The sequence below is a fragment of the Rhinolophus hipposideros genome (genome assembly GCF_964194185.1).
Source record: "Rhinolophus hipposideros genome assembly, chromosome: 2".
Taxonomy (NCBI): Eukaryota; Metazoa; Chordata; class Mammalia; order Chiroptera; family Rhinolophidae; genus Rhinolophus; species Rhinolophus hipposideros.
In genome coordinates, this window is record NC_138048.1 from 52,071,030 (window position 1) to 52,209,467 (window position 138,438).

Here is a 138,438-nt window from a genome sequence, read left to right on the forward strand (position 1 = left end):
TGTATTACTGTAAAGCAGTGTCATTAATGGCCAGTATACAATAATCGGCTGCCTCCAGCTTTCCCCAAATGAACTCTATGCTATGGTGCTCTCAGGCTCTCTCCTTCCTGTGTTTTCCCTCCCCTATCACAACCTGATCTTTGGATATAATTGCTATTTACACCCGTCATGTAAGATGGCACGCAGGGTCTCTGGTCCCGCCTCCACATAAGAACGCAGGATATGGTGAGGCCAAAAAGGAACACCCACGGAGCCATAAGTAGGAGAGTTATACCACTATATTCTCACTGGTGGCTGGGTTGGAGACACAGGAGGCAGGAGCCACACTATCCGCTATCTGCCGTCCACTTGTCTGCCAAGCAACCAACCTCACTTTCTAGCTGCAATCCATTGTGCTAACTGCAATCCACTCTTGCTAGCTCAGCCCCCATCTTCTTGCTAGCCCCCATTTTTGCTGCTAGCATAGCCACGGCAGTTATATTAGTGGCCAATGGCTCACTGGTTACAGCTGACGTCCAACTAGCCACAGCTGATGGCCATCCAATCACAGTTGATGGCCATTTACCACTCGAGTGAGCACCTTGCCATGTGAGGCCGAGAGCCTGGAAACTGCCCTCCTGGCTCTGTCCCCACAACACCTTAGTAGTATTAAATCAGAGATTTATACAATTAATTCCGAGATAGTTACACCTTGTTCAGCAATATTTGCATACTAAACCTTATCTCTATTTGGTTGGTAAAAACACTTAGCCCTTTAAGAAATGTTAACTGACAGTTTGAGGTAGGGGAGAGAAGCAAGGCTTTTTGCTTGTGTTCTGAAATAACTTATTTGTACCTGAATCCCTGTTATCCCATCTGAACTGGAATTCAGAGTGAATCTTTGGATAAGTGTTTTAAAGAGATAGTTTTAGAGACTTGAATTCCATTTTTGTCTATGTATAGTTTGTTTTTTTAATTGGGATCATATTACATTGACAGTTAACAGCCAAAGAACCAACATGGAGCATTGAGAAACGTAATAGTGAGGGGGTTTAGTGAACAAATACTGGAATCAGATGACCTTGGCTGAAATCCTAGCTCTTCCATTTAATGCCTGTGTATCCTTGGGCAGGCTATTTAACTGCTGTGTGCCTCAGTTTCCTCCCCTGTAAAATAAGGGAAATCAATAATACCTATCTTCATAGGTTTATTGGGAGGATTAATGAGTTAATATGTCTAAAACACTTAGAATAGTATCTGGCACTTAGTGAAGACTAGCTAGTATTTATTACAATTACATGTAAAAAATTCAAACCATTCAGAAATTTATTTTTAAAAATTAAAAAAAATCCCACTTAAGCTCCTTCCCTCTCATTTTAAGCTCACTCCCCTCTCCACAGGCAACTGTTAACAATTACCTTGTAATCATCCTTCAAGAGTTTTTACTGTTTTTTAAATCCATGGATTATAATATACTATTTAGCAACTTGTTTTTCTCGTTTAACCGTGTACCTAGGAGGTATTTCCAGGTCACTCTCGGCCTCCTTTTTCCTATGGGCTTCACAATATGCCTCAGCATGGACACTCTACAATTTATTTAACTGATGTCTTATTGATGGATATTTGGATTGTATCCAATTTTCCACTATTGTGTTCACTTTTTACACATTCTTTTCATTTTGTAATTCAAAACTATCAAGCTGAAGCCCCACAGGGCTTCCTCATTTCACCATCATAGCTCATTTCCTATTGAGCAAAGCTTCTTCCTCAGGGCAGCTCTTGCCACACCCAGCCGGGGTGGGGCTTTTTCCACAGAAAGAAGAAGTGGAATTTTCTGTCCTGGGTCCTAGCCACTGATACCCACACTGCCTGGCCCACACAGCACCGATGCCTCTAGGGATCCGGAACAAATGAATCCCCTATTGTGGCAAAATCAACATCACTTTGCTTCCAGTGGAGTAGATTGCACTTAATATGCTATAATAGTTCTGGCAACAGACGGGATGTGTTCCCTTAAAGTACTTCACCACCTCACTGAAGAGATGTGTGTTCCAGGGCAAGTTTATTTCCTCAGTGTCATTCCAATATATGCTCCTGTTTTCTGGGGTCCTGGAGATATGGTTCCTTGTCAGAAATGCTCTTTCTTCTCCCTTCTAAATAGGCAAATCTCCCTTTTTTATCTGACCCCCTTTTTGAGGCTTTCCCGGTTGCCCCAGCCTATACCAATCCTTCCCTTCTCTGAATTTCCTCAGTCAGAATGCCTTCTGAGTGCACACACCTCGTGAGGGTGAACCGCTGGGCCACAGACTAATGGTCACAAAACCAGGGCTTGTGGGAATGTTTAAAATAGAAGGCCACAGGGGTGGCTGTGATATAGGATTTGCCGGCAATTTCTCGGTGTGAGCCGCGATTGTGTCTCAGGAAGCTGAAGAATGGACACACGGACCAGGGAGAGGCAAAGAGTTGTAAAGGAAGATAGTTTATTAAAAGCAGGAGATGGCCGGCCCAGTGGCTCAGGTGGTTAGAGCTCCATGCTCCTGGCTGCCGGTTTGATTCCCACATGGGCCAGTGGGCTCTCAACCACAGGGTTGCCAGTTCGATTCCTCGAGTCCCACAAGGGATGGTGGGCTGCTCCCCCTGTAACTAGTAATGGCAACTGGACCTGGAGCTGAGCTGTGCCCTCCACAACTAAGACTGAAAGGACAACAACTTGAAGCTGAACGGCACCCTCCACAACTAAGATTGAAAGGACCAACAATTTGACTTGGAAAAAAGCCCTGGAAGTACACACTGTTCCCCAATAAAAAGTCCTGTTCCCCTTCCCCAATTAAAAAAAAAAAAAAAAAAAGGCAGGAGAAAGGTTACAGCTCCTGAGTAGGAGGGGGTACCTGAAACTGGGAAGCCCACTGGCTAAGGCAAAAGACTTTTATTTTTATATTTCTATTTGTACCTGGGAGGGGAATATTGGAATGCTGGTGTGTTGGTACTTACTGTTAAGGTGTTTATTAAATTCATTCTGTTGTTTAGCCTGGGGGAGGCTTTTCAAAATGTCCTTCAAATGTCTTTGCTGCCTTGGGGCATGATTGATGATTCTGTTTTGTGAAGTGTGTTATTTTGAAAATTTTAAAAAATGGCCAGCGTTTGTTTTTGGTCAGTGTTTCGTTTTTGCTCAGTCCACCAGGGAATTCCTGGGAATTCATGTCATACTAACTAACCTGTCTAAACTGGTTAGCTCAGTTGGTTAGAGCCTGGTGCTGGTAGCACCAAGGTTGTCGGTTCCATCCCTGCATGGGCCACTGTGAGCTGCGCTCTCCTCAAAAAAAAAAAAAAAAGAAGGCCACAGTATACAATCTCAATCAAGCCATGTCATTATAAGAGAAGCCTACATGCAGAGACACACTATGGAATATTTTGGAGTTAATAGGAACAAAAGGTAATTATAGATTAGAAATAGGAACACCCACAACAACAACAAAAAAAGGAAAGCAAGAATCTAGTGTAGTGTTTCTCAAAGTAGCTGGGGGATTTGTTAGAAATGCAAATCCTTAGGCCCCATTCCAGACCTACTGAATCAGAAACTCTAAGGATGGGGCCCATCAATCTACGTTTTAACAAGCCCTCCAGGTGAGTCTGATGCACTTGCAAGTTTGAGAACCACTGGTAGCAAAGAAGAAACTTTTGCAACCAAAAATCTCAGGAGATGGAAAGAAGTGGAGAGGCCTCCAGGTGTTCCTTATGCTTCACCCCACAGTCTGCTGCTGCAGTCTGGACCTGGTAGTAGGAAATGGAGGAACAAATCCAAGCGACACATGGTCCTTCACTTTAAGGAAAGACAGAATGCATCAAAAAGACAATAATCGTACAAGGTAAGATGGGCTCGGTGTCAAAGTGAGTGGTACAGTCCAGTGGTTCCCAAATGGGGACTTTTGGGGAAGAGTGTTACAAACACAGTTTCCTAGATCCCATCCTGGGAGATTCTGACTCAGATCTGAGGGGTGACTGAGTCTGTACTTTTAAAAAGCTGCTCAACGTTCTATAACAACTATGAAGAAGCCCTGGAATAAATAGTAGTAATAAGGTTCTGAGTAGGGAGGAGAGAACTCAAGCCTGGGGTGGCTGGGAAACTCCAGCAAACAGGAAGGGATGCTCCTACCTAGCGAGCTCCCCTCCAAGGCCTGCACTGGTCAAGTGTCTCCTGGAGGGTCTGCCAGGGCAGGAGGGGAACAGACTTTCAGGGTAGAGTTCTGACTGGAACTTGACCTCAGGATTTCCCTTCCCCTTGGATGGAGGGGCAGAGGTGGAGACTGATGGAGAAGGCAGGATAGGAGGAAGATCTGCATGAGGGGGGCAAACCAAGAAGGAAGGGGGCATGTGAGGAAAGGCTTAAAGGTTAGTGCTAGGTATCCAGCAAATTGTCAGCCCTTACAGACTGAAGGGCTACTAACCAAAAGACTGAGACTGCCTTTTTTTTTTAACGGAAGGGAGGAGACCATTTAGAAAACTCCAGAAGTGATTGAGCTCAGACAAAGCTAAGACTTATCTAGTCTGTGTTCTACAGTGAGGAGGGGTTGGTGAGAAAGCCGTCATCTCCAATGGTTTAAAATATTTGATTTTAGTAGTAGAGCCCTTAACAAATATCTCAAGTGGAACTCTAAGATGGAGAAAACTTAAAACATAAGAAAGGAGCTGCTATGGTGAAATTAGGGGTCCAGTTCCCATCTCCTGGGTCTCCTTCCTTTCTATACTCTGAAACAAGAGTATTCCATTCCCCACCCCCACCCACCCTAGTTCCCTGGGATGCCCCTCCATAGAAAGCAATTTGAAAAAAACAGTGATCTGGTTAACCTCCCATCCAGTTCCTTGCTAGATGGCTTTCTGGGACAGCCAGACCACTACTTCACAAAGTCATCCCTCATATTGCTTGAAGCTTTGATACTCAGAAAGTTCTTCCTTTTATTGAGATGAGAGCTGCTCCTTAACCTTTCACCCGCTGTGCCTAGTTTTCCACCCTGAAAGTACTGCTACTTTCTTCTACAGGAAAAGTTTTAAAATAAATATCCATTAAGAGCAATCTCCTCTTCTTCAGGCAAAAACCTCATCATGTCTTCCAACAGATTCTCATGTGATATGGTCATTCTCTGCAGGACATACTCCAGTTTGTCAATGTCCCTTTTAAAATGAGGCTCCTGAAAAAGAACATGGCTCCAGATGGGATCTGGCCAGAGCAGCGTACCTGGGCCATTCCTTCTCTTGATCTGGATGTTAAATTTCAATTAGTGCAGTGTAGGATTACATTAGCTTCCTTGGCAGCCAGTCTGCAGTCTGTTCAGACTGAATCTGCTGTCCATTAAACCCCCTCTGTTTCACATTAATTGCTATGAATTCTTTCCCATCCCGTGCTCCTCCAGTTGATATTTCTTAATGTAAGTGCTGGTCTTTAATCTCCATAATATTTCATCCTGTTGGCTTTAGTCCAGTCACTCAAAATATTATAAAATCTTGATTCTATTCTTTAAGGAGTTGTAACTTCCTGGCCTCATTGCCTTAAATTTTAGTAAGTGTTATACTTCTGTACATCTGGAAGACAGATAACATATATCTGGAGCTTATAAGAGAAGTGAAGGCAAGAGACTTTTTTTAAACACCTACTTGGAATACTATCTCCTTGTCAGATACCACACTGTGCATACACTATCTTGCTTAATCTTCACGCTGGCCAGTGAAAACAGGTGTGAACACATTTTACAAATGAGGAAAGTGAGGGGAAGGAACGAAGATTAAGTTACCCTGTTCTCTGAGGGATCTTTCTCAGCCATCAGTTTCAGTAAGGACTGAACATGCAGGTTCTCCTATGCACACAAGCCATGTAAGCCCCACCCGGTAATCAGAAAGGAAGGTTCCCACTCAGCTGTGGCTGAAAGACTTGGACCACGAGGGAGGGGGAGCAGGACAAGTCCCTTCTGGCTCCTTTTCCTTAGGGTGACCACTATCAGCCTTTCGGAGAAAATGAAGTACAGGAATAGACAAAAATTGAAAAGAGCTAGAAAAAGATGAATTTGAATTTTAAGAATAAAGCTTATTGGGCGTATAATGTTATAAAATGTGACTTGGTCATACAAGTGTTTTAGTTCCATGATCTTTGAATTTGCATTCGTGGCTTTATTGGACTGATAAAATGTTTTTCCTTGTCTGCCTTTTTAGATTGTATAGGAGGGAATGATGATTTAGTGAAGGATTCAACCCATATTACCCCACTTAAATTTATCTGCACAGCATGTAAGATCATATGATATTTTCATTTATTTACTAATTTATCCCCACTGAAACGTGAGCTCCATGAAAGCGGGATCCTGTCTTGTTTTCCTCTGTATCTCTATTACCTAGAATAGAGCTTGGCAGATATTAAGTGCTTAAAATGAATGAATCCAAGCATGACACAGACCTAGCATTTAAAAAAAGATTCTTTAAAAACAATGTAAAGGCTGAGCAAAGTTCACTCCAGCACTCACCCTGGATGTGGATGTAGGTACATCGTTTAAAGTTTCAGAAAATATTACTAACATCCTTTTAAAAAGTGCCAAGCCAGAGCCAACTTTTGATAAATTAAAAAAAAACAAATACTGCCCTCTGATGGTAGTGGGCTTTTTTTCTTTTTAATTTTAGCAGCAATAGTTGGAACATCCTACTTCCTTTAAGATCAAGATCGAACTATGGTTGTGGGTAATGGCAGCCTGGGAGGGACTTTAAGATGCACAATGGGCTTGCTATATACATTCAAGACAGTTTTCCTAGCTATTACTCTCACCCCCAACTTTTCCAACCAGAGGGCTGTCAGCAGCCCTCTTATTCTGGGGTCCTGTGTGTTAACTTGGCACTGCTAAAGTGGGCCTGCCAGAGGCAGTATCAGGAAGATGGTGACACTGCTGGCTTGCTTGGGCCAGCTGGGAACCAAAGCGGGGGTGGGAGAGTGACCCCTCATATCGTAGTTGTCCTTTTGTCCTTTACTGGTCTGACTTCTCACCTTGGCCTCTTTCTCTTTTGCCTCAAGTTTTCCACTCTTTCTGTTTCCTGTTCCCAGCATTTCTCACAGGTGGAAGTGTCAAAAGTTGAAAGTTTAAAATATGTCAGCCCATCATATAAAAAACATACCCCAAAGACTAAAAAGATGTTAATTCTTTTATCAGATGGGCTAGCAGGTGTCAAAGTATAATTTTCAAAAATTAAACTCTCATACCAATATATCATTACCACTTAACTCATTGATGAAGGGAAAGTATTTTGAAGAACTATGTATAGGCTTTGCACAAGGAATATTAAAATGTTTGCTAGGTTAGGTACAAAAGTGGTTCATATCTTATAAGCAAATAAACCTACAGGCTATCTTCTTTGCTGGACAGAAGTTTTCAAGTTAACATGTTAACTGCAGTGTCTGGGCTCTAATCAGATAATAAACAGCAAAGTCAAACACACATACATTGTCCTAGAAAATTAAGTAATCCTGCAATATAATATTGAAAGGACATGTGGCCCTCATCTTTTGCCTTATTTGTAAGTTTTGTATAATTTTTATTAACACAAGTTTATATGTTTCTATACATAAATTTTACATATTTTTTTAAATAAAGTTTACGTATACTTCTGTTAGTCTTTTGGTTAGTCTTGTTTCGGAGTGTGCTAGTATTTCTCAAATAATAAACAGTGGATATGAGAGAGAGAAAATATCAATCTCTTTTGTTAGTAACAATCTTCTTTTGTTACTAGTTGATAGCTCTACTTTCAGGATGAGCGTGTTGGTGTAGAGTGGAGGGAAAAGAGGTAAAGTGAGGGAAGAGATTGAAAGTTTTGAGGATTACATTAGGATTTTAATTTATCCATTCTATTTCTATGGTCATTATCAGAAATAATGAATAGCTTTAAGCTTCTTGTTGGTGGAGAATACATCAGACCAAAAATGTGAAGATTATGTAGAAGCCAGTATCTAATAACAGAGAAGAGGGACAATGAAATCAACAAATATTAATAATAGTGATGACAGATGCGTGGCTCTGGTTAAAATTTCCTTTTTAAGTATCAAGGCATATGCTAATGAATATTGAATATGTGTTAATTTTATAATGGAAAAAATTTTAAAGAGCTCAGCAAGAGAATTAGCTTTGGACACATAAGTGGAGGGTAAAAACCCCATAACTGCTCAACTCACATGATAGCTCCCTTCTGCTCTAACTATACATATGTCATCAGTACCTTTACCTCATATATGCTAGTTTTGTTGCTTTGGCTAACTTATGTTAACATCTCAAGGGCAAAATTTATGGCCCATGTTGTATCTTTCTATAGCTTTAGTTTAGTGAACACAGGAGACGTGCTCAATAAACATAAAAAAAACCATGGACTGGGAAGTGTGCTGCAGATTACATTAATATAATCAAAAGATAACTATTTTGATACAAATGGCAACTTAGTATATGATAAAGGATGCATTTAAAATCAAGAAGAGAAAAGATGGGTAATTCAATTGATAGTGGTATTGGATGGGCATTTGGAAAAAAGTAAAGTTGGAATCAAATTTCACATTTTATACCAAAATAAATTCCTGTATAGAAAATAAATCATGGGATTAAAAATATTTTGGAGTGAAGAATGCTTCTTTATATATGACACAAAATGCAGAAGCACAGAGAAAAATATTGGTCAATTTGACTTGGGAAAACATCTGCCTGGAAAAAATATCATGTACAAAGTAAAAAAAAACAAATGACAAAGTGGAAATATCTGCAACTCATATCATAGACTAAGGACTATTTTCCTGAATAAAGACCTTTTTAAAATTAGTAAGAAAAAGAGCAGTGACCCAAGAGAAAAATGAGCAAAGGACATAACAGTTATTTCATTAAAATGCTTCTTAAACTCAGTCTCACTCATAAGAGAAATGCAAATCAAAACTATGAGCTACCATTTTTAAGTTACGACATTGGCAAAGATCAACAAGTTTGATAACTCTCTGTTGATGAGTATGTGGGGAAAACAGATACTCTTGTTGTGTACTGGTGATAGTTTTAAGTTGGTACAACCTTTATGGTAAGTACTATGCTTTGGTAAAATACACTCAAACCTCATCTCCTACCATATTTGTCTTGCTCTATCTGTATTAGCCACATTGGCCTCCTTGCTCTCCCTCAAATATGCCAAGCACATTCCATCCCCAGGACCTATGCACATGCCTTTCTCCACTACCCTTGAAATGCACATCAATTTTTCCTTACCTCCTTCAGGCCTTTGTTCAAATGTCACCTTTTTAGTGAGGCCTTCTCTTATTACCCTATCAAAATCAGTGGCTTTCATTCCCTCCATTGTTCTCTTTTTACCCAGTTTTTAAATCTGAGCACTTATCATAGGAACCTATTGTATGTATTTCTCTCCTCTCCAACTAGACTGTAAACCTTGTAAAGGCAAGTTTTGTTGTATATACTGCTGCATCCCCAGACTCTAGAATAGTACAGGCTCAGCATGCAGTAGGTGCTCATTAAGTACATAATACTGAATGAATGAATGAATGAAAGAAACTCTTTGGAGAAAAACTTAGCAATGTCTATTAAAATTAAGAATGTGCATACCCAGCAATTCCCCTTTAGGCATTATTTATAATTGTGCACGCGTGCAAAATAGAAAATATACAAGGCTATTTGCTCTGGCATTGTTTGTAAAGGGGAAAACAACCTAAGATCAACTTTTAAAATATATCATCTACATCTATACAATGGAATACTATGTAGATATGAAAGGATCTCCAATGCTGAAAATTCTTTTGCTACCTTTGGCAAATATACATGAGACATGACCATCATAAATACATGCCGTTATCACTCTAAGAATGATCCCTTTAATGGGGGTTTTAATGGTAAAGAGAGTAGGAATGGACAGGTAGAACGAATAATTTCTACTATTCTATTTAATGAGTATTAATTTCCTTGCAGAATACATAGGATTTCTACCAATTAAATGATAATCTAATAAGAAGGTATATCGTCTTATTAGATATACACACATAGCTTTGTTCAACGAAGATCTCTTTGTAAATCCAAGCTCAATAGGCCTAAACTGGCTGTACCTATTGTTCATTTATTATGGGTAGATCTCTAATTTTACAAACAAATCTCTTAGTTATGGGAAGAGGTTTAGGGTTTCAAAATGTCTTTGGTATGTATTTCCTGATACCGGAGGGGCTGAATTCCACTCCAGTCCATCAAATGACATGCACTTGCAACTTTAGGGCATTCTGTAGGAGTCCTCCTCTACTCCAGAGGTAAATCCACATAAAGACACAATGCATACAGGATAGTCCCCTGGTAACCATATATGCCTTCCAATCTTATCAAACTAATTTGGTACTGTTTCTCAATTAAAATTTTCTAATTCCTATCTCTTTACTTACCTTTTCCCCCATTTTTACCCCTTCCAGTTTCTCTCTTCTGGAGTCCTATATAAGCTTCTATCCAAATACCACCCTGCAAAGTCTCATCTTACCACCAAAGGACAAAGTCTTCCCTGACTATTTTACTCTACAGTAATCTAGGCTCTGCCCCTCTTTAGCCATTATCAAACATTTGGCTTTAATCTTTTTGCTGACTAATACTGCTAATTAGCTTTTCACAAGTTTTTGACTTCCAATGAGATTGTAAGCTCCTTAAAGGCAGACTCCTACATTCTGTTTTCCCTATATTCCTCATGCACCTACCTATGCAGTAGATGTTGTACAAGTCCTGGTTTTGAAAAGTAATATGGTCAATCCAAATAGGACCCCATATGTACATTTAGTGTTCTTGACGGACTTTTCTAGAACCAATCTACATCCTCTGTATAAACATGGATTTTCTGCTAGCCCAATAAATGTTCTGGGTATCAGAACTCGTCAGCTGACTCTGTGTCCCAGCCACAGGACTGCAGTTGTTCATCCTGTGGGAACTCAACTTCGATGTCATAAACAAAATTTGGATCATCCTTTTTCTTCTGATTTTTCTCAAAAAGTTCATCCATGATGCTCTTCCTTTTGGCAAGTTCCTTGTCATCTAGTTTGTTCAGGTCTTCCTCAGGATCAATGGTTGTTTCCCGTCGAATCTGTTCCATTGTTTCTGCCAAACTCTGTCCCGACAAGTAACCTCGTAAAAAACTGAATAACCTCTCTAGCTGCCTCAGGGACACTTGTTCCAGGTAACTCTTGTGTCGTGGATTGTTCTTTAATTGTTCAGCAGCTCGGTTGCAATCTAGGAAGGAGAAACAAAACTATATACCACACGCATATACACCACAAACTATTGGTGCACCACAAACTACTGAAAGAGTCATCTGCCATTGTAGCCATGTAGCTAAATGGCTTTTTTGGAATGAATGATCCTGTAGAACTATTCCTTTATATTGAGCTTTGAATGTGGTGGGGGAAAGAGGGATATATTTTTGATTTCCTTAAAATTACTTTGAGGAGATGTTAAACACTTTCGACTGGAGAGAATATCTGAGAAGGAAATGTAGTATTACAGTTTTAGATAGTACTAGTACTCGTACGAAGAAAATATCATGACTACAAATAACACATTTGGAGGGAGAGAAGGGAATTAATATTATTAAATAATGCTATCTCATTTAACCCACACTTCAATTCTGAAAGGGTGGGATTAATTTCCTTTCACAGATTGGGAAACTGAAGCTCACTGGGAGTAGGTAATTTAGCCAGGGTCACACATCTACCCTGATAGAGACATGATTTGAACCTAGGTCTGTCTAACAATGAAGGTCATATCATGTGATTACATAAGACTCAGATCATTCGTATTAAGTGATTTAGAGAATATTTAATATACGAAGCAAGATAAAACATGAGGCACCTGAAAACTTTGAAAAGTTTCGTACAGGCATGATGCGCTGGCGATTTTTCCCCTTCATTTCATTCTCATAGATTAAGATAATAGCTGGAGGCCGGAACCTAATTCCGCATTTCTTGGCAGTGCACATCATTCTCACATACACGTCAGGGTAAATCAGAAGAAATCTGATGAAAAGGTGTTAGTCACATAATGACTTCCTGCAAGATGGGGAAAAAAATTAAGTGTTGGATAAATCATACTCCTCCCTACTTCTCCCCAGCAGATTTGGCTCGAGTCCAGTGCTAGGGATGCATGCTCTGCGTACCAAGCTCAATATTTCGAGAGCTACCCTGAAAGTTCAGCCTGGCCCTGGATTATCCTTAGACTGTTGGATCTCTGATTCACTGAGGGGTATAAGTTTGTTCATAGATGAGCCTGGAAATGCAGTTCAGTTTGGATCTCTTAGTGTTCTGTACTCTTAACCAAAGATTGTATATGACCTGTGAGTCAGCCCAAGAATCAACTTACAGGATCTTTTTCATTTACCAATTAAACAAGTATGTACAAATATCCTCTATGTCAGGGTACTAAAAGTTTTTTAACTTTAAACATTATGTCCTGAGAGGTTCACCAGATCAGATCTGTCTTCTTTGTAGTTTCCCAATCATTTTACTCATCAAGTTTTTTGTAATTACTTATTTAATCATTTATCTTCCCTTCTATTCTGTATGCTCCATGAGGGCAGGGAACATAGTCACTGTTTACCTCAATATCCTGGCACAATAAATGGAATGTAGTAGGCATTCCATACATTTGTTTAATTCAATGTATTAAAATAAGACAGCTGCTGTACATCCTCTAAATTTTTACAGTCTCAAAGTCTGATCAAAAAGGCAGACCAGTGCGAAATCAGCCTCTACATAAACAAGGCAATAAAGTTTACATGATTTTTAGTTCAACTTATTTGTCTCATTATGTTTTTTCAGTTATAAGAAACACAGACATTTTTCAGGTTAATACTTTCTATTCCCTCTTCCCTCCTCTGTCCCCAATGCCAAAGTAACTGAATTATAGGGATTGCTTTAGGTGTGACTACATTATTCTCAGGAAGATTTGCAAATATCACGGAACCTAGAGGTAAAGCAGCACATAGGGTAATGATATCTTCGTAACTTCAGTTCTGTTAGTGAATCACTATAGGAATATAGTTATTAAACACATGTTCACCATAGAAAATGGGGTGGAGGTAGAGCAGGGAGAGGAGAAAACATATAAAATAATCATCCTTGATACCTTTCAGTCTTTTTTCTAGGAATACAGTTTTATTTTTTTAACTACAGTATGTTTTTATATTATACATACTATTTCCTGCCTTTTAAATTAAACAATCTGTGATTCTGTCATGAAGCGTTCTACTAAAATGCTAATCTTTATATGACTGCCAAATGTTTGTCCTATGGATATACCATAATCTATATTATTCACCCATTATTGTTGGATGTAAGAATTTTTATTCTTTGGAAATTAATCATCTATAAAGAACTGCTTTTTCAAATTTCTGTGCTCCGCCTCTGATCTGATGCAATGATCCCACCCCATCTTTTTTTCTTCTCCTCTTCTCCTCCCTCTTCTTTCTTAACAAATATGGGGCTGGGTAAAAAAGGTGAAGGGATTAAGAAGTACAAATTGGTAGTTACAAATAGTCACGGTGATATAAAGTACAGCATAGGGAACAGTACAGCATAGGGAATATAGTCAACAATATTGTAATAACTATGTATTGTGTCAGGTGGGTACTAGGCTTATTGGGATCACTTCGTAAATTATATAAATGTTGAACCACTATGTTGTACACCTAAACTAATATAATATCGAATGTCAACTGTAATTGAAAAATAAAATAAAATAATAAAACAGCAAAACAAAAAACAAATACTACTCCCAGTTCACCTCACTAAAATTTGGTCTTTTAGTAAACTTTCTAGGAGATCCTACTGAACACAATATAAATCCACACTCAAGCAAATGGCTGTACTTATGAAGAATGTATGAGACTGATACTCAATAATATAGTTTTTTTTGACAGCAAATATTTTATTTTTTTAATTTAACTTTTATTTTTACTAATGTTTGTATTGTTTAATATGTAAAATAATTCTGCAAGGCTTATTATAATAAGTAACTATTGTCCTCTGCCTTTCCTCCTCTCCATAAGCAACCAGTTTCAATTCTTTTAAGCGTTTCTTCTAAATTTATCTCCATATTTTTTAATAGCATGCTGCTATTTTCAGTTTTAGTTAGTATCTTCTGACATGTCTCTTTGAGACATCCATCCTAGAATCCTGTGTTCTGCTCCAATCTGCAATGGATACTCTCTAGGCCTACTTACAGATTCAACTCAATTCATACAAAAAGATGGCACATTTACCCAACTCTTCTTCCTAGACAGTAATATTATACTTATACCGCCAGGGATCAGTGACTGTCATTATCTAGCCTAGCATCCCCCACGACACCTAAACATGTACAGATTTTGCCAACAGGAAGACAGACGATCCTCCCCCACCCAACTCACGGTCCCACTAGCGCAAGACTGATTTTTTCACCCTGAGAGGAGTACAGAAATTGCATCTTCTTCAGGCCAACGTCTGAAATCTCCGTGAGGGGGTTGTTTTGACCCAACTGCAATGCACAGAGGCAGCACTTACCTCGACTTTGAGGCTGGGAGGAGCCTGGCGCTGCAGGAAGAGGTGGCAGCTACCATCCCACAGACGTGACTGGAATGAACTCCCAGGCAGGAGGCTCGAATTCGCAAATACCTAGAAGTGGAGGTGGAGACCGGGAGCTGGGTGAGCAGGATCGCAGGCCAGCGTGCAGGGATCACTGTGCAGCCGAGGGACCCTCGGAGCCGTTTCCACAGCAACAGCCTTGCTGCACTCACGGCGCTTGCGTCGATCCTCGCCCCGCCCCCGACCGGGACGGCGAGGGGCGGGGCGGCAAGGGAGTGAACCTGGTGCCTGGGAAGGCAACCTCCCGCCACGCCGGAGCTTTCCCGGGTGGGGCTGCGGTGAGCGGGGCAACTGCGGGGCCGGCGGGGAGCGCGCACCGAGGCTGCCGTCCCGGTCACTAACTCCGTGGCAGCGCGTACGAGCGGCGTGAAGCGCGTGCAGGCTCCTCGGTCCGCATTTCGTTCGGGCGCGCGTTCTTCGGCGTCCTGGCTGCCCGGGCTGTGGCCGCCCTAGTGGTGGCCTGGCTGCTCCTCTGGGAGGCCGCTGGGCTCACCTGGGCGCCCGCCACGGCCCTCACTGCCCCCCACAGCGACGCTGGTAAAAGGAGGGACGGGGCTGCGGGGGGTGGGGGGGCTTTGAGGGCCGAGTCGGTCGGGGGCAGCCCTACCTCCCGAGTCCTCTATTATCCGCGGTTCCCAAAAGTACTTCACTCTACCTCGTCGCGCGACCCTGGAACTGGAGGGTGAGCCGGGGGAGGTTAGAAACAAAAGCCACGTGCCTCCTCTCTCACCCCGTCCTCCGCACAGCTCTGTGGGGGTTCCTGGGCCTCTGGAGAGGCTGTGGTTCCGAGGCAGGACTGGCCACACTGCTACTACTGAAATACTGTGAATGAAGCTTGGGATGCGTGAGGCTTTTGACCACTGAGGGGCCAGCAAGGCCTCCCTGCCCTGTGAGATGTGAGAATCCCAATCCAGAATAGGAGACTCCGGGGGCCTTGGGGAGGGAAGGACGAGTAGTTTTTGTCTTACGAACATTTTTCATAATAGACTGATTCGGTCTGGGTTTTCTTTATGACCCCGGGCAGGGCGAACTGGTCGCTTCATTTCTTTGGGCGCCAGACCGTGGGCTTGAGTGCTGCGCTAGGTTCTGTGGATCCAGGCCTGAGTTAAACATGGCCCGAACCCTCGTGGAGCTGTCAATGTAGTGGGGGAGGCAGATTCTTGCAGTGGTATTTAGAATAAGACATAACATTTGTTAAAGAAAGGAAAGTCGGTACAAACCACATGAGTTTCTCCATCTGTAAAATGAGAAAGAATAGTACCTGTCAATGCAGTTCTGCTTTGGTGTGTTTACATATTAGGTTTCCAAATTTATTTGAAGAAAAGATTATGAAGCCAAAAAGAATTTTTAAAGAACTGGATTTGGTGGTCTGTAAAGACTCTGTTATAGCACTGGTATTTTGTGATTAAAAATTAGGGTTCAATTTCCAGGGCCAGTTGAGGCCACAATAACCAAATAAAGTAATATTTAAGAGGAAAAATCTTGAAGGTGAATTCAGATGCAACACATGCATTTTGAATGACTTTTTCCTTACAAATCATATAGTCCAGTACTTGCTATACCGTTTGTAAATTAGCCTTTCTACCATCCCAAGATGAATGTGATTTGTTACTCTCTAGTGTATATCCCAATACAATTTAAAAACCTATTACTCTGACTTTTTTTCCAATTTAATATATTGGTACATATAAATCCTTACTCCCTACCCCACCTCCATTAAAATTAAACATGATGAAGAAGCATCTAGATGTGTACAAGAGATACTGTAAGTTACTTGGGAAAAGATTAGATACGCTTCTGCAAAGCAAGTAAAGATTTCTTTAAATAGCCAAGAGAGTGGAAATATCTTAGGTTTTAAAAGTCAGGCAGATCTTGCTTCTAATCAGTCACTGACTTAATTGTGAGATCCAGAGCCAGTTAGTAACTGTTTATAAGTCAGAGTTTCCCTCCTTTGTACAAATGACAGTAATTTTGCCTGCCCGTTTTGCTAGGTTTTGAAAGTTAAAACATATGTGAAAGCCCCAAATAGATGATCTGTTGGACAGATATTTAATAAACGCTGTTTTCCCCCTTCCTTCCCTTCTATATTTCAAATGTTTTCATCTGAATGTCTTGTTTTTTTCATGCATCTTTTCAGGAATACATCTAATGGATTACGCAACATGCAATAATATATGGTGTTTGTTTTAATGTTCTTACACCCTTACAGCTTTTGAAAATAAAGTTAACGTAGCAAGGTGCCTGGCGGAGTTGGCGATCATTAGTAACTGAATTTTTAATTTTATGATGCTGACATTGAATAATAACTTTACTGTCTGAATTCTACATAGAGTCGATATAGTGAGATTTCTGCTTATTCTAAGTGTATAAAGAAACCCTTTGAATCTTTGAAAAAGCCTTCAGTATTTTCTTTTTTTTTAACTCTCCTGACATTCCTACAAGACATAAATGTACCATCTTCTCAGTTTTATAGGTGTAGATGGTAGGATACAGAAGTTCCCAGTATGTAACTGATACAGTTTCAGTGAGATGGGATTAAAACAGATTTCCTGGCTCTTAGCCCTTCTGAGTTTTTGTTTGTTTGTTTTGGTGTCCTGGGATCACTGGAATAAAGTAATATTAATAAATACTTATATAAAGCACTTACTGTGTGGTAGGCCCATTCTAAGTGCTTCTATATATATTAAGTTTTTATAACAAGAAGAAGGGAGATACATTATCTTATAGCCTAAAGTCACACAGCTGTTAACTGACAGACTGGGATTTGAAACCAGACAATATAAATCCAAAGTCAACATTGCTTACCCCTACGCTAGAGGGGTAGAGATAGATTTATATGTAGCTGAACTTGCTTAAGTTTTAAAAGTTTTTGTTTTATCCTTTGGTTGGCTAGATTTTCCCGGAAAGTGAAGCCTACTTCAAACAATTAGTTTCTAATTTAAGTATTCTTTCATTGAATGCTTATTTTATTTTTAAAAAATCTTTTGGTTCTTATAGGCATAAGGGCCACTTGTTCTGAAATTATTTTGAAGCAAGAAGTTCTAAAAGATGGTTTTCACAGGTGAGTTGCCCATTGAATTATATACTTACATCAAAATACTGTTTCATATAACTTAGAACAAAAAAATCAATAGTTTAAAAATAGATAAGCTGAAAAGGTTGCTTTTTTCAAGTTATAAGAGACAGATTTATTATATGTGGTTACAGTTTGAAATAATTATCAAAATAACAGTGGGGAAGAGGAGAAAACAAACATTCATTATTTACCATGCATATACGAGTGTCATATATATGTCCAGAAATTATATATACAATATTCCATTTAATCTTCACAATGGTTTTTAGATGATACCTTTCTTGTTTTTCAGATGAGTATAGTAGGGCTCAGAGAATTTAAATAATTTGGTAGAGGTTAGGGTGGGTCTGCTGTGACTCAAATTTAGGACTATCATACTCCAAAGCCATGTTCTCAAGTACTAAGATATTATACCATTCTACATCACTAGTTCTTGGTTCCAAATGACCAAGCTGTTTCCGAAACAGAAATTATCCTCAACAATGAATGTTTGCCAGTGTTGAAAATATTTAAAAGACTGGTAAAAAGTTGTGTAAACTGTTCCTCAAGAAAACTTCCCAAACTTGAAAGCTTCTCAAGGTGATTAGTTTGAAAGGATTCTCATATTTGATGAATAGATTCTGATACATTTATTTTTAAAGTCACTTGATGCTAAAGTATTGCACTCTCCGCTCTCTTCAAAGTTAGCCTACGTGTAACTGGCTAGGATTTATGGTAGAAAGAAAGTGTGTGTGTGAGTGTGTAACTCAGATTTGGGCTCAAAATGTAGCTGAATTATTTAGTATCTGTATGGCCTTAATCAAATTACTTAAGTCTTTGATACCTTATCAGTAAAATTGGATAATGATAGTTTTTCCCCATTAGGGTTGTGAAAATTAAATCAGAGAATATATGGAAGGCCCTTTAATGTAGTGCTTGTCATATAACACCCAGGAAATGTTAATTATTAGTATTAATAATGAGGTAGGTAATCAAGCTGGACAATACAGTGTTAGAGGAGATATGACTATAAAGTATAAATAAACACATACATATACACACTTGATAATGTTTAAAGATCACTGAAACTTTCTTTTCCCCGCATTTTTCCTCAGTATACTTCAGTTTGGGTAGTTTCTGTTGCTTTGTCTCCAAGTTGCTGATCTTTTCTTCTGCAGTGTCTAATTGCTTTTAATCATATCTGGATAGTTTTTATTTCAGAAATTATGTTTTTCATCTCGAAGTTGCATTTAGACATATATATATATTTGGTGTCAAAAAATGTATACATATTTTAAGAAAGGAAAACTATTAAAATTGTAATACTCAATATATACCAATAACAAAAAATTAATACAAATCACATTTGACTTCTGCAATTACAAGAGGTGCTCAGAGTGGTTACCATCAGTGTCCAGACACTTTTGATTACAGCGAACTACCGCTTGAGCAACGTTGACCAAAGTGTCCACTTGATACATTTTTTTTGCACCCCCAGTCTATATTTCTTTCCCTCATAGTGTTCCTGTTTTTTCTTTAAATCCTTGAATGTTAGGCATACTTATAATGACTCTTACTGTCCTTTGCTAATTTTGTCACTTCTGTCATTTTTAGGTCTGTTTCTATCGAATGATCTTTTCCTTAGTTATTGATCACATTTCCCTGCTTCTTTCCATGTTTAGTAACTTTTGATTGGATACTAACATTGTGAATGTTGTGGATGTGAACATTTTTGAGTATGGATTTTATCTTTTATAGGGTGTTAGGCTTGTTTTTTTCTGTTAGCAGTTAAGTTACTTGTTTATCAACTTGATTCTTTTAACCTTTTTTTTTTGTATAGGTATAGGTCTAAGGTTAAATCGGTCATTACTGCAAGACTAATTTACTACTAAAACTTTACCCAATTGGGATCTCTACGGAAAGCTTTGATCTCTGCTTGGATTGGTTGGGATGCAAATGTCTCCCTTCCCTTTGTGAAATTTTAGAATTTCTCATCATTTAGTTTTCTAGTCATTCTTTGCAGTCTTGTGGAGTTACACCTAACTCATGCTTATCTTAGTATTCAACAAAAACTCAAGGAGACTCCAATTCAGACTTCTGGAGCTCTTCCTGCATAATTTCTTCCTCTCTGGAACTTAGCTCTCTGACTTCCAGCCACTTCAGCCTTCCTTAACTTGTATCTTTTCTCACTTAAGAATTACTGTGCTTTGGATCTCCTTCACTGCCCTTGGTTCAAAATGTGCCTTCAGACCAGAAGCTGGGACAATTGTACATTTAGGTTTATGGTCTACTTCAAATTAATTTTTGTATATGGCATGAGGTACAATCAAGGTTCATGTTTTTCTAGATATTTAGTTGTTTCAGTACCATTTGTTGAAAAGATTATTCTTTCCCCGTTAAATTGTATTGGCACCTTTATTGAAAATGTGTGTGTATTTTGGGACTCTATTCCTTTCCATTTATCTTTATCTGTTTTCACATTAATACAGTACTGTGGCTGATGACATGAATTTATGGAAGATCTAATGGGTGGTTCTGACTTGATATAAATATTTCATCTGACTTTATAATCTTCTTTTGGAAAACTAATTTGAAATAATAGTGTTTCCACTAATTTGAATGTAATGTGATACTATCTCATTAACAAGTGAATAAAGAGATTTACTTTAAACATATTTGTCTTACAGAGACCTTGTAATAAAAGTGAAACTTGGAGAAAGCATTGAGGAGTTACAGACCTGCCGACTCTTAATTAAACATTACATCCCATCAGGACTTTTTGTGGATCCATATGAGTTGGCTTCATTACAAGAGAGAAACATAACAGAGGTACAACTATTGGAGGATTTTTTTTTGAGTTAGAAATTATTTTAGGGCTGCTATAATTTGGATTAAGGCAAAATAATAGGCAAGAAAACATTGTAGTATTTTATATTCATTTTGTTAAAGTGTATAAAGTAACATTTTTTAGATAGTATTTAACAAGTGATACTTGTTATACTTGTCAATAATAAGTCAACTAAACTGAGCTAGTTATTAATAAATGCTTTTTGTCAGGATGGTTACTAGTTTAGCCAGTTAGTGACAAAGAAAATTATATATGTTTGAGAAGATTAATGAATAATAAATACTGCTTCAACAGAAACTTGGTTAGAGAGATATACCCCACCATCTGTATAATTGGGTATGGGAGGAAAGGAAATTAATATTTATTGGCTCTCTAAATGCCAGATATCTTCTTTTTTTTTAAAAGGAAGCAAGGTAAAATTAAACATTAAAGAAAGATTATGTGCCACACCCTTTACAAAAATTAATCTTTATAACAAGCCTGCAAGTATTATCTTCATTTTATAGATAAGGATACTGAGGCACAAAGAGGCCAAGTAACTAATCCAGGATCATGTAGGTAAATGGAGAGCCAAGAAATGAATCTAGGATTGTCTAATTGCAAAGTTGTTGCTCTTTCCAGAAATGGATCTTAGTGCTTAATTAAGGGGTTTCCCTAACTTTAATAAGAATCACCTGGGGGTACTTTCTCTGCAGATTATTGTCTTGCTGGGAAATCTTAATTGAGTAAATCTAGACTGGACCCCAAAATCTGCTTTTAGTGACTCAGGTGATTCCTATTAAGAAAATTTGGGAAGTCCTGTCTTAGTTTATAAGATTATAATCTATATATGAATTTTAAAAAGGCAAAATAGATACACTTGTAGTTATTCATGATGGCAGTTTATTTTTAATTGTGTTTTAGGCCAATTTCTTCATCTGTTTTATTTATTTATTTAAATATCTTTTTGAATAGGTAATTACTTTCTCATGGTTCAGAATTACTTTCTCATGATAGAAAAAGGTACACAGTAAGCTTCCACATATCTTAACCCCCAGACACCAAGTTTCTTCCTCTGTTCTGTTTTTTTTGTGTATATATAGCAGTTTTAATACACATGTTCACATACGAGTATATGGCAGTTTAGATATTAATACATATATACACATGTGAGAATACCATTGCTTTTTTCTCATTTGTTTCTTTTCTTCATTGACTCACAAATTCTGAATGAGGCTTTTAAATTACAAATAATAGGTCTTAAATTTAAATAAGTTTTGGCTTGTAGTGACATGGATTGGAATCATTTAAATCTACTTAATAAAATTGCCTACCATGTTTTAAGAAAATGGAATTTTTATTTTGCATAGGAATATCCAGAAAGAGGTCATATGCCCACACTTTTGGTTGGGATAAGATTGGGGTGTGTGCAGTTTGACTGTAACAAGAAAATTGGGTGGGGGCTGGCCCGGTGGCTCAGGTGGTTAGAGCGCTGTGCTCCTAATGCCGAGATCGGTGGTTCGATTCCCACATGGGCCAGTGAGCTGCGCCCTCTACAGCTAAGATTGTGAACAACAGCTCTCCTTGCAGCTGGGCTGCGGTGGTGAGCTGCCGGAGGTCCACGTGGGCCACATGCTGCCATCATGAGTGGCTGCTGGCTGCTGTGGAAGCTGTGTCCAACACACTAGACTGAGAAACAACGGCCTGAACGGAAGTGGGGGGAGGGGGTTGGAGTGGGGGTAGAGGAGGAATGAGGTGGGAGAGGGTGGGGCGGAGGTGGAAGAATGGTAAAATGAAAAAAAGAAAATTGAGTGGGTAAAGGGTGCCAGTATAGATTGGTTGACAAGTTTTTTTCTTGATTTTTTTTTTTGGGGGGGGGAAGGGGAACAGGACTTTTTGGGGAACAGTATGTAGTTCCAGGACTTTTTTCCAAGTCAATTTGTTGTCCTTCCAATCTTAGTTTTGGAGGGCTCAGTTCAGCTCTGGGTCCAGTTGCTGTTCTTAGTCGCCATTGTTAGTTGCAGGGGGCGCGGCCCACCATCCCTTGCGGGAGTAGAACCGGCAACCTTGTGGCTGAAAGCCCACTGGCCCATGTGGGAATGGAATCGGCAGCCTTCGGAGTTAGGAGCACCGGGATCCAACCGCCTGAGCCACCGGGCCGGCCCCTTCTTGATTTTTTTGGTCCTTCATCTCCTAATCCCTAATTACAAACCTTTTAAGTAAATTTACTTTTTCACTTTGGAAATTTTTAGAAAAACAGATGTCTCATTTATGACATATAGGTAATTAGAAGTTGATTTCTTGATGTATTAGATGCTATTTCCTTTTGCCTAGCGGAATTGAGACTGTGGCCCAGTTCTTTGTGCAAAGAAACTTTATAGTGAGATGTGGTTTTATATGATGAATTTAACTGGAGAGTGGATTTATATGTAGGGAGTGATCGATGCATATATTTTTAGATTGGGATCTTGACTGATGCCATAAAATTTTTGGCTGCAGCAAATAGCACAACAGGGTCTACATCAAATGGGTGATATTGCAACAAAATGTTTTTTTAAGGAACTTATGATGCTTTGTGAGTAATTTGAAGATAAAGACAAGCCTTGAATTGGCTCCCCATGGATAAGGCAAATCAAATAAACCTCATTTCATTTTTAGGTAGGGCTATTAGACAGATATATTTAATCAAAATCTTTCACCTTCTTTGAAAACAGTGTTATATTAGATTGAAACATATGATATTGCTGTTTTGTAGGTCAAAATGGAAATACCGTGTTTTTGAAATCATAAGTTTTACTCACTCAAAATATGTAGTATTAGGACTTCTGCCATGACCAACTAGGAGAACTGGGACCAAATATACGTTCCCACTTGAAACAACCAAGAGTTAAAATCCCGGTGTAAGAAAAATATTATGCGTTTCACTTTTATAAAGTTTTACATTTTCAGATTGTATAAGTTGTTCAAAGGCACCAATTATGTTTTAATTGGGGAATTTTTGTTTTTAGAGCTCTCATGAAAGAAAGATCTAATGTTATAAATATAGCACTATTTCATAGCTTAATGCACTTAACTTTCCTAGGGTGGTTTGTGACATGTGTAATTGAGGGTTGTTATGAAAAAGTATTGGTCCGTGTCTGTTAACCAGTGCATGTTGCTTTAGGATTAATTTTTGATGCATAATTTCAATTTCTTGATAACATGCTATTGCTGTTGTTTTATCTGTGGTGAAAATTAATAAAATTATGATTTTTTTCAGATCAGCATATAGTCACTGTACTTTCTGGGGTTGCATTTATGGTTTTGGCACATGTTTGGAAGATTTACCAGCATCCGGTCATTGTCCAGACCATTTCTGATTGTCAGGTTATGATCTCCAAAACTGTTTTTTGTTGTTTTAAATCTATACACCTCCAAATATCTGATGTTTTGATCACCTGTCATTGGTGTACCAGCTTGTGCAATTTTTTTCTTTTTCCCCATTGTAACTAGGTTTCAGAGAAACTCACTGCCAAAATGCCTAAGTCAGCTTTGAGGCCTCAGATTGTTGTTTGTGAGTTAGCTTCTGCTGGTTCTTAATTGATCTTGGTGTAAAATGGATCTAGGTCTGTCTTGAGGTTCATTTAAAAAAAATTATCCTCATTTTAAAAATTGAGATATAATTCACACAACATGAAAGCCACCCTTTTGAAATGTACAGTTTAGTAGTTTTTAGTATATTCATAAAGTTGTGTGACCATCGCCACTATCTAATTCTAGAATATTCTCATCACCTGAAAAAAACCCCTTTTGAGGCTGATATTTGAGTTTCAGATACCTGGAGTAAAATTGTTTTGAACTATCATCAAATAATCCTTGACCAATAGAGCCCTCTCTGAAGACCAAATTACTATTTCTACCTGACTCATTTTCATTATATCTCGGCTTAAATTCAAATTTAAAAATATTCTCAATTTTTTGGAAGTTATCATATTTTTATTTCTATGGAAACAAATAAAAATAAACAAAACAAATAAAAATAAACAAAACAACTTAATAATAAGAGAAATTGAAAATCATAGTATCATCATAAATTGTAAATAACACAATCAGGAAAATATTTTATGTCAGTTCTTATACTTTAATTTTCAACTAGTCAAATATTGTCTATTTTGTATTGTTTAACCTAATTGAATAGGGGAATCAATTTAACCTGGTTTTGAATCTTGGCTCCTCTGCTTACTAGCTATATTGTTTATCCACTGGTACTTTGTTTGCTCGTTTATATAATGGGGCCAAAGCAGGTCTGCATTTGAACATCAAAAAAACAAAAATCATGACTACAGAAATTCACAACTTTAACATGTACAATGAAGACATTGAAATTGTTGAGAATTTGTTTACCTTGGTTCAGCCATCAATTCAAATGGAACTGCAGTCAAAACATCAAGAGAAGGCTGAGACTTGGCAGCAATGGAAGAATTACGAAAGATCATCAAGAGCAAAGATGTGTCATCAGAGACTAGGATCATCCACACCCTCTTGTTCCCAATTACTATGTATGGATGTGAAAGTTGGACAGTGAAGAAGGCTGACAGGAAAAAAATTGGTTCATTTGGAATATGGTATTGGAGGAGAGCTCTACAGATATGGTGAACCACCACAATGACGGACAAGTGGGTCCTAGAGCAAATTAACACTGAAACATTGCTGGAAGCAAAAAAGACAAAACTGAAACTATCCTACTCTGGGCGCATTCTGAGAAGGCAGGAAAAGACAAAAATACCAGGAAAAATAGAAGGCAGCAAGAAAAGAAAAAGACCAAATATCAGATGATTGACTTCATAAAAGAATGAATAGGCATGACTCTATAGGAGCTGAGCAGGGCTGTGGAGGACAGGACATTGTGGTCATCACTCATTCATAGGGTTGCCAGGAGTTAGAGCCCTCTCAATGGCACATAACACACATAATGGAGCTAGTAGTTCCTACCTGATCAGATTCTTGTGAGAATTCAAAGAGATAATGTATGTAAACCACTTTGTGCAATACCTAGCAACATAGTGAGTATAAGTACTCAAAGAAAGGTACTTTTATTTTTATCAGGTCATATATACATCCTTGATAAGATAGAAAGATTTGGCTCTATGTTATTTTGATTTGTACTTAGTTGTACCCAAAGAGAATTCATTAATAAATTTCTAATAATATTTCATAGGACTTTGCTCTTGACCCTCCTGTTTATCCTTACATAAAAGTACAGAAGACATAGTTATCAAAGTCATAAATGTAACATAATGTGGGTTGACAGATTGGGATTTCAGTTAAATCTCAACAACCTGGAAAAAAATGGACTATAGCCAGAAAGATTAATATAAATAAATCTAAATCCCTGCATTTAATTAATAAAAAGTCAACTCCTTGAAAAAAGTAGAATGGAAATTACTTAAAGTTTTCTGCAAAAAGTTCAAATGAAAAATATATGAATGAATAGGTAGAGCATAGGGTCTGTGAAACTATTCTGTATGATACTGTAATAGTGAATACATGGCGTTTTCCATTTATCAAAATTCATAGAATGTACAAAATAGAAAGTGAACCTTAACTTGAACTGTGGACGTCAGTTAATAATTTATCAATATTGCCTTATAAATTGTAACGTACACCACACTAATGTTAATAGAGAAAGAAAGCTGAGTGTTGCGGGGCAGTACAGGGGTATATGGGGATGCTGTATTCCCTACTCATTTTTTCTGTAAACATAAAACTGCTCTAAAAGATAGTCTTTTATTTTTTTTTAAGACTATATCAATAGATAGATTTCTCACTGAAATAAGGCTGCTTAAAAGCTAATTCACTTTTTGGCTAAAGAAGGTAATATTGCTACTATAGTATAGTCCCTGAGTATTTATTTCCAGAGGCAACTAATATGATGAATGGTTTGGAAACCATGTCATGAGAAACTGAGAGAATTATGAATATTTCTTTGGGGAGGAGAAAACTTAGTGGAGGCAGCATGATTGCCTTCTGATGTTTGAGGACCCTCAGTGAAATAAGGAACAGATTTATTGCAGATATTGTAAGCAAGGACAATTGGTGAATGTTATAGATCAGAGCATCTACTCAGGAAAGGAATAACCCTTTAACAGTAGATAAAGTGAGGTGACTCTCCCAGTCATTGGAAGTTTTCAAGCAGTGGCTGGGTACTTGCAAAATACTCTCAGTGGGACTGTGGTTGAATTTGATCACCTCCAAATTTCCTCATGACTTACGAGATTAGGTAATTCCTTGACCTCTGCCAATAAGTTCTGCTAACAACTGTGATTAACAGAGAAGGAACAACATGTGAAAAAATACAGCACTTGGTGTCATTGTCACATAGGACAATCAGGATTCTTGCTGTGATGGGAAGACGTTAATGCTGGTTTTTTCTGAGATATGTCAGGGCTTTGCATAGAGGATCTAGAAAGAAGTGTGTGTGTATACATCTATACACAAATACAGATATGTATATAATGTCTATATTTGTGTATATGTGTATATTGGTGTTTTTGTACATAGGTATGTATATATGGATACATATATCACACACATTATAATTTAGGACTAATTTCTGTCATGTGCATTTTTACTTTCGATATATAATACTTATTTTAAGATGTATTATAGAAATAATTAATTTATACGTTTTAAATTGTGCACTGTTCTGAGTAGCGTGATGATATTTCAAGCCACCCTGCTCCATCCTATTTGGGATGTGAATCATCTCTTTGTCCAGCATATCCATACCTGCCCATTTGTCACTTATAGGCAGCTCAGTTATCAGATTGATGGTGCTGTAGTGCTTGTGTTCAAGTAACCCATGTTTTATTTAGTAATGCCACATTCACATAATTTTTATTATAGTTTATTTCTATAATTTTTCTATTTTATCATTGTTGTCAATATCTTACTGTGTATAATTTATAAATTAAACTTTATTACAGGTATATGTGTGTGTATAGGAAAACACTTAGTATATATGTGGTTCGGTACTCTTCATGGTTTCAGGCATCCACTAGGGGTCTTGGAACAGTTCCCATGCAGATAAGGGGAGGACTACTGTATTCTACCATACTTATCATCTTACTGATTTTTGAATATTGTAAGCACTAAACAATACAATGCAATTACAATGAAAATTAGTTACAAATGAAAATGCTAATTTTGCAATATAATATTAGAGAATTGATCAAACTGTAGGCAAAATCAATGACAAATTAAACTTGGCATAGTTACACTGCTTAATACTGACTATGAGAAAATAACAAGGATAACAAGGTAGATGCTTCTAAGTAGAATGATTTAATTATCAAATGATTAGCAGAAGCCCTTGGGGAAATTGGTGAAGATCCCAAATATTTGTGTACTTTTTTATGATCCTGTTATAAAGATCAAATATAAAAAGAAGAATATTGTCATTCAGAGCTTTCATATAATTGATTTTAAAAAAATTGTTCATCTTAAGAATTAGGTAAAATTTCAGTTATACTTTGATATCATTGCCTATAAAATAAAACAAACATAAAATAAAACAAACAAACATAATTTTAAAAAAGATGTATTATAAAAATACTATGGTTTTTACCATAGTATTTTGGTATGCATATATGGATATGTACATACCATGGTTTTTACCATAGTATTTTTTGGTAAATATTTTTTTAAGCAATATTTTTTGGTATTTTTTTGTTTTTTATTGGTAAAAACCAATACTATGGTTTAAGAGAATCCTTTACCCTTTTATAACCAATACAGAAAGAGTGCTGACCCTTGCTTTGACTTCCTGACCACAGTGCTCTTTCTTACTCACTACCATCTTCTCTGAAGTACAGGAAATTACCAGAATGATACCAATCATTTTAACCCATTACTGGGTTAACTATTTTTTAATCATAGTTTTCATATTTATTGAATAATGCTGTATTTATACACAAAATTTCTCTTGGTACCTGTTTTATCACCTAAACAAAGGATGATAAGAAATTACATAGAAATTTTATTATGAGAAAATTTCATACCTCAGAGTATAATTTCCTCAGTTTACTTTTAGTAAACAAACTTATTAAACACAGATCACATCTTGTGCTTTCTTTTTAAAATTGAGGATGGAAAGGGAATGGAAATTGTTTATAAGGGAGGCGAATTTGACATTTTTGTTTATCTGTATAGCAGTCCTCTGGTTTTACTTTTTTAAATCTTTGTTTCTTCTTCTGGATTAATATTTGTTTTCATTTTGACAGGCAGTGATGGTTTCAGAAAATTATAATATAGAAGCTCCCAGCTATTTGTCCAAGGAATCTGAAGTTCTCATTTATGCCAGAGAAGATGCACAGTGCACTGATTGTTTTCAAGCTGTTTTGCCTGTGCACTACCGCTATCATCGGCCACATAGTAAAGATGGAGAAACTTTTATTGTGCTCAATAACCCTGATTTATTGATGTATTGTGACCAAGGTGAGGGTTGCAAATTTTTTCTGAGGGTTGAGAATACAAATAAAGGTATAATGCTAAGTCTGAAGTCAAGGGATAACAAAAGCATGTTTTTTTTTCTTTCTTTTTAACTTTCTGATTGTAAAATAAAGCACAGATGTAGAAAAACTTCACACATATATAGTTTATTAAGTTATAAGGCAAATATCCTTGTAATTACCATTCAGGTCAAGAAATAGAACAATGCTCTAGCAGCAGCTCCACGTGTCCTGTCTCAGTCATAGCTTCCTCCTTTCCTCTAAGGCTAACTATTCTGACTTTTGATCACTTCCTTAAGTTTCTTTGTACTTTTATCACCCAAGTGGGCATTCTTAGACACTGTAGTTTAGTCTTGCCCGTTTAAAAAATTTTGTTATTTCCATTATGCCTCTTAATTTATCTCACCCCTACCTGCCCTCTATCCTTTTCTTTAAAATTTGTGTGTTGTAGGAGCTGGTCATTTGACTTACAGAGTTTCTCAGGGTTGAGGTTTTGCTGATTGTACTCACACAGTTTATCTGACCTCTTTATTTTCTGGAAATTGGCACTTGGCTCCATAGGTATGATCAGAATCAGGTTTGCTGCTTTTGGCAAGGCCATAGGTGGTGCTGTGTTCTTTATGAGTAGATGTGTAATGTCTGATGTGTTTCTTTTCTGCCTTTTATCCTCATTGCCCCTTTGCTGCTTTTTGTTTATTCATACTGATATTGCAGGACTTGTAGCTGTAGGTGTTTTGTCTCCACTTGCATGTATTTTGGTGTTTGAAGGGATACTTTATCACCTAGTTTTGTTGTAAATATTCATGAGTTTTTGGCTTTGTGTGTAATTGTTCTTTCTGTTTCTATGTGTGGATTTGAGTAAATTAAAAAAACGATGCCTTCAGCATTTTCAGTCTTCTTAGAATCAAGACTTGAAGAAACTGTTTTCAGATTTTGATTCTTTGTGTTTGCAAATTTGGGCTGATTAGAATGTTTGCAGCAGTTAGTAGCACTGTTTCTAAAGATTGGCAGATAGGAAGTTTTTAATCCATACATTTGCTGCCACAATATATTTCATGAGGAGAAAATAAAGTTTTCAGCTATGTTAGCTTTGTTCGTCCAACCTAATTTTCTGTTTCTATTAATGGTACCTTTTAATTATGCTAAATAAGTTTTGAAAAAGTATCCCCTCCTAAGAGAGCTTCTGGGGTTCTGGTGTTTTTGGTGTGAATGCTGTTTGTATAGGTGTGTGTATTCTATGGAAATTTATTGTGTTGTATGAGTAGAATCTGTTCACTGTTCTGAATACATGTTATACATCAAAAAAAGTTAAAAAATTTGAAAGTGGCTCTTAGTATGATAGGATTTGTTAAGAACTCGTTCCACCTCTGCACAGTCTTTGTTATTTTATAATTTCTTAGGCATTCACTTAGAACAGGCTGCCAAAATAAAATAGCATGTGCTAGATGGATGCAAATCATGGACATTGAGTATTAAAATATTTGAATATTCGGATCCCAACGTGAAAGACAGGCCTCGTCTCTAGATCAGATACAAGTTTTCTGATATGATCTTCTACCACTTTTTTCAGAGTTTCCAATTTTGAAATGCTGGGCCCAGTCAGAAGTGGCAGCTCCTTGTGCTTTGAAGAATAAGGATATTTGCAAATGGAACAATATGAAATATAAATCAGTAAGTTAATATTTTATGTTGTTTTTAGATCATGTGGCCTCATTTAAAACTATCTATAATGTTTCTGCCACATTTAAGGGACGAGAATTTTATATCCTACCATAGAAAGCTGTTTTTTGTTTGTTTTAATGTTGTTTCTCTGCTATTGATGGCAACAGTGGTTCCTCATTTATACAGAGTCATAGAATCATTTAATTTGTGGGCTGGAGATTTAGGGTTAGTGCCATGACTCTTTGGTCCAGAGCTTAATAGAGCTGATACGCTTTTTAAAGGTGTAGAATGGCAAAGATATTCAGTGCTTTGTCCATCTTGTTAAAACTTTATCTTATATAGAATTTTTTTAAAATTAATTTTGAACAAGATAAATTAACTTCCTTATATTTCACAGAACAAGTGAAAAAAGGAAAGTAAAACTCAAAGTAGCATCAACTGCGATAGTTTTTAGACAATTGTATTTCTATTATATATATCAGTCTAGACTGTTTCAGGCCATTTTTATAATTTTGACCTTGTTATTAGTTATTAAGCTAGTTACGTATTAATACTTCATTAACACTGGCTTTGTTGAAGGAGTTTACAGTTTTCTTTATACCTTCTTTAGTTAACATAATCTACTTCTTTCCTCTCTTCAGAGTGTAAGTCTTTGTACACTGCCTTCAGCCCCTCTCCCCAGTTCCAAGGTCAGAGGTGGGACTGAAAGTTCTAAACCTTCAATTACATATGGTTGGTTCATTGGCAACCAGCCCTCATCCTCAGGTGCTTCATCAAGATAACAAAAGACACCTTGCTCACTCTCAACAGGAAATTCCAAGTGTTTTGGGAGCTATGAGCCAGAAAAAGGAATGAGAAAACCAAATATGTAATTTTTTTATTATAAATCACGATACCACACATACAGTATCTGAATTTTTTTCAAACTGTAAAATACATCTGGAGAATTATATTTGATTTTCTCATGTGAATGAAACTAGATTAGAGTTTATTTATGACTTACTGATTTTAAAAATTGGTAGTGTGCCTTGCTAAAGAATAAGTAATTATCTTATTGAAACATTTTGAATTCAGTTCTCTTTAAGACCAGGTAACTTGAAATAAGAGGTCATAATTAAGCAGTTTAATTTATTTTTCTTTACTTTGTGTTACATTTCTTGTTTATATATACCAGAAAAATAGGTGACCATTACTAAGGTGGTGATCTATACCAAGGCTTGTTTGTTTAAAATGCCATTTTTGAAAGATAATTTTCAGATAGTGCTTTGTTACAGATTGTGTTGGTAACATTTTTTTATGTGAAATTATAATCCAGGTATTTATAAAAAGAAATAAAAAATAAAAATATCCCCAAATTACCTAATTTTAATGTTTTTAAAAACCTATTTTTAAACCATGAAATTTCCCAAAGTTTCTAATTAAATCCCTTTATCTTCATAACCAAATACAAACTAGAAACTAAGTTGCACATAGGAGAACTTTTGCATTACTAGTCAGTATATCACAACTAATTTGATGTTGTGTTAACAGTAAAGGACCCATTCAATTGTGTGATTCGTGAACAACGAACTTTTAAAAAAGCTTTTTGGGGAGAGAAACAGCAAAACAGAAATGAATGGATACTTTAGTTTTATTATTGTTTTTACTTAGAATTCTGTATTTTAATATGAAATATAGTAAGAGGAAGTGAATGTTTATATTGATTACAGAAGTGACATTGAGATATAGCTGGCCTTTTTTGGAAAGAATATCTTCAACTCTGTCAAGATAGAAAAAGTCAAAAGTAGTGAGAATTTAAGAATTATTATGGGATGTGATTCTGGTTTGTTTACATTAAATATTGAATCCGATAGAATCTTTCAAACAATAATGTTACATGTAGTGTAGCATTGGTTGAAAGATATTTAAAAGAAAAAAATTTAAAAATAAAGAAATAGTGATCTCACTTAGGACATGCATTTTGAGTGTCTCTAACTTCTCTATCCATCTCTCTCCTTAGGTATATAGGAATGTGACTCTGCAGGTTCCAGTGGGACTGACTATACATACCCCTTTAGTATGTTCTGTGACTCTGCTCATTACCATCCTGTGTGCTACTTTGATCCTTGTGGCTGTTTGCAAATATGGTCATTTCTCCCTATAAGTTTTAATGCAATTAAATGCTTCCCATATCCCTAGTTAAGACCTATTTACTTGTGACTAGAAATGTTCTAGAGTTATATCATTACTTTTGTCTTCAGTTTTGCCAAAAATTATGTCTATTAGAAGAAATTTTGGATCATTCTCAACTAATTTCAAAACAGTGCTCTGTTACGTACATTTGATAATCCTCAAGCATCAAGTGCCAATAGGGCAAACTTAATTCTGTTAAATTACTGTTTATTTTGTGAGAAGTGACTTTATCTTCATTTGGGTTATAAAAATGAGTAATTTATGTCCCAGAGACAAATCTTTCTCATTTTGTGAATAGGAACATTTAAATTTAAGCTAAAAACTGAGAAAATCGTTATAAATAAGAATAAAATAATTTGGATCAGTATTTAAATGCTAATTTTATTAGAATATTGAAATTATCCAGAGAATCAAGGAAAATCATTATGTAGAACAGCTAAGCAATTATTAATATCAAAATTGGTTATTCCTTAAAATATTTCCATTCTCCTATGTTTTATACTCTTTTGAATATATGAATTAACAAAGGGTTTGATGAAACTAAGTACTAAGATTTAGTTCTCATTTAGTACTAAATTTGTCAGGAAGACAATTCAGATTGTCATTTTAAAGAGTATATTTTATTAAGTTGTACATTTACAAAAAGTCTTTTTCATATCTTCAGGTGATTCTTTTTTTAAACAAAAGATCTTGATTTACTGTTTTTCTTTGGAAAAAATTAAAAAATAAAGTAAGTGATATAAGCTAATTAAAAAATGAAAGGGCAGGCATGCCCTTCTATTTATTTAGGGGCAACTTATTTAGGGTAGGTGTGCCCCAAAACAGAAGCCATTAAACCAGGATATGTTGGAATTTTTTGTTTTAAATTGAATAATGGGATGTGATACATGTTTACATATGCAATTACTGCTTAATTTCCTAAAACATTATGTTATTTTTATAGGAATAAATCTTTTATAATTTGACATCTACAGCTTGACTAGTTATAACACTTATTTTTGAAGATGTGTTGGAGAACTTAAGTATTGAAAAAGGCAACCCAATGCCATGAAGCAGAAATATTAGACATCTTTAAAATGACTAAAATTTCAACCCAGTCTAATTTCATATCTTTAGTGATTTCTTACAAAAAAGAATTCCATGTTTTACAAGCATTTCTTTCACAATGGAATAATATAATGGCATTGAAATAGAATTATGTGTCAGTTAAAATTCAGTAACATCGACAACGTTTTAGAATATGGTTAGATCGGTGGGGTTAACATGGTACTGTATAAGCTCTTGAGAGAGAGAGAGAGAATCTGTATATTCTTTTGCACATCAGAACCAAATTTCATCTGTACTCAAACAAGTTTCCAAGGTAATATTTTTGAGATGGTGACTTAGAACATGATTCATTTATACTGGTATTCAGAAGTGTAAAAAAATGGTTGCAGGTAACATCACCTTTGACAGAAGAGAATATTTCTGGTTTTGAACTATTTATATTAACTTCTTTGGATACTTAAAAAAATGAATAAGCACTTCATTTTTTAAAATCAGTTTTGTATTTCTTTATATGGTCTTTTTGTTTTAAGGCTAAGAAAGTGGGTACTGTTCTCTTGGTATTATATTCCAGTATTACACTTTTATGATTTATTTTTCTTAAACTATTGTGTTACGTTCTTTTGGATGAAAATAATAGTGATACAGGTTACCTCAACTAAGTGTGGGGGGCAGGTGTGTGTGTGTGCGCGCGCGCGCGCCACTCCACCAAGAACTTAGATATTGTAGGTAGATTTCATGGTTAATGGTACATACGTGGTTTAGGAACTAGATACATCTATTGCAACTCGAATTATTTCTAAAAATTAATTATGAGTTTAAGGATTATCCTAGTCAAATACTCAATTCATTTCAAACTACTCATCTATATTTTGATAATTGATGCTGATTGATATGATATGGAGATAAAGAAATTAGAGTGAGGTGACCAACACCTATCTGTATCATCCCCTAAACTTACAAATATGCTATTGGTCGTTAGTTGGAATGAAATAATATGGACTAAGTATGCTCTTCAGGACTGTCCTAATCAGTGATAGGATGGTGTGTTTAGATAGCCACTTGATACATTTATTTTACCCTCACTCATATGACTGATAATTTAGCTAGGTGTACACTTCTAAGTTTGGTTATTTTCTCTTTGTACTTTGAAAATATTTTTCCATTGTCAACTGGCACCTATTGTTGCAGTTGAGAAATCTGCAGTAGATTTAACAATTGTTTATTTATAGGGTACATCTTTTCTTTCTGTTTGTTTTATCTATGGTATTCTTCGGTTTCACTTTGTTTGAGAAGATTTCTTTTACTTATCGTGATTGGGATTCACTTTGCTTCCTGAATCTGAAGGTTCTTGTCTTTAATCAAGTCTGGAAAATTCTTAGCTATTAGCATATACTGCTTCTTTGTTTACTTTTCTCTCTCCTGGAGTTCTCATTAGGCTTTACAATCTATCCTTATGTCTCTTAATCTTTCATATTTCCTCTGTCTCTGGGCTGCTCTCAGTAATTTATTTAGTTCTGTCTTCCGGTTACTAATTTTCTCTTCATCTGTGTGTAATCTGCTATTTAATTCAGACATTGGCTTTGGTTTCAGTTGTTATATTCTTTATTTCTTGAAGTTCTACTTGGTTCCTTTTCAAGTCTGTTTGGTCATTTAAAAAAATAGTATCTTGTTTCTTGCTAATGTCTTATTTTGTTTAATCATTTTAATAAACTTTTTGTATTCTGTAACCAGTAATTCCAATATCCAAAGTTCATGTGCTTCATTATTCTGTGTGTGGTTTCTGTTAGCTTATTAACTCACGTGTATTGTAATTATATTTTTGGTGCTCATGTTTAGCTTTTGATATCCTGTTTATCTGTGGAAATTCTTTCAGACCTGGATTGAGAGTGAACCTGTGCAGTGAGGATTTATATTTGTTTTTTTTCCAGGCCTCTAAGTACTACTAACTTGGGACCACTTTCTTGACTTGAGGTTTCCTGGGCAGTGTAGGAAATATAAATTTGAACTTTTAAACCCATGTGAGGGAAAGTTTGTGGTTATGAATTCTAAAGGGAAATTTTTTTCCCCTCCATGCCAAGTCCAAGCTAAAACATAGAAATTTTTGCTTGTCTCCATGGGTTGGTATAGGGAACCAGTCTGGTCCCTTTTTTCCCCCAGTCTGTTCTTGGAAGATGTAGCCCTTTAAGTTTCCCAGCCTTTTGCAGGATCAGAGTCCTAACTCCATGTACAGGCCAGGGCCTTATCTTTGGTTTCCTGTCTCTTGAGCAGCCAGTAAAACCTTAGAGATTTCTGAGATTAAATAGATACCCTCAACACCACCATGGCTTCAGTGCCCTACTCATCACACTGGTTTCTTGCTTCCTCTTTGGGTTGAGTGTGGAGTTTGAAAGACATCAGAAATAAATTTTTCTTTCTTGGAAACTTTGAAAGGATTTTCTGTTCTGTCCAGAATTTCTGTGTGTTTAATAATGGGACTGTTTTTCAGGTTATCTAATAGTGTGCCATATTTCTTCTTAATTCCTTTCTCTTGTATTCTCCATATCATTTAAGTTTTTTGCTCTACATCTTAGATAAGCACAATCTAGCTACTTTTATCCATTTCCACTGGTATCTCCCTAGTATTAGTCATGATTACTGCCTCCCTAGTTCATTTCCCTTCTATTCTTGCATCTCTATATTCCATTCTCCACATAGCAATCTAGCGATATTAAAGTGTAAACCAGATAACATCATTTTCCTGCTTAAAACTCCTTACCATGGCCTTCAAGATCCTCCTGACCTGAATCTTGTTTACTCTAATGTTTGCATTCTACACTGTCCTCCTTGCCCTAAGCTCCAGCTATAAGGCCTTCTTAACTGACCTTAGCAAGCCCTTTTCTTCCTCCTTCGAGTTGTAATGCTTTTTCCGGGTGCTTCTCATAGTTCTCTCTGTTCTTGGCTTAAATGTCACCTCCTTGGCTTCTGTGGTCACCCCATCCAAAGTAACCTCCCCAGTTTTTTCCTTATACCAGACATCATTATTTTAATTATTGTGTTTTCATATTTGTAAGCTCCACAAAGGCAAAGTGAGTCATGTTCACCCTTGTATCCCTGATGCCTTAACAGTATTTGGTACATAGTAGACACTCAAATATTCATAGAATTAGTGAATACATTGATAACCTCCTCCAAGGATAAAACATGGACACTTCAATTTGTAAGGAGGTGGAGCTTAATTTAGCAGCAAAATAATAGTAAGTTTGTAAGTAAAAAGCAAAATGGATAATGGATGAATTCCCAGAAACAAATGTCCTGGAGCAGATTCATGTAACAGTAATATCTGTCAGCATCTTTGGTTAGCACAGTCCTGGAGACAGTGCTGAATTAAGTGAAGGACTGGCTGGCTCTCAATGTAAAGAAGACCAAAAGAGGAGGGGGAGGCTAAAAGGAGAGGGAGAGGGAGAGGGAGGCAGTACACATCTCCAAACTACAACTCCCAGCAGGCCGCACGCGCGAGTCCCGCCCATTGGGAAGCGGTGCCCGTCTCCGCCCCGTGGAGCTCCAGGCTTCGGGTCGGGAGGGGTGGTACCGTGGCCTCGCCCCTCCTTGCTCCCCGCCGTCGCCCTCCCCCAGGGTTGTGGCCACGCGCAGCGGCGGCGGTTGTTCCGCTTCCCCTCCGGCCGGGGCCGTCGCCATTGCCGAAGGCTCCTTGCCCTCCCTTCCCGACGCCTGCGGGGCTCGGCTGCCGCTCGGCCTAGCGGTAGCAGCGGCTGCGCTACAGCGCGGCTCCTTTTCTCGTCCCCCTTCCCCTTCCGTCTCCTTCCCGCCGCGCGCCGCGCGCTTGCCCAGGGCGGCTCCGGACCCCGCCGGGAGCTCGGACGGAGGCGCCTCGCTGGGGCGGGGACCTTTCCTCGCCTGGGGTAAGTGTGCAGACAGGCCGGGACGCGGGCCATCTCTCTCCTTCTTTCTTCCTTCTCCGCGGCCTGGCAGGCTCGAGCGGCCCGGAGCAGCCGACCTGCCCCGCGCAGGGCCGGGCAGCCGCCACCTGCGTGCCTGCAGCCGCGACTTCTGGGGCGGTGGCTCATTGTCTGCTCCCTAGGGCTGTTTTCTCCGTTTTTAGCCCGAAATGGGAAGCTTGCTGGGCAGGTGAGGTCTCACTCTTCCTGAACCCAGCCCTGCCATAAACCGTGTCGCCACGGACTCTGCCATCTCTCTGGCTGCCTTCCGTTGCGTTTCAACCTCCTCCTTTTTCTCCGTTTACTTTAGTTTCAACCAGACGTCTTGAGGTTTATTCCCCGATTTTTTCCTCTCTCTGAGTCCCAGCTCCTCCTTTCTACCCCTCTGTTCATCCCGTTTCACTGCTCAGGCATATTGGCTAAGGCTCTTTACTCTTTCTAAAGTATAATCTGTAATTTCTTCCATATTCCGCATTAGTAAAAACGTACAGTTTTCCTGGGGTGTGAGGGCCTCCACTTCAGAACTTTTGAATCTTCTCGTGATTCTTGTTTGATCTTCAGCCAGGAGGTGAATATTTGCTTCTTTAGGTAATTTAGGTGAAAATTGACTTTTAACCATGTTTGGCTTTCTTTGAAACTGCACACACATACAAAACGCTCCCACAAATTCCTCGGTGGGCTCAACTTTGGGCCAATTCTTTAAACATAAAGTCATTCAGTAACTGAAGTGTGAAAAGTAATTGCCATTGTCAGTTGGTGTGGAGTTGTGCCCATTCTTGTATCTTAATTTTAATGGGGTTACTCTGGGCAGTGTGAGCGTGATTTGTTTCCTCCTTGATAAATATTGTCAACTCCCATTGACACAATTATCACAGTTCCACTTCACAAGTGATCTATAGTTTTCTTTTTTAACCTCTGTAAAAAGACAATTAAAATGCTTAGGCCTAAAATTAGACTCCGAGGAGCTGTGTTTTGGATCAAGGTTGTGCACGTCACGTTTTTCCCCCTGCTCTGTTTGACTCTTCCGCTCTTATAAGTAGGCAGGATATTGAAATGCACAAGAATTTGCTCTGGGGGTTTTGTTTTTGTAGGGTTATCCAAAAGAATAACATTAAATGAAGTAAGATTGAGATGAAGGCAGTGAATAGTAATTTTTAAAGCAGGTTAGAACTTGTCAGCTTTGCCAGAAGCTCTGTGGCATTCGTAAAACACGCTCATAGTCACTTCTATATATTTTTATATATGAAAAAATATATATAAATGAAAAGCTTTGTGTATATTCTGTTAAGGATATTGATTTAAGGCAGTTCTTTCATCCTTGGCTTTTAAATCTTTCTAGCTATTAATTAGCCAAGAACACTGATTTACGGTGTGAAAAGTGAACCTCAAAATGTTTTTTTTTGACCTGTAATATATGTAGGTCTTAAACCCACTTTCAGGTTTTGGTGAAAGAGGTTAACCTAAATTCAGTGAATTTTTTGTTTCCACTAAATAGTACATTGTTACCTAAATTGCTTAGTACTGAGCTTCAATACTGTCAACATTTGGTAGTGTCAGTTGTTCTTAACTTCATGGGAGGTCTCATTAGCCTAAGGGGTTAAGATATAGTAATGTTAGAGTGAAACTTGGTCTGTGATGAGAGCTTCTCTGCCAGTTCTTTCCATAAGCCGATACTTTTACTAAGGAAGAGCTCCTGGGTATTGTGCTTCACTTAGGGCCTTGATTCCTGCTTACCAGTTATTCAAAGAAAGAGTTGTTCTGGACTTTGTGACATTGAATACTAACCTTGTGAATTCAAATTCATAAAGCGACGGTAAGTTTGTAGTTGGAGTATATCTACTAAACAAATGAATAGGGGTTCCTATGTTTCTCTGATGTTTACGATAGGCCCGTTTCCAAGATGTGTTTAACAGTGGTGTATATTTCTTTTCAATTATACTTTTTAAAAGAGAAAACTCAGAACTTGTTCAGGTAGCTAAGGATAAACTTTCAATTATACTTTTTTAAAGAGAACTTGTTCAAATAGCTAAGGATAAAATAAGTAGGTACTGTTAAATCCTTCCTATGCTTAATCTGTCAATATTGATTATTCTAATATTCAAATACAGTGTTCCTTTTGGCTTTCTGTATTTTGTACTTTTGATGAAAACTTGAAATTGGGCCCTATTTAAGTCTTTAAGTCTTCAAGGTTCTGATCAATTTGTTTTCAGAAGCCCTTTCAGCTAGTTGGAGGGCTAATTAATTTCAGACTAATCAGAGGGAAGGTGTTACCTTACTCACAGATCTCAGTTGTCTCTCCTATCCTTCTTGTATCTTGGTAGAAGCAGAAAGAGAGGAAAAAATAGCTCCTATTGCCATGAAGAAATACTGATTGTTTTCTTCTGTGATCAGAATTGAGTGTCACTACATCTTCATTTTAGGATCACTAACCTAATTAAGAGTAGTAGTCAATCTGAACATTCACACGGGATTTGCATTCTAGCTTACTAGTATCTCTGAGGTACGTTAATGCTTGTCCCACGTACTCCAGGTGGTTAAGGCGGTTAGGAGCGGGAGACCTGGGTTGGAAACCTGGCTCTTCTGCTTGATCCTGGGCAAGATACACATTTTTTTTCAAGACTTGATTTTTTTCATCTGTAAAATGGGAATAATAATAATCATATAATAACAAATTTCATAGAGTTATTTAGGGCAAATGAGATAATGCAGGTAAAGTACTCAGCAAATGTAGTGCTTAAGTGCTTAATAAATGTTAGTTAATATTCCATTCTAAAATAGATTTTTACATTTAATTCTACAGCAAATGTTCTCCTCCCAAACTTAGATAAGACTTTCTGAAAGAGGTTGGAATCTCAAGACCAAGTTTCCGATACCATAACTGTTAAGTTAAAAATTGTTTTTCAGGAAAAAATAAAATAGTTTCGCCACTGAAATAAAATGCAGATTTTTTGAATACAGGTTTCTCAGATTTAAAAAGAATGTATATTTCTCATAGAGTATTTGGAAAGTGGTGAAAATTATTAAGGAACAGGACAAACATCACTTTAGTCTCAGTCCTCAAGGATAACCATCATAACAGACTAGAATAGTGTTTTTAAAGTTAAATTGCAAAAGAGGAACATGCTTATTATAAAAGGTTCAAGAAGTCAATTATTTAGAGTAAAAAGGGAGGATTAATCTTTCTAGTCCCATTTCTTAGAGGTACCCCTTTTGTTTTTATTTATGCAATTAGAAATAAGTACCGTGTGTGTAGTTTTTACCTTAATTTTTTAATAAAAAATTGATCATTATATATTATTTTCCATATCAATACATATAATTGTATATCATCTTCTCAACAGTAATGAGGTATTCCATTATATGGTTGCACTTTTATGGTCAGTTATGTTATTTTCAATTTTGAGCAACTTAAACTGAAGTCTTAATGAACTCCTATATCTCTGCACATGTGTATGTATGTGACTATTTCTATAAAAAGGATTCGTAAAGTATACATTCTTAAGTTTCAGTAGATGCCAAATTGCCTTCCTAAAAGACTGTACCAGTCTATACTTTCTTATCTATACTTCCTTATTGAATTGTATAAGCTTTTTATACAAAATAGATATTAATCATTTGCCTTCTGTTTAAGATTTTTCCCATTTCACCTTTATCAAAAAACATTCTTCTATATTGTCTTGTACTTTTTAATATTAGTTTCAGGTGTACAGAACGCTATAATGATTAAACATAACCTCATAAAGTGATAACCCCAACAAATCTACCCATCTGACAGCATACCTAGCTATTACAATACCATTCCTTATGCTGTACTTTACATCCTGTGACATATATATGTAAATTATAGTTGACATTCAATATTATTTTTTATTAGTTTCAGGTGTACAGTGCAGTGGTTAGGCGTTTATATAATCTATGAAGTGATCCCCCCAATAAGTTTAGTACCCATCTAACACCCTGCGTAGTCTTTACAACCTTATTAACTATATTCCCCACACTGTATTTCACATCCCTGTGACTGTTTTGTAGCTACCAATTTGTAATTCCTAATCCCTTCATCTTTCTCACCCATCCACCATATCTTGTACTTTTAAGAATTGTTGTGTTTTAATCTTAATCCTTCTGGACTTTTTTTTGTTCGTAGTGACGGCAAGTAAGTTTAAAATATATATAATAGTTTGGCTACTGAAATAAAATACGGGTATAAAAATGTTTTTAGGAGTTTGAGGTTGGTGTGAAAATTAGTCACATTATTGGGATTCAGAGAATAATATTGTAATGGTGTTATTGTAAGCATCACATCCGAAAAGGAAAAAAATTGCCCCTTTTTTGACCCCATCTCGTTATCTACTTAATTCATCCTCATCCTTTAAATCTCAGCCTTTGAGAGTAGCTTTCTTTGGGAGTCTTTCCTGAGCTCCACTATGATGTAAATATTCGTACTGTTTTTGTACTGAGGGTGCCAAAAAATTGCAAAAAAAAAAAGTATTCACATTTTAAGATAACATCGCTTAAAATGTGTATACATTTTTTTGGCACCCCCTATATTTTCTTAACATGTTATTCATAGCCTTTATTTGCAATGTGCTGAAAACACATTAGTCTGGAAATGAGTTATTTCTCAATTTTTGCCAGTTGAAACCAATCAGAGTGGGAGGAGGTCCAAGAAGACCTCAGTAGTGTTGATTAAAAGTGATCCACATGTATACAGGACACTTTTAACCCACATTACTCTTTTTCCTTATATCTTTCTGATCAAGCTATTACATTACATTGGTAACACTTTTTTCATGTAAATGTTTAATAGGCTCTGGAAAAATAGAAGGTTTTATTTTGTATTTCATACGAACAAGGTGTATTTCAAGATCTAATCTTTAAAAAATTAATTTCTATTTTTAATTTAAGATTACTTAGTAATATAGTCTTGTGAATGAAGCAGAATTGTTATATAATAAACACATGAGCAACAAGAGAAGGAATAAAGTATTTAGACAAAATTTCAGGTGCTTTAAAGAGCAAATTATTAAAGAATAAAAAGTTACATTGGCAGCTATAACAATAGAAATATAGCCAGATATTTTATAAAGTATGTCTGTTGTAAAATTTTTCTAAATGTTTTTTCATCTTCCTGATTAAATATTTGAAAAGAATACGGTTGTTTTTCTTTAAATAAAAAAGTATGTTTTACTCTATTACCTATGGATAGTCATTGTTGATATTTTGGTATGTTTCCTGCTGGTACTTTTTCTTCTTTATGTATATTTGTGTGTACATAGTTTACTTTTATAAAATTGGAATCATATTCTATATAATTTGCTATCTTGCTTTTTTAACTTAACCTTAAATATTGAAAGTTTTCCTTTGCCTTAAATTTTTTTAAAGAAAAGATTATTTAATATTTGCTTAACAGGCCATTCTAGAGCTGTGCCTTAGTTTCACTATTTTCCTATTGCTGAAAGTGTAACTTATTTATAATGTTTTATATAAATAATGCTATGGTGAATGTCTTTCTATTCATTTCTGATTATTACTTTAGAATATTTCCTTAGAAGTGGAATTACTGAATGAAAAGGTATAACATTTAAAAGTTTTAAATTATCCTTCCGAAAGGTTGGATGTATTACCATAACTAGCAGTGTGAATCTTATTTTATTGCTATCTTCATTAAAACAGTCATTCTTAATGAAGTTAATAAAATTTGCTTATTGCTAGGCAAATAAAAAATAGTTTAATTTGCATTTCTTGTTTGTTGTAACTAATTTTGTTTTTGTTAATTTGATTTATTTCTGCTAAGTACACAGAAGGAGGAACTAGTAGATTTCCATGTTCACTGTTATTTTTATTATCTTCCTGGACTTCAATAGAATTTTATTTACTTATGTTTTCCAGATTCATCATCTCTGAAAATAATAGTAACTTTGCTTCCTTTCCAATAGTCAAAACATTTATTTCTGTTTTAGTTCTTTATCACATTGGGCAGAATCTCCAAGATATGGTTAAATAAGAGAGGTGATAGTTGTCTAGGAATGTCTCTGGTATTTTTGCAGTAAAGGATGATGGCAGCTGTTGGTTTTAAGAGAGATTCTTTATAATTTTATTCTGTTCCTACTTTACAAAAAATTGGAATGGCTTCAGAATTTTATCAGATATTTTTGTAACACTTATTAAGGAGATGATAAGGTGTTTTTTTTCTTTTAACTACTGATCAGTGTATATAATAATAAATTCGCTAATGACCAAAGGTACCCTAAGGCATATATTATGAGGCACCAAAACCCCACTCATGTTAGTCAAGTGTACAGAAGTATTGAAAGGATAGAGAATCTCAGAAATTTAGTTTAATAAGAGTATACAGGCCATCTGGTAACCTCTGTAGTCTATTGAGGAATCTTTACTTATTCATGAGTCAGTTTTGATAACTTGTATTTATGCAGATTATATATTAAAATTTTCATATTTATTTTATAGACGTATTTAATCTTATAATTAAAACCTAGTATTCATGTCTATCTTTTATTAGTGATTTTGTTATTTTTCTTAATTTGCCAAATATTTGTCTACTTAGTGGTGTGTGTTTTTTTTTTTAATAACCAGCTTTGAGATTTATTCTATTGGTTTTCTGATTCTCTGATTTCTACTGTTCTCTTTATTTTGCCCTTCCTTTTCTTCATTATTTTGTTATATTTTTTCTAACTCAATAAATTCTTACTTTCTTTTTTATAAAATAATGAAAACATTTAGTGCTCTTAATTTACCTCTGAGTACAGCTTTGGCTGCACTCTATGTGAATGATATTTTTATATTCATTACTTTACAAATAGTTGGTAGTTTTAGGTTGATTTCCTCTTTCACTCAGGAAGTATTTAGGACAATTCTGTTCACTCTGTTTTCTTTCCTTGTTGTCAGTGACTGTGGTCTTTTAAAATATCTTTAACTTTATTGAGGGTTTCTTTGTGGCTTAAATCATAATCATAATCCAATTTGGTAAATATTCTTTGGAAACTTAAAAAGAATATTATCTGTTTGCGGGGCAGTATTATATATCTATTAAACTATATTCAGATTATCTTGTTTGATTTATTATTCCTTATTAATAGTATACAATTTAGTCCTTATTAATTTTTTAATCTTAATCTGTCAAAGACTGACTGGTAGCATTGTTTCTGAGAAGCTTGTTCTCACATCGGGAATTTACATTTTTGTTTTTCTTCTCTCTGAATACTATCTTCCCTTCATATGTGAGTGTTTTGAAGAGGCCTCCTCTCAGCCATCTAAAATAGTATCCACCTACCCCTGCTCAGTATCTAACTTCTTGCCTTTCTGTAGGTTTTTCTTTGGAGAGAGGAACTTCTACCTGAAGTTATTTTTTTATTTACTTGTTTCTTTATTTCATTGCTATTATTCTATTCAGAGCTTAGAACAACTTAGATATACAATATGTCTTGATTGAATAAAAAATATCAGTTTCTTTTATTTCTAGTGATTAAAATTTTTTTTAATTAATCGACTTTATTTTGTACAGCAATTTTAGGTTCACAGCAAAGTTGAGCAGAAGGTAAGAGTTCCTATATATCCTGAGGTTCTCCTTCCCTGTCTCCAGCTTCTCCTATCATCAACATCCTGCAGTGTGTGACACATTTGTTACAATTAATGAGCCAACATTGACACATTGTCCAAAGTCTGTAGTTTACATTAGGGTTCACTCTTGGTGTTTTATATTCTATGGGTGTGGACAAATGTATAATGACGTGTGTCTACCATTATGGTATACCGAATAGTTTTCCAACTTTAAAAATCCCGTGCTCCACCTTTTCATCTCTTCCCCCCTCACTCAAACTCCTGGCAACCTCTGATGCTTTTACTGTCTCCATAACATTTTCCCTTTACATGCCGTACATTTACATGTTGTACAACCATCACCACCACCCATCTCCAGGACTTTTTCATTTTCCCCAAGTGAATCTCTATACTCATCAAGCACTAACTCCCCATTCTTCCCTATCCCAGTACCTTGTAACCTGTTTTCTGTCTCTTATGATTTTACCTATTCTGGATGATCCATGTAAGTGGAATCATACAGTATTTGCCTTTTGTGTTTGACTCATTTCATGTAGTATGTTTTCAGGGTTCTCCCATGTTGTATATAGCATGTATTACTACTTGATTCCTTTTCAAGATTGAATAAAACTCCATTGTACGTATATACCACATTTTCTTTATCCGGTTGTCTGTCGATGTTTTCTGTTTTGTAAATTGTATTTGGTTTGCTTTTATCTCAGAGTAGTACCTCGGTTTTTGAACGTCTCAATTGGCGAACATTTTGGTTTACGAACACTGTAAATTTTATGGATCTGTGGTATCATTAGATAGTAAAATTCATGCTAAATTTGCAGTTTTAGGGGTTGATTTTAAAGGTCTGGAACGGATTGATCCATTTTGCATTATTTTCCATGGGAAAACCGAGGTACCACTGTATTTGGAATGTGTACATCCTGTTTTGAAAGTCCATTGATGTACAGTTTAAATGAATTCAAGTGTAAATCTAAATTTTAAAAGTAAAGTTTTCTGATTTGTCTGCTTGAAAAAGAAAATTATACTTTGGCTTCCTCTTATATCTTAGGACTAGTTTCTTCTCTTAAACCCACCCTCACTTTATCCTCTTCCCCCTCTCATAGTGAGTTTGGGACCTCAGAATATTGGGAGTACTTATTTATTTATTTTTGTACATTTCATATTTTTAACTGTTTGAGACTTCAAAATGTTATTAATATATTTTTTGTACGTGTTGTGTTTTTAACTTTATCTTTCAAGACATCTTTGTAACTATATTCAGTGTTAACACAAATTATTTAAACTTTATTGAGATGGATTTCATGCTCATTGCCATTTTTCTCCATCTTTTTTTTTTTTTTTATGGTAAAGACTGCTTTATTGGTGGTGGCGGTTAGTACAAATCAATAAATATTGATCCCCAAAGAAGAACTCAGTTAATGATCAGCTTACTGGACCATAGAGAACTGAATGAAATAGAACCAGCTGATTGCTGGGAGGGTAAACTGAAGTGAGTCCTGCTCCTTGGGATGTAGAGCCATTGCCGGCTGATGTATGGCATGTGGTGTTCCACCAACTGTAAGGATCGTGGTAGCTCTATACAGGGGGGCATCAGCCAGCTACCCCACCGTTTAGATGCACTGGAATTCCATCATCCTTTTGAAAAAAGCTTTTGCTTCTCTGGAAGTTGATTTTCAAACTGCCTGCATGCAGCAGTACTTTTGGTCCTCTGGGCAATCTGGGGAAGAGCCAGCAGATTCCGCAGCATCTTGATTGAGTTACTGCCCACCAACCACGACAACTGAACACTGGAGAACCCATTTTTCTCAATCTTTTAAAATAATTCATCTTGTATGTCAGCCACCATACATTTTCAGCTTACGTTTTCAGTAGGAGTAACTGGAAGATACATTTAATAATTATTAGATCACTAATGTCCTTCAAATTCTGTAGATATCATTCTGTGTCGTCTTCCATTAATCAGTTTGTTTTAGAGTTTCTTGTGTTGTGCCTGATGGTGGTAAGAAGTTTGTTTTTTCTTTATATTGAAATATTTTGACAGACCATGTGTTGTGCATGTACATTGATGCGTTGATGTTGCCTAATGCATTAGCTCCTTAAAATCTACAGACTTGGTGTTTTTTTTCATTTCCAGAAATATTTGTGGTTATTTTGCTGTAGTTTTGTTTTCTTCCTTGAAAACACTTCTAATAGGCTTATATCATTTCTGTCCTATGTTTGAGTTTCTCAAATGTTTGTTCATATCGCTCGTTTGATTTTCCTTTCTTACCTCCAGTTAGGCTTTATTTCTGCTATTGAAATTTCAGTTTCTTTGCATCCTTTAAAAACTTACCCACCCTTTTTTCTTTTTAAATTACTCTTATTTCATCTTGGTCTTTTCTGTCCATATATGCCATTTCATAGAGTTTGCCAAACAGTGTTTGGAAGTTAGTTCTCTGTCCTGAAGTAATGCACCTAAGTCAGGCTTTGTTTCTGTGTGAAGGGTAATTTTCACTCTCCCTTGTGCTGCAATATTTTTTGTTGGGGTCAGCGCTGGGTTTTTTCTGCTTATTCATCCTTGAATGATAGCTGTTATATATTACCTGATGTGCATTTGTCAGAAACTTTTGTGAGTTGCCCTTGCCTCTATGGTTAACTGGGATTCTGAGTGAAACCTCTACTTCGGTGTATTGCTGTAAAGATAAGTACAATGCTCTTAGCCTATGTTCCAGTGATTAATAGACATTCATCTAAGATGATGGTTCTGGGCTAGGATGGTGGGATCTTATCCTAGCCTGCTTTCTAGCATGTGCTGTTTAACAGGAGCTGCCTGATTCTAACCTTGTACCCACAGCACAAAACTTTGCCTGTATGACCGTACCTCCCAGGAAGTCGTGTGCCAGTCCACGTTTTTCTACTCCTATACAGCTCCACCTGAAACTTATATACACACAGGCATGTAGACAGACGCTTGCTTTTCTGGAACTTGCATGATGGTCTCCTAAATGTGTGTGGAAAGATCAATGAAGATAAAGAACTCTGGCTGCCACAAAACCCACCTCTGCATAGGGAAGAAACGGCTTAGCAAGGGTGACTAGTTTGAGACAGACTCTTGGGTCTCAATAAAAGGTTGGCTGGCAGAGAGGGACAAGGTATCTTTGTATCTTCTTTCAAGCAGATGGTTGAACTCCCTTTTATGAAGCAGAGCATGGCTAGGTCATGAGTCTTTTCTCACTTAAGCTTAAGTTACCTTGTAGCTAATGGAAATCCTTCAAAGATCTGACATTTTCTTCGTGGGAATTTGGGACAGACTACATGGGTAATCTGATTTGATAAGCATTTTTTTACCATAAGCTGGTTCTGATTTTTGTTAAACTTAGATAACCACTTAATCAAATAATCAGTCTGCTGTTGATCTTCATCTTTCAGTAAAAGGTCTTAGGTTGACAGATTATCACTTTGATAGTAGGAAAATGGTATCTTGTTCCAATTTGCATTTCTTTGATGTCTAGTGAAGTCGAACACTTTTAATATATTTATTACCCCTCCTCTCACTTTTTCATTTTGAATTGCCATTTGGCGTTTGTGACCGAACTTGGAGAAAGCTAGACTTCATACTGTTGAATTCTTTTCTTCTTACTACCTTTTTTTTTTTTTTTTAAAGTAATCCTTGATTTTTCTTTTTCTTGTTCCTTGCTTCCCCATTCCCTACCTTACCGGCAGTTTTGAAGCAGTTTCTGAGTCTCATGCTTGGTCATTGTTTTACTTTTTTAGTGTAGTGATTGGGTGGCCACAAACAGGGAAGAAGAAAAAAAGGATCACATTTAGATTACAAAGTTTCTTTGCACACATTGCTTCTTCTGTATACAAAGACCTTCCTCTTTTTCTTTGCCTAGCAAATTCCTTCTCATCCTTTAAAAGCCAATTCTGATTTCTTTGCCTAATTATTCTCATACCGTGTTTCCCCGAAACTAAGACCTAGCCAGACAATCAGCTCTAATGCGTCTTTTGGAGCAAAAATTAATGGTCTTATATTAATTTTTGCTCCAAAAGACGCATTAGAGCTGATAGTCTGGTTAGGTCTTAGTTTCGGGGAAACATGGTGTAAATAGGAGCTCTGGGTCCGCTTTTCCATTGTGTTCCACATGTTCCTATTAGCTTGTCATCTCCTTGCAGAGTAGTCATGTTACTGTCTTCCCACTAATGGTGTAGAGACCCAATCTTGGTAGCCTTGATCTCCAGCATCTGACACATTGTAGACACTAAATAAATACCTGAATTAGGAGAAACTTACTAAGAGGTGTTTATTTTTTCCTGCAACCATCTCATTTCCCTGCTTCTAGTGTGAAAATACAAAAAACAGGTTTCTCTGGGAAGTGGAATTACGGGTATTTTTTTTAGCTTAGGTTTTATTCTGGTTTGAGGTTTTAGTTTTTGTTTGTTTGTGTTTGTAATGATCATTACTACTTTTATTATGAGAATTAAAAAAAAACCACACCTTGAAACCAAACCTCTCAGACTTCCAGGTTCTCCCTGTTCCCAGCCTCTGCGTCTTTCTGGTCCCACTCAACAGGCTTATTTCCCACTACTTGCTACCCTGTGCTCTCCTGTCTCCTCACTGTCTTACGGGCTAGATCGTAGATTATTGTTCCTGTTGCCTAGAATGCTGTTTTCTGGGTGGGAATATTATCTGTTGTAAATGGAGAAATGCTTGTAATAGGGATTAACTGGTGAGAATTTAGACTATTGAATGTCTCTCCAGTCTTATCCTGAATATATGGAGGATAAATGGAGCATTTAATTGTCTTAGCTTTCTAGAACAGAGACTGTATGTTCAAATTTTCCTGGGTCTCCCCTAGCCTAAAGAAGAAAACAAACTTTACTTGACTCAGATGTCATCACAGATAAACCTTTTTTATTGATTGATTTATTCTTCAACAAATAAGTACTCATTTCCTAGATACAAACTAGACATAATTCTTGGTGTTAGTGATATACGTAGTGGTCAACAAAGTACTCACTGGATCTGTGCTTGTGGAGTTTATAACGTAGTTAGGGAAGACATTTAAAAAGCAAATTCGGTGCGATGAGTGTTAAGACAGAAGGCAGTAAACTACTGTGCATGGGGTGGAAGTGAGGAGGTGTCAGAGCAGGTTTCCTGAGAAAGTGACATTTAGACCAATACTTGTAGTAGGTGTTTGACAGGCAGAGGTAGAGAACAGAAAGTAGAGTGACCAACTTAATCTCTGTTACCCAGGAGAACTCCTTCAGTCCCAGGCAAATGGATGGGATCATTGGTCCCTGAACTGAAACCCTGCTCGGAAGGTCATGCATGAAGGCCAGGGATGCTATTACGGAAAATGAAAGAGTGGATAAAAGTGAACGCTTGTAGAGGGGAAGACTACGAAGAGATGAGTCTGAAAAGTTAGGGGCCTGAACATGCCCATACTGTTGGGCTTTATCTTAAGAGTAATGTATAAAGGGTTTAAGTAGGGGACTAACGTCATTAAGTTTAATATATTTTAAGGCTGCTCTCTGCAATTGAAGAATAGACTGGAAGGGACTAAGTGTGGATTTGGAGATAATAAATAATGATTCACAGATTTAGAAGTTTTGAGGAAGCTATTTTGAGAGGCGTGGATGGTTTTGGTAATTGAGGTATTAAAATAGAGGTGAGAAAACCGGAAACAAATGATTTTTTAAAATTGTTTTCCTCCAAGAACATTAATTTCTTTAAAATGGAGAAAGTAAACATTTTTACTCCCATCTTTTTCTGTCTGTTAACCAGATAGAAGTTTTACTAGCAGAAGAAATAATCCCGACAGTAGGGATTTGTTTTATTATTTTTTAAGTGATGGCTCAACCTTTTTCAGATACAAAGAACAGCAGCATAGAATGTAGGAGTCGTGGCTGTGAAGTCACACAGGTGATTCTTTTCCTGAGCACAGGAAAAACTATGAATAGTTGTGTCACTTCAGAGTAATCCCATTGAAAGTCTCTGTGGTTGTTCCAGAGGTGCTTCCATTGTTCACATCATTGTTTAGAACTCTCCTCTCTGCGTCACTCCAGGAGACTGCAGCTTCTTCTGCACCAGAGGCAAGCCCCGCGCTCCTGGCCTCTGCCTCTCTCCGCCAGTCCTGCGTGCTGTCTGCATCCACATCTGCTGTACCGTGCTTCCTTCCCCTTCGATTTAAAAATTAAAATAGGGTTCATCTAGGATAAAATTAACCCTTAAAAAGGTTTTTTAAGTTTTTGTTTGTGTTTCTTTTTGAACTATATTCATGAGATTGTGCAACCATCCCCACTAATTCCGGAATATTTGCATTACCCCAAAGAGACATCTTGCACCCAGTAGCGTCACTCATTTTACCCCAAACTGCGCCCCCTTGCACTAGGCAACCACTAATCAGTCTATTTTCTGTCTCTCTAAATTTGTCGAATTGGATTCTGTAAGTGGATTCATATAATACGCAGTCTTTTATGACTGGTTTCTTTCACTTAGCACAGTGTTTTCAAGGTTCATCCATATTGTAGCATGTATGAGAACTTTATTCCTTTTTATGGCCAAATAATATTCCATTGTGTGTATATACCAGATTTTATTTGTCTGTAGTGGAAATTTGGGTTGCTTTCACTTTTGACTGTTGTGAATGTGCTCTGTGAACATTTCTGTGTAAGTTTTTGTGTGAATTTCTTTTAATTTCTTTTGGGTATATACATAGGAGTGGAAGTACTGAGTCATATGATAACTCCATGTTTAACCTTTTGAGGAGGAGCTACCAGACTTTTCCAAAGCTACTGCACCGTTTTGCAATGCCACTAACACTGTATGTGGATTCCAATTTCTCCACATCCTCACTAACGCTTATTTTCTGTCTTTCTGATTATAGCTATCCTAGTGGGTGTGAAATGGTATCTCATTGTAATTTCACTTTGAATTTCCTTGATGGCTATTGATATTGAGAATTTTTTAATGTATCTATTGGTCTTTTGCATGTCTTGGGAGAAATGTATATTCAGATCCTTTGGGAAAGCATTGTATGTTCAGAATTGAGTGCTTTAGATTAGTGCTTGTCAGTACAGTAATGGACTAATAACTTGTAAAATACCATAAAGTGGAAAGGAAAGAAAAACTAGACATACAAAATACAAGCCCCAGTTGTTGTTAGTGTCAACAGCAAATTATTCTGTCAAATTGCTCTAAAAGTTTCTAGACAATTTTTTTCAATTTTTGTATTTCATTGAGTACTGGTGATAAATAGCCAGATCAGGTAATGCTCTTTGAATGTTGCCTCTGTAGATTATTAAAAGGCATTTCAAAAGTAATTCACCTTTTTCCATGTTTGAACTCAATGCAGTTGCTCGATTCTTGTATTTTCTACACTGCAGCTGTGGCTCCCAGTTCTAATTTGCTTTGAGGTAATCCCACAGAGGGCTGGTTTTGAGTCTTGATGAAAACAAGTGCTACTTTTGTACGGGTTTTACACAGCTAGTACATTTCATACAGATAAGCTAGAAGGTGCAGTTTCAGCAAAAGGTAATAAGGCAAATTGGGTTGGGGCCACTGAGGTTCCAAATTCGCCTTCAGGACTTCTCCCAGTTTTCCTCATAGTAGACGCAGTCGGTGCTGATGACATTGTGCTCGTGGAAGAGGGTTTTCTGCTCGGTTCTCAGAAGCACAGAATAGAGGGTTCCCGTAAAGCCCCTTATACACCCAATTATGTCATCTTGAAACGCCAACATAATTATCATATTTGTTTGTAAATAAATAATTCATCACTTGGCTGTAACATCCTTGTTCTGAGCAAAATTTCTTACCTTGTTCACATTTATGCAGAAATAAGCATCAGCCATGCTCAGCCCCATATGACCCTGTAGCCATGAACAGTCTGTGAATATGAACAGTTCTTTTATCTCCTGTCTTAAGATCTACGAGGTGTCGGCATACAGGCCAGTCCTGACTTTGAAATCTTCGAGTCTGGGGACATTTAGGAATATATTCTATGCTATCTTAATTATTTGTGTTTTTGGTGGTGAAAATTCTGAAGTAAAGTGGGTTATTAGAAAATGTTATTTATAGTAACCTTAAGCAAGTGAAGGTATATAGAGTATGAGTCATTTGAAGTGTGAGTTCAAACATGTGTTGGTACTTCTATGTTAAAAGCATTGTGTTAGTGCCAGATAGATACAGAGAAATATGAATGTGTGACAGTTAAGTTCGTGAATTCATCCTAGAAAAAGTGCTGCATGCCTCATTGCTGAATATCACTACAGTCACCTTCGAAGTGCTCCCCTTGGGAAGCTATGCACTGATGCCAGTGCCTAGTCCACCCTTCAAAGCAGTTCTGGAACTCTTTTCCTGGAATGGCCATCAGAGCTGTCATCATATCATCCTTGATGTCCTGAGTGTCATCAAAATATCTTCCTTTCAATATTTCCTTTATATTCGGGTAAAGAAAGAAGTCACTGGGGGCCAGATCAGGTGAGTAGGGAGGGTGTTCCAATACAGTTATTTGTTTCCTGGCTAAAAACTCCCTCACAGACAGTGCTGTGTGAGCTGGTGCATTGTCGTGATGCAAGAGCTGTGAATTGCTGGCCAAAAGTTCAGGTCGTTAACTTTTTCAGGCAGCCTTTTCAGCACTTCCAAATAGTAAACTTGTTAACTGTTTGTCCCCTTGGTACAAATTCATAATGAATAATCCCTCTGACATCAAAAAAGGTTAGCAACATTGTTGCAACAAGTTCACAAACTTAATTGTCAGACCTCTTATAAGAAGTGTTCTGTGACGGCTAGGAGTTTATCCTCTTTAGAAAGAGAAGTAAAATTAGAATCTAGGTGACTGAAGTTCAAGCAAGTATGTGTCATATTAATGGATGGGATTGTGTCACTTCGGTTCTAATCAGGTGAGTAACCACACAGTAATTTGAACCTGGAAATAATGATTGATTATAATATGAGAAAGGAGTAATGAGGGATTGGCTAGGACAGAGCAAATAGAACTCTAAAGAACATAGGAAAAGCAGAAATAAGGAGAAGCTGCTGAGATCGAGCATTCATGGAAGAGCCCACCTTCCCCCAGAGCTGAGATCCAGACCTTGTGGGAAAGAAGTGGATGTGGTGGGGGGGGCGGGGGCCATGCGGGCCATCTGCCTGGAGGTGCCAGGGCAAGCTGTTCACAGGGAGGTGTTAGCTCTGCTACAAAACCTCCCAAGAAGAGAGGGGCGGGGGAGCCCCTGTCTTCCGCATATGCTGCTGGCTTTGCCCTGGAGAAGCCTGGTGAGCGAGCGCACCAGAACCAGGAAGCAAAACTTTTCTCCTGCAGTGTCTCTCCTGCGCCCTCTACTGATGAAGTTTAACACTGTGCCGTCTGGCAAAGGGGAAAATACTTGGGGTCCCAGATCCTTTTTCAGTGTCGTCAAAAAGGATGAATTTGGATTTGAGAGACACTAAATCAGTAACTGGTATGGGAATGGTGTTAGTGCTGTAGGAGTTCTGAGAAGGAGTGGACATCACAGCAGGTTATGACAGTCAAGGAAGAAGTGGTATTTGAAAAACTTGTAAAATGAGTAGGTTTCTTTTTAATTGAAGATAACTTGTTGTTTTTCCTCATTTCAAAAACAGTACATGTTCATTTTATTAAAATTAATATTAGAATTAGAATATAGATAAGTATTTTTGTCATGTGTATATTCTAGAAAGAAGGAAAAAGCACTCAGCTTTATCACACATAAAGAGAACCAGTGTTAACCACTTGATAAAATATTGCTAGACAGTGGATATAGTAGGGAGAGAAAGCTTTTTGTGATGGTGCTTGCTGCTGCTTTTGAGTATTTGTTTACCAAAAAAATTAGCTTTGAGATATAATAATACTAAATGATACAAACTAGCATTTTGAGGAACTTTCTATAGTATTTATATGAAATTTATTTACATAACAACTTTAACAAGTTTGTCAGATAGGCAATCACTAGACATTATTTTGGAGGCCCTTTAAGTGACCATTAGGCATGGATTTTCTGTTGTACTCACACTGATGGAATGTTGTATCGTAGGATTCCATCATGCTTTTCTCTTCTTTGCTCTAAGATTTTCATATGAATGCTCCTCTTAGGAACAGGGTTCTAGCATACTTTATTAGGGAGAACAAATTGAAAATGGAATCTTGCCTTTGTTGAGGTATGGAGACTTACCTCCTCCCGGATATCGAAGACTGCAGGACTCTCATGAAGGAGAAAGACTTTATAATACTGGAGTTACACTTTAAAAATTGGACAGTATTTCTAGAGAGTGAAAACAAAATCCTTGGGTGTTAGCCCACAACTGGGTTCATGTATATGGTTCAGATATATAACGTTAGGCCCATTTTCAGAGAAATGCTCTATACTACTACTAAATTCAGACTAGTACCTGTTAACTTGACAGCCTTTTAACCAAACGGGTACAGAAGTGAATTGTTTGCTTTTCCATTTTTGACAAATTTAAGGAAAGGATCACAACTTAAGTGTAAATTTAGTTTTCTTTGACTTAGAAATAACTCCTCTTCCTCTGACTGTGTGTGAGCAATTGTGTAGAAAGGTTTAGAATAGTGCTGTCCAATATGGTGGCAACTAATACATGTGACTACTGAGCACTTGAAATATAACTAGTGCTACTAAGAAACTGAACTCTAATTAATTTAAATTTAAGGAGCCATGTATGGCTAGCGTGGCCACCCATATTGGATAGCACAGTTTACAGAATGATGTGTTCGTAGGAAAAAACGTAAAGAAGACAAATAATTTGTAGACATTAAGAACAAATTCTCATTGTGGGGTTGGCCTGTCTACATGATTGCACTACAGTTTCTCAAAATATCTTAATTTGATACTGAGATTTGTTTTTCCCCACAGCACTTACGTAATTGCTAAAATTTGACCAAGGTCCATTTCTTCTTTTAAGGTATCTTTGGAAAAATGCATATTCCCCGTGATGTCTGTTTTTATAACTTTATTTACATGCCTAGTCTCAATTCATTTTTTTAAGCATTTCTTGAGCACGTACTGTGTACTATATGCTGGCAGTACAAAGATTAATAAGGCATAATTGCTGTTACTAGCAGTTAAGTCTAGTTGGGATTAAGGGAAAAAGAAGTGGAGGTAAAGGGAAATTGAAGTGTTCACTTTTTTAAAAACCTCTGCCTGCAATTTGATACTTTTTAGCAATATTCTTTTTAAAAACTTTTCTCACTTTTTAAAATACATTTTTCTTAAAGTGAGGAGAGGTTTTTATTGTTTTGTTTTTTGTTTTGCCTCTCTGTCTGTGATGGATTATTTTATTTCATACCCTCCCATAAGTGGAATGCAGCCTAGAATTCTTCCCATTACAGCATACAGGATGATATGGCAGTCAGCCAGTCTGGGTCGTGCATAGTAGTTCTGGGAGGTGAAGCCTGCTTGCTGTTTGTGACATAGGTAGTACGTGGAGTATTCTGCCCCCACATTTTATCCATGAAAACTGTCCTTTATGTCATTTATCAAGTCACAGTCATGCTCTTTCACAAATCATTTTGGAGTGGTAGATGTGATCTCTTACTAATCTGTAAATGATCTCTTACTCATCATTCAACGGATATTTCTTGATTGCCTTTCATGTGCCAGGCTCTGTTGAACTCGGAGGAGAAGTGAGGCATGCCACCTGTGGACTGAGACAGTCAAGAGCCCACATGCCCCCTCAATCTCTTCCATTTTGGTGGTGACTTGCTAAGATAGTGGAACTTGACGATGGCAGCAGCCCAGTTCCCTAAATCTCCTTAAGGAGAATAGTTATCTTCCTCAAGCTTTGTGTCTACCACAAATAAACCTTTGTTGTGTTAAACCATTGAGACTTTGGGATATGTTTGTTACCAAACTTAGCCTAGCCTAATATGGGGTTCTTTTCAGTCATCTGCTGTTCTGACAGTGAATATACTACTATGAATATTCTTATAATTTGCACATATGCAAGAGTTTCTTGGATTGATATCTAGGAGTAAAATTGCTGAGTGGCAGAATATACAAACAGATGATCAACTTTACAAGCTAATACCAAATTGTTTCCTGAAGTAGTTTAGTAATTTACTCTAATAGTAGTAGAAGTGTATTGAGAATTCTCTTTTCTCTACATCGTTGCTAACTCTTGGTTTTGTTCAGCCTTCTTAATTTTTGCCAATATAGATTAATTACCTTAATTTACATTTCCACATTTTCTTACGAAGTTGGGCATGTTCTCATATTTATTCACTGTTACTAATCTATGAAATGCTTGTTTGTGTCATTTGCTCATTATTTATTGGGTTGTTTGTCTTTTACTTATTTCTTCATAAGAATTCTTTATAGATTCTGGATACAATTTTGTCAGTTACTTTTGTGGCAGATATCTCCTGGTTTGTAGCTTGTCTGTATATTCTTTGCTATAGAATGTCGTCATTTTTATCAATCTTTTCCTTTAGAGTGCTGTGTCATAAAGATACTCTCCTATGTAAAGATATTCTTCTATATAATCTTCTAAAACTTAAGATTTTGCCTTTTACATTACATCTTTAATTCATCTGAAATGTTTTTTTGGTACGATGTCAGGTAAGGATCTTTCTTCACCTGGATTCCCCAGAAGATAGAGCTTGATGCGGAAGACTTATGTGTCATTACATTATTAGGAAGTACATTCCCAGGGAGCAGAAGGAGTGTGAGAAAAGGGGAGTGAAGCATGGAAGGAATGGTAGCCAGTATGGAAGTGTAACTGCTTGCTCAATCCCATTGTATTCTCCACCAGGAAGTTACAGAAAGTCAGTCACAGGATCATCCAACACATGATGAGAAAAAGGATCTATCTGATGAGATGGGATCTAGGTGTTCCCATCACCATTGGTCCGAGTTAACTCCCCTGCACTACCAGGCTGTATGCGTGGGTCCCACAGTATTTCATGGCAATGTACAGCTCATGCATAAAGTGAGGTTTTGTCATATTGTGCCTGCATGAAAAAGTTGGCCACAGCCAATATAGAGCTGGTTGCTGGAGGAGCAGCTTGAACATGAGACAGATGAGGCTGAGAAGATCAGAAAAGATGCATAATTGGTGCGGTATCTGTGACAGGATCCAATTTTTTAAATATATTTTCATGTTACCGTGAGTCTCCACATTATTATTCTTCAAGAGTGTCTTGGCTCTTCCTAGGCCTTTGCTCCTTTATATAGATTTTAGAATTAGCTGTCCAGTTTTTCACAAAACACCTTTGGGATTTTGATTAGGATCAACCTTGAATCTGTTTGTTTGAGGAAATTTGGCATCTGTACAATTTTGAGTCTTTAAATTCATGGACATCAGTATATTCACTTATTTATGTCTTCTTCATGTCTTTCAATACATTTTTCCCTTTTATAAAGGTTCTAGGTCCATGGTTCTCAAACTGCCAGGGTATCCTGGGGTGCCCCTCAGCTCAGAGGCACCACAGGGTATTTTACGTTTTACAGGGAAACCGTGCTTGACATCGTTTGGATGTCATCGTTTGGATACAGTGTGGACTTCTAGCTCTAGGAAGTTTTACAGTTTATTAGCTTGTGATACATTTGATGTCTGTCTTTGTGAAGCAGTTGACTGTGATGAAAGTATGAAAATCAATGTGGAACAGGAAATGAGGCTGGGCAGGGTATGAGGTTTCAGAGCTTATGCACTCTCTTTTTTTTATTATTAAATTTATTGAGGTGATAATTGTTAGTAAATTTACGTAGATTTCAGGTGTACAATTCTGTATTACATCATCTATAAATCTCATTGTGTGTTCACCACCTAGAGTCAGTTCTCCTTCCATCACCATATATTTGATCCCCTTTACCCTCATCACCCACCGCCCACCCCCTTACCCTCTGGTAACCACTAAACTAATGTCTGTGTCTATGAGTTTTTCTTTCTCATTTGTTTGTCTTGTTCTTTTGTTGTTTTTGGTTTATATACCACATATCAGTGAAATCATAGGGTTCTCTGCTTTTTCTGTCTGACTTATTTCGCTTAGCATTATAATCTCAAGATCCATCCATGTTGTCACAAATGTTCCTATATCATCTTTCCTTACCGCCGAATAGTATTCCATTGTGTATATGTACCACAACTTCTTTATCCATTCATCTATCGAAGGACATTTTAGTTGTTTCCATGCCTTGGCCACCGTAAACAAAGCTGCAATGAACATTGGAGTACACGTGTCTCTATAGAGAAGTGTTCTCAGATTTTTTGGGTAGATACCCAGGAGAGCGATTGCTGGGTTGTATGGTAATTCTATTCGTAATTTCTTGAGGAACCTCCACACTGCCTTCCATAGCGGCCGCACCAATCTGCATTCCCACCAACAGTGTATGAGGGTTCCTTTTTCTCCACAGCCTCTCCAACACTTGTTACTATTTGTCTTGTTGATGAAAGCCATTCTGACTGGGGTGAGGTGATATCTCATTGAGGTTTTCATTTGCATTTCTCTGATGATTAGCGATGTTGAGCATTTTTTCATATGTCTATTTGCCATTTGTATATCCTCTTTGGAGAAATGTCTCTTCAGGTCCTCTGTCCATTTTTCAATAGGGTTGTTTGTTTTTTTGTTGTTGAGGTTCATGTGTTCCTTGTATATTTTGGATATTAGCCCCTTATCAGAGGCACTGTTTGCAAAAATCTCCCATTCAGTTGGTTGCCTCATTATTTTGTCAATGGTTTCTTTTGCTGTGCAGAAGCTTTTAAGTTTCATATAATCCTATTCGTTTATTTTAGTTTTTACTTCCATTGCCTTTGGAGTCAAATTCCTAAAATGCTCTTTGGACCCAAAGTCCATAAGTTTAGTACCTATGTTTTCTTCGATGCAGTTTATTGTGTCAAGTCTTATGCTTAAGTCTTTGATCCATTTTGAATTAATTTTGGTACATGGTGACAGATAGCAGTCCAGTTTCATTCTTTTGCACGTAGCTATCCAATTCTGCCAGCACCATTTATTGAAGAGGCTGTCTTTCCTCCATGTATGTTTTTAGCTTCTTTGTCAAAAATTATCTGTCCATATTTATGTGGTTTTATTTCTGGGTTCTCAATTCTATTCCATTGGTCTATGTGTCTGTTTTTCCGCCAATACCAAGCTGTTTTGATTATTGTAGCCCTGTAGTACAAACTAAACTCAGGGAGTGTGATACCTCCAGTATTGTTCTTTTTTTTTTAATATTGCTTTGGCTATTCGGGGTCTTTTGTGGTTCCAAACAAATCTGATGATTTTTTGTTCCATTTCTTTAAAAAATGCCATTGGGATTTTGATGGGGATTGCATTAAATCTGTATATGGCTTTGGGTAATATGGCCATTTTAACTATGTTGATTCTTCCAATCCATGAGCACGGAATGTCTTTCTATTTCTTTGTGTCTTCTTCAATTTCTTTCAAAAATGTCTTATAGTTTTCAGCATATAAATCCTTCACATCCTTGGTTAAGTTTATTCCTAGGTATTTTATTCTTTTTGCTGCAATTGCAAAAGGAATTGTTTTTTCTATTTCTTTTTCTGAGATTTCATTGTTGGTATATAGGAAAGCAATGGACTTTTGTACGTTGATTTTGTAGCCAGCAACTTTACTGTATTCGTTGATTGTTTCTAATAGCTTTTTGGTGGAGTCTTTAGGGTTTTCTATATATAGCATCATGTCATCTGCAAAGAGTGACAATTTAACTTCTTCATTCCCAATTTGGATGCCTTTTATTTCTTTCTCTTGCCTGATTGCTCTGGCAAGGACTTCCAACACTATGTTGAAAAGCAGAGGTGATAGGGGACAACCTTGTCATGTTCCTGAACGTAGAGCAAAGGGCTTCAGCTTTTCACCATTAATTATGAGATTAGCTGAGGGCTTGTCGTATATGGCCTTTATTATGTTGAGGTATTTTTCTTCTATACCAATTTTAGTAAGTGTTTTAATCATAAATGGATGTTGTATCTTATCAAATGCTTTTTCTGCATCAATTGATAGAATCATATGATTTTTGTTTTTTATTTTGTTTATGTGATGTATCACATTGATGGATTTGCGAATGTTGAACCATCCTTGTGCCCCGGGGATGAACCCCACTTGGTCGTGATGAATAATCTTTTTAATGCATTGTTGTATTCGATTTGCTAGAATTTTGTTTAGGATTTTAGCATCTGTATTCATCAGAGATATTGGTCTGTAGTTTTCTTTTTTTGTGTTGTCCTTACCAGGTTTTGGTATCAGGGTAATTTTGGCCTCATAAAATGAGTTAGGGAGTACTGACTCTTCTGCAATTTTTTGGAAGAGTTTGAGCAGGATTGGTATTAGATCCTCTTTGAAGGTTTGGTAGAATTCACTAGTGAAGCCATCTGGTCCAGGACTTTTGATTTTGGGAAGGTTTTTGATGACTGAGTGAATTTCGTTACTGGTGATTGGCCTGTTTAGATTTTCCAGTTCTTCATGATTCAGCCTTGGAAGGCTATATGTTTCTAAGAACTTGTCCATTTCTTGTAAGTTATTGAATTTGGTGGCATATAGTCCTTCATAGTATTCTTGGATAATCCTTTGTATTTCTGTGGTGTCCGTGATAACTTCCCCTTTTTCATTTCTGATTTTGTTAGTGTCTTCTCTCTTTTTATCTTAGTGAGTCTAGCCAAGGGTTTGTCAATTTTGTTAATCTTTTCAAAGAACCAGCTTTGTCACATTAATTTTTTCTATTGTCTTTTTGTTCTCTATTTCATTTAGTTCTGCTCTGATTTTTGTTATCTCCTTTCTTCTGCTGAACTTGGGTTTCGCTTGTTCTTCTTTTTCTAGTTCTTTAAGGTGTAACGTGAGGCTATTTATTTGGGATTTTTCTTGTTTCTTGAGATAGGTCTGTAATGATATAAATTTCCCTCTTAAAACTGCTTCCGCGGCATCCCAAAAATTTTGGTAGGATGTATTTTCATTGTCATTTGTTTCTATGTATCTTTTGATCTCTCCTCAAATTTCTTCTTTGACCCAGTCGTTCTTTAAAAGTATGTTGTTTAATCTCCATGTATTTGTGTTTTTTCCTGCTTTCTTTTTGCAGTTGATATCCAATTTCAAAGCCTTGTGATCAGAGAATATGTTTGGTATGATTTCAAGCTTCTTAAATTTGCTGAGGCTGGTTTTATGTCCCAATATATGGTCTATCCTTGAGAATGTTCCATGTACATTAGAATAGAATGTATAGTCTGATGTTTTAGGATGAAGTGCTCTATATGTGTCAGTTATGCCCATTTCATCTAATGTGTCGTTTAGGGCTGCGATTTCATTATTTATTTTCTGTTTGGATGATCTATCCATAGCTGTCAATGATGTATTTCAGTCCCCTAGTATAATTGTGCTTTGGTCAATTTCTCCCTTTATTTCTGTTAGTAGTTGCTTGGTATATTTCGGTGCTCCCTGATTGGGGGCATAAATATTGATGACTGTTATGTCTTCTTGTTGTATAGTCCCCTTTACCATTATGAAATGTCCATCTTTGTCTCTTGTTATCTTTTTCACCCTGAAGTCTGTTTCATCGGAAATCATTATGGCCACACCTGATTTTCTCTGGGTACCATTTGCTTGGAGTGTCAATTTCCACCCTTTCACTTTGAGTCTATGCTTGTCCTTGTAGCTGAGATGTGTCTCTTGTAGACAGCATATGGTTGGGTTTAGTTTTTTGATCCAATCTGCTACTCTGTGTCTCTTTATTGGTGAGTTCAGTCCATTTACATTTAGGGTGATTATTGATACGTGAGGATTTCCTGTCATTCTATCTTTAGTTTTCTGGTAAGGCTGTGTCTCCATTGTTTCTTTGCCTTTTTGTTGATGTCTATTATTTCTGTGTGGTGCTATTCTATGATGTTTCCCTCTGTTTCTTCTTTTATTACAGTATATATTTGAGTTTTGGATTTTTTTTGAGTGGTTACCCTTAAGTTTATGTAAAAGAAAGTTTGATATTTAGAGTATTCCAGTTTCTTCAGCACGCTTACTTTCTCTCCTCCCATATTCCAGTTCAGGTCTTTACTCTCCCCCTTTTTATGTTTTGGTTGCCACAAGTTGTCCCTGTTGATGGTGGTCTAATAGCCTCCTTTAGTATTTCTTGTAGTGCAGGTCGTGTATTAGAAAATTCCTTTGGCTTCTGGATGTCTGGAAAGGTCTTTATTCCTCCTTCATATCTAAAGGAGATCTTTGCTGGATATATTATTCTTGGCTCATAATTTCTCTCTTTCAATAGTTTGGATATTTGGTTCCACTCCTTCCTGGCTTGTAGAGTTTCTGCTGAGAAATCTGATGATAATCTAATGGGCTTTCCTTTGTAGGTTACTGTCTTCTTTTCCCTGGCTGCCTTGAGGATTCTTTCTTTGTCATTGATTTTAGACAGCTTCAATACAATGTGCCTTGGTGAAGGCCTGTTGGGGTTGAGGTAATTAGGTGTTCTATTTGCTTCTTGGATTCGAGGATCCAGTTCTTTCCACAAGTTTGGGAAGTTCTCATCGACGATTTGTTTGAATATATTCTCTGTTCCCTTCTCTCTTTCTTCTCTTTTTGGTATGCCCATTATTCTTATATTGCTCTTTCTGATGGAGTCAGAAAGTTCTTGTAGAGTTCTTTCATTTCTTTTAAGTCTCAAGTCTCTTTCTTCTTCCATCTGTGTAAATTCCAGGTTCCTATCTTCGATGTCACTGATTCTTCCCTCCATCTGGTCAACTCTACTACCTAAGATGGATATTTTATTGTTAATTTCTTCTATTGAGTTCTTAATCTCCAGAAATTCTATTTGGTTCTTTTTCAAAATTTCAATCTCTTTTGTAAAAAGCTCATGGTGTTCTTTGATTGTGTTTCTGAGTTCATTAAACTGCCTTTCTGTGTTTTCTTGCATCATGTTCAGTTTTTTTCAGAATTGCAATCTTGAATTCTCTGTCATTTAAATCACATATTTCCATATCTCTAAGTTCCTTTTCTGGAGACTTTTCACTTTCTTTCTGAGCTATCTTGTTGCCTTGGTTATTCATGGCAATCACTGATTTACTATTTCTCTTCCTAGACATCTACAGGAGTGGCTTCTGCAACAGGTTAATAGGTATGCGAAGAGCTTTTGGAGTTCCAAACCTCTTTCTGCACCAGATTCAGAGCCCGTTTGTTTCAGCAGTTCTGTTTACTCCTGCAGGGATCCGCCCAGATAGGTGGGGCCAGGGGCGGGGTGAGTTGTGAGAGGTGGCCCAGAGCAATGGCGGAGACCACCACCACAGCCAGTCCTGCTTCCACAGCTCCCTCCCCTTTGCCGGAACTAGTTGAGCTGCGAATCTGTGTCTGCGGTCCACAGTTCTCAGAGCAGCAAATATTCTGTCCTTTGATCTGACACTGCTACTTTATCGCTTTAGCACCGGTCAGGTGGGGGCAGGGCGAACTCTGGGAGGGTAGGGAGGGGCGGCTAGTCTCCTTGCCGAAGGCTTCCGTTCTCCGCTCGGCAGTGAGGGCTTAAACCACCGATTTCAGCCTTCTTCCCTCAGTCTTTTCACCGAGGTGTCTGCCATGAGCATTGGTTTCAGCCGTGTTATATGCTTCCCCCCAGCCCTGTGGGCCGTAAGCGGAGCCCTAGCAGTCCGAGTCCTTCCCTCTCCCGCAGCTGCGGTAGTTCCGGGATGCAATGAGCACGGAGCACTGAGCTAGGTCTGCGTCCTGCGCCCGCGTGGCTCCGTCTCCGCACTTCTGCTCTCCCTCCTCCCCCGCTCGCAGGATTCACCCACCTGGAGGTGAATTCAGTAGTGGGCCTCTTCGTCTTGCCTGTCTGCTGTGCAGGGAGTCCTTTGTGGAGTTATTGTTGTCCGATTCGTTGTAAATTCCAGGGGAGCGCCACAGAGGCTCACCTCACGTCGCCATTTTTTCCGAATTCACACTATCTTTATGTTATGAGGAATATGCATTATTAGAAAATGTGCACCCAACAGGTGAATATTTTCCATTTGTAAGTGATTAAGAAAGAAATCAAAGTATTTTTTTGTCCATTTATGTATATTGCTTTTTCAAATAGTTACTAAGTTTTTAGGACATGAATACTAATGAAGTTGTTTGGACCTAACTACTAAATAAATGAAACTGTTAGGAATATCCGTTGGCCTGGAGCACTGTGAGATAATTACTGAGCTAGAAAGGGAAGTAAGTATGGGAACTTCTGTCCTAGGAACTTTATATTGTTTATGATATAAATGGTATTTTCCCTTTCCCATTTCATTTTGTGTTTATCCTAATAATTTATCATAGTTTTGTTTGTATTTTGTAGGCCGTCCTATCATTTGTAATTAATAACACTTGTTTCTTCTAATAGAGGAAAATAATGGAGATAAAAGTGATAATAAATTCAGAAAAAATTTTCAAACACCTTTCACATCCTGCAGTCTCCCATCTGCACTCATTGTGAGAGTAGTAATTCAGGTATTCCATTTTATAGGGGATTGAATCAAGGGACTAAAAAGATGAGTGATTTTGGCTTTAGTATATAACTTGATTAATTGTTTAATTGTTTAGTTGATTAGTAGTTTCTTTGCCTAAACTGGCTAACATTGTTTATTTATTTACAAAACACATTTTGAGTTCTATAACATATATAACACTGCTAGATGCTGTTGGGGAATAAAAAGAGATATAAAATTAGTACCTTCTCACAAAGTAGAGGAAATTGGATATATATCATAGTAGATAATAGAGACAGTGTCATAATCTGATTCATGAGTATTTGCGAAATACATAATACATAGAATAATGTAGAACGTCCTATTGTGGATGTTGTAATCCCTGAAAATGTAAGAACAGAAGAAAATACAAATTTTCAATCACTGCCAATTTACATGTAGTACTGTTCACAGATATTTTGGTTTTCGTTTAGTTTAATTGTGAAACTAAAGATTCATGTTTTGTCTTCAAAGTGAAGAATGAAAGGATATTTTTATGGGCAACGGATTGTTAGATTAGGTCTCTGTCATACGTTATTTATTACAAGCAATAGTATTCATTCTTCTTTTGCTGCGGATTTTATGTAATTTACTAAGTTCCAAAATCAAATATACAAAGCAAGATACGGTATTAGTGTTTATGCATTCTCTGTTTCTTGATTAATTTTGCTGAGGCCCATCTTTTAACTTTATTAGTCTTCCCTATTGAGTAATAATCTTTTCTGTCCAGCAATTTCTGCTTATCTCTTAATTATTTGCAGATTTCTTCCTACTTTCTTTGGGTTTATTTTGCTGTTTTTGTTTTGCTTCTTAGGTTAGATGCTTTACCCATTAATTTTTAGTTTGTTTGGTTTTTTTAGGTAAAAATTTAGAATTGTAAATGTCCATACATTCTTTAATCACATCCTATAAGTTTTTTGTGGTGAAATATGCATAACATAAAATTTACCATTTTAACCATTTTTAGGTGTGCAATTCATTGGCATTAAGTACATTCACAGTGTTAAGCAAGCATTACCATTACCCATTTCTAAAACTTTTTCATCATCCGAAACAGAAGCTCTGCACCCATTCAACAATAACTCCCTGTTTCACCTCCACCCCCAGGCCATGGCCACTTCTTTCTGAATTTGACCGCTCTAGGTACCTCACATAAGTGAAATTATACAATATTGGTCTTTGTGTCTGGCTTATTTTACTTAATGTTTTCAAAGTGCATCCTTGTTAGAGCACGTATCAAATTTCACCCCTTTTAAAAATTGAATAGTACTCTACAGTATGTATATACTGTATATACTGCTTTTTGTTTATCCGGTCCTGCAAGTTTTTGATACATAGTTTTTTCATTCTCATTTAATTCTAAGTATTTTCTAGATTCTATTATATCTTTTCTTAACCACACGTTTTTGTTTTTAGAGGTCTTATAAAATTTCCAAACTTACTGAGTTTTTCCTAGTTGTCTTTTTGTTACTGATTTTCAACGTCATTGATCTTGGTTAAGAGTATAGAGTGATTCCAGTCTTTTGAAAATTTCTTTGTTTCAGAATGTTTTTATTTTAGCCTTATTTTTGAAAGATAGTTTTGTTGAGTCTGCAATTTATGTTGGCCGCTTTTTCTCTCAATACACTGAGGATATTCCCATGTCTCCGTGCTGTCATTGTTGGTATTAGAGGTAAGCTGAAGGTCCAACTGCCATATCTGTAAAGTTTGCCCTTTTTTCTCTTTTGGCTGATTTTTTTAATCTTTGATGTTCTTGATTTCACTGTGATACATCTTCACTTTGATGTGCATAGATTACTTTTTATCCTGCTTCGTTAAGTTTCTTAAACTTGTGGATTTGTGTCTTTCCCCAGTTGTAGAAATTTCTCAGCTATTCATTTATTTGGTGAGCCATTCTATTATCTCCTTCTGGAACTCCAAATAGATATAGCTTAGACCATCCAATCTACTCATTTTACCTCTCTTTTCATATTTTCTCTTTGTCTCTCTCTGCTGCGTTGTAGTTAGTTTCTTCAGATACATCTCCCACTTCACTAATTCTCTCTTCTACCGAGTCTGCATTACATTTTACTTCAAATATTGGGTTTTAATTTTCAGGGTTTTTTTCTTATTGAAAGTTCTGCATGGTTGTTTTTCATATTTGCTTTTTTTCCTGCCCCCCCTTTTTTTCCAAGCTTCTTATACATATTCTGTGTCAGATCATTGCACATCTATTTCACCAGTCTGTTTTGGCTAGTTCTCAATCATGGTGCCTTGTTTATTTTCTGAATTTTCAATACGAGATGTTCCTTTTGCTCGGAATTTTATCTTTGGGTATTATTTGAGACCTATGTTGAAGTTGTTTTCTCACAGGCAGGCTTTGTATTTTATTCTGCCATTCACCCGGGAGTGCTACCACATTCAGTTAAACCTGTTTGGGACTTTTTGGGACTCAGAGGTGGAATGAATTCAGACCATAAATGTGCATTTTGTTGTTAGAATTTCTCAGAGATTTCTCCTCTCACACCCCATCCCTTGGTATCACTGGGCTTAAAATACTTAAGGTTTTCCTGATCCCTTCTGCCGACAGGGATTTATTCCTCATTTATTGTTATATAGATTATAGCCTTTTGGGTCCTAGACTTATGTGGAAGGGATTCCTATTAGATTTTTCAACTTAATCAGACTGGATTTTTTCATCTGTCCCTTGTGACACCTATCAAAGTATCAATGGAAGTTTATGGTCTCCAGAGCTTAGTCAAAAATCCCTCAAGAATAACTGGATTAGTAAATCACTTACTCTCTTATTCCTGGTTTCACTTTGCTTTGGAGGTGCTATGGAAACATTCCTTTTATCTTAACTAGCTTACCCATGCATTGTTAAAGATTTGGTATGTTATCCAGGCCTTTATTTATTTGAGTCGGAATCAGAGTTTCTTTTCATTTTTCTTAATTCTTTACTAGTGCCCCAATTTTTGTTTTCTACATCTCTTCCCTGCTTTTCATTTTTCCTTTCTGTTTTTGCTACTAATAGTCCTAATGTGGGCATTGCCACTAAATAAAATAAAAACATTCCTTTCCTTCTAATTTGTGAATTTTTCCATTCATAGTGTGCATTGTCTACTTAAGGTGGTTTGGGATATTTTTATTGGTGCTTTTGCACTCAAAGGCATTTGAAGCTTTTTTGAAGGGGGAGAGGGATAAAAGGCCAGTTGTGTTGGGGCTCTTATAGCTTATTGAGAAATTGTTAGACATTTTATCAAATAGTGTTACATCATTACATTCATAAGCCGTTGAACATTAAGGTCCATTTGTTATTTATATAAAATATAAGTACAAATATAAAGCAAAACTGTGCATTTAAATCATTGTGTTTTTTAATAGTATATGGTTTTGTACTTAGAGCACCATAGTTGGTCTGAGTAGATTATAATAAATTTAGTAATTTCTACTTGTTGGACTGACTGGTTCCAAACACCACTCCTGTTTTCTTCTCTGTTGTATATTTAGCTTCCCCTGGTCTCCTTCAGTAGACAATTGAGGAATTGTTTGTCGTTGAGTCCTGTCACAATTAAACAATGGGCCTGTTAGAAGAGTACAGTGTGTTTTGGGCACGCTTTTTGTTTCGCCTACTTGTTTTTCAGTGAAAAGTAGAAAAAGTAACAAGTGTTTGAACAGATTTGGATAGAGGCAGTACTTATCATTTGCACTGTTTAATATAACGTTTTTTGAGTAATGTTGGAGCAAAACATAGGTAAATGAGTATTTTATCATGAATTGTTTTTATATTCTTTGTTGTTTCTAGCCAAAATATAAAATGTAAGGAACCTTATCACATCCTCATTTGACACTTTTTAGGCAATGTCAGGAACTGATTCTTTTTGACAATGTCAGTAGAAGCAGTACACAAAAAGTTACACTACTTTATAGAAAAGGATTGAAGACTAAGGCCATGAATTGTTTGTTAGGAGAAAACTATAAATCTTTCCAAAGGTATTTTTATTAATATAAGGTAGTCGATATGTTGTCTAGTGAAATGTTCTTTGATAAGAGAACTAATAAATTCAGGAAGAATAATATTTCATATGGGCCCAGAGTGTGTACCATAAATAAGTAAACATTACTGTTTAATACATGGAAGGATCTATCCACATTAAACATTATAGGAGGTAATAAAATAGTATAGTATAGTACTAGTAGTAGTAGTAGCAAGCAGCACAATGCCTGCCTTTAAATTGCTTGAAGTCTTGGGTAGGAAAGACACCTAAAATTTTAATGACGCACCCTTATAATTCCGAACGCCAAAGAATGAATGGTCCGGTATAATAACATAATTAAGAAAAAAGCATGTGATTAAGAGTTGTTAGTAAACTTGAATTCTGGTCTTAGTTTTGTTAGGAATTATATTTGTATGACTTTAGGCAAATCACTTACTTTTTGGAGAGTCATTTCCTTTACATATAAAATAAGGAAGATGGACCAGATAAATTCTAATCCTTTCCAACTTTAGTACTCTCTGAATTTATTTTCCTGTATAACTTGCATTCGGAGGACATGAGGCGTCATTTTAAGCAGGGACAGATAGACAAGAATGACCTTACATAGGGAATAATTGTTACTGAGCATTGAGAGATTTGGTTGGATAAAGAAAAGAATAGAGAAAATTTGAGAATGGAGAAATACATTCAAAGATAACGTATGCTAGGAAAGTTTTTGGTATAATTGGGGAACGTGTTAGGCTTTATCTGGTGCATTCATATGAGATCAGGTTGATTCAGTAGTAAATAGTCCTAAATGCCAGAGTTTAGTCCTCAGTCTTTTGTTTATGAGTAGCTGTGCATTTAACCAATTCTAACTTCTTTCTCTAAATGAAAACTGAATGCATAGAAGCTCTTTAAGGAAGCCAGGTAGAGCTTCTAAGCTCTTCTGGTCAGTAGGTAAAGAAGACAGAGACTAGTTAGAGAAGCCCTGAAATGAAGAGATCAAGTCCTCAGCTAAGTTGGTGATAGTCATCCGTGTTGTACGGAAGGTCGTGCTTACGTTTATTAAGATCTAATCACTTAAGAGGCATATCACTTAGAATTGTTGCTATTATGTTTGTCATCTTAGTAATTTCATTAGGTACATGTGTGACTCGGGTTAGTATTAAATTTGGGTTTTGTTTTCAGCACGTGTTGCCCACAGAGTACATCATGTTAGTTGGGATTTCCTTGAGACACAGCTAATTTGACTTGATAATGTACAGTCACCGAGAAGAGTTCTGAAACAGACAGTGTATTCATTCCTCTTTAGTTCTATTGGACTGAATTTCTGCAGAAAATAAAAAGTTACTGCACAGTATATGAAAATAGAGCAGTAAAGAATTTGTTTTGGATAACCAAAGTATATAAGGAAGAGTTTTGTTCTGAAAGTTGCTGTTTAATGTCATTTGCTTAGACTTTGATGGTATTTTCATATAAATAGCAATTAGTTTCTCTGCCGAACCCACAGAAGCTTACTGATTTTTCTTACAAAAAACAATATAATAAATACCGTTGCACATGTTGAAGATTTGATTAGATTTTTGTGCCTTAGCTTGGATATCTAGCCATACCTTATTCCATCTTTAAAATGTGTTCTATAGCATATAGGGTGAAGTAAATATGGGCCTTTTGCCATCGCAATAAAACATCACAAAGAATTATGGGTATGAGGGTGAGGTATAGAGCTGGGATACGCTTTCTAGCAGTAATTCTCAAAGTGTGGTCTATGGTACCCTTGGGGTCCATGAGGTCAAAACCTATTTTCATAGTAATACTAAGGTATATCAGTGATTGTCTTGCAGAAAGCCATTTATATGATTGAACTAAATTTAATGCCTTTTTCATGGAATACCATTTTTATTTGAAAGAACAACTGGCCTACGATTCTGGTTGTTCATACTTGGGTATTTGGCAGTCATTTTCTTGAAAATGAATGAAGTGACAGGATTGTTGCAATTGTTAAAATTTAAGCTTACAAATGAAAATTAGAATTTTAGAAAGCCTCTATCTACTTTTTTGAGTTTGACAGTTTCCCAATACTTAGACTTTTCTGATGAGATCAGTAGTGAATGAATGTGATTTTATTTTTATTGTATAATAAGATGTGAAAGGTGGAATGTCTTCATAATTCACTGAACCAATGTTTTCCAAATAATCAATTTCTCATAAAAGATCGCAAGAGAAATCAATGGGTTTAATGTAACTATGTGCAAAAAATCTATTAGTGTGGTTTCAGATTCCATAATAACTTTTAGGAAGGTTGAGTTTGGGATAATATCAGAGGAATATCCACAATTATCTGAAAGCTATTAAAATACTTTCTTCTTCAGCTATGTATCTATGTAGACCAGATTTTCTTCATATACTTCAACCAAAACATAGTACCATAGATTGAATACAGAAACAGATATGAAAATCCGGCTGTCTGCTACTAAGCCAGACAAGTGAAAGATTTGCAGAAATGTAAAATAGTGCTACTCTTCTCAAATTTATTGTTTTGTTATTTTTTGTGTTATTTATATTAACATGTAATGGGTTTATTTTTTAATGAAATAACTTGTTTAATTTCTTGTAGTAAATATAGACAGATGTGATGTAATTCATATAAACAATTATTTGGGATCCTCAAAAACTCATATTTTTAAGAGTGTAAAGGAGTCTTGAGGCCAAAATGTTATGAGAACTGCTACTTTGAAGTCTTTTAATATGCGTGTGTTGAGCTCAGATACTGGTAAAGGGCATGCATGACCTAACTTTAATGACTGTGTGTTGGTCTTTTCCACTCTTAGATTATGAACTATTAGAAAAGAACTAGGTCTTCTTTTATTTTCTTCAAATTCTACCATAGAATAGCAATAGCAGCAACATTCAATCTTTATTAACTCATTTAATCTTTATTTTATGCAGTAAATATAATTAATTTTTAAACTGAGATATAATTCACTTAGCTGAAATTTACCATTTTAAAGTGTGCTATTCAGTGAGTGGTTTTAATATGTTCACAAGGTTGCGCAACCAGTACTGATGCCTAATTCCAGAACATTTTCATTCCCCCAAAAGAAACTACACCCATTAGCGATCACATCCCATTCCTCTCACCCCCTAGCAATCACTAATCTACTTTCTCTATGGACTATGGATGTTTCATATAAATGGAATCATAGAATATGTGGTCCTTTTTTGTGTCTGGCTTTTTTCACTTAGTTTTCAAGATTCATTCATGTTGTAGTATGTATCAGTACTTAACTCTTTTTTATGGCTGAATAACGTTCCGTTATACGGATATACCATGCTTTGTCTATCTGTTCACGAAGTAATGGGTATTTTGGTTGTTTCCGTCTTTTGGATATTAAGAGTAATGCTGGGCCAGCCCGATGGCTCAGGCGGTTAGAGCTCCATGCTCCTAACTCCGAAGGCTGCCGGTTCGATTCCCACATGGGCCAGTGGGCTCTCAACCACAAAGTTGCTGGTTCAACTCCAGTCCCGCTGCTATGAACATTTGTATACAAGTTTTTGTGTGGACATGTGTTTCAGTTCTCTTAAGTGTATACTGGGAGTAGAATTGCTAGCTCATATCGTAGGTAGGTAGATTTGCAGAGAAGTTGCAAAGATATATTTCCTGTATGGCTGTCACCCATCTTCCCTTGATGTTGACATTACATAAACCATAAAATATATGTCAAAACAAAGAAGCCAACATTGGTACATTACTATTAACTAAACTAAGTTCTAGATTGTATTTGGATTTCACCAGGTTTTCCACTATGTCCTTTTTCTGTTCTAGGATACCACATTGTCACGTCTCCTTAGACGCCTCTGTTCTGTGACATCTTCTCAGTCTTTGTTTTTCATGTCCTTGACATTTTTGAGGAATACTGGTCAGGAACTTTGTAGAACTCAGTTTGGGTTTGTCTGATGGTTTTCCATGATTAGACTGGGTTATGGGTCTGGGGTAAGGTACCACTTAAATGAAATACGCTTCTCACATTAGATCAGGAGTCAGTGATTCCAACATGACGTGTCACTGGGTGGTGTTAACCTCGACCACTTGATCAGTGCAATTTGTGACGAAATAAGGGCTTCTATGGAAAGTAACCTCCCAGGGTGATCTGAGCATAAATTCCTAACTGGACAGGTCATGCAGGTAAATTTTTAGTGAAAGGTTTATCTTTGCCTGAAGCAAGGCCTGTCCATTGTTTCTGTGCATCAAGGTTAACACACCTTTGAAAATAAACTGTAACCACCACCAAAAGAGCACAGACTCTTTATCCTGTAATCCCATCCCCAGGTTGCTTCTTTCCACCTTCATGTGATCTTCCTTATGTTCCTTGCTTAATCTCAAATGCATAAAAGAAACTGCAAACTTATTCTCTGAAGCATTTATCTCAGTCTGTTGAGATCTTGCTTCCAGGTGTATTCTCTTTTTGGCTCAAATTTTTGTAAAAATTCTCTACAGGTTTGGACATTTCTTATGTTGACACAGTGTTTGTCAGATTTTTCCACTGCGAAGTTATTTTTCCCTTTCCATATTCTTTGGAAATGAGTCACTAAGTCCAGCCTACACTCAAGTGTGGAGGGAAATTAAGCTTTAACTCCTAGATGGGGGTGTATCTACATATATTATTTGGAATACATTTGTAAGGAAGATTTGTCCTCCCCCCATTTTATTTAGTCATTTATTTGTATCAATATAAATTATATATTTGTTTTATACTTTGGTTTGTAATCTAATACTGCTTTATTAAATTTTTTGCTCAAATCATTCCAGCCTTGGTTTTTTGGAACTCTCTCCTGTGTCCCTTGACATGACCTTATCCTTTTTAAGTACTTCCTTACCTTCTGATGCTGTAAGATGCTCTGGGTCCTGTCCCAGGCCCAGAACCATCCATTTCTCCAAGGAACCCCACCTGAGGCAGTTAAGTAAATGGCCCAAGGTCACGCACTTGAGTAAATGGTGGCACCAGGATTTCAGACAAAACAATCTGATTTCACAAACTTGCCCTCTTACCACAATACGGGGCACCATGAAGCTGAACGTACATTGACAGTTTCTAGTCATGTTCCATCTATGAGCCAGCCTTAACAATAGAATTTGTAGTCAGTTTACAGTGTATTATATTGTATTATCTAATTACTGTACTCTATTTTATATTGATTTTTTTAAAGCACAACTGTGACAATTATAATTAACTTAAAATGAGTTACTAGCACGCTTTGTTAGGTGCAACATGGAGGTGACTAGTGGAACCGAGGAGCCGGTTTCCGGGGAATGGGTGTCAGTGGCACATGCTCTTTCTCTCCCAGCTGAGCCTTATGGCGACGATCCTGATATTGCCGTAAGGTCCTGAGATGGCTCGGCATGCAAGCCATGCAGCATGCTGAAGTCTACCACAAGCTGATTTCATCAGTTGACCCCCAGTTTCTGAAACTCACCAAAGTGGATGACCAAATCTGGTCTGAATTTCGGGGGGAAAATTGAAAAACTCAGGATAGATGTATTGGATGCAGAAGAACTCAAATCAGTGTCAGCTAAAGAGAAGTGGAGGCCATTCTGTTTGAAATTTGACCGGGTTGTAGAAGACCAGTTATGGTGCTTTGCTGCGACTGGATTGTTCTCAGGGCTACACTGAGGAAAACACCGTCTTTGACCCCCAGGATACAATTTTTTGCCATTGAGATTGCCCAGGACCGGGAAGGCCATAACAAAGTAATTTACACCAGTGTTCAGGATAAAGAAAAAGAGAAAGCCGACAGTGGAGAAGAGAAAGGAGCTAACAGGAGAAAAAGAAAACTGACAACGGAGGAAGTGGCTTAAACACTATTAGTGGGGTCGTAGTTGATTGTTTCTTGGTATATGCTTTCTTGGTTCTCTCCACCGGGCAAGTAAGAAATTTTGTAAATAAATTTCTTTTGGTTCTTAAAAAAAAAAAATTTTAGTTATTAGTCACAGATAATGACTTAATATTTTGGTGCATTTCCTTTTATATGTGCATGCAAATGCATTTTGAAATTTTGTCATATTCTGGTTTTTTAATTTAATATGCATAAATATGGAGCACTCACAGTGTAACCAAAATCTGATCCTGTTGATTCCGTTGTCACTGTGATTAAAATGAAAGTGAGCTGCTCCAGGGTTAATCTGTTTTGCCTGAACGTTATAGTCACAAGAGAAAAACATCTATCTTGATTTATCAATTCATCAAATAATCCGCAAAATATTGTTACTAAGCCTTATCTTTCTTTCATTTGTAGCAATAAGTATCTTCTGGTAATACATACCTGACAGCTCACACTTAAGAACAGCCAGTCACATCCTGCATGCATCCCACCCTAAAACAAAACACACTCCACATGATGTGACCAGCTGGTTTGGAAGAATCATCTGCCTATATATGTCACCTGCATTACCTTCTTAGATCCCACCCCCATTTCTTCCTTTGACCACCAGTAGTTTAACTTCATTTCAGGCAGTCTTTCTCATACACAGATATAAATCTTTTTTTACTACTTTCTCACAGCACTTCTCTAGTTATTCCCAGAAATGTGTATTTCCCCCCTTTACCTTCTCTCCTTCACCCTCTTCTGTAGGCTGAAGAATAACTCGTTATGGCAGATAAAATATACAGTGTTGCTAGTGACATACTCGTCAAAGAAAAAAACTGTAAGATTTGGAGTAGAATTAGGTATAATAAATAATCTCTTCATCCCTCAGTTCTAAAATTATACCTACTTTTCTCCTGGTACTAACATTCAAACTAAATAAAAAATAAAATAATTTAAATGTTATGTAAATACAGTTGGCATTCTTTTCATTGTACATGTACAAGATTTTGTTCGCTTACATGCATTAATTAACTTTATTATAAATCAGGATCTAATTATCAATCAAACCTTGTTTAGTGGGGAAATGTGTTGTTTCCTGGAACAGTTTTGTCACAGACCTCATCTGTAAATTAGGCATCCCTGCCCCTTCCATATTGATCTTAAATGTGTATAATCCACTTTTTAAGAAACATAAGATATATGTGTATACGTATGTTACAAGGTTAAAGTTTCCACTGAATTAGCCACGTGGATAAGAGGGGTTGTTTGACCACCTGGAAAGGGCATCACAGGGTGACAGGACCTTGGGACGTGGCCATACTCTGATTTTTAGCCAAGCTCAGGATTTAGTTTTGTCAGTGTTCCCAGATAGATCAAAGTCTATGGCATTGTCTGCAAAACGTATGTAGTTAGCTTTTCGTATACAGTAAATATTGCACCAGTGACACATGCTCATCCTTTAGGAAAGTTTATATGACGGCTAAGTTGTAATCACAAGCTAGTGAGCATGAAATTGGATATGGGGTTGGGAGTTGGTTTATATATTTAATAACAAATGTCCTGCCTCTGCTGTGGAAATGGAGACCTATCAGAGACATGTCCTTTGATTGGCTGGTTAGGACGTAAATTGTTCTCTTTGGAATTCTTTTTTTAAGATGCCACGTTGTCTGTGTTTTCATTGGAACATTTACTATTAGAATCAATTAATTAGGTGAATATCTTTTGATATGTTCATATCATCATGCTTTCCCAAAACTACCATAGTCTTAACTAGATAACGGCTTTTCAGACATTCCCTCAAGTAACCATTTAGTAACTTTGTTAGAGGAGATTGCCTATATTGATGACCAATTTCATGTCTTACTCGTTGAGTTTTACAAATTTTGCAAATTTCACTCTGAATGTATAACATTTTTAAATTCATTGTTGGGGAGGGGATTATTACTGTTTTGTGCTTGTCCATATAGCTTTTTTTTACCTTGTTATTAATTGTGTGTTTTTGTCTATCTATTTCAGGCCATATCGTAATTCTGAATCATGTCTGATAACGGAGAACTGGAAGACAAGCCTCCGGCACCTCCTGTGAGAATGAGCAGTACCATTTTTAGCACTGGAGGCAAAGACCCTTTGTCAGCTAATCATAGTTTGAAACCTTTGCCCTCTGTTCCAGAGGAAAAAAAGCCCAGGAATAAAATCATCTCTATATTCTCAAGCACAGAGAAAGGTAAATAGCTATGGTGGTTTCAAGAGTCTCAGTTATTATTTTGTTACCCATTTTGATACCTTTTTAAAGTATAATTAGTTGATTTTTTATGGTGAGAAACAATGATGAACAGATCCAAGAAAACAATTGATGGTGGTATATAGGCACTATTAGAAAGGCTAGTTTATTTTAAACTGTGATAGAAGAGAATAAAACTAAGGTTGTTGTTGTTCAGCCTACTTGTTATGTCCAGTGAATTTCTATACTCCTTCATTTTCAGAGATTTGGGACATAGTTATGGCTTCCCAACATTAAAGAGATTTGTGATATTTGAGAAAGACCTACTATTATCAGGATGGTGATAAACAGTCTACAGTCCCCTGTCTGAAATCCCTGGAGCCAACAGTGTTTTCGAATTAAGAGCTTTTCTGATTTTTGAGTAGTTAGTAATACTGCCTTTTTATCGTGTATTTGTAATGCCCTGAGAAACATCTGAGGCGGCACGCAACAATCAGCATGTTAACCTATCTTCCACAAACACGAGTCTAGTGCAGGGTTTCTCAGACTCACTGTGATTTCACGTAGTGAAAGAGTTGTTTCATGAAACTTGCGTTTGTACAGGCATACCTTGTTTTACTGTGCTTCCCAGATACTACATTTTTTACAAATTGAAGGTTTGTGGCAACCCTGCATCAAACAATTCTATCAGCACTATTTTTCTAACAGCATTTGTTCACTTTGTGTCTGTCACATTTTGGTAATTCTTGCAATATTTCAAACTATTTCTTTCTTATTTTAACAATAATTAATAATAAAAATATTTAAGGATCTCAAAAAGAAATAGTAACTTAAAATGGTCTTTATACAACTTATTACCAGCTTCTCTAAAAGCATACTTAATGTAACACACTATAAAGAGTTGTTGTGTAATAGCATTGTATAGTTTCTTTTTTTCAATTAAACATTTTTTCAATTATAGTTGACATTCAGTATTATTTTATATTAGTTTCAGGTGTACTGCGTAGTGGTTAGACATTTATATAATTTATGAAGTGACCCCCTTCATAAGTCTAGTACTCACCTGGCACTATACATAGTTATTACTATTATTGACCATATTTCCTGTACTGTACCATCCCCGTGACTATTTTGTAACTACCAATTTGTACATATTAATCACTTCGCCTTTTTTACCCAGCCCCCCAGCTCCCCTCCTATCTGGTAATTATGTTGTATCTATGAATCCGTTTCTATTTTGATTTTTTGTTGTTTATTTTGTACTTTAGATTCCACGTATAAGTAAGATCATATGGTATTTGTCTCTGTCTGACTTATTTTTCTTAGCATAATACCCTCTAATTCCATCCATGTTGTTGCATCAGACTTTTTCATTATTATATTAGTTATATAATATAATTATAATATAATATTCCCTGAGGCACAACAATATTGAAATTATACCAATGAACACACAATGGCCTCTAAGTGTTCAAATGGAAGAAACAGTGCACGTCTCTCACTTTAAATCAAAGGCCAGAAATTATTAAGCTTAGTGAGGAAGGCATGTCAAATGCCAAGACAGGCCAAAAGCTAGACCTCTTGTGCCAAACAGTTAGCTAAGTGGTGAATGCAAAGGAAAAGTTCTTGAAGGAAATGTAAAATGTTACTCCAATGAACACACAAATGATAAGAAAGCAAAACAGGCTTATTGCTGATACGGAGAAACTTTCCATGGTCTAGATAGAAGGTTAAACCAGCCAAACATTCCCTTAAGCCAGAGCCTAATCCAGAGCAAGGCCCTAACTCTCTTCAGTCCTGTGAAGGCTGAGAGAGGTGAGGAAGCTACAGAAGAAAAGTCTGAAGCCAGCAGAGGTCGGTACATGAGGTTTAATGAAGGAATCCGTCTCCGTAACATAAACGTGCAAAGTGAAGCAGCAAGTGCTGATGGAGAAGCTGCAGCAAGTTCTCCAGAGGGTCTGGAAAGATAAATAATGAAGGGGGCTACACTAAACAATAGATTTTCAAGATAGACAAAACAGCTTTATATTGGAAGAAAGTGCCCTCTAGGGCTTTCCAGCTAGAGAGAAGTCAGTGCCTGGATTCAAAGCTTCCAAGGACAGTCAGACTTTCTTGTTAGGGGCTAATGCAGCTGGTGACTTTAGGTTGAAGCCAGTTTTCATTTACCAGTCCACAAATCCTAAGGCTCTTAATAATGACGCCAGATCTACTCTGCCTGGGCTCTATAACTGGAACAACAAAGACTGGATGACAGTACATCAGTTTACAACATGGTTTACTGACTATTTTAAGCCCACTGTTGAGACCTACTGCTCAGAAAAAATTCCTTTCAAAATACCACTGCTCATTGACAAAGTACCTGGTAACACAAGCGCTCTGGAGATGTGTAATGAGAACAGTGTTGTCTTGCCTGCTCACAGAACATCCAATCTGTAGCCCATGGATCAAGGATTCATTTCTACTGCAAGTTTTATTATTTAAGAAATACATTTCAGAAGTCTGTAGCTGCCATCAATAGTGATTCCTGTTATGGATCTGGGCAAAGTAAATTGAAAACCTTTCTGAAAAGGATTCACCATTCTAGTGCCGTTTAAGAAAATTAGTGATTCATAGGAACGAGTCAAAATGTCTAACGGGAATTTGAAAGAAGTTGATTCAACCCTCATTGATGACTTTGAGGGGTTCAAAACTTCAGTGGAGGAGATAACTGCACATGTGGTGGAAATAGCACGAGAACCAGCATTAGAAGTGGAGCCTAATGTAATACAGAATTGTACACCTGAAATTATGTAATTTCATTAACAATTGTCACCCCAATAAATAAATAATAAAAAAAAGAAGAAGTGGAGCCTAAAGATGTGGCTGAATGGCTGCAATTTCATGATAAAACTGTTACGGAGGAGGAGTTGCTTCTTATTGTTTAGTAAAGAAAGGGGTTTCTTGAGATGGAATTTACTCCTGGTAAAGATGCTCTGAAGACAGTTGAAATAGCAATAAAGGATTTAGAATACTACATTAGTTGATAAAACAGTGGCAGGGTTTGAGGGAATTGGTTCCAATTTTGGAAGTTCTACTGTGGGTAAAATGCTATTAAACAGCATCGCATGCTCCAGAGAAATCATTTGTGAAAGAAAGAGTCAATCAACGCAGCAGACTTCATTGTCTTATTTTAAGAAATTGCCACGGCCACCCCAGTCTTCAGCAACCACCACCCTGATCAGCCAGTAGCCATCACATTGAGGCAAGACCCTCCACCAGCAAAAAGATTACAACTCTATGAAGGCTCAAATGATGGTTAGCATTTTTTAGCAATAAAGTACTTTTAAATTAAGGTATGTACATTTTTTTTTAGATCTAACACTATTGCACATTTAATAGACTGTAGTAATAGTGTAAACATAACTTTTACATGCGCTGGGAAACCAAAATATTCATGTGATTTGCTTTATTGAGATACTCCGTGGTGGTGGTCTGGAACCGAACCTGCAATCCTCGTATGGCTGAGCTATGCCTGTATTGAGTCAGGATGTAAAATGCATTGATGTGGGTTCTGGACAAAGATTTAAGGTTTGCTGTGAGGTATATATTTAGGAGTAAAATTGCAAGGTATTCTCATATTTGACTTGACTATTTGTCAGATGGCTTTATCAAGTTTTTTGGGGGTTCTTTTTGTTTTTTTTTTTTGAAGATTTTATTGGGAAAGGGGAACAGGACTTTATTGGGGAACAGTGTGTACTTCCAGGACTTTTTTTCCAAGTCAAGTTGTTGTCCTTTCAGTCTTAGTTGTGGAGGCGCAGCTCAGCTCCTGGTCCAGTTTGCCGTTTTCTAGTTGCAGGAGGCGCAGCCCACTATCCCTTGCGGGACTTGAGGAGTTGAACCGGCATCCTTGTGGCTGAGAGCCCACTGGCCCATGTGGGAATCCAACCGGCAGCCTTTGGAGTTAGTAGCATGGACATCTAACCGCCTGAGCCACCGGGCCGGCCCCCTCAAGTTTTTTTATGTTCATTCTCACACACAGAACATAAATGTTCCCATTGCTAAACATCCTTGCAAATCCCTGTATTACAGGACTTTAAATTTTTGCCAGCTGGCAGTTGTGAAATGGTATCCCATTGTAGTTATAATTTGCATTTCCCTGTTAATTTACCATTTGTGTTTTCTGTGGCATGTTCTTTTTTTTTTTTTTTTTTTTTTTTTAGTTTTATTTTATTTTATTTTTACATCCCTCACACCGTGAACCCCCCTCCCCCCATCCACCACCACCCCGACCTCACACCGAGCCATCACATTATACACATAAAATTATAGTTGGCATTCATTAATGTCCAGCCTCTGGTGTACAATGCCATGACCAGGCATCCACAGCATCCCTGAGGTGGTCTCCCAAACAGGACACATGTCCATCGGACACCCAACAAAATCCCCAAACACTATTGAATAAGTTCCCCAAAGTAATTCTCAAAAAACCCTGAGGCCATCCTGTGGTCACCAGCCGCCCCCCAACCCCTTCACCCTTCCCCCCATCCCAACCCCCTCCCCCCAGCCCCAACCCCCTCCTCCCAGCCCATCTAACAACTCTCAGTTTTTTGTGTCCCCAAAACTGTTTCTGATTAGTTCATACACATATTCTTTTCTTTAGATTCCGCATATAAGTGAGATCATATGGTACTTGTCTTTCTCTTTCTGACTTATTTCACTTAACATAATGTTCTCTAGATCCATCCATGTTGTTGCAAATGATAAGATTTCTTTCTTCTTTATGGCTGCATAGTACTCCATTGTATAAATGTACCACAGCTTCTTAATCCAGTCATCGACCGATGGGCATTTCGGTTGTTTCCATATCTTGGCTATTGTGTAAAGTGCTCTGTGGCATGTTCTTTAACCTACTTTTTCTATTGAAGTTTTCTCTTATTTATTGGTAAACATTCCTAATAGACTATATAGTAATCCTTTGTCAGTCTTATTAAATATCGTTTTCCAGGTATGATTTGCTTTTTCACCCTTTTAATGGTATCTTTTGATGAATAGAAGTTACTAATTTTGGTGTAGTTAAATTGATTGATTCCTTTCCTTTATGGCTTGAGTTTGTGTGTTTTAAGAAATCTTTGCCAAACTAAGGGTCAAAGATATTTTCTTAGGTTTTTCTAAAAGTTTTACTGTTTGCCTTTTATAATGTAAACCTTTGAACTATCTGTGTTTGGTTTTTGTGAGTCTGTAAAGAGAGATCCATTTTCACTTTTTTTTTTTAACCAACGTTCCAGACGATTTATTGAAACTTTTATTATTTCTCCACTGACCTGCAACACTAGCCATTATCTGTCAGGTTTCCATATATGCCTGGGTCTGTTTATGTGTTCTCTATTTTATTGCATTGGCTTGTCTCTGCTTGAGCTAATACTATACTGCCTTAATTACTATAGTTTATAATTTTCATCCTCAGTAGAGGAAATCTGCTACCAAGATCTTCTTCAAGATCTTTTGGCCCTTTGCTGTTTTTTTTTAATAAATTTTAGAATTTGCTTATATCATGTACTTTTTAAAAAACCTGTTGATGTTTTAATTAGAATTGCATCGAATGTGGGGGGAAAGTTGGGGAGAATTGCATTCAGCTTTGTAACTGAGAATAGAGCTCCAGTGTCTCTTTGTTGGCCTATTTGGAGGGAGATTTAGGAGGCGTGGTTTTCAGTTAGAGCAGAGATGGAATGTTTGGAGGGTATGGAGATCCTGATTCTTCCTATTCCCTGGGGCTCTTCCCTCCCTTTTCAGTCCAGCTTCCCACACTTAACTGTTCCTGCCTGGAAGCTGACGCCTCTACCTCTGGCACCACTGGGGCCTGAAACTTTGATGGTTAGGAATGAGGGAGAGCCCTGTGTGTATATGCACATTCATGCTTATAAGAACACAGAAATCTACCTGCTTAAATGCTCCCTACTTTTGTGCAGTAGCATTCTCTTGTCTCCATCCAGAACTGCTGTTTCTTTAGTTTTGTCTTAGTAGCTTTTCATTTCTAGGCATTCCTTATAGATTTTATTCCATGATAAGTAGAGATTTGGTGTAGAATGGGAGGGCTACCATATGTGCTTAGTCTGTCATCTTGAAACAGAAGTCTACAAGGGAAAAAAAATTGTATATTTTTTAAAAAATCATGACCCTAAGATTTTTGCCATCTTTAATGTATGGCCTAATCTAGAGATAATGCATTTTATTCTATTAAAATTTGCTTCCCTTATTGCTGTCCTTACTAACAAATGGCTAACATTTTTCTTTTAAAAAAAGAATGACTTTGTATCTCTAGTTATTCATTATTGGTTTTAATCAGTGTCACTAGAAAATTAAGAAAATCAGAAATTATGCCTTTTATGACAACTTGATTGAACAGATGTTACCACATCCCTGCTATACTCATATGTATCTTACACACTGAGTCATCAGAGGCCCAGTGATAAGCAAAGCAGGTGGTGGCCCTGCCCTCATGGCACTAATCAGAAACTACAGCACATAATTACAAACTGAAAAGTTATAATAGGGACAGTGTAAGAAGTTGTCCTATCTGAGATGGCTTCCTAAAGAGGTGACATTAGAGTGGAAGACTAAAGGATGAATAAGTGAAAATAGTTCGGAGGACTTTGGTAGTTGAAAAGTGTATTCCATTCCTAGAAGAGTTTCAGTGGCCCAGCCACAGAACAGATCATAGCGCATTCATGGATCTGAGCACAGTCCAATGTGATTTGAAAGCAAGAGGGAGGGAGAATTACAGCATGATGTATGTAGAAAACTACAAACAACTCAACAGGCTGAAGAGGTAGGCAGGGAGCAGGTCATAAGGGGCCTTGTATTCCATGCTACAGAGCTCACATTTTATCCTGTTTCCTGGGGAACCATTACAGAATTTTAAACGGGGAAAACCTGGTTTCTGTCTTAAAAAGGAGACACTGGTAGCTGTATAGAAAGTAGGTTTTGTTGGAGGCCTAAGCCTGAAGTTAGAAACTGGTTGGGAGGATTTTACAGTAGTACAGGTGAAAAATGGCTGTCAAGTCCAGTAGTTTTGATAATGAAAATGGTGATGAGCCATTATCTTGGCTAATATTTGAAAGCGCTGTTTAGTTAGCTGGCGTTGAGTAGAATGTTGTTTATTAACAAAAATTTTCATATCTATTCATTCTATATGCACCTTCACATCTGCTTGGTTATGAAGATGATAGACTTAGAACTATAAATATCCCTTCTGCTCCAAAAATCGAATTCTAAGATTAATAATAGTAGCCCATACTCTGCCTGTTTCCTAGAGAATACCTTCTTTGTGATGGAACAAGTTTAGTTTCACCAATTTGAAGCTGTTCCGGATCAAAAGAACAAAAGGGGAATCACTAGTTCTTTTAGAAAGAGACAGAAGAGTCTTCCTTTTAAAGAGATGGGTTTTGTTTTGTTTTTTACCTTAAACTCTAGCTCAGAGGTAGCCTAAAAGGTGGTGGCCTAGAAGGATGTGGCAGTGACACACTTATGATTCTTTTTTAGACTTTATTGGGGAAGGGGAACAGGACTTTATTGGGGAACAGTGTGTATTTTTCCAGGATTTTTTCCAAGTTGTTGTCCTCTTAAATCTTAGTTGTGGAGGGTGCCGTTCAGCTTCAATTTGTTGTCCTTTCAGTCTTAGTTGTGGAGGGCGCAGCTCAGCTCCAGGTCAGTTGCCGTTGCTAGTTGTAGGGGGCACAGCCCACCATCCCTGTGGGAGTTGAACCAGCAACCTTTTGGTTGAGAGGACGCGCTCCAACCAACTGAGCCATCCGGGAGCTCAGCGGCAGCTCAGCTCAAGGTGCCGTGTTCAATCATTAGTTGCAGGGGGCGCTGCCCACCATCCCTTGTGGGAAATCGAACCTGGCAACATTGTGGTTGAGAGCCCACTGGCCCATGTGGGATGTGGGAATCGAACCGGCAGCCTTCGGAGTTAGGAGTGCGGAGCTCCAACCGCCTGAGCCTCCAGGCCAGCCCCACTTAATGATTCTTTTAAGTACCTTTCGTGCAACACATGACCCAGGGGCTCCACCCCATGGCTGAAGGTTGCTGCACCTGCTTGTTCTGTGGACTAATGAAGTTGGAAAATGATCCTAAGAGTCTTTTCCCCCGCCTAGTACCCTGACAAGTTGTGCATTTTATTAAAAGAAGTTTCTTCCTCTGGTCCATGACTTCCCATCAAGTGATCCAGTTGCCTGGTAGACATCCTGTAAATAGATAATTGTGGATTTTTTTGGTGGTGGTGGTGGTGGTCTTTGTAGGCTTCCAGCGTTAGAAAGCAGTTATTCTGTTTATATAGAAGTATCCTTCCAGCACATTGTTTGAGACATGCTTCGGTATCTTTTTATTTTAGATACTTTTTAAAATACCCCTTTCCCCTCCTACTAGGACTGCTAAAATACAGGGAGTACTTGTGTGTGTATTTGTGTGTTATATAAAAAGAAATGGAATTAAACAGATTATTAGGATATTGTGTCATTTTCTTTTAAGTGCACTAATGTATGAAAATATGTCTCAAGTTCTGCTTCATCATTTACACATCTTTCCTTTAACTTTTTATTCTCTACTCCTATCGTATAGGTATGACACTTTCTTTAATATATGTCTCTAAACTTATTATTCCCAAGTTGAAAAGTATTTATGGGCCTTAGACACAACAGGAATCAGAATTCTCTTGCCATATGTCTTATCTTTCCCCTTTCTGTGTACCTGATCGTATTTCTTTCTATTTCAGATTGGTTTTTCTCTATGTGTTAGGAAATGTATCCCACAATAGCTCCTGTGTTTTATTTCTCATAACTTCATTCACTGGTGAGAGACTGATTCTCGGGGTCCTAAGTCCGGCTTAGTTTAGGTGTTCGCCCCTGAACTAATGTAACTGGCTGTGTGGGGAACTGTGGCTGACTTGACTTGAATGCGATGCCTGCCTTGGACCAGCCATCTGGAATCAAAGTCATATTAGAAAATAGCTTCTTTCTCAACCATATGCTAATCAGAAGTGGGATGCTGGGCAGATTTCTTTTAAAAGAAAAAACAAGCACTTTTATAGTATATGAAATTGTGTAGTTTTTCTGTCAGCAGTTAAGGGCTGTATTAAAAGTAAACTATTAGCTTATAGTTGGTTAATAAATATTTCCTCTTGTGCGGGATACCAAGTTAGAAGTCAAGAGACATAAAGAGAAGTAGAGGGTGTGACATCAGATTACTCACAGTCTAGTGGAAACTGAGAGGTTTTTTATGATAGGTGGAATGGTGCATTTCAGTAAAGATAGCACAGTTTACGTGAGGCTTACCAGTTGCATTTCCCTCTGCTCCATTTTGTGACCAGTGTGCCCTGCTCTCTTACCACAGCTAGGTCTCTTGCAAATAAATATTATATGTGCCTAGGAACCTAGAGAAGAGATGGACATTTGAGCACAATCCTATTATCACTAGTCAAAAATTGGAATGTTTCCTAATGCTAGGGCATTAGCATCTCGATAAACAAAGAATAGTGTACAGTAACATTCCATCTTTATATGTGCAGACCTATCAAACAACATGACTTTTAGCTCTTTTATATTAGGAGAATCTTCTGGTTAAACATAGCAGATTGACCACATGCCTCTATTTACACTTCCTCCCCAGACCCAACTAAAATGGCAGTAAAAAAAAAAACCAAACCAAAAAACCGGTAATATCACAAAGGTGAAGAAAATGGGAGAGGAGACAGTAGTACACGAGATTTCAATACATATTTGGAAGATTGAAGTAGTGGCGAAGTGGCAACTGACTAAGCAGAACAGAGGAAGACATATCCTAAGTATTTGCAGGGGAATGTTTGAGCGTGAACCAGTTTTCCTTGTAAAATTCTCAGAGGCTCAGGATTTAGGGGCATGCGCGCATGCGCACATGTGTGAGAGAGTGTGAGTGGGCATAATAGGCCTAAAAGGAGGAAACAGTTGTAAATTTATCTAGGAAGTGTCAAAGGGACTTTAGCATCCCCCCTTTACCCCCATATGCCCATGCAAATACAACTCCCATCCTCTAGGAGAACAAAAGAACAAATGATGTTGACATTTATTGGAGGAGAAATTAAACCTGAGAGGCCTTTTATTCTTGTCAGGGGAGTTAGGAAAAGGTGTAGTACCAGAATAAGAAAGGCGCATTCAATGAAAGTTAACATACTAAACTCCTTTCCTCTGCCCTGCTTTCCGAACATTTGTAGCTTGACTCAAAGCCCTCAGACAAGAGATTGGAAGATTTTTCTCTGGAAAAAAAATACTTTAGGTACCCCACTCTCCACCCCATCTTTAATGAAAAGACTGACTTACCTCCCAGTTAACTTTTTAGTACTTTTCTGTATGAATAGACAGCAAAGGATTGCCAGACATCTGAAAAAAAAAAAACCTTTACCATAAGAGAAGCCAAAACAACAGGGAATTAAGAATATAGAAGAAACAGACAATGTGGGGAGAAGAAAAAAAAACCCAACATATATACACACATAAATGATATAGCAGGAGAGATAATTGCATCCATGAAACAAAAGTTTTCTCAGAGAAAGAATGATCAGAGAATAATGAGAAATAATTCTTGGAAAAATCAACATTTAAGATTACCAAAACAAACAAAAGATGTCAATATGTTAAGATTGGAAGGTAGTTAAGAAAGTTCTCTCAGATCATTAAACCACAATAAAATTATGAGAGAAACGGTAACAGTTGTAAGATCAGGCCAGTCTTACTAATGGACTGATATAACTAATAATGAACAAAGAAAACAGAGAGAAGGACATAAATAATAGAAAAAAATTCCCCAATCTGAAAAATATGATTTCAGGTGGAAGGGGCTCATGAGTACTCAGCATAGTGAACGAATGAAGACCACATCAAATCACATCACCCTGAAATTTCATAATATCATGGATAAGAGAGCAAAACTTGTTATACTTCCAGTCAAGATGAAGTAATGGACCAGAATTACCCCTCCACCTGAAAGAATTAAAACACTGGGAAAGTACATACCAAGCAATGGGGCAATTAAGTGGTCTCCTAGAGGTGAGAAACAGCTGGGAATTGGGGGATGCCCAAGCAGCTAGTTTTTAGTACAGATAGAAGAACTGAACAGAGAGAGAGAAAGATCTGCAGAGGGTTTCCCTTGAGTCTTCAGTAGCACTTGTATGTGAGGAAACTACTCAAAACTGGAGAAAGGACCACTGGAAATGATTAGAGGGAACAGTCCTCGAAGTTCACACAGGGCTTGCACCAGAGTGGGGGGAGAGAGTGGAGGAGGCCGAAGAAGGGAGGGGAAAAAGATTAGTGGTTGCCTAGAACTTGGGGAGCTAGAAGGAATACTTGGGAGTGACTGCTAACGAGTATAAGGTTTCTTTTAGAGGTGATGCTAACAATTAAAAGAAACCTGGACTGGTTATGTGATATATCAAACAAAACAGATTTTAGATCAAAACGTATTCAAAGGATAAGGAATATTTTTATAATGGTCATAGGGTCAGTTCATCGAGATGATACAAAAGAACTAAACATTTATGAGCCTAACAATAGAGCTTCAAAATACATGAAGCAAAAACAGAATTTCAAGTTAGAAATAGACAGATCCTCTTAATTTGGAAATTCTAGTATACTTCTTTCAAAAGTTGGGATAACAAGTAGACAGAAAATTCCTAAAACTGCCAACCAGCTTGACATTTATAGAAAACTGCACCCAACAAAATATACATTCTTTTTTAGTGAAAACAGAACATTTAGTAAGATAGGTCATAATTCTAGGGTCATTTTTTAAAATCTTAATAAATTTAGAAGGATTCAAATCACATAAAGTATATTCTGTGACCACAATGTAAGTAAAGTGGAAATCAATAACAAATCTCTGGAAATATTTGGAAAGTAAATAAAACACTTCCAAATAAATGAAACCAAAAAGATATTTACAAAGTATGGTAAAATGAATGAAAATGAAAATTCAAAGTGTATCTGTTTGATCCTACTAAGTATTTAGAGGAAAATTTTATAGTATTTAACACCCATATTAGAAAAGAAAAAGGTATCAAGTCAATGACTTAAGACATCTTAATAAACTAAAAGTGAAGAACAGGTGAGATTCAAGTAAATGGAAAAAAAAGAGATAATAAAAATCAAAGTGGAGATTAATGAAATAGAAGGAAAAAACAATACAGAAAAATGAATGAAACCAAAAGTTGATTTGTTGAGAATGTCAATAAAATGGATAAACCTCTAGCCAGACTAATGGGAAAAAAGAAAAGGCACAAATTACCATATTGAAAATGAGAGGTGGCAACCCTACAGATTTTACAGATATTAAAAAGATACAGTAATATTGAGAACAAATGTTACAAACGAATCCAACATATCAGATAAAGTGGGAAATTTTATTTCAAAGCTCACTCAGGAAGAAATAGGTAACCTGAAAATCTTGTATTTCTGAGGGAAATTTAATTTGTAGGTGCTAGCCTTCCCACAAAGAAATGTCAGACCCAGGGCATTCCATAGGTGAATTCTACCAAACATTTAAGGAAGATATATCACTAATGATACACAAACTTCCAGAAAATTAAATAGGAAGGAATACTTCCCAACTCATTTTATTAGACCAGTGTTACTGGGATGCCCCAACCAAAGACAAGAAAGCAATACCAATATCCCTCATGAACATAGATGTAAAATCTTAGCAAGAGTTTAGCAATTAGAACCCAGCAGTATATAAAAAAGAGTAATATATCATGACCAAGTGGATTTCATTTCAGAAATGAAAAGTTGGTGTAACATTTGGAAATCAATGTTATTCACTATATTAACAAAAAAAGAAAAGATTAACCATATGCTCACCTCAGTAGGTACAGAAAAAGCATTTGACAAAATCCAATACCTATTTCTGATAAAAGCATTCAGCAAACTTGGAATAGGAGGAAATGCCATTAACCTGATAAAAGGCATCTTTGACAAACCTACCACTGGCATCAAACTTAATGGTAAAAAAAAAAAAAGAAAGAAAGAAAGAAAAAAGACTGTTTCCCCCCTAAGATCAGGAAGGATGCAAAGATTTCCCTTCTCACTACTTGTATTCAACAGCAGTATTAACTTTTATTCAGTAGCAATTATTTTTTTATATTGTTACAACTGTATTTTATTTTTAAAGATTTTATTGGGGAAGGAGAACAGGACTTTATTTATTGGGGAACAGTGTGTACTTCCAGGACTTTTTCTTTCCAAGTCAAGTTGTTGTCCTTTCAGTCTTAGTTGTGGAGGTGCAGCTCAGCTCCAGGTCCAGTTGCCTTTGCTAGTTGCAGGGGACACAGCCCACCATCCCTTGCGGGAGTCAAACCAGCAACCTTGTGGTTGAGAGGACGCGCTCCAACCAGCTGAGCCATCCGGGAACTCAGTGGCAGCTCAGCTCAAGGTGCCATGTTCAATCTCAGTTGCAGGGGGTGGAGCCCACCATCCCTTGCGGGAATTGAGGAATCGAGCTGGCAACCTTGTGGTTGAGCGCCCACTGAACCATGTGGGAATCGAACCGGCAGCCTTCGGAGTTAGGAGCATGGAGCTCTAAACGCCTGAGCCACCAGTAGCAATTATTAACCTCAGTAAAAAGAAGAGGTTAGAGTTACACAAGAAAGGTGATGTGGTCTTTGTAAAGGACTTGTTCACGCGTGTATATTATCTACATAGTCATAGTAATGTAAATTGTTCTTTCTGGGTAAATATAGCCAATGGAAATAGGATTTGATAGATTTCGTTTTCCAAATTACTCAGCATCTTAGGTGTAGGTCTTGATTTATTAGAGAACAAATCTGTTCTAAGGGGCTGTCTCTTCTGCCCGTGCCCTTTTACTCAGGGCTGGTGCTGGGTTAGTCTGTGCGCCTCTTTAATCGGGTCACTGTCTGTCCCCACCTTTGCTTGATCACAGGATTGGTTATTGTACTTCATTTATCAGTTTCCTGTCATTGTCTTTAGGGGAAACCTTTTTTCTAGAATAACTTTGTTCCTAATCTATTTCAGGAAAAATATAAACATATGAGTACCTTTATTAATCTTGTTTAAATAGGCTAATTCTTTTTTTTTTCTTTTTTAATGTCCTCTAGGAAGTAAGAAGAAAGAGAAGGAACGACCAGAAATTTCTCTTCCATCTGATTTTGAGCACACCATCCATGTTGGCTTTGATGCTGTTACTGGAGAATTCACTGTGAGTTACCTAGTTGGGACTTGTTTATATGTCATCAGTCAAGCTTTTCCACTCTGTATTAAGGTTGAAATTAACTTTTCTATCCACATCGTAACAGAATTCTTAGTGCTTTTCTTCTAAAAGTGTTTGTGGTTGGATATATCTTTATTCTAGGGAGCCGAGCCTGTTATAATTATGCAAAATAGATTTAGATAAATAGACCTTTAGTAAACTCGGCGGACTAGAATTTAGTCAATCCAATAGTTGTGTAGATTGTTTTGTATTTTGTCATTTAGCTCTGGAAATTGATTTTATTAGAGCAACTCAAAACAACTGATTTCTGAATATCTTTTTGTTAGGGCATGCCAGAACAGTGGGCTCGATTATTACAGACCTCCAATATCACCAAACTAGAGCAAAAGAAGAATCCTCAGGCCGTGCTGGATGTCTTAAAGTTCTATGACTCCAACACAGTGAAACAGAAATATCTGAGCTTTACTCCTCCAGGTAAGACATCAGTCAACAGTAAAAGGTTGATTCAAATGAGATTGCGGAGTTGTGAAGCTCTTCTAGATAAAAAGAAAGCTTCTAGAAAAATAAAAAACTAAGCTGTGGTTCTTGTCTCTGCTTCTTTTCTTGCATGGATCTGCCTTGTGTAAACTGATTGGAGCAGCTCTTTCATAATTTGGAGTCCGGGAATCTCTTAGTTTTGCCAAAAGTGGGTGTTTTGGCCTTTTTGTTTTTTCTCTTCACTACTTTTCAGTGACATCCAGCATATATAAATACAAGGGAAAGATGCTGATTTATAGGTGTGTTTATACTAGAAATATATTTACTGTTAGTGGGATGGGAGAAGGGTGGTTTTAAATGCACAAACCCTGAAGTAAATGTTTAAGTCCACTCAAAAATTGAAACTTATCAAATATATGAACATTAAATAAGCATTAGATTAAAGTACCTCAAAACTGGAATATCATCAGGTAAGAACTGGAGAATAGTGGATTTTTAAAAAATTGTTTGTTCAAATCAGGATCAGAATAGAATTCATACAGTACAGTTGATTACGCTATCTCTTGAATCTTTTTTGATATTTAGGCTTCCTCTCCCTCACGCTGGTTCTCGTGGTTTCTTTTCGTTGCAATTTATTTGTTAAAGAAACAAGATCGTTTGTCCTGTTTCCTTCAGTGTGGATTTTACTAATTACATTCCAAGGTGTTATTTAATATGTTTCTGTGTCCCCTGAAGTCATACATGTAGTTTTTAAAAATGATATGGTTGATTATGATTGAGCTAAAACCATACCTGTAGTTTTAACTATACTTAATTTGAATGTATCATTGCCAAAATAAGGGCTGTGTTCAAGGAAGAAATAGAGACCACTTGGCAAATGGTTTTGAACTTTTTTGCTTAGTCTACTACGTCCTTAGCAAAAGGTCAGACTTGTCTCTAGAATGTGTCAACTAGTAAGTCTATAAATTAGTAATCTTTTTTTTAAATCAATGTTTGACCAGAAAATAGTATATTCTTTTCAGTGTGAGTGTGTGTGTGTGTGTGTGTGTGTGTGTGTACATTTTTAAAAGTAAAACAAAACAAAACTTGCTCTTCTAAACTCCAATATTTTAACATTTAGTCTTTGTGAACTGTTTTACCTTCAGGGATTTGTTTTCATATTGATCAAAATTGATGTCAAGAATTGTCCTTTGACCAATGGCCATTGTCTGAAGTGTTGCTCTAAGTTCCTTGATAGGCAGTTTTCGAAGAAAGTATCGTTATGAGTGAACTTGTTTTAATAAATACAGATTGACAGTTGTGGTTTCAAATAAATTTTTAGTAACTTTATTAAGATATAATTTATATGCTATAAAATTCACCTATTTGGAGTACACAATTCAATGATTTTTAGTAAATTTGCAGTTCCATTAAGATTTGAGATTTGTTAGCTCAATCTTATATGAATTCTTGTTTGAATACTGATATTATTGTTTTTCTCAAGACTTAGTTCAACTTAAAATGAAATCAGTCTAAGAACATTTTACTTCCTCTGCTTTACATTTTCTTTTATTATATAGATGTTTTATTTTGTGAATTGTTAATTTAGTTTTCTGTTTCGTATTCAGAGAAAGATGGCTTCCCTTCTGGAACACCACCAGTAAGTTAATATGTTATTTCTTGTAGCTCTTGTTCTAATATAAATTACCCCAAACAAATCTCAGTTCTGTTTTACTTTCTAAAATACATTATAGCCATCAGAAATAAATAACCACTTTATAAATGTTTTAGCTATCCACTTGATTAGTTGAGAGAGCCATATTAAACAAATTGAATTTCCTTGATATGATAGTTAAAGTGACTAAAACTTACTAGGATCTTTAGAGAAGTTTAGCTACTTTTGGGTAATGTTTCCATATATAAACACGAATACAAAGAACTTGCTAGCTTTTTCCTGTGATACCATGCCATGCTACTGAATATAGACTTGAGAAACATGTGAACAATTGAAGCCTTTTAGAGTCTTCAGAGTGTCGGAAACTTGATCTAAGTTATTATGTAAGCACAGTTACCTCCTGCAAACAATCACCTTTTTATTTTCAATTCCTCAATTAGGAGGAAACAATCTCCTGGAGTTAATATGAAGATTAAATGCGATAACATGTAAAGTACCTAACTAGCACATACCTGGAGTATAATAATCGCTATAAAGCTTAATACCTTCCTCTTGCTTTGTTAGCCTCCATTTTTCTCTCGTGAATCTGGCTGTTTCAAATGACTGAAAATGACTGACTTATACAAAGCCTAGAAAATCTGTTTTTGGTCTTAACAAAGTGATATTTTACTTTTAGGGTTTGTTTAAAGGGTATCAGATTCTCTGTATAAACGGCCTAAATTCTCTCAAGAATACTTGATGTTTATCATACACATTTATTTCATAAACTACTTTTCTGATAAAATTGCCTTTACTTTTTAAGTGATTAGATTAGAGCCAGTGTTGAAACCAGCTCTTAAAATACATTTCTTCAAGTGTGTTAAAAGAAAGATAGTTATATTTTAATATATTGTTATATTTGCCTTCCTTGCTTTGCTCGTATGATAAATGCAGCTGAATACCAAGGGATCAGAAACATCAGTAGCAGTAACAGAGGAAGACGATGATGATGAAGAGGCTGCTCCCCCTGTTATTGCCCCACGACCAGATCATACAAAATCGGTGGGTGTCTGATGAGTGAATCAGGATGTGTGTGCCGGTGTGTTTTAAAAAACAGCAGTCTGTATTTGACTTCCAATGATTAATTTTTAAATACCCTCATGCTTAAAATATTTTAGTGTGGGGAATTTGAACAGGAGATCTTTACCTAAAGACCACTCATAAAACAACTAGCTTTTTAAAGAAAACCAGTAAAATGCACCTAAGCCATCAAAAAAAACTAGCTTTTTTGAAAGTTAAAATCGAATGGCTTCTTTAAAATTAAAGTTAAAATATCTCATTGTTTTTTCTTTTTGGTATTAAATCTTCTCTTTCAAAGAATTCATCTGTTTCTCTGGCTTTCTTTGTTTATGTCAATGCAAATAACTACTGTATCTAAAACTTAGATTTTACTTCTCACCCAAATTATGTATTTTATCCCATTTTACATTTCTCTCAAAACATTGGTGTCATTCAAGAGGCTGCTGAGTGTGAAAGTTTTACCAGATATAGGAGAATTTGAACAATTATAACCTTAGATAGAGACAGAAAGAAAGAGTCCTGTCCCTCTCTCTGTACTACTACCAGTAAAGTGTGGGAAAAGGTGCCGCACAGTGGAGTGTGATAGAGTAATGGCCCGATGGTCAGGTAAAGCTCTGAGGCCTGCCCTTAGATCATGATCTAATGATAGGGGCCCTATTTTCTTTTTTTTCTTTTTTAATTGGGGAAGGGGAACAGGACTTTATTTGGGAACAGTGTGTACTTTCGGGACTTTTTTCCAAGTCAAGTTGTTGTCCTTTCAGTCTTAGTTGTGGAGGGCGCAGCTCAACTCCAGGTCCAGTTGCCGTTACTAGTTGCAGGGGGCGCAGCCCTCCATCCCTTGTGGGACTCGAGGAATTGAACTGACAACCTTGTGGTTGAGAGCCCACTGGCCCACGTGGGAATCGAACTGGCAGCCTTTGGAGTTAGGAGCATGGAGCTCCAATCGCCTGAGCCACCGGGCCGGCCCCAGGGGCCCTATTTTCTTTATCTCCTAGAACTGGCTGTTTGACACGAAATGGTAGAAATCATATTTGTGTAAAAAATTTTGTGGGAATTAATAGTTATTTTAACATTAAGGTTTCTATTATTAGAACACTGGAGACAGCTTGGTTTTGGTTAAAATTCAAAGAACTGAATAGTGTGCCAATAAGAATACCTAGGGCCGGCGCAGAGACTCAGGTGGTTGGAGCGCCGTGCTCCTAATGCTGAGGTCACCGGTTTTAACCAGAGTGGGGTGGGGGGAAGGTTGAAGTAGGGGGGGAAATAAAGAAAAGAATACCTAAAAATATTTTTCCTCAAATCTCAGCAATTAACTGTCTCTCTGCAGATTTACACGCGGTCTGTGATTGACCCTATTCCTGCACCAGTTGGTGATTCTAATGTTGATGGTGGTGCCAAGTCTTCTGACAAACAGAAAAAGAAGACCAAAATGACAGATGAAGAGATTATGGAGAAATTAAGTATGTTTCCTATATTTTACATTATTTTTAAATTGTTAAGAGCTCTTGAAACATTTGGCCCAGATGGATTTTAATTTATACCCTATATATTTGTTTAAGACATAAAGAATAAAATGTTTTCTTCTAGGAACAATAGCTTGAATTAAAATCTAGTAAAGCCAAAATAAAAAAATGTAGTGAAGCCAAAATAATACTCATTCTCCTCCCTGCTTATTTATTATGTGTTGACTAGTGAGCAACATCTCTGCAATAGTCAGTATCATTTTTTTCTCTTCTTCCTTTTTGTCTGTCAACTATCATTGGCCTGGAGGAAGCATTGGAAATAATGTACATAGTGTCAGAGAGAGGGTAGCAATACTGTCGGACTTACAAATGTACAGCAACTGTAGTTATAAAGAACACTGATCTAGTGGGACCAAGGAAAACTGTAACTGCAGTGGCTGGGGACTTGAGATTGGGTACCTATATAAAATTGGATTATTTGAGCTTCCAGTCTCCTTTACCTTGATCGAGCAAGTGAAAATTTATTATGGTTTTCTCATGTTTTTACTTACTGGTAGTAAGACTGTAAGATAATTTTATGCCCAACATCCTAATTTTAAAACATGTTTCTTTATGAACTTTCCTAAAACAGATGTTTGATTAGTTCATATTAGAGTAGCTTTTATATTAATAAAGGGTTTTCTAAATCTACTGTAAGATCAAAGATGTTGGAAGAGTCAAACAAGCCATTTAGGGTTAATCATTTGCATATTATTTATATATTTCTGATAGTAAATAGTTTCATAACATGAGTTTAATACATTTCAGTGGACTATGAAATTTTCCCCAGAAATTGTCCAGTTTTAAGACTAAACATCCCACATCATGGGAAACCTCTCAGTTTCAGGCAAACTAGTACAGTTGGTTATTTTTGAGGAAAACATGATCATTTTTGAGGAAATGATAGGATAATGAAGGCATTGGTTAGGAGTTCTAATCTCGATCCTTTTCTTTTTAAATTAAGTTTCTTTAGTGTTTTGTGTTTGAAACATACATTATTTTTGATATTTAGTGTTAATGTTTGAAAACCACTGTTCTAAAATCAGTGGTTTATTAAAAGGATTAATGATATCAGAATTAATTTACAATTTAAAAGTGCTTGACTGAGATCATAACTTTTTGTTGTTTTTGTTTAAAATAGGAACTATTGTGAGCATTGGTGACCCTAAGAAAAAATACACAAGATACGAAAAAATTGGGCAAGGGTAAGTATTTGAGATTATATTACCACAATATTCAATACTGCCTAGGTGTACAGCGTGATATCTCTTTTGCCTGCTGTCATTGAGCACTTACAGTATTCCATGAGTGGTGTCCTTGGATTTGTGTGAATAAGTAATGCATTTATTTTTAGATGCTATTATAAACTGTACTACTTACCAATGATTGTACATTGTTTTCTTCTTAAATGTTATTTCCCATTGGTGGTAAGAAATCATTAGGTGGGTGAAAAATTTGCACATTAAATGTATTTAAAAGACAGAACATTTATTACAAGGTTATAGGCAATAAATACATGCATTTTAATCACATCATTGAGTGTTGATCTTTGAGTCTACTGATCTTCTGATTTTTCTCCAATAATTTCTATTTATGAACTGTACTAACTAAACTCTTTTTTGTTTTTTCCTGTTGCTTTTGGAGCAAATGAATATCTGGAATTTTTCATGTTACTAATCTCTGGAAAGTGTTCTGTGAATTTAGACAGAGAGTTGAAGTCTTTTTGAAAACTTCCCTATGAGATTCTTTTTAAAAACTAAATACAGTTGCAACACTGGTTTTAATAACAAAAAATTGAGAATCATTTTGATATTATTGAGCATGATAGTGGATAACTGTTATGTATGGAATCATATGTAATAATAATAATAATAATGAACAAGAATAACATCCATATGGATGACCATCCCAAATCCAATGTTGAATTAAAAAAGCAAATTGCAGACAAAACATAAAATGAAACCATTTATATGACATTTAAAAATGATGTTAGCTATATTCTATAGAGATACACACCTATGTCCTTTGTAGTTAAAATACAGAGAAATGCATGGAACTGATGCACATCAAAAACAGAATAAACACCAATTACAGATTACTTTGGGAGGAGGGAAGGATGCCTTTGGAAAAGGCACACAAGGACCTTTAAATTTATTTGTAGTTCATTGTTTCTTAAGCAGGGGAAGTGGATCCATGAGTATATGTTACTTTTTTCTTTATCTTTTTTCTACACTTTTGTAGGTATGAAATTTGTGACAGATTTCTAACATAAGTTTTGGCCACAAGGGTTTCTTTTTCTTATTTTTTTTTCCCTTTTGTGTTTGCTTTTACTCCTGTTCAAGATACTAAGTCTTAAATGTTTAATCCTTTTTCAATTCTAAGTATAAAGTCTTTGGGTTATAAATGGTAATGATGTGTGTCTTTTTCCCCCCTAGGGCTTCTGGAACAGTTTTCACTGCTACTGATGTGGCTTTGGGACAGGAGGTAGCTACTTTTTCATAATTTGGGTGTTACCATTAGCTTTTAGTGTAGGAGGAAAGTAGGTAAACCTGTGAATAATCAATAGGAATTTCTCTTTCAGTTGAATATGTTGAAAGAATTACTCTATGTAATTTTATAGCACTTATTAAGGGGGAAAAAGGAATTATGCTTTGTTTCATAAATAAGCAAATACTTAAAAAATTATTTTCCCAGTTTGGAATAAAAAGAATTAATTTCCGGTACTGGGCTAACCTTGGGTTGGTTAATCAGCTTCAAGAGAAATCTAAAAATATTTGGGTTCTATGTTATTACAAAGCATTGTACCTAGGCAGTGTGGAAATAAAAGTGTTACCTATGAGTAAGTTGGCATTTCATTGTACAACATTTATACAATAAATTATTAACTGATTGATATTTGAAATTTTCTAAGAGTATTGGGAAACTTGTTTTGATTTTGTTTTTTTAATTCTGTTTCCATCATAGGTTGCTATCAAACAGATTAATTTACAGAAACAGCCAAAGAAGGAATTGATCATTAATGAGATTCTGGTGATGAAAGAATTAAAGAATCCCAACATAGTTAACTTCTTGGACAGGTAAATATGAATATTTCCGAAGCATTGGAACAAAATTGTGGAAATTTTATGTCTCATAGCCACTTCAGTTAGACCAGAGTAGAATGTCAGTGCTGAAAAGTAAGCTTGAAGGAGGAGGAGAAGTAAAAATAGCACATTACAGTTTAACAGATTCTTTTTTTACGTAGATATCACTTGGCAAGTGAGAGAAGGCAGTTAAATGAAGGACATTGCTGCTGGTGCTCATATTAATTACAAATGATCAGAAGCAGAAACATTAAGGGAAGGTTGGCTGGGATTCATATCTTGATAACAGAGGTGATTGGCTACACAGTTTTTAAACTTTTAGATCAATTTTTATTTCAAGTACTTTAATGGGCAAATAGTATGTCTGCTAAAACCTCATTTGATTTAGGAATTGATGTTAAAAAGCAAAATAGAAAATTCTGTGTCTTACAACTATGTGTTTTTTAAGTAATTACATACATGTGAATGAAAGAAGAATAGAAAATAAATGAAAATCATAATAGTGATTATATTGGAGGTAAAGGATTATAGGTGATTTTCTTATTTCCATATTTAAATTTGTTTTGAATGGGGAAAAGATTACCCGTTTTTAGACTTTAGCCCTAGTTGTGGGACCATGTTCATAGAAACAAACTTTCCAGGTATAGTTCCCTGCTTTTTAAAATAGTATTTTAAGTCAGTATGGTAGCATGTTGGTTAAGATAAGCCATAAATTTTGGAATCAGTTGTAGTTGGCTTCAGATTCTGGTTCTGTCACTCATTAGCTATGTGACCTTGGATTAATTACTTAACCTCTCCAAGCTTCTGTCTCTTCATCTGTAAAACAGGATGAATAGTTAGTTCTTACCATACAGGGGTATTTTAATTGGAATAATCTGTGTACACAGCCAAGTTTCTTTCAGTTGTGGGCAAACTTTAAAGTGATTCATGAAAATCATGACCCTCAGTTATTTTTCTGTGCTTTTAGGTAGCAGCTTTCTGGTTTTCTTTCTAGCTCTCAAAGCTATCAACTTTCTAGTTTTGTTATTAGTGTGCCTAACATTTGAATTCTTCAACATAGAGTGCCATGTGTTTAGAAAAAGTGAAAATGTAAATATATTCTGTGTGTTCTTTTCTTAGTTACCTGGTAGGAGATGAATTGTTTGTAGTAATGGAGTACCTTGCTGGGGGATCACTTACTGATGTTGTAACAGAAACCTGCATGGATGAAGCACAGATTGCTGCTGTATGCAGAGAGGTGAGTTTGCTCCCTTCTTGGTAAGTTATGGTGATGTGTGGTTAGCAGGAGGTGAAAAAAGGGAAAGCTTTTTGCACAGGTAGTTTTTATTGTTTGAGATAATTTCTCTGTACACATTCTCTGCAAGTTTTTTCCATACCATTTCATCCTCCATGAGAGTTTCAACCCTTTCCTTCATGTGTAAAATAGTTCTGGAATGAAGCGCCCAACTCACAGGTAAATTTCATTGGAGTGATCATTATAATTCATTATCCAAACGGATACTTTCGAGATTGAAAGGGGGAGCCATTAAAAATACACCACTCAGCAGTAGAAACAAGAGCTATCTCAGGCTATCTCAGGCAAAGGAGGACATATGCTCACCTTAAGTATCAATAAATCTGCTTTTGGCTTTACTGATCTTATTGAATGTGAAGAAACTGGTTGTTTCTTGATGATATTCATGAATGAATTACTACATATACTATTTGCTTAAGCCAGTAAATTCTGCCACATTGTCTGTGTCTAAGCCAAAAGCAAGCTTTCCTTCTTCCATCTAATCTTTTTCTACAGATGACACTGAGGTTAATGATTTTCTCATTGTCATTGAACGTAGGATCACAATACTACTGTCGAATATCCTAGGAGTTATTGTCACAAAGGACAAAATTGTAAAAGTTCTTAAGGCTATTGTGTTTTCTGTGATTTGGCTTTCAGCATTTTTATAGTGATACGTAGTGAATTATAAACTTTATTCATGTAAGAACAATACATATGATGTTTTTCTTTTTCAGCTTTTATTAAGGCGTTAAAAAAGTAGTCTTTGAAAATTGTAATTCTGAATTAATTACGTTTCACCTATGGGGTAGCTCCTTTGGTTGTTTTAGGAGGGAAGTAAGAATTGTTAATAGTTACAGTATATTTTGGGAGTTTTTCTAATAGTGATGAGTTTCTATTTATTTCTACAAGTATTTTTCTGGGGATTTGTTTTTTTCCCCAGGAATCTGCTTTAATGCTTGATAAATGTGATGTAATAATACATAGTTTACCTGGTTTTTTTTCCTTGAATGAATGGAATATTTTGAATGAGATTTTTATTTGTTTTTAATTATGTACAGACTTTTGTACTACTCTGATGGAGGTAAGAAATAAAAAAAGCTTTTTCAAAGTTTACAATTTATACTTAGTTTATACTTAAAAACATAGGGGCAAGTAGATTTTTAAAATCTAATCTTATTCTTGTATTTAAGGGAAGGATGCTTTCCTCACTTTGGACTCAGTGCTCTCTGAAACATGGCATGAGACGAAAGTTATTCCTTCATTGTTGGTGTCTAGGTTGTGAATGTAGCTTTGTGTAAAATCCATCATAGAAGAAATGAAGAAAACATCTTTTATCACCCTGGTGAACAGCTGGATGGAACCAGACCACCCAGGCTCTTACCCACTTTTCAGTGGCACATTGATTAGACTTGAGTATTTGAGATTCATACAGGAATAATTCAAGTTTATCCTTTACTGTCGAAATGATTTCTAAAGAGCCTTGTACATATTTGCCAAGCGCTGCGTACCTTTAGGTAATTCGACCTGAAAAGGCCTAGAAATTATGTAGGCCCACCCATCGTTTTATAAATGAGAACATTGAAGATTAAATGTTATTCTTAAGGTTTTAAACAATCCATGGCAGGACTAAATAAGATATCATTTAATAATTATCTCTGGATAAGACCAGAAGGTGGAAGATGGGGAATCTAATTAATTAATATGTCCTTTCTTTTAGTGACTTCGCACATGGGAGGATGTTTTTTCTTTATAAATTGGCATGTCTTGGATACTAGAAGCAGTGCTCCAGCCATAAGCAGTATTGTATGTGAACCTCCCTTAAACTTTTGAGAGGCTTTTTCATTGATTGGTTTTCTTCTTCTGTTCAGTGTTTACAGGCATTGGAGTTTTTACATGCTAACCAAGTGATCCACAGAGACATCAAAAGTGACAATGTGCTTTTGGGGATGGAAGGATCAGTTAAACTTAGTGAGTAATAAATGAACGAATATCATTTATTTGTTATTTATTATAATTTTCTGCCTTTTGTTTAAGTAAAAAACCTATTAACGTTTTTATGATAATATATGGAGAAAGGGAGAAACACAACTGGACAGCTTGTATTGAAATAGCAAATATACTGTACTTTCTGAATAATTTTAGGTGAGTTACTTAATCTCTTTGTGCCTATTTTCTCATTTGCATGATAAGGAGAATAATAATACCTATCTCAAAGAATTCTTCTGAGGATTAAAAATGTAAAGCACTGAGGAACAGTGCCTGGCACTGTCATAATGTTGCAGCTATCTTCCAAAAATAAACTTGAATTTGTCTCTGCTATCTGTTAGGAGAGATTTTTGTCATGCGGTTTGGCTTTTTTTGGATTTGGCAGAGTATGGCCTAATCGGGAGAAGTGTATGACCCTAACCTCGGAGATGACAAGGAACAAAAACCTCTTCTTCCTAATTATCTTTTGCATCAGACAGGGTAGAGTCATGAAAAAAAAATTCCTAGATTCCTTTTCCTCTGCTAGCTATATTTCAGTTCTAATCATATCCTCTGTGGGATTTAAGAACTTCTACTGAGGTTTCTCTAACTACCGTATCTAAAAACTCAAGGCATTTCTTAGATCAAGGAACCAAAAACATTTTCTTCTGTTCTGCTAGAGAATTTGGCTCCTTTTTCAACATCCCTTTTTTTAAGATACATCCTCCAGAAGTTATTCAAGCACAAGAAAAAAGGTCCAGGTTCTATCAAGTGGTCAAAATATAAAATTACTAATCTTAATCGTAATGGGCAATGGATTTCTCATACTTTTTTGGTAGATACACATTAGACTAAACTGAATTAGGCTTTTTTGGATAACATTTAATCCTGGTTTTCCACTTATTAGATGAATAATCTCGGGTAAGTCATCCAAAATATATAAGCCTCAGTTTCCCCATTTTAAAATTAGGAATAATAATAAATATACCTATCTCCTAGAGTTATCGTGAAGATTTAGATATGTTAATTCTTATAATAAGGTACTTGAAACAGTATCTGGGTTGTTGTTTTTTTAAAGTTTATTGGAGTGACAGTTGCTAGAAAAGTTACATAGATTTCAGGTGTACAATTCTGTAGTACATCATCTGTGTATCACATTGTGTGTTCACCACCCAGAGTCAGTTCTCTTTCTATCACCATATATTTGATCTCCTTTACCCTCATCTACTACCTGGTTTTTTATAAGATTAATTTTAGCTATAAATATAATTTGACCTAATATATGCTCTTTTAGGATTCTCTCCTATAGAATTGTTGAACATATGCAACAAACAAGTACAAAGATATTCTCTGCAACATTGTAAAGAAAAAACAAAAATATCTTAAATGTCTAGCAGTATGGAAATGGTCAAATAAGTTATAATATTTTTATATTCTGTAATATTGTGTAGTTATAATGAAGTAGATCAATGTATTAATAAGGGAAGATCTCTAAAAAGAAATTGTTTTAAAAAGCAGTTTATAAAATACCCTAATTAGGTAAACTAAGTGGTTCATAGATATTATTTGTATGTATATAAATTCATAACAAAAATTCTGAAGCTTACAAACCTTAAATGTTTGTAACAGCAGTTACATATGGAACAGAATGGGTTTAACAGTGGAAGGGAGGGAAAAATTCTAGATTCTTATCCTGACTTTACCCCTAAATTAACAGTACTAAGCTAGGCATTCTGCTCCTCAGTTATAAAACGAGGTGGTTGGAGTAGAGTAATGCTGGTGAGCACCTTGTAGGAACAGTTGCAGTTAAATGTGTGCTTTTTCTAGACTCTCCTAAGTCCGAGGCTTACTAATGCTAGCTTTTGTTTATTTTCTTTTATTTTCTTCAAAAGTAGTTGCCATTTCCTGACCTTTGCTGATTCACAGCATTTAGTTTTAGTGTCCACCTTTGGTGACTTTTTCTTTTAGACCTTTTTCAACTTTATTACAATTTTGGGGGTAGAATGAATTATTTAAAGACCTCTTGATAATTTGCCCTCTGCTTGTTGGAAGTAAAAGCAAACAAGTGAAAGTATGTAACATCATCAAAATAGTTGTAAACCCATGCTAGTTGACTTTATTGACACAATCTTTAAAAAACAGGAGGCTGAATAGTCAAATGTAATTAGGTCATCTAATGTGAACTCTTAGATAAAACTATCCATGGATACCATTAACTCTGGATGTTTTGTTTTGTTTTATAGCTGACTTTGGTTTCTGTGCCCAGATCACCCCTGAGCAGAGCAAGCGAAGTACCATGGTTGGCACGCCATACTGGATGGCACCAGAGGTGGTGACACGGAAAGCTTATGGCCCTAAAGTGGACATATGGTCTCTGGGTATCATGGCTATTGAGATGGTAGAAGGAGAGCCTCCATACCTCAATGAAAATCCCTTGAGGGTAAGACCAATTAAACACCAGTCTTATTTTAAGAAAAATCTTTTCTTTAAAACACTTATTTAGAATATCCTTGTGCCAGGCACTGGCCAAGAATTTAAGATGCAAAGTTGGTTAAACCTAGTCTCTGCCCTTACTCTGCATCAAAAAATCATTTGCTTCTGGGTTGAGTTGAATATGTTAGGTAAAGAATTTATAGATGTTAGTAAGCTGAATGGTTTCTAATTTTGGACATAAGAATTTCCTCACTTTCCTACAGAGTTAAGGGTCCCTAGATATATACCCTTCAGGTTATCAACTTTGGACCTTGGCCTCTGGTACCCCCAGGTACAGAGAAGAGGAAAGCAAGATCACATCTGTCAGAAAGCTGTGTAGATGGCAATATTAAAGCCTGTGTTCAAACAAAAGAGTGAGGGTCCTGAGATACAGATGAGGTCAGTAGACTTTATACAATTCAGTATTCAGCAGCTGAGGGTGGAGAGTTTGGGGGCCCCTTCCTTCTTTCCTTCCTTCCTTTCTTCCTTCTTTCCTTCCTGTCTTCCTTCCCTCCCTCCTTTTGTTTCTTTATCTTTTATCTTCTATTTTTAAATTATCATATATGATACCAAACACAATACCATTTCACACCTGCAAGAATGACTATAATCAAAAAGATGATCAATAACAAGTGTTGGTGAGGATGTGGGGAAATTGGGACCCTCACACACTGCTAGTGGGAAGGTCAAAGGGTGCAGCGCTTTGCAAGACAATTTGACAATTCCTGTAAAAGTTCTCGTAAAGTTACCCTATCACCTAGTAATTCCACTGCTAGGTATATGGCCAAGATAATTAAAAGCATGTATCTACGCAAAAATTTATACACAAATGTCGATAGCAGCATTATTCATAATAGCCAAAAGGTAGAAACAACTTAAATGTCTATCATTTGATGAATAAACAAAACTGCTATATCAATACAATGGAATATTTTTGAGCTATAATTAAAGGAATGAAGTATAGATACATACAACATTGAACCTTGAAAGCATTGTGCTAAGAAGTCAAACACAAAAGATCACATGTTGTATGATTATGGGATCATTTGATTCTTGTTCATGGTAATTGGATTCTATAAAGCTGCAAACACTGAATTGATGAATACTGAACCCTTGTTTCCAGGGGAAATATAAGGTTAGGTTCCTGCAAGCTTCTAGTCGCACCATTTTTGTCAACTGATCAATATGCAACCTTGCTTTATGTGTGTTTCTGTTTAAAGACACTGTGTAACATGGGTGATTGATTCAGCAACGTGAACTCACGGCCAGCAGCTCTATAACTCATGCCTGAATGAAGGTTGTCAGGCACGTATGTGTTCTCCATTAGGCACATCACTGCCTTCTTGCCCTCAGGAACACTTCAGCACTCTGCTTTTTACCTTTCTGCGCAGATCCATGAATAACCACAGAAGCACTGAGAGTTTTGATTTTGGAGTTACAAATAAATTTTAGTGAGTAGGTGAATTCGCATATATGAAATGAGGATCGGCTGCATATGAATGCATAGAATAGGTAAATCTGTAGAGACAGGAGATTTGTGGTTTCCTGAGACTGCAGAGAGGAGGGCATGGGAAGTGACTAATAATGCACATGGATATTCTTTTTGGAGGGATAAAAATATTCTGAGGTTAGACAGTAGTGATGATTGTACAACTTTGTGAGTATGCTAAACACTGAATTGTGCACTTAAAAAGGGTGATTTTTATAGTATGTGCATTGTATCTAAAGCTATTTTAAAAAGAGTTATTTTAATTACTCTCTTTAAAGTCTGTATGACTATAGACTTATTACCAGAAGTTTTTAAATATTTTTTCAAAATAAGTTGGAGATGCCTATATAAAATAGGCAACAGAGAAGGTAATGGCTATGTGTAGAAGGTATCCTATGTGGATGGCATGGATTTTAATTCCATTTTTCCTGAATGCTTTTCATCTTCTTGCAAAGATTTCAGTTCAAGTGAGCAATTAAAGTACTTCTATAGAAGTAATTAATTTTAGAACAATTTTTAAAACCTAATTTTTTCAGTAAACATTGATTCAAGTATCTGGTCTTGTTAGGCACTGTTCAAGGCACTGTCTAGAAGAACTAACAATAGAAAAGAAAAGAACCAATAAAATTTTTGCCCTCATAGAAGGAAGAGAGAAACATAAACAAAATAAGAATAATATGTAATATATTAAATGATGGACTCTTAAGTACGAGGACTGATAGTCAGGGAGTCAAGAGTGTTCAATTTGAAGAGTGCTTGGGGAGAGCTTCACTGAGTTGACATTTGAATACGGGAGGTAAGAGAGTGATACCTAGTGACCTAAGGGAAGAACATTCCAATCAAAAGAAACAGCGTGTGCAAAGGCCATAAAGCAGGAGCATTCCTAATGTATTCAAAGATCATTAAGGATTCTAGCTTAGTTAGCACTCAGGGAGTGCACAGCAGGAAATAAAAAAAGGCAGATTAGTGAAGAAAGGAGGTCAGACTGTGTCAGGCCTTATTAGGCCTTTGTATGGATTCTGGCTTCTACAAAGGTAAGATGGGGAAACCATTGTACAGTTTTGAGCAGAGAAGTGAAATGGGCCTACTTACATTTTAACAGGATCACTGTAGCTACTTTGTTGAGAAGAGACTCTCAAGGGAGGCAAAGGCAGAAGCAGGAAAACCAGTTAGGAGGCTGTTGTAATAATCCAGGCAAGATACGATGGTACCTCAGGGTAGGATGTTATCAGTGCAGGTCAGAAACAGTAGTTGGATTCTGGATATAATTTGAAAGGAGAGCCTACATGAGAGAGAGGGAGAGATAACCCCCAAGAGTTTGACCTAAGCAACTGAAAAGATGAAGTTGAAGTTCACCTTAACTGAAATAGGGTAGGCTGTAGGTAGAGTAGGAGGGTGGGGATGGCAAGTGGGAGATCAGGAGATGATATTTTAACATGTTTAGACATGTTAAGTTTGAAATACCTAAACATCCAAGTGGATATGTTGAATAGGCTGGTGGGTATGCAAGTATGGAGTCCACGCTAGAGATATAAAATTGAGACTTGTTAGTTATAGAAATTATTTAAAGCTTGAGGATAGATAGGATCACCAGGTCAAGTGGGCATAGACAGATAGTAGAGGACATTTAGCTTATATTATACCCTGAGGCATTTCACAGCTAAGAGTCGGTGTGGCAGGCCAGCAAAGGCGACTGAGAAGGAATGGCCAGAGAGGTAGATAAAACCAAATAAACATATGCCCTGGAATCTTCATGCAAAAAGTGAGGGAAAAATCAGCTTGTCAGAAAGTTATGTCAAGTAAGATGAGGACTGAGACTTGATATTTGGAGTTGGCAATGTGGATGTAATTGGTGAAAACTTGACAAACAGGAACTTCTGCTTCCTGTCGAGATGGAATAACAGGGATTAAATTAACCCTCCTATTAGAATATATGAAACAATGGTTTTTCAATATACCGGACATCAGACAATGAAGAATAGTGATCTCCAAAGATGGGAAAGGCATGAAGTGAGCTCTGTGATTGCTCCAGTTTAATGTCTTCAGCTTAATGTCTTCAGAGAGTTTCCATGTCATGCACAGGGAGGGAGAATACAGGTGGGGCACAGTGGACTCCTTGAGTTGACATAGAGTTGAAAGTAGGGGGAGACCAGGGCAGCTGGAGTTCAAAAGACACAAAGTACAGGAGAGGAGACAGCCTCCCAGAGACAAGAGTCTGGAGACTGTGGAAAATCCCCGTTGAATATTCAACAGAGATTGGCACACCTGTGTGAAGAAAGCTGTCCAGGGCCGGGGATTTAACCATCTGCTAAGATTGGAGAGAACAATGCCTGGTGCTCAGAAGACTGGGAATAGTGCCTGGTTCTGTCAGCCGTAATTCACAGAATATTGAATAGAAGTGCTAGGAAATAATTACCCCTAAGCTACATGCTGCTGTGGTCCCACCTAACAAACTTTAAAAACAAGACCCAAAGGATCAGTTCCAGAGTAACTGTCTCCCAGAACAGAGCTCAAGAATATTTATAGGAATACTGATATATTCAGCACCTAAATATCCAAAGTTTGGCAGGCATGCAAAAGAACATGAAAATTACAACTCACAATGAGGAGAAAAATCCATCATTTGAAACCAACCCAGAACTGACACAGATACAAGAATGAGTACACAAAATCATTAAAACAATTTCTATAACTGCATTCCAGATGTGAAAAGAGTTAAGTGGAGACATTTGTAAAGTATACTAAAAAAATTTTACAGATACAAACTACAGTGTTTAAGATTGGACTAATGGCAGACTGTACATTGAAGAAAAAGATGATTTAATAATCATAGACATAGTAATAGAAACTATCCAAAATGAAACATAGGAGCAAATGAAATTTTTAAAAAATGAAATAGTGTCAGTGAACTTCAAGTGTTCTACATACATGTGTAATGGAGTTTTGAAAGAAAATATTGTTCAACCAAGAATTCTACAGTCAAGAAATATCTTTTAAAAACTAAAGTGAAGATTTTCTCAAACATATAAAAGTTGAAAGAATTTATCACCAGCAAATCTACATTACAAGCAATAGTAAACGAAGTTTTTTTTTTTTTAATTTATTGGGTTGACAATTGTTAGTGAAATTACATAGATTTCAGGTGTACAATTCTATATTACATCATCTATAAATCCCATTGTGTGTTCACCACCCAAAAGGAAGTTTTTTAAAGCAGAAAGAAAATGGTAATGTGGCTTTACACAAAGAAATGGAGAGCACTAGAAATAGTAACCAAATGGGTAAATATATAAGATTCTTTTTCTTACATAGATGTCTTTAAAAGATAAAACTGTTTGAATAAGAATATCTATTAAGGGAGGGGAAAAAAGTGTCTAAGTTAAATGACAACAAAAGCATAAGGCTGAAGGGGAGAATTATAAGATTCTTGTATTCTGTGTGAAGTGGCATAATGTGACGATTGTGCTAACTGAAAGCTGCATGCTATCTACACCCTTAAGCAAACACTAAGTAATGAAAGAGTTACATCTAATAAAACTCAACTAAGAAGACAAAACAGAACCATAAGCAATACTGAGCTAAAAAAAAAAAGTCCACACTGATGGGTGGGGGGTATGGAAAAGGGCCACAGGGGCCAAACTGAAAGAACTCCAGTGGCCAAGGTACAAATATTTGAATAAGAAAATTAAGTAGTGTGGGATTATAACCCAAAGTATAAAATAATATTTGAGTCCATACTGATATAGTGATTGAATAAATAAATGGGCAGAAGAGAAAAATCTCACTCAGAATTCCAAATAGTTTATGTAGATATTCCACCCTGAAGGAGATGGAGCGTAACTGCCTGTTCCTTAAGTGTAGGCTGCACATAGCAACTGTCTTCCAAAGAGCACAGTGTGAAGAGGGGAGAAAAAAGTAGCTTGACAGTAGAGAAATCTGACAAACACTATCTCAGCCAGATGATAAGTTGAACACGAACATTCCTAAATCACGTTGATAGTATGTTCCTTTGATATGGTGCAATGAAAATGGCACTCGATCTGTAATCCTTTTCCTCCAGACTCATAAATTCTGTCTAACCATGGGAAAAACATCAAATTCCTTTTTTTTTAAGTTGATAAATTTTACATTCTTTTTTAAAATTTTCTTTTATTTTTTTATTTTATTGAGCAATACTGGGGGTCAGTGTGTTTCTCCAGAACTCATCAGCTCCAAATAGTTGTCCTTGAATCTAGTTGTGGATGGCACAGCTCAGCTCCAAGTCCAGTCGCCGTTTTCAGTCTTAGTTGCAGGGGGCACAGCCCATCTTCCCATATGTGGGTATTGAACCCACAACACTGTTGTTGAGAGCTCGCGTTCTAACCCACTGAGCCATTCGTCCTCCCCAAGCATCAAATTTCAATAGAAGAGCATCCTACATTATAATACCTGACCAGTAATATTCCTTCAAGCTGTCAGGGTCATCAAAAAGAAAGTCTAAGAAATTGTCACAGCCAAGAGGAGCCTAAGGAAACACAACAAATGTAATGTATAGTATCCTGGAACAGAAACAGGAGAGTGGGAAAGCGCATAAAATCGGGAAATCTAGTGTGAATGCTGGAAGCACTAAGGGCCCATGTGAGGTTAACAATGCCAGTCAGCAGGGTATATTCATATCTTTTTCTTCCACCGTACTTAGCTGTATAGGTGCACACAAGGTGTAGGCAGAGTTTTGAATGCTGTGAACTGCAAGAGGGTCAAAGACATGCTTGTGTGAAAGTAATCCTGGACAGTGGAAGATGAGTGGGATTTATTTAGGTTCAGTGGAGTCAAGAGATTGCTAGCATTGGTGTACTACGAGTAGGTATGAAAACAGTAGTTGAGAGTGCAACTGAGATTTTAGAGTTGCAGTTATTGGTACTGATAAGATATAGGATATAACCATGGGTGGGTGTGGCTAAGGTAGGCTTAAGGACAAGAAATGGGAGAAGAGGAGGTCAAGGAGCTTTAGGTTTGCAAGCATCTTTGTAGCTATTGCAATCACTGTGAATTATGAGTAATGTTAGCAATAAAAGTGTTTGGTAGATCTTTGAAACAAGGAAAGGTAGATACAAGTTTGAAAGGGCAGGAGTTACACGCATAGATACGGGGGGGGGGGGGGGGGGAGAGAGAGAGAGAGACCTTAAAGAGGCAGTGAGGAACCAAAAGAACACTCCATCTCCAGACCCATGCAAAGGTGTAGGAGAGAAAAAGCTACCACTAGAGAGCACTGTGGATGAGGCAGAATCCTCATGGGAGAGCCAGGCCATCATAAAGTATGAAGAATGTTTGAGAAGGGAACGGGGAGCCATGTATGAAAAATTAAAGCCTGAAAGGGAAATGTGTAGAGTCACGTGTGCATTAGAATGTAGAAACTGGGAGAATGATTGGGAGTCATGGAATGGGCTTTTTATAATCACTAACATACATGAAAATAGAGTGTAGTAGTAAGATTTACCTCAAAGTAGAGAAATGGTTGTTAAGTATTTGGAAAGAAGGAATACTTGTTTTTATGGAGTTGTCCATTAATCCCTTCTGTGGAAGTGGGGGGGGCTCAGAACAGTCTGATGATCTTAACTTGAAATTAATTGCTATCTCAGAATTTCTTAGAATGAAATTTTTAAATGAAAATTTTGGTTGAGATGTAGAGAGAAGTAAACTTAAGTATAAAAACAAGGAAATGGGCAGACTCATACTGATGGTTCGAATGTCAGTTGGTAGCATTTTTTGATGGCATTTTGGCAATACAGCAGAAACTTTAAATAATTCTGTAGAAATTCTAGGTGACCTCAGGTTTGGCAATGTCTTTAGATACAATATCAAAAGTAAGACCCATGAAAGAATACATTTGAGTTTGTTAGAAATGGAATCATGTTCTCTGAGAAAGATAGAATTAAGAGAATGAAAAAACAAGTCACAGACTGAAAGAAAATACTTGTAAAACACCTATCTCATAAAGGATGTTATACAAAATACACAAAGAACTCTTAAAACTCAACAGTGAGAAAATAAACAACCCGATTTCTAAATGGGCAAAAGATCTACACATTACCACAGAAGGTACACATGTCAAATAAACGTATGAAGGGATGGTCAACATAATGTCGTTAGGGAATTGATAAATTAAAACAACAAGGAGATACCAATACATACTTATTAGAATGGCCTGAAATACAAAAATCTGAAAATACCAAATGCCGGTGTCAATTTGGAGCAACAGGAACTCGCATTCATTGCTGATAGGAATGCAGAATGGTACAGCCACTTTGGAAGACATTTCATTTTCTACAAAACTAAACATACTGTAACACACAATCCAGAATTGTACTCAGTATTACTTACCCAAATGAGTTAAAAATGTATGTCCATACAGACCTAAACACAAATGTTTATAGTATCTTTATTCATAATTGCCCCAAATTGGAAGCAGCCAAGATGTGAAATGTATATATACACTGTATTTTTAAAAGTATGTAAATAGATAACGGTACATATATACAATTGAATGTTATTCCATAACATTAAAAAGATAAAAAGAAATGAGCTATCAAACCACAAAAAGACTTGGAAGAACCTTACATGCATATTGCTTAGTGAAAGAACCCAGTCTCAAGAGGCTACATACGAGGTCTGACAATTAAGTTCGCGAACTCATCCTAGAAAAAGTGTTACATACCTCATTGCTGAATATCACTACGGTCACCTGTGAAGTACTCCCCTTGGGAAGCTATGCACCAACACCAGCGCCTAGTCCACCCTTCAAAGCGATTTTGGAACTTTTTCTGGAATGGCCATCAGAGCTGTCATCATATTACCCTGATGTCCTGAAGGTCATCAAAATGTCTTCCTTTCAATATTTCCTTTGTCTTCTGGGAAGGAAAAAAGTCATTGGGGGCCAGATCAGGTGAGTAGGGAGGGTGTTCCAATACAGTTGTTTGTTTACTGGCTAAAAACTCCTTCACAGACAGTGCCCTGTGAGCTGGTGCATTGTCGTGATGCAAGAGCCATGAATTGTTAGCGAAAAGTTCAGGTCGTCTAACTTTTTCACGCAGCCTTTTCACTTCAGCACTTCCAAATAGTAAACTGGGTTAACTGTCCACTTGGAACAAATTCATAATGAATAATCCCTATGATATCAAAAAAGGTTAGCATCACGTTTGTGAACGTAATTGTCAGAACTTTTATGGTATGATTCCAACTATAGAGAGTAAAAAAAGATCAGTGGTTGCCAGAGGGGCTCAGGGTATGAGAATGATAAATTGGTGGAGCACGGGATTTTTTAGGGTAGTGAAATTAACTCTGTGTGATACTATAATGGTGGATACATGGCAAGTGTACATTTGTCAAAACCCATAGAACCACACAATACAAAGAGTAAATCCTAATGTAAACTATAGGTTTTTGTTTAATGAAAGTGTATCTATTGTTTTCATCACCTGTAACAAGTGTATAGTACTAATGTAAGATATCGATAATAGAGGAAATTGTTAGTGGGGTATATGGGAGCTCTAAGCCTATTAATTGTTTTTTAATTCCATTTCTAGGAACTTAAAGAAAATAATCAGAAAAGCACATAAAGAATACAAGGATTTTCCAAAGGGGATTGACTAAATTATGAAACATCCATATAATTGACGACACTAATCAATCCAGCCATTAAAATAATTTTGTAGCTCTAATATATTATTAATAAGGATAAGGCTGGGATATAGCTAGTTTTGTTTTTGGGTTTGCTTTTTTTCAAGTTTATTTTTTTTAGAGCAGTTTTATGTTCACCGCAAAAATGAGAGGAAGATACAGAGCTTTCCTATGTACCCACTTCCCCCATACATGCATACACAGCGTCCTCAGTTACCAACACCCCTCACCAGAGGGCACATTTCTTACAATCAGTGAACTTACACTGACACATCATTATCACCCAGAGTCCATAGTTTCCATTAGGGTTCATGTTTGCTGGTGTACATTCTATGGGTTTGGACAAATGTATAGTGAAAAACGTGACTATTGTTATAGTATGCAGAGTATTTCCACTGTCCTAAATATTCTCTGTGCTCTGCCTCTTCACCTATATATAGATACAGCTAGTTTATTTTTTTTAAGTTTCAATAAACTCCATTGTTTTGAAATGTGTGATTTGATAAAAGTTTAAGAAAGGTAAATTGGATACTATACGTTAATGGTGGGGTTGTCATCTTTTTTCTTCATGCCCTTACATATTACAGTTCTTTATATATTGCATTTATAAACACCTCCTCCCCTCCCCCCCGAAAAAAAAAGATAAAGCTAATTTTTGAAAAAGAAATTAGGGAAATGAAACATCTAAAATAAAAGAAAAATATCTAATCCAAATGGGTAGAAATAATACTAACTTCACTTTAGTATTTATAGTGATTGTTTTTAAAGATATGAAAGACCCATAAACTTTATAAAGTGCTTTGTCACTTTGTTGAGCTACATTATATCAATGGTGTTCTTGTTTTTAGGCCTTATACCTGATAGCAACTAATGGAACCCCAGAACTTCAGAACCCAGAGAAACTTTCCCCAATATTTCGGGATTTCTTAAATCGATGTTTGGAGATGGATGTGGAGAAAAGGGGTTCAGCCAAAGAATTGTTACAGGTGAATTTGGACATGACAACTGTTTTTGTAATAACTTGACCTTTGAGTAACCAAAGTTTACATAATGTTATTCATTACATTTCACTACTTGTTCATCACCAGCACCATGGCAGCTGCCGCAATTTAGCATTTCATCTGCTGGGAATAAAATACCCGTCAAACTATAATATGAGTTTTTGCATATTAGGAATTCTCAGACCAGTTCATTGCTGACATGGGAATCCTGGTCATTCGACTGAAATTTTTAATAATATTAGAAAAACTTAAAAAGATTATGCTTTCAACTATACAAGTGATGTATTGGTTCTGTTGATTTCATGTAGGTATTGAAATAGTGTTTATTAAATGAATTATGGTCCATAAAAGTCTTTGGGGCTTTAATTGAAAGTAAATGTTTAGCTTCTAAACTGCTGACACACATTTATTTTTCTCCCCTCTTTCTGGCAGCATCCCTTCCTGAAACTGGCCAAACCGTTATCTAGTTTGACACCACTGATTATGGCAGCTAAAGAAGCAATGAAGAGTAACCGTTAACATCATTGCCGTGGCCTCATATTCTTTGTTCCATTTTCTAAAAGAAGTCCTTTAATATATGAAAATTATTACTCTTTTGGGGTTTAAGGAAATGGTTTGCATAACACGGAGGAAATAAAAACAAACAAACTACTACTTCCTGAAGACATTCAAGAGAAAATTGCAAAACAGAATGACAACTTTGTATTGAATCCCTTCTTTAGGGTCCAAAAGGAATTGTGGACTGAATCACTAGCCTTACTTTTTTCAGCAGACAGCCCATCAGGGCCATTTATCATGCTTGAGATTTGCATTTTATTTTGATGACTTCATTGTAACAGATCCCATTCATTGCCCCTCTTGGGGTATTTTCAATACTTGAATGGCAGATTCGAGTTTTTCAGAGTATTTGTTTCATCTGCTAGTCTTTCTCTCTTTGTAGCTTTCTTTTTCCTTGACTTGCTCCGTTTGAGTTGTTTTCCTTAGGCCTAAATTAGAGGCAAGTTTAATAGAAATTATTTAGCTCCTTATATTGGTAAAGGAACTTGATATGGTTTAACTTTGTATAGAAGTTAGGACCAGCTATTGTTACATGAAATATTTTGGTTCAGAATTTGAACTGGGGGAAGGGAAGAAGAGTATGTGATTTTTACCTTTTTTAACAAATGTGAAAGTCAGTTTTAGAAATTTCATGATAGTGAGGTGTTTGGCATTTGTTACATGTATAGAGAGACTAATAATCTATATTTATAACTGAATCATTGAGACAAAAAAAGAACCCCATTGACTACATCCTTACAATTTTATTTTCCCTTCTGACTGTTTCCTCTTCAGATTTGGCTTCAGGAACCAAAGCGATTTGTCCTTGTTCCATCTTGGACTTTTATGACTTTGGTTGATGCCTCTAGTACTTCCGCTTCCCTTTTCCTCCCCCTTCATTTTGGAAATAAGTTTCTGTATATGTTGTAATTTTAGTTTGTTTTTTAATTAACCCTCTCTCACCCTACTCCCCACCCCACGATAAATAATATAATAACCATTGGATTTTCAGAATTTAAAAGGTAACTCTTTTTCCATTTAAAGGAGAAAAATATTTGGAGCTAGTAGAGACAAAGTGAGGGTATTGAATCTTAGTGAGCTCTAAAATAATTAAATGAGATTATATTCGTGAAAGAGAAATGTCAGTTACATAAAGATACAACTGCTAATCAGAAAACTGTAGAGATTTGTTATAAACATTGTTCCCAACCCATTACCAATGTTTTATTATCCAAGACCTTAGATGACAGAGTATTTCTTGATAAATTCATGGATCATTTGAGATGTTGAGCTACTTTTGATTTTTTTCAAATAAGTAAATAATATTCATGTAAAAAAACTGGAGAAAGAAAAATGAAATGTGCTTGTTTATAGCAATACTTTATTTTAAAGATTTTTAAAAGGTCTGTGACCTGCAGCCTTATTAGACTGCCCTCTCTTCTCTCCTCCCCTCCTCTTCCTCTCTTCCTTTCTCATTTTTTTATTTTTTTACATTTGGATGTAGTGTCGCACCTTCTGGCGTGCCAAGAGCCACATAAAAGAGAAAAATCAGTGGTTTGGTTCTGGAATAGAATGTTCCCACCATTCTCTGCTAATTAACTTCATACCTACTTGATATCCTGCAATAGTACAGATAATGAATAAAAACAGTTTTGATGATTTGGAGTACATTGGGGGGAACTAATACAGTTTTATGTCCTATCATTCCCATCATCTGTGTTAAGATATAAGTATTGGATAGAAATGCCTGTTTTTTTTATTGATAATGCAGGAAGGTTTTCACAAAAATGAGTAAAATAATGCAACTTTTATCTAGAGCACTTAATGGGCTGTTTTCAATTTGATTCTTGATTTTATGTTTCCCTGGATTATATTAGCCCCCTATAGCTATTACTAAATTACTTTACAGAAGCAAGCTGGTTTATTTCTGGTGGAAAGCTACATTGCCTTTTGAGTTCCAGATTTGAACATTCTTTGTAAATAGTTGTCTGGATGGATTGTGATAAAGAAGATGCTACGGATGAAATAGAACCCAACTAGATGATAAGACTGTGATCATCATGACCTCTCTAGAAGGCACTTCATATATAAGTCATAAAGACCATATTCATTGAATACAGTGCCAATGCCCCATTTTTATTCCTGTGACTCAACAAAGGTCTTTAAAGTTTATAGAAGCAGTTTGGGATTTGTATTTACAACTTTTGATGGTTACTTGCACGTCCATTGCTGGCAACGGACTTTGTCATTAAAATCTGACTCCTAGGTTAAGGGAGCTACACTGTGGTTTATTCTTTACTTACTCGGATAAACTAACTTGTAATAGAAATATACTTTGGTTAATTCTGAAATGTGTCATTTTTAAACAAAATAATCTTAAAAGCAATACAGAATTGTGATTTACTAGTTAATTTTAAATTAAAATGTTTAGATTTTGTTGAAAGAAAAATTATATCTGAATCAAGATTCATGTTTTTTAATAACTGCCTTTTGTATTCACCCTTTTGTCATCACTTTAAAATGAAAATTCCCATTTAAATATAAAAGTTACCTTAGTAGTCTTCTTGTGTTATTAGGACAATATTACTATAGTACTTATTTATTTTATTTCAGACTCTAGCAGTCTTAAAGTTTCCTTCTCCTCTTGTTCCTTTTGCTGCTTTTAGGGACAGTTAAAACTGGGAAACCATGAAAATACTGAATAATTTATCCTACGTAGGATAGTAAACAAGTAGAGTGATTGTGATAGCAATAGAAACTAAGGCTAACACAACTCTCTTCATGTGTTGAGTGCCTGGCACATAGTATACATTCTCTTCCTTTCCACATATAAATATTAAGCTGCTTAAAATGTATCTAGTTACCACCAGTCCTAAACGAACCTGTGCCTTTAATAAGCAATTTAAAACTACCTATGACTTTTCTTTTAGGGCTCACATAAATACACGTTTGTTTAAATATACTGTACTCTAGCCAGAATAATTCTTGATCTGGTCAGGCAGTAGCTATAGTTAGAAAAAAATGGATGCATCAGTTTTTTAATCTAAAAGTTTTAAAATATACTGAGATCCATATCCAGTGAAATGTCAAAAAATTATTATGGAACATAGCTAAAATCCAAACTTTTTATAGTGGAATTTCATAATATAAAAAGCAGATGTCGTCCTTGTCTCCATTGCTCCTACAATAGATATTTAAACAATTAAAATCAGTTTTTCCCACAGTGAGTGCAAATGCATGTGTAAGAAAGGAAAACACACACTTTTTTCTCACTCAACACATTTATTGACTACTTTGGCAAAGATACTGTGGTAGATATTGTAGGAATTTCACAAAGGAGAATCAAGCACTGACCTGGCCTTGAGAGAACTGAAGTGTTTCTCCATCATTCTGGAGTGTTGCCAAATGAGAGGGAGAAAGGAATGTATAATAATTCTATCAAACAAATTTTCATTCTGTATTAAGAAAAACAGAATTATAGTTGAAGTTGAACATCTTTGGTAGGAACGTATTGCTTTTTTTTGGTAGATAGAAATGGAACTAAGTTGAAAGCAGCTTGTCTTTTCTGTTTTGTCTTCAAATTTTATATTGACTTTTATTTTTAATTTAATCCTATTCAATTATTTAATTGTTACATTGACATTAACTGCTGTATTTGATGACTGTTCAATAATTTTGTTCTTTCAGGGCTAGAAATAAACTTTTTTTTATGTTTATTTTTTCCTTTCCTAAACTCAATTCTTTAAATTAGAATACCTTAAAAAGAATAAGTGTAATAGGTTTTCAAAGAGCATTATATAGTGTTTTTAAAGATAAATGTTTTTTAAACATGTCATGGCACCATTTTGAATGTACTACAAGGCCCAAATTAGGTTTGCAGAAATGTATGGGTAGTAAACATGAGCCTTCCCTCTTCTAAACCAGGTTCAGAATAAATTTAGAAATGTTCTGACCGTCAGACCCAGGGAAACACTTCTGATCTGTTTGATACCTTCAGTAAGTTGGCTTCAAATTCTAATGCTAACCTAGCAGAGGTAGTGAGAATCTTACTACCATGTTTCCCCGAAAATAAGACCGGGTCTTATATCAATTTTTGCTCCAAATGGCACATTATGCATATTTTCAGGGAATGTCTTATTTTTTCATTTACAACAATCTATGTTTATTCAAATACAGTCATGTCATCTTTGGGAACATCGTCATAATGTACTAAATGCGTCCGTCTGGCTGATCTTAACAGGCTTATTTTCAGGGTAGGTCTTATTTTTGGGCAAACACGGTAGCATTTCTATGTTAACTGCACCAAGACAGCTTTAAAAGTGCAATACTTTAATGCATCACTTCATTATACACATTTAATTTGGAATGTTGGATACCTTGACATGCAGAGCAGCTGCAATATAGAGTTCACTATCACAAACCAAAATTACACATTTTTAGCAATGACTGCTTAAAATATATTTGTTACACTGTAAACCTGTTTAGTGCTATTCTAACATTTGTATTTCTTTAATTACAGCAAATTCTTAAAAGATTTGTCTAAGAAAAATTCAAAATGCCTGTGTGATTTGAAAAGCACTATGTGTATGAGTTTAAAGCATTTAAATTAAATTAGGAAATTATTTTTTATGCTAAATTATTTAACAAGTTTTATCTTTTGAAGAGGAGGAGTAGAACAATGAAGGGAAAGGTCTTTTTTGTAAGCCTAGTTATTTTAGCCATTTAACAAAATAATGTACATAGATTGAAAATTCGAACACTAATCTTAAAGGAGTTGTAATAGTCCCCAGCTTTCAACTTCCCCACTGCCAAGTCCTGCTCCACAGACGCATCTATTTTTAACTCTGAGCTGTTTTTAGCATGCATTAATCTTCACCTCTCTAAATTATATCCTTATACTGGTATTTCTTGACGTTTCTATATACTTTCTTTAGTAATTTCCTGTTATGATGGTTGAGAATTTGGGTACTGTCATACCATCGCATTCTCCCATTTCTACTCCCTTAATTTCTGAATTAAGAGAGATGGCAATTTTTTATTCAATTAGTAGTCAGTTTTTACCTTAATGGTTATGCGAAAGTGTTGTTTGCTTGAGTCAAGTGAGTTATCATTACATGTCATTTCCTGTACAACTCTGATTTTCCTGTTGTTAATTTTCTTGTTGCCTTTGAAAATTTCTGTTATAACTAAGTTTTCCCAAACTCCCCACAAAATTACAAAAGCCCTCTGAAACTATTTTCTATAGTCTCAATTAATGACAGTTCCTTTTTCTTTCCTGGAACTTGATTGGGGCTGTAGTTTGCATGTTGCTCTCCAGGCCTTCTGCTCCTCTGGCTTCTGAAACTCAACTTCACTTTACTCTTGAGTTAGATCCTTTGTTTCCTGAACATCATATCTTCTTGCTTGGCTTATTCCCTCATTCTGGAGAAGTACGTCTTTGACTAGCTTCCTGAGAAAGGGTATGTAAAGGTAAGATTTTTAAGAACTTGCATGTCTGAAAACGGCTCACGTTTAATAGGATTTTAGGTTGAAATCATCTTCCTTGAGAATTTTGAAGTCACTGCTTCATTGTCTTATAGCCTGCCATTTCTTTTTTTTTTTTAATTTATTGGGGTGACAGTTGTTAATGAAATTACATAATTTCAGGTGTACAATTCTGTATTACATCATCTATAAATCCCATTGTGTGTTCACCACCCAGAGTCAGTTCTCCTTCCATCACCATATATTTGATCCCCTTTACCCTCATCTCCCTCCCCCCACCCCGCTTACCCTCTGGTAACCACTAAACTATTGTCTGTGTCTATGAGTTTTTGTTTCTCATTTGTTTGTCTTGTTCTTTTGTTGTTTTTGGTTTATATACCACATATCAGTGAAATCATAGGGTTCTCTGCTTTTTCTGTCTGACTTATTTCGCTTAGCATTATAATCTCAAGATCCATCCATGTTGTCACAAATGTTCCTATATCATCTTTCCTTACTGCCGAATAGTATTCCATTGTGTACATATACCACAACTTTATCAGTTCATCTATCAAAGGACATTTTGGTTGTTTCCATGTCTTGGCCACCGTAAACAAAGCTGCAATGAACATTGGAGCACACGTGTCTTGATGTATAAATGATTTCAAATTCTTTGGGTAGATACCCAGGAGAGGGATTGCTGGGTCATACGGTAATTCTATCTGTAATTTTTTGAGGAACCTCCACACTGCCTTCCATAGCGGCTGCACCAGTCTGCATTCCCACCAACAGTGTATGAGGGTTCCTTTTTCTCCACAGCCTCTCCAACACTTGTTACTATTTGTCTTGTCAATGATAGCCATTCTGACTGGGGTGAGGTGATATCTCATTGTGGTTTTTATTTGCATTTCTCTGATGATTAGTGATGTTGAGCATTTTTTCATATGTCTATTTGCCATTTGTAAGTCCTCTTTGGAGAAATGTCTCTTCAGGTCCTCTGCCCACTTTTCAATTGGGTTGTTTGTTTTTTTGTTGTTGAGTTTCATGAGTTCCTTGTATATTTTGGATATTAGACCCTTAGCCTGCCATTTCTGGTAATACCTTTGTGTATAATCCATTTCTCGGCTTCTCTGGAGCTTTTTTCCTGAAATTTTACCATAAAGTGTCTTTGTAAGGATATATATGTTTTAATAAGCTTTGGGCATTTGGCAGACTGTCTTGGTCAGACTTACTTCCTTCAGTTCTGTGAAATTCTTGTATTCTTTAATAATTACCACATTTTCCTCCATTATTTCTTTTCAGGAATTCCACCATTAATCTGTTTTTCTTACCTTTCTCTCCTGCTTTCCATCTTTTTGCCTTTTGTTTTAACTTTCTGGGAGAATTTCCTTGATTTGATCTCACACTTGGTGAGCATATATCAAGTATCACATTCTTTTTTTTTTTTTTTTTAAAGATTTTAAAGATTTTATTGGGGAAGGGGAACAGGACTTTATTGGGGAACAGTGTGTACTTCCAGGACTTTTTTCCAAGTCAAGTTGTTGTCCTTTCAATCTTAGTTGTGGAGGGCGCAGCTCAGCTTCAGGTGCAGTTGCCATTACTAGTTGAAGGGGGCGCAGCCCACCATCCCTTGTGGGACTCGAGGAATCGAACTGGCAACCCTGTGGTTGAGAGGATGCACTCCAAACAACTGAGCCATCGGGAGCTCAGTGGCAGCTCAGCTCAAGGTGCCGTGTTCGGTCTTAGTTGCAGGGGGCGCTGCCCACCATTTCTTGCGGGACTCGAGGAATCGAACTGGCAACCTTGTGGTTGAGAGCCCACTGGCCCATGTGGGAATCGAACCGGCAGCCTTCAGTTAGGAGCATGGAGCTCCAACTGCCTGAGCCACTGGGCTGGCCCCCAAGTATCACATTCTTAATTTTCAAAAGTTCATTCTTGTTTTCTGATCTCCCTTTTTATAGCCTTCTGGTCTTATTTCGTAAATTCAGTATCTTTCCTGAGGTATTAATTAGAAGAGTTTTTTCTTGGCCAGTTCACGTTGCCATAACAAAATACCAATAGATCAAGTGGTTTAAACAAATTTATTTCTCACAGTTCCAGAGGCTCAGAAGTCCAAGATCAAGACGCTAACAAGGTAGGTTTCCTTCTGATGCGTCTTGACTTGTCGGCTGCCACCATCTTGCTGTGTGCTCACAGGATCCCCTCTATGTATATGCACATAAGGAGAGAGTGTTTAGTTGAGAAAAGTCGAAAGTTGGTGTCTCTTATAAGGACACTAACCTATCATGAGGCCCCACCTCATGACCTCATCCTTCCCTAAATTCCTCCCACAGGCCCCATCTTCAAATCCCAATGGGGGGAGAGGGAAGGTTGGGGCTTCATACAAATGTTGGGGGAACACAAACATTCCAGCCATAATAGGTGTTTTTTCAAAGTTTTTGTTTTCAATCTCTGGACTTGTATGTTTTTTCTGGGTTTTTAAAACTTGTTTTTAACTATCACAAAGATTTTTTTATAGATGTCTGATGAAACAACACTTGTAGCACGGACTGGCACTGCACTAAACAAATAACTAACTCACACATTGATTTTTCTCAGTTCTCAGCTGGGATCTTGATATTGTCCACTAACCATTTTGCTTGTGGGTGTTTATTCCCCCCCTCCCTTTTTCTCCAAGCTACCAGTATCTCTCTCATGATTCCCAACTCCATTATCCCATTATCTCAACAATTTCTTCTACCCTACTTCCAGAACTTTCTGGGTTTCTGTCTTTGCCTCCTGCCTTTCGGTCTCAGTGGGAGACATTCTTCATCTCAGTGCTAACCCCACCAAGGATCTGTTCTCCATCTTCCACCACTAACCAGGTCCTCAGGCCACTGATCTATCCTGGATCACATGTCCCTCCTCGCTAACTCTCAGCAAAACAAGCATGTTCACATATCTTTTAAAACAAACTTCGACTTTTCTCAACTAAACTTATAGAAAGAGGAAACCAGACTATTTTTCTTCATTAGCATATTGCATCTACCCTCAACATGTCAATTGAAACTACTCTTGCCAATATCAAGGACCCCTGAATTTCCAGGAGATTCTGAAAACATCAAAAAGGTGACTCCCTCAACTGTTAGCTAGTATGCTCATTGGTGCTTTGAGGATACCTAAGATTCTACTTATCAGACTTCTTGTTGTGAAATAGAGGACACTTATTCTTAGCTTTTTAAAAATGTTATGACCCTGCATTCATTTTGGGCTAAGGTCCAGAATATAATTTAGGTGTTGATATGGTAAGCTTTTAGTAAGATTCTGTTTTCACCATTGAATGTACAATATGCAAACAGCTCTTGGTGAACTTAACAATTGGAGGGGAAGAGTGGTAATAAAAAGAACGAATTCTTTAAAAATTTCTTCACAACTTAATTTGTAATATACATTGAATAACAGATATGCCTTCCTGATGATTTTGTTTAGTCTTAAGTGTTTTCATTCCTTCAGTTTGTTTATGTGGGCTCCCAAAGGAGAAAGGCTTATCTAGGAATGAACTAAGTGGCAAAGGAAAACCAGCTCAGCCAAAGGAAAGCCAGCAAGCCAGCTCAGCCTCAAGCATTTGTAGATTCTTGGTCAAAAATTAAGATGAGTACCTAAGGGGCCCGCCTGGTGGCTCAGGCAGTTAGAGCTCCATGCTCCTAACTCCGAAGGCTGCCGGTTCGATTCCCACATGGGCTAGTGAGCGCGTCCTCTCAACCACAAGGTTCCCACATGGGCTAGTGAGCGTGTCCTCTCAACCACAAGGTTCCCACATGGGTCCTCTCAACCACAAGGTTCCCACATGGGCTAGTGAGCGCGTCCTCTCAACCACAAGGTTGCCAGTTTCAACTCCCTCAAGGGATGGTGGGCTGTGCCCCCTGCAACTAGCAACAGCAACTGGACCTGGAGCTGAGCTGTGCCCTCCACAACTAAGACTGAAAGGACAACAACTTGACTTGGAAAAAGGCCTGGAAGTACACACTGTTCCCCAATAAAATCTTAAAAAAAAAAAAAAAAAAAGATGAGTACCTAAGAGATTTTTATAGCCTCAATTATCCTGATTATATAACTTTCACCTATACATCTCTTTGTTAGGGAAAAAGACTAAAAATACTGCATTTCTAGAAAATATGTTCAGTAAATAGTGATAACCTTTATATAAATTTGTAAACCAGAAGTTAATTTGAAAGGAACAATATTCATGTAGATATATAATTACTGTTACACTTATTAAAAGATAACCTATCACATTAACTTATATCAACTCTCCCACTTTTTGTTCCATAGCAGATGAAAACGTCTTGCCCTAGTTGCACTGCCTTTTTTTTTTTAAGCAGTCAGAATGGAGTAACGGTGCCATATACATTCCTGTCTTTCATTCTTAGGTCCGTAGATCTGTACAGCATCATGAATGCATTGCCAAAAAGTATTGTTCACTATTTCTTAACAAATCACTTCACTTTGAAAGCTATATTTAAAAACAGAAATGCACCATTTTCAAAAACTATCTGGTCTGGACAATAAGATTAAGGGATGTATAACAGTACAATCTAATTCAGATTGCTTTATTGTCATTAAAATGTTTAAGGAGTTTTCTAGTTGAAACTAGAAGACTTCTTAATCACAATCAGTATTCCTTACACTTTAGGATACTTTAAGTTTTGCTGCTAATGACTTTGTTGAAGAGCTTTGTTTTTCAATAAAATGAAAAAACCCTTAACCATATATGAGTTTTTACTACAGACATTGTTACTATTGTAATCGTACTTTTTTCCTTGGTGATATTAGAAGTGTTCACATGTTTTATCATTTCTCTTGTTCATCTACAGATTTTTCAGAGTATGTTCCAAGACTAAGGCATTATTGAAAAATAAATAAATTTAGTCCATGGACTGTTGGCTATATGAATTAGCCACTTTCCTATATTGTCAGCCAAGCAAATACTTTTCTACTTTCTTCATCTGTGCATATTTTACTACTGATATACTCCACTGTGCCTGCTGTGTTCTGGTTCAGTATTTCTTTTTTTTTTTTTAATGACAAAGTACAGCTGACCCAAGGTATTATCTCAAGAAGTCTGAGTGCTTGAGTACGTCTGCTGTATATTTCATCACTAAGCACTGCAAGACAAAGCTTTATTAAAGCTTATTTTTGCTTGGTCTCATCATATAGTCGTGTTTGAACTTGGGAGTTTCTTCTAAATAAAAATAGGGTGTATAATTTAAAATATTGCTTCCAGTAGGAGTACCAGTTATGCTTTTAGTAACAGTAGTTTTCTAATAGAATGTGCACTAAAAGTTGTTACTGTGAATTGGTTTTTTGTTTCTTTGTTTCATTTGTTTTGGGTGATAATAAAAGAGCCTACCTCAGGATTTTTTAGGGTCAAATGAGATAATTTCACATAAAATGTTTAGAATGGTGCCTAGCACATAGTAAGCATTCATGATCTCATCATTACTTACCTTTTTTTTTTTTTTACTATATCCATTGGACAGACCTTTATGAAAATGCAGTAGTAGTGGAGGACTAATGAACTGAGAATGCTTCACAGAACTATTTGCCCTTTTTCCCCCACCTCTCATCTTTTTTAAAATGTAGGCGTAATATATCTTAAGGAATTATATTGCAAATACAATACGAAGAAGGCCCCAATACATTGTTTGGTAACATACTATGAAATTGCATATTTTATTTTACAATATTGCATATCAATGCGTAACAAAATATGAGATACTGTGTGATAATTTGGATAGCCATTTTCCTGAATGGGGATTCAAAAAGACAAAAATACACTTTGGGTATTGGTTTATATTAATAATATTTATAAAAGAATAAATTTGACTATAAGTAACAGGTACCCAAGAGTGACTGTAACCAAACAGGACTTGGTTTAAGTCACATAAAAAGATGTCCAATGGTGGTCAATCTCGGGTTGTCATGGGCTCTGTCCTATTTTCACTCCATCATTCTTAGCCTGTGTCTTTATGCCTGTTGTCACACACATGCAAGATGGCTTCTCCACCTCCAGCCTCATGTCCAGATATCAGACAGGAAGAAGAGGATGATCAAAAACTCAACTTCTGTCCAACTGGCCAGAACTGTCATTTGGCACCTCGTAGCTGCAAGAGATTCTGGGGGAAGTGTTTTTAAAAGCTGTGCACATTGCCTCCCCAGACAAAATCAGACTTGTTAGTAAAGAAGGGAAAATGGGTGTAGTATATAGCAGTGGCCACCATAACTTGCATGTGAAAACTGCACAAGTTTCAATTTTTTAGAGCTCTTCCCCTATCTTAGTCCATTTGGGCTGATGAAAGAGAATGCCATACACTGGGTATGGCTTATAAACAGAAATTCGTTCTTAACCAGTGTTGAGGCTAGGAAGGCCAAGATAAGGCACTAACAAGATTTGGTGTCTGGTAAGGGCCCACTTCCTGGCTCATAGACAGCTGTCTTCTCACTGTCTTCACATAGTCAAAGGGGCAAAGGAGCTCTTTGGAGTCTCTTATAAGGGCACCCTCATGATCTAATCATCTCCCAAAGGTCCCACCTTTTTATACCATCACATTGAGGGTTAGATCTCAACATAGGAATGTTGGGGACACAGAAAAACATATGGTATCCCCTAATATTTCTACAGGGCACTTTCACATCTGTTGTTTCCTTTAATATGTCAATAGCTGACAGGGATTAATATGCTCATTTTTCGATGGGAGAAAAAGGGCCAGAGTGATTAAATAATTTGCTGAATATTACCCAGCTAGAATTTCAGCCTTTCCATTACTCACGAACTCTTCGGAGTTAACTGGAAACAACTTTCAGCTCTCTAGGCCTCACCTCAGCTGTACAGCTGATTTTGAAGGAGTGTTATTATTTACAGTTTAGGAAAACAAATGCAACTTAAATATAGTTGCAGTGTTGCACATTTAGTAATCGACATCACAATTACCTGCTATAAATACCTGATGGAGTGATTGATTTAGTTTAACTGAGGCAAGGCAGCCACCCAGAGCAAGAGCAGAGGTGTCCCACTTGCCCTGAGCAAGTGGTCTTTCATAGCTTTTCTTTGTCCCTGAGTTCCCTTTAGGGGGCGCTGCTGTCGCTGACGCAAAGATCCTGCTGACTGTGGCAGGTAAAAAAAAAAAAAACCCAATTCTTGTCACTGCCCTGCTATACTCAGGTTTACACCACCACTCTGGAAGAATTTAGACGAAACAATCTGACTTTTAGAAACATTGGACTCTTAGTTCTCGACTCAGACATGTAATCAGCAAAGTCACATTCTCATGGGGAGAAAACAAGGATAATTATCTTCCCAACTTCTTAGTGCTCCAGGAAGCCTATCTCCCTGTAATCATTTTTATACTGGAAAAAAATTTTAAGTACATAATACAGGAATACATTCTCATTTTTTTAAATTCCAGCAATTCATATTTTTTAAAAAGGTTCCCCAATCCCAAAGGAAGCTATCAGTTTCTGTCTTTTCAGATCTTTCTCTATGCATATTGACAGTTATGTAGACCAAACAGTTCTTGAAAGGTCAAAGTAAGAAACATCCAAACCTGTAGAGAATTCTTATAAGAGTTTATTTGAGCCAAGCTGATGATATATCTCTAAGCAAGATCTCAAATGCTCCCAAGAATGACAGTTTTGCAGATCCTTTTATATATTTGCAGTTAAGGAGGGGAGGTAAGGAAGATGACATGAAGGTGAGAAAGCAAGGTGGGGAAATCTCTATGGTTGGATGACAGGATAGTTAAGATTATGCCTCCCAGGGGACTGAAAAAGAGGATTACTCCTGCCATTTCAAAGGTGTGTTAACTTACCGTGTTTCCCCGAAAATAAGACCTAGCTGGAAAATCAGCTCTAATGCATCTTTTGGAGCAAAAATTAATAGAAGACCCGGTCTTACAGTAAAATAAGATATTATACTATATTATGTAAGACCCGGTCATATATAATATAGTATAATATACCAGGTCTTATATTAATTTTTGCTCCAAAAGACGCATTAGAGATGATTGTCTGGCTAGGTCTTATTTTGGGGGAAACACGGTAGTTGCTTAAGGGGAAGCAACTACAAACCCTTCATAGGCCTGGGGCGGGACTACCCACCATGACTAGCACAGTTATGAATTTATGATCAGATCACCTTTGGAGGCTACTTTTGGTTAGATTTATTACAGAGTTCCCTTTTCATTCACAACCCAAATGTGCTGAGGGTCTATTACAATGCACTAGTGAGTGTTAGATTAGTGGGTAGGGAAAGATAGCGCAAAAGGCAATTTTGTAGACTGGACCTTTTCCGAACTGCCAAGTACTGTGGACTTTCATACTGAGGAGCTTTTGTGATTGAACAGACTCTGAACTTTTGGTGAGAGAAGAGTTGTAGAAGGGGATAAAGAAAAGCTTGATTTGCAGATTGTTGCAAGTGCCTAAGCCAATTTGTTCATGCACTACTCTTAGGTTCTTTCGGTAAAGCTACCCAAGAAGTCTGAAGTGGTGAGGGTTACTTAACCTCTGACAACTTCACTGCCAAATTACAAGCAAGCCTCAGAGCAAACTCTGCCACACATCTAGAAATTAATTAAGCAAACATTTATTAGCAAAAACATTCATTCAGCTTGTTCTACAGCTCATTGTAATCCCAGCTCTCTGTCCTAAATGCTCTCTGTCCACAACCTAGCATGAAAGGTTTATTTGAGGAACAGAAGGAAACATTCCAGAGGCCAGGATTCTGTTACGTTTAAAGATGGCATCATGGAACCAGACATCCTCCTAACTAGTATTCATTTAGGGATGGAGCCTTGAGGGCCATCCTTTATGGGGTTAGGTTGTAAGCCTCACTAGATTCTTATACCACATTCATGCAAGGCTGCAGTGTCTCAAATTACCTTAGCTCATCAAAATACCTTGAACACCTTTAATTTCACTGATAAGAGCCTATTGCTAACATGACTAATTTTATATACAAATAACTATTTCTGATCTTTGCCTTGCTTGTTAGAAGAGCCTGAGATATTGATTGAGATATGGATAACAAAAGTGCTTGTAGTAACTGCCTAGAGTATGACCTTTTTAGTAGCTGACCACTCCCAGTGTACATTTTCTATTAGAACAACACACACTGTCCTTGCTAAAACACTCTAAATTACAGATATAAAATAGATGAAGGTAGTCCTTGACATTTACAGTTTAATATTTGTAGTTTTAATTGCTTGTTAGCAATAATCTATAGTTGAATTTAGCTGGCCACTTTGTATCCAAATTTTCTTCTTGGTATGTAGGCACTAACTCTCACTAATAGCTGAAAGGGGCCATTTAAATTTTCAGTTATACTTTAGTTCTTTTTATGAGTGACATTATGTGACATAGCACTGTTTGGGAATTTATGATGGTATCAGGATGCCAGAGATTTATTGTGCTATACACTTCTGTCTATAGCAGACTATGTCTCCAATCTCAGTCCCAGAAATCAAGTCAGGTGTCTTTTCCACTGCCTGAAATTCCAGTTCAGTGTGGCTAAATCTAAATAGTGCATATCACAGGAACCACAAATACATGAAGCACAAATTGACAGAATTGAAGGGAGAAATAGACAACTCAACAATATCAGCTGCAGACTTTAAAACCTCCCTTTCAGTAATGGATAGAAAAATGAAGCAGAAGATCAACAAAGATGTAGAAAATTTGACAAATACTTTAAACCAACTAGACCTAAAAGACATCTACAGAAACTTAACAGCAAAATACATATTATTCTCAAGTACACATAAAACATTCTCTAGGATAGACCATAAAGTAAATGTTAATAAATTTTTAAAGGTTGAAATCATACAAAATATGTTCTCAGAGCACAATGGAATACAATTAGAAATCAACAACAAAATTGGAAAATTTACACTATGTGGAAGTTAAACAACATACTCCTAAATAACCAATAGGTCAAAGAAGAAATCACAAGAGAAATTAGAACATATTTTGAGATGAATGAAAACAAAAACAATATATCAAAACTTACAGGATGCAGCTAATATGTTTAGAAAAAGATATATGACTGTAAATGGCTATTTTCTTAAAACAAGACATACCTCAAATTAATAATCAAAGCTTCTATCTTAAAAACTAGAAAAAGAAGAGCTAACTAAATGCAGAGCAAGCAGAAGGAAAGAAATAATAAAGATTAGAACACAAATAAATGAAATAGAGACTAGAAAAACAATAGAGAAAATCAACAAAACCAAAAATTCATTCTTTGTAAAGATGAACAAAATTGACAAATCTCTATCTAGAATTTCTCCTCACAGAATTAAAAAGGACTATAAGAAAATACTATGAATCATGTGCCAAGAAATTAGATAACCTAGATGAAATGGACAAATTCCTAGGCAGACATAAAGTTGGTCTAACATATAAAAATCAGTCAATATATAGAATAAATATTAATAGAATAAAGTAACAAAACCACATGATCATTGCAATAGATGCAGAAAAAGATTTTGACAAAATTCAACATCGCTTCATGACAAAAATACTCAACAAACTAGGAATAGAGGGAACATCGTCAACCTGATAACCATTTACAAAACCCCACAAGAAACATCATACTTAATGGTAAAGACTGAATGTTTTCCCTCTAAGATCAGGAACAAGGGAAGTGTGTCCATTCTTACCACTTTTATTCCATCCACATACTAGATATTCTAGCAAGGGTTATTATGCAAGGAAAAGATAAAATCACACATATTGAAGGGAAGAAGTAAAACTATGTCTATTCAAAGATGATGTGATTTTGTAAAAAGAAAATCCTAAAGAATTCACACACATACAAGCATATTAGAACTAATAAGTTCAGCAAGGTTTCAGGATACAAGATCAACATACAAAAAGCAACAGTAATTAATAGTGTGTGGTAATGGCCAAAAAAATAGACATATAGATCAATGGGATAAAATTTAGAGGCCGGAAAAAAACCTTCACCTTCACTAAAGGTTTTGGTCGATTGATTTATGGTCAATTGATTTTGACAATTCAATATGTTGAAAGAACTGTCTTTTCAACATATGGTGCTAGGACCACTGAATATCCATATGCAAAAGAATGAAGTGCGACTCTTCTTTATACCATATAGAAATATTACTTCCAAGTGGATCATAGATGTACATGTAAGAGAAAACTATAGAACTCTTAGAAAAAAATTATAGGAATAAATCTCTATGACTTTCAGTCATAGAGAGGCAATGGTTTCTTATATATGATAGCACAAGGGACAAAGGAAAAAGATAAATTTGATTATTCAAAATTAAGAACTCTTATGCTCATTAAGTGCAAAAAACCCCACAGAATGGGAAAAACATTTGCATATCATATCTATAAGGTATATGTATCCAGAATATGTATTTCAAAAAAGCTGTTAGTATTTTAAAAATAAGATTGACTTCAGACCTCTTCCTAGCAATATTCAACACTAGAAGCTTTTGTTAATGCCTTTGAAGTTGTTGATGAAAGAAAATGTCACCCTAGAATTCTATACCCAGGAAAATCTATTCAAATATATAAAGGCAGGCAAGCCACAAACATTTAAAAAATATTCAAGAACTCAGAGTATATTGTTCTCGTGGATCTTTCTTTAAAAATCTTCCGAGAGCAGTGCCTTCCAGTAGAACTTTCTGCAATGATAGAAATGATCTATATATATCCTTGGCCTCCATTATGGTAGCCTTCAACCACGTGTAGTCTTTGAGCATGTGAAGTGTGGCTAGTGCAACTGGGGAAGTGCATTTTAATTTTATTAATTTAAATTAAAAGTGGCTAGTGTTCATTATTTTTCTGTAACACAATTGTAAAGTATGTCATACTGAAGGAAAGGCAAAAAATAGTTTATCTTTTCGGGGTTTTAAAATCAGATAGATCTAGCTACATGACTTTAGACATTTGACTAAATCTAGTTTCTGGCTTCTCATTTACAAAAATAGAAAAATTCTCACCTCAGAGTTTTGTTGTGAAAGTTAAATGTTACAATGCCCATAAAACGTTGAATGCACCGTAAGATCTCAATGATTATTATTTTTTTAAATCTAGAGGACAAACTTAGGGCAAGCAAATAGCTAGAAAAATTATGGAAAAAAGGTTTTTCGATGAGCAGTAAATCTATATAAATGTCTAAGTCTAAAGAAATGTTAAGGTTATAAACAAGGTATCATTTACACCCTTGGGCATTGCAGACATGATATAACTGAGTTTTACAAGTGACTTTTGCTTCCAAATATGATGTAGTAGGTTGCATCATATTTGGTAGGACAATATTCCTGCTGCCACAACTTTAGAAAATGCAAAATAAGTTTAAAAATATCATATTTTAAAATATATTGGAGAGCTGTGACATAACAAGGACGTGATACGTAATTTTAGGTATAATAAAATTGCAGAAAGGAGAAAGCCATTCTAAGGTGAAGTGATAATCACTAGCTGTTTTCTTTTCTGGAAACATTTGCTGATTCTAGGTGCAGACTGAGAAGCAGTCTCAACTTAGGCAGAGAAAACCCAGAGGAACTGAGGGTGGCATGTGGGGCTACTGGGGCAGACTGGAAATCAGAAGAGCCCCAGTGCATAGCTTGTTTTTGTGTGTGGGCATTTGCTGAGTTCAAGTCCTGCTTGGAAGGCTGTCGGACTGGGCCAAAATTTTTTAAAAGTCATGGTGTATAGAAAACCATGCCTCCTTAGAAGGACATGGCCTCCTCCCACACATGGCTTCTCTCTCGCTCAATACATTTCTTGTATTTTAAAGCTGAATAGGCTGGAGGTGAAAGAGTTCAGTTCATCACCACAAAAGAAATGAACTCAATGTCCTGTAGTCTTTCAGGGCTGAGGAGACAGAAGTTTGTATCAAAAGCTTGGGCTACCCCTGGGGAATCGAATGACCCAGAGGTGGAATGAATCTAAGTAAAAGGGCAAACTTGCCAAGATCCAGCTCCATCTCTGACTAACTTGTGATGATCAGCCCATCACTCTATCAACCTAATGGAGGGAAGGGGAACCCTCACTGGGAGATGACAGCACGTGGTGGCTCTACAATTTTTTTATATACATTGTGTGGCACCAAGCGTGTGAAGAGGCAGGACAATGTAAATGATGATCAAGAGAGAAAAATGAACCATTGAACTAGACTAACAGGCCCCATTGTGTAATGGTTAGCACTCTGGACTCTGAACTAGACTGACAAATGATCCAAATGTTAAATGTTAGCAGACAAGGACTTAAAGAAAGAAACTATGATAAAGAAGATAAAGAAAATAGAGGAAAAGTTGGATAGAATGGATTAAAAGACCGAGACTTTCAATGGATAGCGAATCTATAAAAACATAAAGACAAATCAAATTCTAAAAGTGAAAATACGATATTAAAAATTAAGAACTCAAGCATAGATCTGACTGCAGACTAGAGATCACAGAAGAGAGAATTAGTAAACTCAAACATAGGTCAATAGAAAATATTCAAACTGAAACATCAAGAAATAATCTTATATACGTCATTGGAATCCCAAAGGAACAGAAATAGAGAATGGAGCAAAAACAATAGTTGAAAAGACACTGGCAAAAAGACACCGGCTAAGAATTTCCAAAAATTGATGAAAAACACCAACCCACAAATTAGAGAAGCTCAGTGACAACTGTTACCGTAGACTTAAAAGGTTCACTTGCCTGCGTGCACGCAAGCCAAAAACGACACATGCAGGATGCCTTGGTTTATTTAAAGAGTCAACGCTGAGTCTGGAGACACAGGTGAGCTCGGTGCTCTCAAACAGCTGGCTGCCTGACGGTTTCTAGCAGCCAGGTTACAGAAGGGGGACATCAGTAGTCCTAGTTGCTATGGGAGTTGGGGTCATGCGCTGTAATTATTGGTCGGAGCTAAGGCAGGGAGCAATTGCTCATGGTCCTGATGTCAGTCGAGGCATTATGCTGTCCGGTTCAAGGAGATGCGGTCCGTGGGGCTGTTCTGCTTTCATGAGTCTGAAGCTGAAACATAACTGAGGCCAAGGTGTTATCTTTGACTAACACTTTTGTGGGGACAAAGCCCCAAAAAGCAGTTTCCAGGCTCTCGGCCTCACATAGAAAGGTGCTGGCTCGGGTAGTAAACGGCCATCAACGGTGATCAGATGGCCATCAGCTGTGGCTAGTTGGCCGTCAGCTGTAACCCGTAAGCCATTGGCCACTAATATAACTGCTGTGGCTACGCTAGCAGAAGAGGATGGGGCCTAGCAAGAGCGGATTGCAGAGAGGCGGATGCCGGTGAGAATATAGTGATATGACTCCCCCAGCTATGGCTCCATGGGTGTTCCTGTTTGGCCTCACCATGTCCTGCGTTCTTATGTGGGGAGCGGGACCAGAGACCCCGCCGGACGCCCTGCATGACAACTTTATTCTAGTTTGAGGTTGGGTTATTGTATCTTGGTCGTGGTTGATAGAACTGAACCTTTATTTTTAAGTGAGTATGACTCTGACCAGAACCTAATGTCCTAAGGAAGGGTTCAATGATTAAAAGCAGCGGACATATGGTATATGTGCAGGTGGGAGGATCTGCAGAAAGAATGCAAGTGAGTCATAGTTTTATCAGGCTAAACAAAGCGAGCTTGGATTAAAGCAAAATGCATGCTAAAGAAATGCAATTCATGTGCGGTTACAAACCCAAGCCAGGTAAATACAACGAAAACCACATTAGCACACAAAATAGTCAAATAGCTGAAAATAATGAGAAAATAATAAAAAGCAGCTTTCTCTTTGTGCAACTCTCCCTTCACTGGGGAGTCTTTCTTGTGAACTCTAGTTGCTTTGGCCTTCCCAGTCTCCCTGCTTCTTCCTCTCAACTTAGGGAAATCACCAGGCTTTTCCTTGTTTCCTCCACCTGTGACTGTCCTAGAGACTCTTGCCAGGCAGTACACTAGGGGTGCTGGGGCTCACCCCATGTATTGTCCAACTCTCAGGGATCGCCATTCTTTGCCTTATGTCAAATGTCTTGAAAACTAATGTTTCATATTTTTTGTCTGGCTTTTTAGTTGTTTCATTGAAAGGGTAAATCTGATCTCTGTTATTCCATCTTGGCTGAAAGTGGAAATTTCAAAAGGTTTACTTTTAAACTGAGGAAACGCCAATCTGAAGCTTACACATAGTTATGCACCACATAGCAACCATTCAGTCAAGGACAGACCACATATACTACAGCATCTTGAGCAACACTTTACAAAAATGCTTATCATTGTCGTACAATTGCCTACGGTATCATGTACAGATTTGTAGCCTAAGAGCTGCAGGGAAACAGGATTTCACTCCAAAAGATGTCTTTTTCGCATAAGGATTATTTTAGACTGCTTCATTTTAAGAAACAGCAGACATGGGAGACGATCTGGAAATCAAGTAGGAGTTACCCTTTGTAAAAGACATTCGCAAGGGAAATCTCCAGTTATAAGGGGGTGTCCCTAGCTGTGCCAGAAGAGGGAGATGACCTTCCAGAAACTTATCAATGCAGAAAACAATGACTCAAGTCTACTCTTGTTTACTGTGCTTTTCCTGGCACAGCAAGTCCCATAAATGACTCCCCCTAGACACAACTTCTTCTTTTGTCTTCAGCTGAAGATGGTATTTAAGGTGCTACAGGAGTCTCGGTTCTTCTTGCTGACACAGTGAAGAATCAAAGGTCAGCTAGCTGATTAATATGGAAGCAGGGTTTATCAGTGATATGTTCTCAGGGAAGAGAATGGGTTAGTCGAGGTAAGAGAGGCATAGGCTCCTGGTATTAGTGATACATCTTCCGGGAAGAAAACAGGCCTAGCTGAGGTGGGGGAGAGGGGGCAAAAAGGGAGAATAGGAGAGAGAGAGAGCAAGAGAGAGAAAAAAAAAGAAAGGGGAAGAGAGAAAGGGGGAGAGAGCAAGAGTAAGAGAGCTGGAGGGCCAGAGAGAGCTGGCACAAAAAGGGCGAGAGAGAGCTCTTGAGGATTTATACTTTGCTGGGTCGGGTGAGAGAGTTACATATTGATTTGGTGGGAAAAGTGGTGCATGCTTTTCATGGGAGGGCGTGACCTCCTAAGATGGGTGGTGATCTGTTGACTCAGATCCTTCTCTTGCTCCAGACCACCTCTTGTCATCTGTTGTTGTAGAAACAGATATGTGGCTGGAGGCAGTTAATCAAAGCTAGTTATGAGCTTTTTCTGTAGGCACTATGGACCCCCTCCTCCTTCTCCTACATTTTCTAACTTTTACCTGCCAAATGGCTTCAGCCATTTTGGTGAGTTATTCAGTTTTCCTGGGTCTTTCCCAATGTTAAAGAGAACCATAGGACCAGGATGGCTTCACTTGTGCTGAAAGCCCCTGATACCAAACCTAGATTTAATACCTGATCTCATCGTAGATTCAACTCCTCCCAGAAACATAATTTTAAGGAGTCTGGAATTTCCTGATAAACACTAGTGAGGTAACCTGCCTGATAAGAACCCCCTGCTTTCCCCTAAGGGAAGGTGTCCTTGCCTGAAATAATCCACTCTTTTCTTAGTTCCACCCTAATCCTCTCTTTTAACTTTTTTTTAAGGGGTACAGGACTTTATTGGGGGAACAGTGTGTACTTCCAGGACGTTTTGCCAAGTCAAGTTTTGTCCTTTCAATCTTAGTTCAGCTTCAAGTTGTTGTCCTTTCAGTCTTAGTTG

The 138,438-nt window shown here is 36.7% G+C and overlaps 3 protein-coding genes and 1 pseudogene across 4 annotated transcripts; 3 read left to right on the top strand and 1 right to left on the bottom strand.

The window, feature by feature from the left end:
- Positions 1–7,819: 7,819 nt before the first annotated feature.
- Positions 7,820–14,979, bottom strand: CEP19 (centrosomal protein 19). The gene is made up of 3 exons (XM_081028343.1): positions 14,546–14,979; positions 11,859–12,055; positions 7,820–11,240 (listed from the first exon to the last, which is right to left on the bottom strand). The coding sequence occupies exons 2-3, from the start codon at positions 11,986–11,988 to the stop codon at positions 10,879–10,881; spliced, it is 492 nt and encodes a 163-aa protein (XP_080884469.1). The 5' UTR covers positions 11,989–12,055; positions 14,546–14,979; the 3' UTR covers positions 7,820–10,878.
- PIGX (phosphatidylinositol glycan anchor biosynthesis class X) lies at positions 14,827–35,610 on the top strand. Its single transcript, XM_081028357.1, has 6 exons — positions 14,827–14,904; positions 17,624–17,687; positions 20,369–20,510; positions 28,770–28,983; positions 30,568–30,668; positions 32,659–35,610. The coding sequence occupies exons 4-6, from the start codon at positions 28,776–28,778 to the stop codon at positions 32,800–32,802; spliced, it is 453 nt and encodes a 150-aa protein (XP_080884483.1). The 5' UTR covers positions 14,827–14,904; positions 17,624–17,687; positions 20,369–20,510; positions 28,770–28,775; the 3' UTR covers positions 32,803–35,610.
- Positions 35,611–37,421: 1,811 nt separating this feature from the next.
- Positions 37,422–119,980, top strand: PAK2 (p21 (RAC1) activated kinase 2). The gene is made up of 15 exons (XM_081028334.1): positions 37,422–37,777; positions 77,660–77,867; positions 91,978–92,078; positions 92,417–92,564; positions 94,175–94,206; positions 95,155–95,262; positions 96,608–96,740; positions 97,924–97,987; positions 99,218–99,266; positions 99,747–99,859; positions 100,985–101,102; positions 103,010–103,109; positions 105,350–105,546; positions 115,572–115,709; positions 116,157–119,980. Exons 2-15 carry the CDS (start codon positions 77,681–77,683, stop codon positions 116,241–116,243), a joined length of 1,575 nt encoding a protein of 524 aa, XP_080884460.1. The 5' UTR covers positions 37,422–37,777; positions 77,660–77,680; the 3' UTR covers positions 116,244–119,980.
- LOC308510094 (protein PBDC1-like) lies at positions 75,049–75,635 on the top strand (annotated as a pseudogene). The gene has a single exon. The product of its transcript is annotated as a protein PBDC1-like (transcript).
- Positions 119,981–138,438: the final 18,458 nt, after the last annotated feature.

What these genes read in the sequence shown, in the direction of transcription:
- CEP19 (XM_081028343.1), bottom strand. Translation starts at nt 11,988, where the DNA reads ATGATGTGCACTGCCAAGAAATGCGGAATTAGGTTCCGGCCTCCAGCT. An exon ending in AAACTTTTCAAAGTTTTCAG is followed by an intron (nt 11,241 to 11,858) that starts GTGCCTCATGTT and finishes TCTCCTTCCTAG; the next exon opens with ATTGCAACCGAGCTGCTGAA.
- PIGX (XM_081028357.1), top strand. Translation starts at nt 28,776, where the DNA reads ATGGTTTCAGAAAATTATAATATAGAAGCTCCCAGCTATTTGTCCAAG. An exon ending in ATTGATGTATTGTGACCAAG is followed by an intron (nt 28,984 to 30,567) that starts GTGAGGGTTGCA and finishes CACTTTTTTCAG; the next exon opens with AGTTTCCAATTTTGAAATGC. An exon ending in ACAATATGAAATATAAATCA is followed by an intron (nt 30,669 to 32,658) that starts GTAAGTTAATAT and finishes CTCTCTCCTTAG; the next exon opens with GTATATAGGAATGTGACTCT.
- PAK2 (XM_081028334.1), top strand. Translation starts at nt 77,681, where the DNA reads ATGTCTGATAACGGAGAACTGGAAGACAAGCCTCCGGCACCTCCTGTG. An exon ending in TCTGAGCTTTACTCCTCCAG is followed by an intron (nt 92,565 to 94,174) that starts GTAAGACATCAG and finishes TTTCGTATTCAG; the next exon opens with AGAAAGATGGCTTCCCTTCT. An exon ending in GGAAGGATCAGTTAAACTTA is followed by an intron (nt 103,110 to 105,349) that starts GTGAGTAATAAA and finishes TTTGTTTTATAG; the next exon opens with CTGACTTTGGTTTCTGTGCC.